The 144,179-nt window shown below is 39.0% G+C and overlaps 1 protein-coding gene and 1 pseudogene across 3 annotated transcripts; one reads left to right on the top strand and one right to left on the bottom strand.

Annotated features, from left to right (window-relative positions):
• Positions 1–32,302: 32,302 nt before the first annotated feature.
• On the top strand, positions 32,303–33,234 carry LOC118661518 (annotated as a pseudogene).
• Positions 33,235–40,209: 6,975 nt separating this feature from the next.
• Positions 40,210–137,986, bottom strand: NCKAP1 (NCK associated protein 1). Of its 3 annotated transcripts, XM_036320740.1 has the most exons (32): positions 137,633–137,985; positions 127,433–127,450; positions 126,277–126,387; positions 102,882–102,974; positions 102,626–102,682; positions 101,510–101,652; positions 101,336–101,426; positions 97,883–98,020; positions 97,036–97,084; positions 92,030–92,186; positions 88,708–88,764; positions 87,132–87,228; positions 86,772–86,878; positions 85,742–85,874; positions 82,257–82,338; positions 80,353–80,411; positions 72,626–72,771; positions 70,380–70,512; positions 66,069–66,188; positions 65,323–65,462; positions 64,379–64,510; positions 62,399–62,617; positions 62,073–62,203; positions 61,704–61,801; positions 56,290–56,383; positions 52,065–52,147; positions 51,548–51,628; positions 48,533–48,626; positions 46,495–46,611; positions 45,788–45,897; positions 44,351–44,440; positions 40,210–41,703 (listed from the first exon to the last, which is right to left on the bottom strand). In XM_036320740.1, the coding sequence occupies exons 1-32, from the start codon at positions 137,738–137,740 to the stop codon at positions 41,587–41,589; spliced, it is 3,405 nt and encodes a 1,134-aa protein (XP_036176633.1). In that variant the 5' UTR covers positions 137,741–137,985; the 3' UTR covers positions 40,210–41,586. The 3 variants fall into 3 exon arrangements, with proteins under 3 accessions (XP_036176633.1, XP_036176634.1, XP_036176635.1); XM_036320741.1 differs by lacking the exon at positions 127,433–127,450; XM_036320742.1 differs by lacking the exons at positions 70,380–70,512; positions 72,626–72,771 and having other exon boundaries at positions 137,633–137,986.
• Between the last annotated feature and the right edge of the window lie 6,193 nt (positions 137,987–144,179).

The raw sequence follows: 144,179 nt of genomic DNA, 5'->3' as shown, positions 1-144,179 counted from the left end.
GCCAAACCGGTTTGGCTCAGTGGATAGAGCCTCGGCCTGTGGACTGAAGGGTCCCGGGTTTGATTCCGGTCAAGGGCATGTACCTTGGTTGCTGGCACATCCTCAGTAGGAGGTCTGTAGGAGGCAGCTGATCGATGTTTCTCTCTCACTGATGTTTCTAACTCTCTATCCCTTTCCCTTCCTCTCTGTAAAAAAATCAATAAAATATATTTAATAAATAAAGAAATAAAAGAGATTTAGCCAGTCAGTGTCACTGTATTTGTCCTTAGAAGTTAGGGCCCCAACTATTCAGAAAGCAAAGAAACAAAAAGTCTTTTAGATGAACAATGTCAAAAGTTCTGCATTTCATTTACTTCCTTTTGGCTTTGTCAGGTTGCAAAAACATGGAATGAACACTGAAATTTATAAAAACGGTCACACTTTATCTTTTTTTTTATTAGAGCATAATTTTTTCTGTCAGTTTTCAGGAATAATCACTGTTGTAAGGATTAAATGAGGTAATACGTGTAAACACTCAGAATACTGCCTGGCATATAAGATGACCTCATAAAGGTTATTTGTTGTTGTTGGGGAGTTGGGGTGGGGGGAGGTGTCTGTATTTTTCCTTGAAAGCTTCTCTTCCCATCCTACAAACCCTCCATCCCTTTGTCAGGAGGGCACCTTACCTGTTCAAGCATCTCCAGGTTTCACTGTATCTGCTCTGCCCAGACAGAACCAGATATTCCCCTTTTGTGCCCCATTCAGAATCATTACCTGTATTTCCTCATCAAAGGAAATAGGTAATTGATGATTGCCCATCCTCCTCTGTGTAAGGGCTCCTTATCTCTACTAGAAACACAGAGAACTAACTTCAGATTTTCCCCCACGTAATAATCCTGTGCCTCTCACTGAGGAAGTTTCTGGCTTTGGATGAGGCAACTTGCCCCAAGGTACCCTTCGTGACGAAGGAGACCACCTTCGTGGTTTCTACAAAGTGAGTGGAGGAGTCTGCGCAGCTACATTGAAAATTCTCTAAGACTTTTCACTCTAGGCTTCCCCTGGACTGGAAAGGTAGGCAGGTCTGTGATCTGAGCTCCGTCCAGGTGGAGCTCAAGCTGGTCCCACCCACCCTCCCTGGTCTGAGATTCCCAAAAAGCTCCGTGACTCAGCCCTTGCTGAGGACCTTACAGTCCTGGGTAAGCATGCTGGATGCTGGGGGAAGAGAATTTTTTTTTTTTTAAATATATTTTATTGAACTTTTACAGAGAGGAAGGGAGAGAGATAGAGAGTTAGAAACATCGATGAGAGAGAAACATCGACCAGCTGCCTCCTGCACATCTCCTACTGGGGATGTGCCCGCAACTCAGGTACATGCCCTTGACCGGAATCGAACCTGTGACCCTTCAGTCCGCAGGCCGACGCTCTATCCACTGAGCCAAACCGGCTTCGGCGGGAAGAGAATTTTTTATCTCAACTATGGAAAACAGAGAAAGTGACCGCTTTATGAAGATAATAAATTTGTTCATTCAACCAATATGTATGAAACATCTACTCTGTTCTAGGCCCTGAGTTTACAGTGATGAACAGGTCAGACATGACACTGGCCCTGTGGCCCTGGGAACCCAGCGAATCAATGCCATCATTAGAGACACCTGACCCCCCTCCATCCCCTATTCCCTCTACAGGGAATATTGAACAAACCGTTAGTCAGCCCTAGGATCCCCCACACAACAGACCTCTTTCTCTCCCTTCGTCCATGTCCTCCTGCTTTTCTCCTTCCTTCCCGTCTTTCCTTCCTTCGCCTTTTCTCCCTGACTTACCTCCCCATCAGCTCCCTCCTGCACACACCCCACTGGGGATGTGCCCCCAACCAAGGTACATGCCCTTGACCAGAATCGAACCTGGGACCATTGAGTCCACAGGCCGATGCTCTATCCACTGAGCCAAACCGGTTAGGGCAGGGGTGAGCAAACTTTTTGACTCGAGGGCCACAATGGGTTCTTAAACTGGACCGGAGGGCCGGAACAAAAGCATGGATGGAGTGTTTGTGTGAACTAATATAAATTCAAAGTAAACATCATTACATAAAAGGGTACGGTCTTTTTTTTTAGTTTTATTCATTTCAAACGGGCCGGATCCGGCCCGCGGGCCATAGTTTGCCCATGGCTGGGTTAGGGCATACTCTACTTTTATCTAACTAACTGCCACACTAATAACTCAGCCCTCATTCTATCATTCTCCAGCCAGTTCTAAATGGAGCGGTCTTTCTTAGCTCTGGGATAAATAGCAGCTGTTGAGCTCTGCCAAGGTAGGATTCAGGTGGCAGGGGAGGGGCTGTCCTGGCTGCTTCCTAGAGATGTTGGTCTTTAATAAATACTAATAGGTTGCAGCTTCAGTTACTAAATATCATTTTCTTTATCTCAGTTATCAGGAAAAACAGACAAGGTGTGGATTCATGGTTTTGCAGGTGGTGAAGACTGATCTTCAAGTTCTAAGGATTACACAAACGTCCTCTTTTATATAAAACTAGAGGCCCGATGCATGAAGATTCGTGCAAGAATAGGCCTTCCTTCCCCTGGCTGCTGGCACTGGCTTCGCTCCGGCACCCGGGACCCGGGCCTTTGCTCTGGCCGCCGCCTTCCGCCTTTGCTCCTGCCCTGCCGCCCTCCTGTAGCTTCCTCCACCCCCTGTCGCCTCCCTCCCCCCACCATGGCAGGGCGGAATGCCTGCATCGTTGCCATGTGATGATGCAAGCATCCTGGCTGCCACCATCTTTGTTGCGTCAATTTGCATATCCCCTCCTTATTGGCTGTGGGCACCGCCATCTTTGTTACAGAGGGATGGTCAATTTGCATATTCAGTCTTTATTAGATAGGATATCCTAAATGGTATTTGCAGGAGGCTGGTAAGATGCCTACAAGACTATTTAAAATACCAAATGTGCCGAAACCGGTTTGGCTCAGTGAATAGAGCGTCAGCCTGCGGACTGAAAGGTCCCAGGTTCGATTCCGGTCAAGGGCTGTACCTGGGTTGCGGGCACATCCCCAGTAGGAGATGTGCAGGAGGCAGCTAATCGATGTTTCTCGCTCATCATTGATGTTTCTATTTCTCTATCTCTCTCCCTTCCTCTCTGTAAAAAATCAATAAAATATATTTTAAAAAAATAAAATAAAATACCAAATGTACCCAAAGCTGTCGAAAAAGGCTCAGCTAGCCCGGCTGGTGTAGCTCAGTGGTTGAGCGTGCACCTATGAACGAACCAGAAGGTCACAGTTTGATTCCAGGTCAGAGCACATGTCCAGGGTGCAGGCTCGATCCCCAGTGGGGGGTGGGGTGCAGGGCATGCAGGAGGTGGCCAATCGATGTTTCTCTCTCATCACTGATGTTTCTATCTCTCTCTCTCTCCCTCTCCCTTCCTCTCTGAAATCAATAAAAATATCTATTAAAAGAAAAAGGTTCAGCTAGACACAAGGATGAAAAGAGCCACCCTCCACCCCACCTCCTCAACACACAACCTCCCTGGACCGCTGCGAGGTGCACATCCCATATCGATACACACACGTGCACACACTCACACACTACAAACCTCCAGGCCACCTGCTTCCATGCAGTCCCTTCAGCACTGGGATTGCTGGGAGCATGCCCCTTGGCCAATGGGCTCAGCTAGGCGGGCAGGTGCTCTCATGGTAATTGTTATCACTTTCCCACCCCTCTGTGAGGGAGTGCATGAATCAATTAAAGATTGCTGGCTCTTTTTAAAAAATACTTGCTTGCCCTAGCTGGTTTGGTTCAGTGGATAAAGCGTTGGCCTTTGGACTAAAGGGTCCTGGGTTTGATTCCTGCCAAGGGCATATGCCCGGGTTCCAGGCTCAATCCCCAGTGGGAAGCATTCAGGAGACAGCCGACCAGTGATTCTCTCTCATCATTGATGTTTCTATCTCCCCCCCTCCCTTCCTCTCTGAAATCTATAAAAATACATTTTTTTAAAAAACTTTCTTCCTTGGAACTGGATATAGTCAACATTTCAATATTGTTCAATCTATTCCTTCACTCAGCTTTTTCATTTTGAACCAAAGATGTCATGTATTTATTACTGAACCTACCTAGTAGTGCACGAGCACACGGGCAAATTCTCCCAATACAACGTGCCCAACTGTCCCGCAGTGGCAGTTTTTCAGCTTGTGGCCTTGCTAGTGACCTCGATGCAGCATCATGTCAGCCATCGGATGTGCAATTCCTCAGGGACCAGCTTGGTTCTTCTCCAGTGTCTCCTCTTGGAGTTGCAATTATTTCATCCCGAGTTTTCTTTTGAATTCATAGGAGAATGAAATGACTGCTCTAACTTCTTGGCCAGAAGTCACTTGATCCTAAATGTCTTGTGAAAGAAGACAAGGAGCCCCAGCTGGTTTGGCTCAGTGAATAGAGCATCGGCCTGTGGACTGGAGGGTCCAGGGGTTCGATTCCAGCCAAGGGCACATGCTTGGGTTGTGGGCTTGATCCCCAGTGCAGGAGGCGGCTGATCGATGATTCTCGCTCATCATTGATGTTTCTATCTCCCTCTCCCTCTCCCTTCCTCTCTGAAATCAATAAAAATATATTAAAAAGAAAAAGAAGACAAGGAGCCCTGGCAGGTTGCACAGTGGTTAGAGCACTGCCTTGCACACCAAAGGGTGGCGGTTTCGATTCCTGGTCAAGGGCTGTATTTGGGTTGCAGGTTCAATCCCCAGCCCTGGTCAGGTGCAGGTGGGAGGCAACCAATTGATGTGTTCCTCTCACATCAATGTTTCTCTCTGTAAAAAATCAATGGGGGGAAATATCCTTGGGTAAGGATTAACAACAACAACAAAAAGAAAGGATAAAAGAGTCAACCCACACAACCACATGGTGGAGAAAGGGAGAGAGGCAATCGGTTATTATTTATTACATCCATCCAAACGCAGGTCTCTGTGTCAAACCAAAATGGGTTAGACGCAGTCTTGCCATCAAGGAGTATGTACTCTTGCAAATAAAGATAAGAAACGCACTATTTGATCAATAAGTAAACTGTATACTTAGAAGATATAAATTGTTTATCACACCAAGGGGGAAGAATCTGATCTGAATCCAGGATATATCTGGAATTTGCCTTCTTAAGTTAATTCATTTTATACGTTTGACAGATGTGAGTAGTAGGCCAAAAAAAGTTTTACATTAATAGCTGGCAGCAGAATTCTTAGAAAGGAAATATCCCTGCTTAGGAAATAGCCTCATAAACACCTTGGATGAATGACAGAGCTAAAGGTGAGCAGCTGTCAAGACAACCAACAGGAGTGTTGATGACAGAAGAAAGAAGAGAGAGAGAAGACAGGAGGGCCAGGCCACCTGGTGGCAGGCCAGAAAGCAACAGCAGTGGTAATAATAGTAAGAGCAAAGCAATGGCTAACCACTTACTGCCAGGCACTGTTCTAAGTGTTTTTCTGGTTTGTCTCACTTAACTCTCACAACACCCCTATTATTTTGGCATTATTAATCTTCATCTCACAGAAACCAGAGCCCACTTTTCAGAAATAGGCAAGGCAATTGGCTACTGGAAAATCATGAATACCCAACATTTAGATCTGTGATGTAAAGCCCTCTACCTGAAACTTCAGTCAAGTTTTCTACATAAAAATAACTTCTGTGCGTAATTTGTGTGTGTGTGTGTGTGTGTGTGTGAAGTAAAGAACATCTCTGGGTGACATGTCAGGTTCAAAGTGCCAAAAAACATAGACAAATTCATGGAATGGTAAGACAATTCCTTAACAAATAATTTAGCAGAAGCAGGAGACTGGAGCCATAGGTAGCCATGACCACAGCCCCTCAGCAATTCATGGAAATGTGTTAGGAAGGCATTGGATTTTCTGCAGTTAGTGGAATGGTGTTTGACTCTTAAGGAGGCAAAATGCCCCCCACTAACACCTAGTGGAGTCGACACAATGAAGTCCCAAACAATTGTCTATTCCACTTCCTAAAATATATTTTCTGTGTGCCAAGTTCCGTGCTAAATGCTGAAATACATTATTTTATTTAATTTTCACTAAAACACTGTGAGGGTTTGTTTTTTTATTTATTTCATTTTCCCCATAACCATTTATCCCTCTTCCACCTTTACCATCCCCCTCCACCCTCGCAATCACCACACTGTCATCCATGTCCATGAGTTCTCTCTCTCTCTTTATTTCTTTTTTTCTCTCTCAATTTTTCCAACTCCCCAACTCCCCCACCCCACCCAGAGCTGTCTGCCTGCTCTCTATCTAGGAATCTATCTCTATTTTGCTTGGTAGTTCAATTTGTTCATTAAATTCCACAGATGGGTGAAATCATATGGCGCTTGCCTTTCTCTAGCTAACTTCACTTAGCTTAATGTTCTCCAGGTCCGTGCATGCTGTTGCAAATGTCTTCCTTTTCATGGCAGAATAATATTCCATTTTGTAAATGTATCACAGCTTTTTAATTCACTCATCCATTGATGAACACTTGGGCTGCTTCCAAATCTTGGCTATTGCAAATAATGCTGCAATGAACATAGGGGTACATATATTCTTTCAAATAGTATTTCAGGTTTCTTTGGGTAAATTCCCAGAAGAGGTATCACTGGGTCATAAGGCAGTTCCATTTTTAATTTTTTGAGGTAACTCCATACTGCTTTCCACAGTGGCTGGAAGATTCCCACCAACAGTGCAGGAAGATTCTCTTTTTTCCACATCCTCGACAACATTTGTAAAACACTGTCCAATAGCAAAAAGATGGTAAGTAGAAGAACTGGATTTGAACCCAGGGCTTTCAGACCCCTGACCCACTTCATTCAATACCACCAACTCCAGGAGGAGTATTCTCCTTTTACCACCGATAGCTGAAGGATGATGCTACAGGCTCAATGGTACTACGGTTCCCTTCCATGATCTGTTGACCTGTTTAGAGAAACACAGCAATGTTCCACTGGAGATAAAGTGAACAATGCAAGGAATGACAATTAGAAGCTGACTGTTGAAAGGGTGATTTCCTCTTTCTCTTCCACTGGTCAGGCTATGGAAACCTCCGCGACCCTAAAATAAAGGGAGAGGAACAAAGAGCAAGAAAAGATGGAAGTATAGAGAAAAGAGGGAATTAAAGAAGGAACAGAGGTGAGCAGAAAGGAAGACAACAGGTGACAGAAGTGAGAGCATAGGTAAGAATGGCAGACACAACTCAGGGGTAACAGGCTCTTGGGATGCCAGCCTCTGCCCAGACCATTTAATTTTCTATCATTAAATCCTTTCTTCCCATATTCATTTTCATGTGTTTTTGTAGATATTCTACACCAATGCAATGCAGGTTATTCCATTTTACAGCAAATCTATCCTTAAATGTGCAGCATTGTTGTTACAATAACCCCTTAGAGCTAGTTCCTCTTAGATGCAGATGGTTTGTGAAGATGCTAGTAAATAATATAGGTTATTATTTGAAAATGTAACAAGAATTAAGGTTGGGTAAATTCTGACATATTGTGGACTTAGCAAAAATGTCAAGCTAGGGTCCCGGAAACTAAGATGGCGGCATAGGTAAACACCGGGAAATTGTCGCCTCACACAGCAATTGAAAATTACCGCAAAGGACTGAGCAAACATCATCCAGAACAACAGAAAGGCTGGCTGAGTGTAAATTCTACAACTAGAAGGAAAGAAAAGCACGCGGAGAGCCAGAGGCGCTGCGGAGGTGAAGTGCAGAGGTACGGCGGCTCGCGCGCGTGAGGAAAGGGGGTGGCACCTGAGGACGCGGCTGTCTTTTTGAATCACAAGCTCCCGACTGCTCTGAACTCCGGTTCCGGGAAGTCTCTGGGGACCCAGGACTCATACGGGGAGAAGCTGGTCTGTCCGGCAGCGGGCGAACTTGAAGGCGGCTTTCCCTCAGAGGTGCTTGCAGCAATTAGCGGGTCACTGAGACCCGCGACTCCGGGCGGAGAATCAGCCATAGCTCCTTGATCCGCCCTTTGATTCCCTGAGACCTCGCCCCACCCAGGCTGCAGCAGAGGCTTTTGCATGTGAATGTACCTAACTGCAGCCGAGCCAGGCAGACCCGGAACTTCCAAGAGAAGGCCCAAGGCCCCACAGCGGCTTGCATTGCTTCACAGCTGAGCCTCTTCGTGGCTCCTGCTGTGTGGCCTCAGGCAGAGGCTGAATTAGCACCTCCTTAGATCCAGGAACCACTGTACCCAGTGGTCAGAGGGTACCAGACTGCAACTCCTCAGATCCATAAGGGACACACTCAGGGAGCAGACTCAGTGAGCACCAAAGCCCCACTGAAGCAAGTCTTGCCCCAGAAGGGTGTCTTCAGCACAGAAGTTCTCCCACTTTAGACACAGCTGATTCTCACAGCCAATTGGCCTGGAGGTCAATTCCTCCCAGTGATTCTACAACAACCAAGGCACCAAGAGTGCACCAAGAGTGTCCACCCCAGGTAACTGGGGAGGCTGAGCCACTGGGCCCTACAGGACACCTGGCATGCAGGGCCACTCTATCAACACAGGGAAGCTGCCAAAATGCGGAGACAAAGAAACAGGTCACAAATGGCAGAAATGGAGGAAAGCAAACGATTGGATATAGAGTTCAAGGCCACGTTTATAAGGTTTTTCAAGAATTTTATGGAAACCGCCGATAAATTTAATGAATCCCTCAATAAGTATAGTGAGACCATGGAGGACATGAAAAAGGACCAACTAGAAATTAAGCATACACTGACTGAAATAAAGAATAATTTACAGAGATCCAGCAGCAGACAAGAGGATCCCAAGAATCAAGTCAAAGATTTGAAATACAAAGAAACAAAAAATACCCAACCGAAAAAGAAGAAGAGATTCCAAAAATATGAAGATAGTGTAAGGAACCTCTGGGACAACTTCAAGCGTACCAACATCAGAATTATAGGGGTACCAGAAGGAGAGAGAGGGCAAGATATTGAAAACCTTTTTGAAGAAATAATGACAGAAAACTTCCCCTACCTGGTGAAAGAAATGGACTTACAAGTCCAGGAAGCGCAGAGAACCCCAAACAAAAGGAATCCAAAGAGGACCACACCAAGACACATCATAATTAAAATGCCAAGAGCAAAAGATAAAGAGAGAATCTTAAAAGCAGCAAGAGAAAGACAGTCAGTTACCTACAAGGGAGTACCCATACGACTGTCAGCTGATTTCTCAACAGAAACCATGCAGGCCAGAAGAGAGTGGTGAGAAATATTCAAAGTGATGAATAGCAAGAACCTGTAACCAAGATTACTTTATCCAGCAAAGCTATCATTCAGAATAGAAGGTCAGATAAAGAGCTTCACGGATAAGAAAAAGCTAAAGGAGTTCATCACCCCCAAACCAGCATTATATGAAATGCTGAAAGGTGTTCTTTAAGAAGAGGAAGAAGAAAAAGGAACTCTTACCATTTGCCACAGCATGGATGGAACTGGAGAGCGGATAAATACCACATGATCTCACTCATTTGTGGAATATAATGAACAACATAAGCTGATGAACAAGGACTGATCCAGAGACGGAGAGGCATTGATTGGACTGTCGGGACTTGGAGGGAAGGTAGGGGAGGGTGGGGGTAAGGGGGAAAGATCAACCAAAGGACTTATATGCAAGCATATAGGCCTAATCAATGGACATGGACAACGGGGGGGTGAGGGCATGAGCGGGGGGGTGGGGGGGTGGGGGGGGGTAGAGGGTAACGTGGGGACAAGGACACATATGTAATATCTTAATCAATAAAAAATATATTTAAAAAAAAAAAAAGTCAAGCTACTTAAGTGAAATAAGCCAGTCAGAGAAAGATAAATACCACATGATCTCACTCATTTGTGGATTATAGAGAACAACATAGACTGATGAAAAGGGACAGACCCAAAGACTGAGAAACAGCGATCAGGCTATCAATCCCCAGAAGGAAAGTAGGGGAGGGCGGGGGTAAGGGGAAGAGATCAACCGAAGGACTTGTATACATGTATATAAGCCAAACCAATGGACATGGACAACAGGGGGATGGGAGCATGAGTGTGCGGGGCGGGGGGGGGGGAGAGGGGAGGTTGGGGGTTAATGGGGGGGATGAGGACACATTTGTAATACCTTAACTAATAATAAAAAAAAAAAATGTCAAGCTACTTTTGAAGTGTTTTGTGTTTAGCGAAATGCATTTTCCAACCAGTATAATTCTCTTAACTCAATGAGTATTGTTAGAATATTTAATCTATATATTTTTAATTAATTTATACTTTACTCATCAACTCTATTTAAAGGATATTTTAATATCTAGGAATACGTTAGTTTCTTTTTACAGTTTTCTCTCTCTTTAAAATCTATTATGTCCTGGTGATAGGACTTTACCTTGTATGAAACTCTCATTTATTAGAATCACTTTGAAACCCTGAAATACAGAAAATTTTGAACAATATTACAAAACGAACCATGGAATTTTAAACTAAAATAAAAGTTCTTTGAATATGTAGTTAAGTGAAATTTTGGCAAAATAGCTAAAAGAAAGAAACATAACTGGGAAGTCAACTGACTAGGAGTCTATTCTTGGTCTTTGCTTGACCTAATCTTAGCTTCCTACTTCAGCCAAATATTGAATATTCTTCACTAAACCAAACATAACAACCCTTTTCATTCCCCTGCCTAATAAGGAAGACACTGTTAAGAGGGTGTCTGTGTGGCACTTGGAGCTGTTCAGATAGAGAACAGCCTATGAGAGCTACACGAGTGCTTGGTAATGAGGCAGGGAAACAGGCCTCTCCAGCCTGCCGAGGGAAGTCCGAAAAGAAACAGGACATCTGGGAGACAGTGCCACTGAATAGCAGAAGCCTTTCGATTCTGACTCAAAAATCCACCTCTGTGAGTTTCCCCTAATAAACAACAGGGAGTTAGTAAAAATATGCTTTGTGAAATATTAAGCAAAAGTTTATTTAAAATAATTTAGTGGACTATTCATTAGTAGAAGAAAATGAGATGTAAAAGTGTTCATAATATGTTCAGTTTTAAAAAGTTATCAAATAGTGTATATGGCATGATTTCATAGAAGTGTATATAGTTATAGATACTGAGATAGATCAATAGATCAATCTATCAATAGATGGATATATAGGTAGATGTAGATATATTTGCAGATATAAATGTAGATATATATATATATACATATATATATAGTTCTAGAATGTTGTATATGTATATCTATATATGTTTATATCTAGATAAAATGTTAATAAAGATGGAATTTGGGGTGATTTAACATTTGTGCTTTCTGTTTGTATTTTTTCTGAATAAACGTGTTTTCTTCAATAAATATGTTTCCTTCAATAAACAAGTATTACTTTATAACATGGAAAAATTATTTAAGTAAATGACAGTAGGAGAGAATATCATATAAATCAATTAGTAGACTACCATAGTCACTCCAAAAGAAAAAAATTATTATGCATATTTTTATGCATTTATACTTTTCAAGCCCAAATTCCATCAATGTAGCCTCATGCCTGTTGGGCTCTGTCGCTAGCAGAGCTATCACCCCAGTGCCATGTGGCCTGACGATGTGGAAGCTGAGTCACAGCCGCCACCCCAGCTGTCCGGTAGGGACCAATTGAACGGGCAGGTTTTGATCTCCTGGGCCTCCCGAGGTCTATCTGATTCACACGAACTCCAGGGCACGGAGCCACCCATCACCTGAAACGTGACAAAAAGGCACTGCGTGGCTGCTTTAATGTACTCTAAATGCATCTGGAAAACAGCTTCAGACCCTGAAAGGGAAGGAATTCCACCCTGTACCTTTATATGCCAAGCAAAAGGGGAGCCAATCCGGCAGCCCAAGGACCGATGGCCGGAGAGCACAGGGAACAGGAACATTTGTTCTGGCACCCAATTCCCTCTTGTTTTATCCATCTAGGGCTGCCTCCCTAGTTTAATAACAAAAGAGGGAATGTGGTCACTTCCACTAGGGAATATCACCTCAGAGTTAGCTATTTCTAGTGTAATATTCTCTCTGTAAAATGCTAGCTCTTAAGAAGAATGCTTTAGAGAAATAAGTGTGGAAATGCTTTTTTCCAGTTACAGAAGATTGGGGTTCAATCTCATACATGACAGAAGGCCTAGATGTTGTGCATGAGAAATATAGGAAGGAACAATTACTGAATCCATGTTCCCATTTATTTAAGCTGCGGTACACTCTAGAAAATAGTACGTAGAGTAGAAATATATATCTACTAAAGGTTCAGCATGCAGGTCTCATGGAAGGAGACTCTCTTTTATTCTTTAATTTTCTTTAATTTGGTTTGTGAGGTTTTCTCCCACTTTTATGAAGCTCTGCCTAATTTGTTCATAATATATCTATGAGGCAGCATTTCCTTTAGTATCAGGAGAAATGTGCCTCAACTTAAGACTGAACCCTTCAGTTAACCATTCTGCAGCTTCTGATATTTCTAGTCTGTTCTCTGACTCACAAAATGCCTCCCTCTGAGTGTAGCCACATTCACAGCACTGAGAGCAAGGACCATGAATGACATAGAGGTGGACTGTTGAAAGGCTGATTCTGAGCTTCTTCTGCCTGTATTTAAGACTGAAATCCTGAATTTCTACTTGTATGTCTATCCCTTTTCAGACAAATGGGTCCTATGACAGAATTAGTCTTCCATTTGTCTGGAGAAATGTCCCCTTTCCTTCTAGAGTCACAGCTCTGGTGGCAGCAGAACCAATGATCACTACTCTCACATGCCAAACCCTGCACTGGAGATGCACAAGAATTCTCAAGAATTTAATACTATTCAACTGGAATCTTCTGTAGTGTCCAGATAAGGAAGACATCTTACAGGTCTCATCTCATTTCCATCCACTCTTGATCAGGTCATAGGCTGGAGATGGCCCTACAGGCAGGAAGGAGAAACACCACCAAAGCTGGATCTGAGGTGTATAGACTGACTTGAACAAAAAGAATTTGGTACAAATCCACATAATATGGTGACTCCAGTATATACTCTTTAAATAAATTGGATTCAGAAAAATAATATTGTTTCTTCTTATCTTTCATTTTTTAAAGGTCACTAATTAAAGAATAACTATGTTGAATTTGTCTTGAATGAGCTAAAAGAAAGACATGGTGTGGTCTTTATTCAGATCCTTGAATAAACCTCTCCCCAAACCCTAGACTCATTGAAAAAATATTGAGTCAATAAACCAATAGTTAATAAACTAAATTACAGGGTGGGGCAAAAGTAGGTTTACAGTATTGAATACACAAAAGTTTATTCTAGTATTATGATTTATTAATTATTGTATTATTTTTCCATATGAACAACTATAAACCTACACAGTTTATTCTAGTATTATGATTTATTAATTATTGTATTATGTTTCTATATGAACAACTATATACCTACTTTTACCCCATCCTGTATTTCCTAGTTAAGTCACCTAACTTTTTCCTATTCAGACTAATAAAATACAACTTCTTTGTTGTTGGTCTACTTTGCTCATGGGAAATCCCATCACTTATAACTTTTCACAAACTCAGTGTCAAGTGTGTCTTTTCTCTTCATGTCAATTCGCAGTTGATTGTGTACTCCCGGCATTCCAGACACAAGCTACTCTTAACAAAGTGGTAGCAAGTATACAAAAGAAATTATTACTCAGCAGCAACTATTTAGTAATGCATAATTTAAAATGTGACTTACTGTTTCCCCACAAGGTTCCATGACTACTGCAAGCACCATAAGATATGTGCACTGATAGTCATAAGGGGGAAGTTATTGCATATTTGTTTCAGCTGAGATCTTCTTATGTAGCTCCTCCAGTTAGACAAAGCAAAAAGAAGTTTAACTTCCTTAGTAACTGCTCAAACTTGCAGGTAGCTAATACAGAAGGAAACAGGAACAGGTTGTAAGTATACTGTACCCTCTGGGTATTGGGATATCTCTTGGTTTGTATTTCTTAGGTGATATTTAATCATTTCGCCTTTTTAAAAAGTTATTAGTTGTGAAATTTCTTTTCCTAAGGAAAAAATCAACTAACTTGTTAAATTTTTCATCATATATTGCACCAGGTCATCAAAGTGGATTTCCTAAGCCACCTTTAGCAATATACACTTGCTTCTTAAAAGAATAATAATAAAAATCATTTCTCAAGCACCTCAGTCTAAAGTTACAGCTGTATTTGGTTACTCTTTGGATGGGAAATAGGCTGGTTGCTTTTCTTCTTGGCTTCTAAGCCTTGCTCCTGAATCCTTTCCACACACACAACTCGTATTTCAAAGAGAAACCCCACTGGGAAGCTGGGAGATCTGACTGTGAGAGAAGGAAGTTATGCTAATTTCCCACCGCCAAAGACACCAGTGAGCAAACAAATACAGGCAGTTCAGGCTCTGCCATCTCATCCCTCTTTCCCGCTCCCCAATACCTTGTGTGTATGTAAGAAACATCCAAACCTAAGGAGAATTTCTATGAACTTATTTGAGCCAAACTGATAACAATTGCCAGGAATTGAGAAAATGCTCCAGAGAACGGCAGTTTTGCAGCTTATTTTATACATTAAAGTCAAAGCAGGAGATGTAGGAGGGATTACATGCAATTCTTTGGCATTAACTACATTCCTATTGCCGTGCAAAGATCAACAACATCCATTTCCAGAACTTTTTCATCTTCCCCAGCTGAAACTCTGTCCCCATTAAACATTACTCCCCATCCCCTTCACCCCCCACTCCCAGCCCCTAGCAACCACCGTTTTGAGTACTCTAAGGATCTCATTTATGAAGAATCATATAATATTTGTTCTCTTGAAACTGGCTTATTTCACTTAGCATAATGTCTTCAAGGTTCATCATGTGTCAAAATGTCCTTGGTTTTTAATGCAGAATAACACTCCATTACGTGTATCTACCATATTCTGTGTAAGCATTTATTATTGATGGACGCTTGGATTTACTGCCTGTTCTTGTGTGTTTGTTGTTGTTGTCGTTGTTGTTGTTTAAGTGAGAAATAACTTTTAAAGCCAAGTTTTTCCTGAGAATGTATTTAGGGCACAAACCATCAAAATAATACTAATCTGACCATAGAGTTTTCAGTTTGAATTTTTTTTAAAAATATATTTTATTGATTTTTTTACAGAGAGGAAGGGAGAGAGAGAGGTAGAAACATCGATGAGAGAGATACATCGATCAGCTGCCTCCTGCACACTCCCTACTGGGGATGTGCCTGCAACCAAGGTACATGCCCTTGACCGGAATCGAACCTGGGACCCTTGAGTCTGCAGACCGACGCTCTATCCACTGAGCCAAACCAGTTAGGGCTCAGCTTGAATTTGATTGGTGGTTCTCAGAGGGAGATAACCTGAGCTAAGGTTCAAACAAGCTTCTTGGGTCTAAGGAAAACCTGCCCCGGACCCATCCGGCCGCTGACTAATATAAGGGCCAAACCGCCTCCTGGGCAAAGACCACAAATTCTGCCACATTTGGTGTCCAGACACACGCCATGTCTGTTGGAACAAGGGCAGAGCTAAAGAAGGGATTCAGTGAAGACCAAAATATAAAAGAAAATTGTGGAGTCTCAAAGAGAAAGTTTATTCTAAGGAGTTCAGCTGCTGGACCCTAGAGTTAGTGAGGAATCGTGGTTTCTGCAAAGGTGGCCCATGGGCGCTCTGGAAGCCAAAAGAGCTCTGAATGCAAACTCAAAGAGCTGCTTTACTAAACTCCACATTTTTGGAGTCCAGGGAACCCTGCTACATCCCACCACCATCCTCTGATGAGCACCACCCAGGGGAAGGGTGAAGTTCCCCTCCTCATTACACAGGAGACTGGCCAGCTGTCCTGGCACTAGTCAGGGTGGTTGGTGCAGGTCTGCAGCTTTGCAGGAGGGGCAGGGAGCTCAGAGCAGCCCACTCTGGCTGCAGCTTCTGTGTGAGAGAGCCAGAATGCCTGGTGTCTGTACCCAGGGAAATGCACCAATATACTTTGGGAAGGAGGGAGGGAACATTTTTCAGAGGGTTGGAGTATTTGGGGGAAATGGTGACTGTAACTTGGGCATGGATGTTCATGTGTCCTCATATGTACCCACAGCATTCGAAGCCTTGGGAACATTTGGTTATGCTTCCTTGACAAAGAAGGTGCTTTTCTCCACTTGATCTGCAAAGGATACTCTTGGATCTAGGAGAATCGGTCCATTCAGGATTCAGAAACTAGCGAGGTGGTGCTGTGCAGGCTGGGGCTCTGTTCTGCAGCAACCAGGAATGTCAACATCTTTGTTTTTGTCCGTCATATCAAAACAACATAGAATTTGAGAAGTTGTAAACAGTGAGCAGAAAACATTTTGTGAGTAGTTTTAGTGGAAATAGATAAGTTAATATCTCAGAAAAAAAAAAGGCTCAGATTTTTAAAGTGAAGAAACCCAGTGAGAATAGTGTATTGGGTTCCTGCATGGCGGCCTGAGGACGGGCTGAGGGTCAGAAGGAGGGCGTTGAATCCATACTGCACCACATATTAGCCATGGGTCTAATTTGCACTAATTTTTAGGTGACAACCCTCTGCATTCTCACCACAGAGTCAAAATAATTCTCGTCCCACCCCCTTTTCTGGACTGCTGTGTACATCCAGTGAGATAGTGGGTGTGAAAGAGCAGCCCTGAGGTTCGCCCACATTCTGTGGGAAGGGATCCTTGGTATCTTCACAGGTAATACATCCTCAAACACCTTTTTCTCTAGAACATCCCTGGTAACCCCACCCCATTTGTCACCAAATTGAATCAGCTAAGCAATATATAGATACTGTTTTCACACAATAGTGTACCAGCACCATTCATTATATTTAGGTGATATTTAACCATATTCAGAACAATTCCATGCATAGTTTCTGCTGTGTATTGGAACGCCTGGATTTGGAGGTCAATTGCTTCTCTGCTTCCTGGCTGTGTAACCTCTTCCCTTTGATTGCACTGCAGCAAGTACACATCTATGTTACTTACAACATTGCAATGGCTTAATTTGTACAAATGGGTTCAATGTAGCGAACCACAGAGTCCCATGCATCATAAATGTGCAAAGAGAGCTTATTTTACCAATATGTGTATTTATCAGTCACAGTCCTCAAAGTTGGAAGAACAAAAAAAGGACAACTTTGATTTAAGTGAAAGGGGAATGTAGTGAAAGATACTGGCCAGGATGTCACTGGGCAGCTGGGAAGGCTGGAAACCCAGACCTGGTTACTGAGCAGAAAAAGCAGTCGCAGCCCAGCCAGGGAAATGGTCCGAGAGCATTCCACTGCCCCGCCCCCTTGAACATTAGACAGCACAGCCGCCAGAACTGGACTCTGAACACCACTGCTGACAGCGCGGCCTCTCCTGCCCTGGGGGACAGGACGAGGCTACCACTCTTCTGCGGCCAGCTAGGACTCTCTGTGTCTTTATTTTCTTGAATCACTAGCCCCAAGTCATATCCAGGGTCAGTGCATCTGATAGGCCGGGCCTGAGTCATTGGCCCCACAAAGGAAGCTATGGAAGTGGACCCCGAGAGTGGGAAGTCGCCTTTACACCCCACCAAACCTTACATAATGGGGAATTCAGGCAATCCCTGGAACAAAATCAAGAGCCCAGAAATAAGCCCTCACATATATGATCAACTAAAATTTGACAAGGCAACCAAGAACACTCAATGGAGAAAAGTCAATCTCTTCAAAAATAATGTTGAGAAAACTGGATATCCACATACAAATGAATGGAATTGAACCCCTATCTTATACACCCTTCACAAAAATTAACTCAAAATGGATTAAAGACGTGAACAGGAAACCTGCCACCATACAACTCCAAGAAGAAAACAAGGGAAAAAATCCTTGACATTGATCTTGGAAATGATTCTTTTGGATATAAAACCAAAAAGTACAAATCAACAAAAAACAAAAATTAATAAGTGGGACTACTTTTCAAATTAAAAAGCTTCTGCACAGCAAAAGAATCAACAACATTAAAATGCAACCAAAATAATGGGAGAAAATCTTTTCAAATCTTATCTCTGATAAGGGGTTAATATCCAAAATTAATTAAAAACTCATGCAACTCAATAGAGAAAACAAAACAAAAAAAATCCAATTTAAAAATGGGCAAGATAACCAAATAGGCACTTTTCCAAAAAATACATACAAATGGCCAATGGGTAAATGAAATGGTGCCTGACATCACTAATCATCAGGGAAAGGCAAATTAAAACCACAATAAAATATCACCTCACACCTATCAGAAAGGCTATGGTCAAAAAGACAAGAGATAGTGTTGGTGAGTCTTTAGAGGAAATGGAACCCTGTGCGGTTTTGGTGGGAATGAAAATAGGTTACAGAAATTAAGGAAACATATGGAGGGTCCTCAAAAAATTAAAAATACAACTACCATATGATGCAGCAACCCCACTTCTGGGTATATAACCAAAGGAAATGAAAACAGGATACGACAGAGATGTTCTAGATAGAGATGTCCACCAACAGATGAATGGGCAAGATATGGCACAGACGTACAATGGAATATCATTTAGCCATGAGAAAGAAGGAAATTCTGCTACTTGTGACAACGTGGATGAACTGTGAGGACATTATACTAAGTGAAATATTTCAGACAAAGATTGTATGATATCATTTATAAGTGGAATTTTAAAAAGCCAAAGTCATCCCTAACCGGTTTGGCTCAGTGGATAGAGCGTTGGCCTGCGGACTCAAGGGTCCCAGGTTTGATTCCAGTCAAGGGCATATCCCTTCCTCTCTGTAAAAAATCAATAAAATATATTTTAAAATATATATAAAATAAAAATAAATAAATAAATAAATAAAAAGCCAAAGTCATAGAAACAGAGGGAGAGAAGTGGTTACCAGGAGAATGGGGAGGGGGTGGGGATGGTGGAAATGGCGAGATGTTGGTCAAAGGATTCAAACTTCCAGTTCTAAGATTAATACATTCTGTAGATCTAATGTACAGCATGATGATTATAGTAAACAATGCTATATATATATATATATTTTTTAAATATATATTTTATTGATTTTTTACAGAGAGGAAGGGAGAGAGATAGAGAGTTAGAAACATCGATCAGCTGCCTCCTGCACATCTCCCACTGGAGATATGCCTGCAATCAAGGTACATGCCCTTGACCGGAATCGAACCTGGGACCCTTCAGTCCGCAGGCCGACACTCCATCCACTGAGCCAAACCGGTTTTGGCAACAATGCTATATTATATACTTGAAAGTTGCTAAGAGAGTAGATCTTAAGTGTTCTTACCACAAAAAAAGAAATGGTAATTATGTGACATGATGCACTCGCTAATGCCACAGTGGTCATCATTTCCCAATACATGACTGTATCAAATCAATGCACCGTGCACCTTAAACTTACATAATGTTAAACATCAATGATGTCTCAATAAAGTTGATGAGAAAAAGACTTTATTGAAAATATATATTTCATGGTAAACCTTTCCTCGTGTGCCCTTTTATAACTACCTCCATAAATTTGGGATAGTTATATTTTTTCAATTCAAGTTTTCCATGATTTTATTAGAAAGCAATAACTGCATCGGTACACGGTGATAGCTGTGATAGCCCCTTGCATTATTCACGCATTTTTTTCACAATAGACTCTTCACGTCTTTGAATTCTTTTAGTCCAAGTAGGAAATAGAAACAAATCAGCAAATGCACTCAGCTTTTGAAAGCCTGTGTCCAGCTGAGTGGTCATGATATCAATTACATTGTGAAAAATTCCTCTTACCTCAGAAACGGCTCAAGTTCCAAGGTTTGCAGTACTATTTCTCAGCATTGGGCATACTGGAAAAAGGAAATGTAGACCCCTTTTAAATACCTTTGGATGTTGGTGAAAGTGGGGGGAGTTTTTTTGACATGAGAAAAATATGCGTTTGCCTTTAAGGCAACATGTTGCCCATTATGTATTAATAAACTGATTTCAACAAAGACTTTCTTATCCATTGCTAAAAATTGACCAACTATGAATAGCCACCAGAGTTCTGTCTTTACCAATGCCAAAAAGATTTCCAAATCCTTTCAGCTAAAAAGGCAGCAAAGATCAAAGAGGCTTCACATGAGCTCTCTACATGCCAATGAGACACAAGTGCCATCTTTTAGCACATTATAATAATCCTGTTGTTCAGCACTCTTTTCCAATGAACCGTAAAAGTAATATATTTGAGGGAGGCATTTTTCACCAAAAGACAGAAGTATGAATTAGGAAAGGTATATGTAACACATTCCATGGTCTATTATTGTAAGTTACTACATCCTACAGAGTTCAGAATTGCAAATGCTTGGCAGATTACCTATAGGAGATAAAAATTGAATGTTACACTGCAACTTGACAAAATGATTTAGTATTCCTTAGTCACTGGAATAAATAATATATGTGTTCTAACATTTATAGATTTTCACTTATTTTGTTATGCATGCTCTGCACCAAATTAGAATACACGCACTAGCACAATATTGTAGCCAGATTTCAATAAGGAGGAAAGAAAGGAAGGGAAAGGAGGAAAGAAGAAGGGAAGGAAGGAAAGAGGGAAGGAAGGAAGGGAAGAAGGGATGGAGGGAAATCCAGCCAAAGTTGAATTCTCATTAAGCGTGACTTATTTTACTTGCTAATGATATCATGCTAATTTTCCTAATGTGTTCATATATCCATTGGTCATGATCAATAACATTGAAATTGTCATTCTGACACTACAACACTGACTAGTCATTTGTTTCACCATCTGCCTCTTGTATTGGATAATGGGTGGTGACACATGCTATGGTCAAGATCAAATGTGTAAAATCTGCCTCCTCCACTATTCTGTAAACTCTGTGATGTCAGGACCATATCTGCTTCATGTTCACACCAAGCAATTAGGACACAATGCCCTGTGCATAAATAGTCATTGAGGACGGTCTCTGCACAGGAAATATAAATTGGGCTGTAGAAACAGAAATCTAGTCAAATTAATTCACGTATAAGAAGAGTCTGGATGTTTTCTTATCCTCATCTTCTCATGCTTCTTTGCCTTTCCCTGTGCGTCCACTCTGTTCTCTTTACCTTAGCAGTTTTCTCTGACACTCCCCTCCCTCAGACTCTGGGAGCACAGGAAACCCAAAAATGGCTCTCCCAGTTCTGACTCCATGAGACTTTGGGTTTAAGTAGCCAGGACACTCTTCAGCCTTGATTCTAATTTAAGTGAGAAATGTCTGATAGAAACAGCTTGCAGAGAGGAAGAGGGTTAGGATGGCTGGATGAAAGAAGCAAATATATATACTTCTTTTTTTTAAAATATATTTTATTGATTTTTTACAGAGAGGAAGGGAGAGGGATAGAGAGTTAGAAACATCGATGAGAGAGAAACATCAATCAGCTGCCTCCTGCACACTCCCCACTGGGGATGTGCCCGCAACCAAGGTACATGCCCTTGGCCGGAATCGAACCTGGAACCCTTGAGTCCGCAGGCCGAGGTTCTATCCACTGAGCCAAACTGGTTAGGGCGATATATACTTCTTAGACACAGACAACAGTGTGGTGATAGCTAGAGGGAAAGGGGTTGGGGGTAGGTGGAGGTGGGGAAAAATGGGGACGGAAAGAGACTTTGGAGCAAGGGGCACACGATGCAGTGTGCAGATGATGTTTTATTGAGTTGTACACTTGAAACCTGTATGGTTTTATGAACCAGTGTCACCCCAATCAATTCAATTTTTTTTAAAAAAATGGCCCACTATTTTCAAGTCATTGAACTAACTGCCCTTGGATTAAGTTTCCTCCTTCATCTAATCAGCCGCAGCAAGGGAGAAGGAGCCACATACTGGAATCAGAGTGCAATCACCGAAGGGCGGAGCCCCATGAGGAATATCTCCCCACGATAACGTGGTGAATAGGACAGGTAAGCATAGACATCTAGTTAAACTGTTGTTAGTTGTCAGTTAGCTTTATCATTCTGCCCCAGTACCTGGCACATAGAGGGTATTTAACAATATTTGTTGAATCAATGTTAGAATATGACATAACATATTACTCTTTTATGTTTTATAATTGTGTGGAATGGGGAAGGAACGTGGAGGGAGATGAAGTAACACTGCTGAGGTTTGGGACTTTGGAAAGATACAGGCACACCCTCATTTTTGTGCGTTTTACAGATGTCACACCTTCTACAATGAAGGCGGGACCGTCCCACCAGCAAAAAGATTACTACTCCCTTCACTGCAGGGTCTGGGGCCAAACCCACAGTATCTCTGAGGTCTGCCTTATGTAATGCTACAGGATGGGTAGAATTAAAGCTAGAAATTTATCTTTCTTTAACTTTCCTACTCAAGCATTGCTTTTCAAATGAAAACTCTTATCAAATCAATCTTTGGGAAATCAATGAAAAGAGATTGATTTCCCAAAGACTGAAACAGAAAGCAGATTATATAGTAATAGAGGCATCCCTCTCACAATCCGGGACCACTGGCTCCTAACTGCTCACCTGCCTGCCTGACTGATTGCCCCTAACTGCCCCCCCCCCGTGCTGACCTGGTCACCCCCAACTGCCCCTCTCTGCCGGCCTAGTTGCCTCTCACTGCTCCCCCCCGCCAGTCTGGTCACCCCTAACTGCCCACCCTGCCGGCCTGGTCGCCCCACGCAGCCGGCTGCTCAGTCGTTTGGTCGGCCCTCACTAACGCCCCTGCCGGCCTGGTCGCCCCACGCAGCCGGCTGCTCAGTCGTTTGGTCGGCCCTCACTAACTGCCCACCCTGCCGGCCTGGTCGCCCCACGCAGCCGGCTGCTCAGTCGTTTGGTCAGCCCTCACTAACGCCCCTGCCGGCCTCGTCACCCCACACAGCCGGCTGCTCAGTCGTTTGGTCGGCCCTCACTAACGCCCCTGCCGGCCTCGTCACCCCACACAGCCGGCTGCTCAGTCGTTTGGTCGGCCCTCACTAACGCCCCTGCCGGCCTCGTCACCCCACGCAGCCGGCTGCTCAGTCGTTTGGTCGGCCCTCACTAACGCCCCTGCCGGCCTGGTCGCCCCACGCGGCCGGCTGCTCAGTCGTTTGGTCGGCCCTCACTAACGCCCCTGCCGGCCTGGTCGCCCCACACAGCCGGCTGCTCAGTCGTTTGGTCGGCCCTCACTAACGCCCCTGCCGGCCTGGTCGCCCCACGCAGCCGGCTGCTCAGTCATTTGGTCTTCCCTCACTAACGCCCCTGCCGGCCTGGTCGCCCCACGCGGCCGGCTGCTCAGTCGTTTGGTCATCCCTCACTAACCCCCCTGCCGGCCTGGTCGCCCCACGCGGCCGGCTGCTCAGTCGTTTGGTCGGCCCTCACTAACCCCCCTGCCGGCCTGGTCGCCCCACGCGGCCGGCTGCTCAGTCGTTTGGTCGGCCCTCACTAACCCCCCTGCCGGCCTGGTCGCCCCACGCGGCCGGCTGCTCAGTCGTTTGGTCGGCCCTCACTAACCCCCCTGCCGGCCTGGTCGCCCCACGCGGCCGGCTGCTCAGTCGTTTGGTCAGCCCTCACTAACGCCCCTGCCGGCCTCGTCACCCCACACAGCCGGCTGCTCAGTCGTTTGGTCGGCCCTCACTAACGCCCCTGCCGGCCTGGTCGCCCCACGCGGCCGGCTGCTCAGTCGTTTGGTCGGCCCTCACTAACGCCCCTGCCGGCCTGGTCGCCCCACGCGGCCGGCTGCTCAGTCGTTTGGTCGGCCCTCACTAACGCCCCTGCCGGCCTCGTCGCCCCCACACAGCCGGCTGCTCAGTCGTTTGGTCGGCCCTCACTAACCCCCTGCCGGCCTGGTCGCCCCACGCGGCCGGCTGCTCAGTCGTTTGGGTCGCCCTCACTAACCCCCCTGCCGGCCTCGTCACCCCACACAGCCGGCTGCTCAGTCGTTTGGTCGGCCCTCACTAACGCCCCTGCCGGCCTGGTCGCCCCACGCGGCCGGCTGCTCAGTCGTTTGGTCGGCCCTCACTAACGCCCCTGCCGGCCTGGTCGCCCCACGCGGCCGGCTGCTCAGTCGTTTGGTCGGCCCTCACTAACGCCCCTGCCGGCCTCGTCACCCCACACAGCCGGCTGCTCAGTCGTTTGGTCGGCCCTCACTAACGCCCCTGCCGGCCTGGTCGCCCCCGCGGCCGGCTGCTCAGTCGTTTGGTCGGCCCTCACTAACGCCCCTGCCGGCCTGGTCGCCCCACACAGCCGGCTGCTCAGTCGTTTGGTCGGCCCTCACTAACGCCCCTGCCGGCCTCGGTCACCCCACGCAGCCGGCTGCTCAGTCGTTTGGTCGGCCCTCACTAACGCCCCTGCCGGCCTGGTCGCCCCACGCGGCCGGCTGCTCAGTCGTTTGGTCGGCCCTCACTAACGCCCCTGCCGGCCTGGTCGCCCCACACAGCCGGCTGCTCAGTCGTTTGGTCGGCCCTCACTAACGCCCCTGCCGGCCTCGTCACCCCACACAGCCGGCTGCTAAGTCGTTTGGGTCGGCCCCTCACTAACGCCCCTGCCGGCCTGGTCGCCCCACACAGCCGGCTGCTCAGTCGTTTGGTCGGCCCTCACTAACGCCCCTGCCGGCCTGGTCGCCCCACGCAGCCTGTTTGGTTGTCTGTTTGGTTGTTTTGGTTGCGACGATCGCTTAGGCTTTTACATATAGAGATATCACTCCTCAGAAACCTTTGCCCACAACAACCAATGCTGGGGACACTGCACATTTTCCAAGGGCCACAATACTGTGTTCTCCCCCTTGCTAGTTCTCTGTGGACCTGAAGCTATTTGGAATGGCAGGAAGCGTTCTATTGTTAATTTTAAGATTGAAAAAGTAATGAAACAAACCCCCCTGCAATAAAGGTCCCCTCATAAAATATGCTGTGAGGTGGAAAAGGCTGATGGCTAGACAGTTGTTACAGAAATCGTTGGCAGCGATGCCCTCTGCTTCATGTTGAGGGCAAGTAATTATTTTTCTCTTTCTTCTTGTGCAGGGCGGGTCCCTCCAGCGCCCACAGGAGCATTTACTAGCTTTTCCCTACCCTTCCCTTCAAATAAATAAAATTCTGTAAAGGGCCATAAAACCAAGCCCAGATGTGATCACAGAAGCTGGGAGCCCCACCACGGCAGCTGTCGGAGCATGTTGTGTGCACCTCAACCTAGTGTTCCCCCAAGGAATGCAGGTGGCACACAGCACATGCTCTCAGGGTGGCCTCCCTCTCACCGAGCCACAGCTAAACTCATTCCGAGGGCTCACCCTCTGTACCTGCTTTTAGGAATTCTACCTCCAAAGGTCCGATAAGGTTACTCTACGAAGCAAAGCAGAATTCCTACAACAGGTTTTACATAGAGTGGCTTGGGGGATTCACCAGAGCTATCCCCCAACTGTAAATTTTGTGTAGATTGCAAATGTCCAGACTGCTTTTCTAGAAGGTTGCATGGCTCACAGCTGAAGAGAGTATACAGTTGAGCTGTGTAAGCCATCCTTCAGACTGGAGACATGGTTTTAGTTCACTTGCCAGCAAGCCTTGGACTTGGGCTTGGAAGTGACAGGAGCAGCAGAACTCACTGGAGAGATGATCAGCTGCTCCCTCTAATCCAGCGGTTCTCAACCTGTGGGTCGCCAACCTTTGGGGGTAGAACGACCCTTTCACAGGGGTTGCCTAAGACCATCGGAAAACACATATATAATTACATATTGTTTTTGTGGTTAATCACTATGCTGTAATTATGTTCAATTTGTAACAATGAAAATACATCCTGCATATCAGATATTTACATTACGATTCATAACAGTAGCAAAATTACAGTTATGAAGTAGCAACGAAAATAATTCTATGGTTGGGGGTCACCACAACATGAGGAACTGTATGAAAGGGTCGCGGCATCAGGAAGGTTGAGAACCACTGCAATCGCTCTCTGGGTGCTGTGACCTCCAGCAAGAGGCCTATTCCCCAAGGGTGTCCTGCTGTCTTGAAAGCCTCAGAGCCTTGCCGGTCCTCGCTGTGTGATCAGCTGCCAAGGGAAGCTGCCAGTGCAGTCCTGAGTAGAGATGAGAAGTCACACCGATAGGGCAGCATTTCAAGGCCTCTAATCCTGCCCCGTGGCATGAGGAGATCAGCAGACCAGCCTGAGGATGGGAGGTGCTTCTCGAGGGGATAAGATTACTGTTAGTGTCTCACAGCTCCTGCCTTTTGCAGGAAGCACTGACTGGAGTGAGAGGTGAGTCACCAGACTGCAAGGATCATTCCTCTATTTCAGGACATCGACCTGAGCAGCCCCTCACTGTAACTTCTCTGGCAGCCCCTCATCTCTGCTCCTGGTATTTCACTCCCATTTCCAGGAAAAAAAAAATCATTTTTCTGTAACATGGAACCCCTTTTTATCGTTTGCCAACCTCCTGCCTTCATGCCTGTTTATATAAGCTCTGATTCTGCAATGCTCTCTCCAAAATACTCCAGACCTGTGAATCGCATCACTGGGAGAAATCAGAAACCACTTCTTCGTGTCACCACTGAGCTACCTCCATTGCAGGTGCTGGAAATCCCATCTCCCTGTACTTCCCTCCCCGTCCCTCCACAAGAATAAACAGAAAAATAACCACTTGCTTCCAACATGAAGCGAAGGGCACCTTCACCAATGGGGTCTGTAGCCTCTGTCTAGCCATCAGCCTTCTCCACCTCACAGCATTTTTTCTGAGAGCTGTGGAGGGTTGGGAGTTTGGTTAAACAGAAAGGTGAAACACACATGGGCCCTGGCCTCCAGGCATTCCCAGAATCAAAGGAGACACGGACACGTAACAATTGCAATATGATTCCATAAGTACGATAATAAAAGCATCCATAAGGTTCAGAAGAAAGAGAGGAAATGTGATAAGAAAAAGGGAGGTGATGCTGGAGCTCACTGTTATGGTATGGTCAGGAGCTTGCCAGCCAGAACATGAGAACATTCCATTCCCGAGGTAAGCAAAAGCACGAGGACAAGCACAGAAGCTTCCAGTGAGCAACTGTCTAAATTCTGGGTATTGCAGTGACATTTGACATTTTCTACATCTGTTGTATATAGTACACAAAATACAGTATAAAGTTTATATAGTAGAGAGCAGGCTTAACATTAATTTTAGCATTGCTTTATGTTAAAATTACATAAGAAAATAAAAAAGCCTGTTTCCCACCTACTAGTAAGATAGCATTTCAGACCAGCGCTAGAATACAGGCTGAGTCCCATTCTTATGAATGTAAGTTGTGATGTTATTCTATTCATAAAACCACAAAGGACTCTTGAGGGCAATTTTATAAGATGCAAAACCAAATAGCCTAATAATATCAGAAAACCAACCACCATTTACTGACAGCCTATAACGTGGCAGAGCCCAAGCTCATCAAATCGTATACACAGTCTCATTTTCCTTAGTATTCACAACAGCTCTTTGACGTACAGATTATTCCAGTTCTACACTTAAGGAAACAAACTCAGAAAATATCAAAGATTTTGCCCACAGTGCTAGCGCTGGGATTCAAATCCCCGGTTGTTTTGATGCCATGGCATCCTTCCCCACATCCACCCCCAAATCCTACCAGGAATCAGTAAATGTTCATTAAGACTAAGACTTATGACAGTATAACTAGGACACAGTACTAGTAGAAGCAGCACTATACCGAGAATCAAGAAGATAATATTCTAGTCTCCACACATCTTTTTCTCTGTGACTTGGTTAAATTACTTAAGCCTGGAGGAGATTGAACTAGATCATTTCTAAGGCTCTCTCCTGCTAGAAAAGACTGAAATGCTCCATTATTACCAGCATTGCTGCACCATGGGTTTTTCATTCAAGTATTAGTTATCATCTTGAAAATAAGTTCATCTTCCATAAAGGCAAAATCATTAAATCAATCAATTATATTTACAGAGTTCTCTACCCTAATACGAGGCCAGGTGTTATGGACTCCAAAGTTGATCTCACTTCAACAGCTGGGTTCACTTCACAAATTAACCAAAACGTCCTTTTTCTTAACAGAGAAAGTAAATACAGCGTGAGTTTGAGCCTCACGAGTAAAATGAGAACAAGCATCGCTCATTTTATTGCACTTCGCTTTATTGTGCTTCACAGATGTTTTTGTTTGCTGGCTTTTTTTGGTTGGGTTTGTGTGTGTGTGTGTGTGTGTGTGTGTGTGTGTGTGTATGGGGGGGGGGGTGTTTTGTACAAATTAAAGGCAAGACTTTCCACCAGCAAGAAGATTATAAATCACTTTATTGCAGTGGTCTGCAACCAAACCCAAGGTATACCTGTATTTTCAAAATTGGTAAATATTTGACATACTATCTATTACATATTGCAGAGCAGGGGAGAGTAAAGATAGACAAGGAAAGAAATTTGATTCAGTAGATATTAAGCTGTGGAGGATCAGAGAGAAAAAGTGGAGAAATAAATTAGGATCAGGGAGAAGAGAAAGTAGACATGGTACCCCCAGACCCACTGTTATTTACTAAGGAACTATTTTTCAGTGTTTTGGGGGAAAGCATGGCACAGTGGAAGAAATATGGGCTAGAAATCCAAAGGACGTAGAGTTTAATTTCATCACTGTCACTCAATAATTTTGTGCCACTTTCCTCGTTCATTTATGAAAATCTAGAAAATCCCTACTGAGCAATTTGGTTGTGTTGATTAACTGAGGTAATGGGCAGGAAAACGCCTACTATCAGGTGGCAAAATGTAAGCCCTGTGTTTTCTGCTCCTTGACCTGCAGTTAAATTAGTGCAAAGCAGTGTTAATGCTTCTGGATAACAAAAAGAAATCACATTCCTATCTGAGAGATCTGAGAAACACTGTCATGATATGCACACAGCTCTGGGCCAGACTGAAGTCCTAGCTCCGCCGCGACCTTGCAGTGCGACATGGTACAGGTCACTCACCTTTGCTCAGCTTCAGTTTCCACATCAGTAAGTGAGGATAATCATCCTGTAGGGTAGTTATGAAGACTAAGTGAGCAATACTTGGAGGATTTCATTAGACAGAACTTAGCGGTGTGGCTAGGCTGTGGCGGCCGGAAGTCCCGCCTGTCCGTAGTCACCGCTGCCGCCCCGGTTGCGGTGGTTGTGGTTGGTGCTCTGAGCTCTGCGGCTCCGGAGCCGGCTGCGTCCCTGCCTCGCCGCTGCGGTGAAGCAGATGCTGACATTGACAAACGGAAGTGTCTGGTTCCGTCTGACCTCACTGGGGCTCGGTCCACGAGGATCATCAGGGAACGGGTCCAGCTCCTTCCGAAAAGGCAGTCCCCCTGTTGTGGATAAGACAGTCCCGCAGCCCAGCCTAACTATGGGCGACTCTGCGAGGAGGCACAGAGGAAGGTGGACTCTTGCATGTGGGCTGCGGTGGAGAGAACACTTGGCTTCTGAGGGCCAGCGCTGGGCCGGGTGCACCGTACCTGCGTGTGTACCTTGTAAATAGCCGGCCATTTTCAGTTGTTACTCCAGAACCTCTTCTCATAGACCTAGTAGTGCATTTGTAACTGGATTGATTTCTTAATACATGGGAAGGTTTCTGTTTCCTTAGACTAGTAAGTTATCATACAGAGTTTTCAGTTTTTCTTTCTGTGCACTGCCCTTGTGGCTATCCTCTCCAGAGAACTCGTTCCTCTGGGAATCATATTTAATGAAGATATTTCCATATTGAAGTGAGGTAGGTGGGGTATTAAAGTGACAGGGAGGGAGGTGATGCATCTTATTCTGGACTATGTTTGAAGTGTTAGATGGCTAAATATTAAAAGCATTCAAATTAAATCCTTAGCAATCAGAACACTTGCTCTAGTAGATTTTGCCAACTGCCAATCATGTTGGACTGAGCTAATGTGTACCTCTTTCTGAAACTATTAAGATAAATAATTAACAATAAAACTTTCTGTCATAAAGGCAAAAAAAAACAACACAACTCTTAGTGGTGCCTGGTACATAGTGACGTCTGGATAAAGGTTAGCTCTCATTATTACTCCAGTCAGCATTTTTGGACAAAACTCCTACTAATAGCCAACGCCAAATTTTCCCTTCCCTCCCATCTCAAGTTCTGCCAGCTGGGCTCTGCTTCCAGCTGCACACAATGACCCTTGGACATTTTGGCCAAAGGAAAGATTTAAGAATGAACTGAAGTTCAGTTTCAGCCTGGGAAGTTGTACTTTATCTGCTCCTCAGCTTCAGTTTTGGCCTTTATAAGATCTAACAGTTGAATGCCAACTTCAGCGTGCTTTCTGGCATCCACAACTTGCAATCAATGACCATGTAATTACATAGGTTATGGTCATACCTAGTTAGTATGGCATCCTGATTTATGATTAATGATTGAATATTCACCTTCAAATAAAGATAAACATTTTAGATATAACTTGGGAGTGAAAATTTTCCTATCTCAAACTGCTGTTACAATAAAAGCCTAATGAGGCAGGCAATCGAGGCTGCCCGGTTCCTTTAGCCAGGCAGTCCCTTAGCCCTCTCTTTCACAGCAAACATTGTGTCCGAGTAATCCATTCAACCGTCACCCAGGGTCTGTTGGTCAGCCCTGGCACGTGCTTTATATGTTGAATTCTATCGATCAGTTTAAGTGTGAATGTGCTTTTAGAATGCAAATATTTCTTACATGATATTTGCTATAAAGATCCTTCTTCTACTGCAGGGGAGATGCTAAAATTGGTGTACATGCAATTAAATAGGATGTGCAAATGGAAATTCAGAAGCTATATTTTCATCTTGAGAGCCAGTTACATATTCCATTTCTAGAACCAAGGTTTACAGACAGTAAGTGAATGCAAAAGACATTAGATAAAAAATAAATAAGGGTGTCCTGGCAGGGTGACTCAGTTGGTTGGAGCACCGACCCATGCACCAAAAGGTTGCGGGTTTGATTCCCAGTCAAGGTACATATCCAGGTTGCGGGTTTGATCCCTGATTGGGGTGTGTGTGGGAGGCAAACAATCAATGTTTCTTTCTCACATTGATGTTTCTTTCCCTCTGTCATCCTCTCTCAAGAAAGAGAGAGAGAGAGAGAGAGAGAGAGAGAGAAAAAGAGAGAGAGAGAGAAAAGAAAGAAGAGAGAAAGCGAAAGAGAGGGAGAGAGAGGAGAGAGAAAGAGAGAGAGAGGGAAAGAAAGAAAGAAAGAAAGAAAGAAAGAAAGAAAGAAAGAAAGAAAGAAAGAAAGAGAAAGAAGAGAGAAAGAGAGAGGAAGGAAGGAAGGAGGAAGGAAGGAAGGAAGGAAGGAAGGGAGGGAGGGAGGGAGGAAGGGAGAAAAAGTGAAAGAGAGAAAGAGAGGAAGGAAGGAGGAAGGTAGAAAGGAAGAAAGGAAGGAAAGAAAGGAAAGGAAAGAAAAAGAAAAGAAAGAAAGAAAGAAGGAAGGAAGGAAGGAAGGAAGGAAGGAAGGAAGGAAGGAAGGAAGGAAGGAAGGAAGGAAGGAAAGGAAGGAAGGAAGAAAGAAAGAAAGAATCTTCCTGGTCAGTGTGGCTTAGTGGTTGAGCATTGACCCAGCAACCAAGAGGTCACTGGTTTGATTCTCTGTCAGGGCACATGCCCAGGTTTCAGGTTCGATCCCCAGTAGGGGTTGTGCAGGAGGCAGCCGATCAATGTTTCTCTTATCAATATTTCTATCTAGCTCTCTCCCTTTCTCTCTAAAAATCAATTTTAAAAAATTAATAAAGACATATTTTAAAATAAAATAAACAAGGGCAACATATCTTAGTGCTGTTGTTTTTTATAAAACCTCATTCAATAGTGCATGAAGTTTCTGTTTGTCAGAATACTTTAATGAAATTTGATTATCGCCAGTGACCCCCAAAACTTCAAATCCAGGAGTTACTAAAGAGGAAATGCTTTTAATAGTTGCTCATAATCTTAGTAATTTGATAGTAACTGTATCATGAGCTGCTCTCTGCTCTACTTAAGATCTCTTCACTGCCTGGTAGAAATTAATGATTCTGAACTACATTAAAAATTTTAAATACAACTGATGTAATACAGTTATAATTTTTGAATAAAATTGATTCCTATACTTTAGAAGCTTATATCCTATGATGGTAATCTTCAGTGTAGGACTTAGTTAAATATTAATTTCAAGTCTCAAGCACTGATGATTTGGTCAGTATGCACACTATGAATGTGACTCAGCCATACACCACATTAAGACATGGCAATCGCCGGTGTGGGTGGCGGTGTGCCTAGAGAGGCCAGCCCAGGTGACCCTAGTGGGGTTCGCCTAGAGGGGCAGGGGAGTTACCTGCAGCAGCTATGCCTATTGCCCGCCTACCGGCCATGCCTGCACTCCGTGGGAGGCTGGGCTGGGGAGTGCCACTGCCGCTCACACCCAGCCAGGGTGTTAGCAAAACATGGTGGATCAGTTGGCAAACAGCGAAGCAAATACTAGATGTATAAATATAGGAGAAAACTGTTTTGTAGCAGCTGGTCAAACCTTAACTATACCTGGAGGGGTTCTTATTGGAGGAGTATTGACTAAGTTGTGCAGAAAAAGCCAAAGCAAAGCAGGTTTTTTTTTTGTTTGTTTGTTTTTTAACATTTTTATTGATCTCAGAGAGGGAGAGGGAGAGAGAATCATCGATCCGCTGCCTCCTGCACACCCACCCTGGGGATTGAGCCGGCAACCCGGGCATGTGCCCCTGACCAGAATCTAACCCGGGACCTCTAGGTCCGCAGGCCAACACTCTATCCACCAAGCCAAACCAGCTAGGGCAGCAGTTTTTCTTGTTTAATGACATTCTTGTATATGGCAATATTGTCATCCAGTAGAAAAAATATAACATATTATTCCCCTGGAAAATGTCACTATTGATTCCATCGAAGATGAGGAAGACTTGAAGAATGGATGGCGTCTCAAGACACCAACTAAATCATCTGCCGTTTATGCTGCCACTGCCACTGAGAAATCAGAATGGATGAATCACATAAGTAAATGTTACGATTTATTCTCCAAAAGTGGGACGACACCCAGTAATGAACATGCTGTCTGGGTTCCTGACTTTGAGGCAACTGTTACAGAAGCAAAGCTCACACCTTTAACTGTCGTCACCGTTGCTGCAAATGTGGTTTTGTTGTCTGTGGGTCCTGCTCTGAAAAGGGATTTTTTTCTTCCCAGCCAGCCCTCTAAGCCTGTGTGGAGTTGTAACTTCTGCTATGACCTACTTTCTACTGGGGACATGGCCACATGCCAGCCTACTAGGTCGGACTCCTACAGTCAGTATTGAAGTCACCTTTAAATGATGTATCTGATGATGATGATGATGATGATGATAGCAGTGCCTAAGGACATATTTTGAAATATTTAATTGGTTGTGACCATCTGAGAAATCAGCTTCGGGGAGGAATGTAAAATTCTCAGCTCTTGTTTAATTTTGCTCTAGCCATGAATTTACCTGAGAAACTTTTAACCTGCGTCTCAATATATTCGAGAGAAAGTAGGTCCTGCTGTCATTCCCCTCAGCCCCACTACTACCACCTCCCCCCAACCATTCTAATGGTTAAGACACAGTAACACAAATACATGATTTGGAAACACTTTGGCTTTGTCACATATCAAGTGGTGCCTTATCATAATAGCACTGTTACATAAAATAAACCCCTACTTTCTCACTTTTTAGTTTGTTTTAAAAATAAACTGGTCGCCCGGCTGGCGTGGCTCAGTGGTTGAGCATCGACCTATGAACCGGGATGTCATGGTTTGATTCCTGGACAGGGCACATGCTCAGGTTCAGGCTCAACCCCCAGTAGGGGGAGTGCAGGAGGCAGCAGATCAATGATTCCCTCTCATCATTGATGTTTCTCTCTCTCTCTTTCCTTTCTGAAATCAACCAATATATCTAAAAAAACCACACTGGCATTCTTTAAGGTGATGAGTGTTTATGAATGGCTATAATTAGAAAACTTGTCATCTGACAGCTATAAATAACTAAATTTCAAGGGTCTTCATTCTTTGTGAATATTTTCCCATAAAAGTTATAATTATACTTTTGTTTTATAGATTTCAAATTATAATTGTCAAATATAAATTTTAAATTGTCATTCTTAGGAATTTGGTTCAAAATTTATCCAATATAGAATTGTCATATTGCATTAGATTCTATTTTTAGCAAGACATTTGTAGGTATAAATTCATTTGCTTTAACGTTATTTCTAGACTGAAAAATCTTATAAAACCCTTGAAACAGATTTAAATGCTATGATAGAGCACAGATCTTCTTAGGCTAAGATTTGGAAGAAATAATATGTAAGAATGGTCGACAGAGCGGTTAAGTTTGACTAGACTTCTATGGAAGTATTATCTATTCTACTGTAAAACTATCTTGAATTTAGAAATATAGTGCTACATTTTACAGTTTTGTAAAGTCCCAAACAATATTTGTAGTTTTGTAAAACAATTGCATGTTTAATCTGTTTCTGGAATCATTTTGCAATGTATAGAACTAGAGTAGCAATTGATCTAAATTGTGAACTTCACAATCTAGATTGCTTTTGAGAAGTGGTATTTTTCACTCTGCTTAGAGGCAGCCATTAGGTTGACAGTACATTCATTTATCATATACAACTTGATGCATTTTGCACTGCTCTCTCCATTTGTATGCTGCAAATAACTAGTCTTTCAAATAGGAAAAATCAGTCTAAAGATTGTTTTAAATTCTAATTTTTTTAAACCTGTCAACCTGGATATATTGCATATGTTATGAGAGGTTTGATTCAACAACTTGTGATAGAGAATTCTTTGGTTTGGCGAAAGCACTAACTTTACTGTTAAATTGTGAAAGCATTTGAAGATATGTAGCTCTCCCTGTAGGAAATGTGAAAGGCACAATACGTTTGTTTTAACATCAAATGGACTTTCGTTTCCAAGCAATCTCATATAATCAACATACCTGCAAAAGACTAGGAAACCTGAGACGTGCTAATGGAGACTTACTGGTACATAGGAGCCCAGCAGATTCAGGAACCAAGGGGAAGTCTTCTTCAATAATTTGCATTGTCAACCTCCTGACACTCTTTTACAATAAAAAATACATTACAATTTAAAAAATAGACGTGCAGTCACCATGTCATATTCAATACAGCTCCATCTCTAGGTCACCCATTTTCCAGGTTTGTGGACCTCATATAAGAGGTTGGCCAGAATGCTCCTGCACCAAACACTTGTCCATCCATCCCACCCCCAAAATTGAGAAAGCTAGTAAGGTAAGGATCAAAGTGAGTGCACTGAATCAGAAATGAGAAATGGCCCTCTATGGCTAGATTCCTGACTTAGATTGCTAATTTATCCTATTTTGTTATTTTCTGGTCAGAATGACAGGCTGAAAACTTTTCTTGGAAATGAAACATTCCAGAGTTAGGCATGCTTGATCTCGAATGATAGCAATGTGTATGGAAAGTTTGGTTCATACAAGAATGAAATTTTAATATACTTAATGCAACTTTCCACTCTGAAAATAAAACCAAAGTAGAGTCAATATATATTACTTAATTTTCCTGTCCAATAGGACCAAATAACAAAAAAAAATATTTCTTTTTGCTGAAGATTAAAAAATTTAAAATTTCCAACAAATTCTTTCCCCAAGGACAAATGTCATGGCAATCTTTAGAATTTTGAGGACATATTGTCTATTTGGAAATTCAGGCCAAGGCCATCAAATGAAACTATGGTACATGCTCAAGAGGCTAAAAAGAGATGAAGGACAGATGTAAGAAGTTACACTATTTTAAGGATTATTCATTCACAAAAGTCTCTACGAATGACTCAGCTAAAATCTTCCAACTGGTAAGCCATTATAATAGAAGGGTGGGCATGTTTATATGCAAATTAACTAGATTACAGTTCACTACCTGATAGGACTTGGCCTTGGTTTAGGCCTGATGATGTAAATAGACTTTACCCATTCTCAGATTAATGCCACAGCATATCAGTAAATTCAGTTCGTTTCCTCCTTTATAACCAACCTCCCTACCTTAGACTGGATTTGTGAACTTTGAATTTATAAGCAAAGAATAAAGGAAGACAGGCAGACCAGAAAAAAAAAAGAGCTAGCTTTGCGACTGAAACACTAAGTAGTAAACTTCTACTTCTCATACATGCCAAGTTTGTTTTTGCCTTCTGGGCCTTTATGTTCAGTGTTCACTCTGCCCCATTTCCGGTTCCTTCCCATCCTCCTTGTCAGGGGCCTTCCCCGATGACTTTCTAATGTCCCAAACGACTCCCTCCCCCTCTCCCCAGCTCCCCACCCTATGTCTTCCCCTCTCATTATCAGAAGTTTACCCCCCTACTGTCTACCATCATTACAATGCAAACTCTACTATACTTCTCTACTTTCATCACCATTATATCCAGGCATCTTAAAATATTTGCTAATGACTGAATAGAAAATGGTAGAAAATGATTAGGAAAGTACAAATGACCAACTGGAGGATCCAGACTGGGAAGTCCTGGGAAGCACCTGTGCCAAGTTCTATGATTACCTCTGGAAAAGAGAAGGCAGAAAAAATCTATAATAATAAAAGTGTACTATTCTAATTAGACAGAACATCCGAACAACCTTCTGGACGAAGCTGGGGCTGTGAGGGCCGAGCCCCTTGCACAAATTTTGTGCATCAGGACTCTAGTTAGAGATAAATTGGACAGAAGAAAGGGAGGGAAAGAAAGAAAAGGAAGAAAAGAAAGGAGGGAGGGAGGGAGGGAGGGAGGGAGGAGGGAGGGAGGGAGGGAGGGAGGGAGGGAGGGAGGAGGGAGGGAGGAAGGAAGGAAGGAAGGAAGGAAGGAAGGAAGGAAGGAAGGAAGGAAGGAAGGAAGGAAGGAAGGGCCTAAAGGAAAAGAAAGCTCTCTCCTTTGAATTCCGAGGCACTGTTTTACTTGCTGGGGAAATACAAATACGAGGTAGGGGTACTGCTAGCTTAAACTAAATGTATCTCATCCAGCTGATACTGGCTCAATTGCATCAGATTCTCACAACTATCGCCACAGCACTATGCCAAGTATAACCCGTAAAGGCAGGCTCTGACTTTTTTCTGGACTCAACCTTCTCTTGCCTATAAGGTCCCAGCAGTCTTTTTTCCTGAATTGCAACATTATCACAACACAATAATCAGCTGATTAAAATATAATTTAAACAGTACAAAGTTCACTCTCAGTTCCTGGAGGCAGGGTAAGATTTTACACATCTTTTTGATTCTAACAGTACAGATATATGTTCCAAATTGATTGATTCAGTACTCTGTGACCAGAGATCCTGCAATAGCTCAGTCTATAAAGGTAAGGATTACAGTAAATAAAGATAAAATAAATTAATGACAGATAGGGCAGCAATTTCTTCTCAGGGAACTATCTTAATTACATTTAAAATAATATGATATAGATTTCTATTTCCTCTGTATGTTTAATAACAAAAACACCACTTTACCTAGATTCCATAGCATTTTGTAAAATGGGAAAACTTTCTATAAAATGAAGTCTACGGTGGAATGAATGATAATAACTTAATGTTAGATTGACATTAAAATATAAAGGGCTTGTCCTAACCGGTTTGGCTCAGTGGATAGGGCGTCGGCCTGCGGACTCAAGGGTCCCAGGTTCAATTCCAGTCAAGGGCACGTACCTTGGTTGCGGGCATACCCCCAGTAGGGGGTGTGCAGGAGGCAGCTGATCGATGTTTCTCTCTCATTGATGTTTCTAACTCTCTATCCCTCTCCCTTCCTCTCTGTAAAAAATCAAAAAATATATTTAAAAAAAATATATATATATGAAGGGCTTTTACAAATTTTAGAATTTAATTGAAAGACAAAGTTCAGTATTAATTATACCACGTTAGGAGGAAAAATTGCTGATTTTGGAGGGGGTCTTTTTCTTTTTTAAAAATTATGTATACCAGGTTATTAATATAAAAGGCAAGGAAAATCTTACAACTTTTTGCCTTAGTTGTTTTATTAGAGAACATAAAGTTTTCAAAATAACATCTCTGAGAAATGAGGCTAAAATTGATATAGCCTCCTACATATAGTATCTAACTACACAACAGTACCTTTCTGAATTAGCTTTATCATTTATAAGATACCTATTTAATAGTATAAATTTAGAATAAAGGAATTAGAATTTTGGTATAATCTCAATCTACTCTGAAGTACATATATTTAAATTGAACATCTTTCATTCTTTAACAGGTATATATCCTTTTCATATCAATGCTGTTCTTAACTTAGATTTGGAAATAAATGTTCTATATCTCTAAAAGTCCACTAAAATTCAATTATCAAAGTACTTGTAACAGTTATATTAGTATATTTTAAAAGTCATATCACTGTACTCAAGATTACATGGGGTTGCATTTCAGTCCTAACTACATGTACTAAATTATTTTAAACATGTAATAAGTGGTATTTTAAAAGAAAATCTTTAAAACACTTGAATTGAAAATAAAAAAATGAAATGATTAATTTCATTAAAGAAATAAAAACAAAAAAAACCTACAAAATATATATTTATGTAATCATTTATATATATAAATAAACCTACAAAATAAATCTATAAAAGAATATTCTACCTCACAATAAGCAAAGCTATACAAATTTTTAAAAGATTTATGCTTCACTTTTTGAAGAGGCAAAGATGCATTGGCAACAATGGAGGAATTAAAACACACAATTGTAGAAGTAATCTTACTGGAGGGAAATCTAATATGTATCAAAGTTTAAAATGTATACATCCTTCCACTAAGTAATCTAAATTTTTGAGAAATTATGTTAAGGAGATAATAGAACAAGTTCATCAAAATACAGATACAAGATATTTATAATAATGAAAAACAAGAAATGGCCTAAATGTCCATCCAAATGAAATTTTTAAAGTGGCTATGGTATGTATGGAGGCATTAAAAAAACATATCAAAGACTTTTTTCCACTATTGAGTGAAACAAGCCGATTACAGCCAAGCTACATGGTATGATCACATTATAGTAGAGAAAGCAACAAAAACAGTATTTCCTAGTGTAAATTTAGAAGAAAATAAGAAAAGTTAACATAAGATATTTGAAATAGTAGTTGTCAATTTAACTTCAATTTTCCAAGTTACTTTTGCCTCTTGTCTTTGTTATTAATCCTCGCCCAAGGATACTTTTCCATTGATTTAATCCTCGCCCAAGGATACTTTTCCATTGATTTTTAGAGAGAGTAGAAGGGATGGGGAGAGAAAGAGAGAGAGAAATATCAATGTGAGAGAGCCACACATTGATTGGTTGCCTCCTGCACTGGAGTCAGGGATCGAGCCTGCAACCAGTATGTTTGGTCCCTTGGCTGGAACCAAACCCAAGGCCCTTCAGTCCACAGGCCAACACCCTACCCACTGAGCCAAACTGGCTAGGGTTCTTTCGACCCCCCCCCCCCACCTTTTTTTTTAAGTAGAATGACTCTCTGTAAAGAATCAACAATACATCAGCCAGGCAGTCAGTTTAGTATTTGAGAAAAAAACTGGGACTAGACAAACTTCACATGACTAAGAGTGATCTTTTCTTGGCCTGAACAGGGATAAACAATGTCTCATGTACATCCATATGCCTTTCCACATATTACTCCAATCAAAGTGCACATATCAAATACCTACTTTACCATGCAGGATATCATTATTGACAAATTACCACTCTAGGATCCTGATATGTCAAAACAAACAACATTTAATCATAGTTTCAACTGTTCACTGTGTAATCAGGTTATTTCAAGTCTAAAACTACTCCATTTAAATATTCCTTTTTAAAAAATCCTCATAGAACTACTGAGAAATTTTAGTAGATAGTAACAACTATTCTCTGCTTTAAATATAGACTGGAGAAATCACATACAAAATCCTATATAATAAAAGCCTAATATGCTAAGTGTCTGGTCAGCCATTCAACCAACCAAAGTGTAATATGCTAATGATATGCTAAGGCCACTCAACTGCTCTCTATGACATGCACTGACCACCAGGGGGCAGATGCTCTGACTGGTAGGTTAGCTTGCTGCTGGGGTCCGGCGTATAAGGACTGAGCAAGACGGCCCAGACATGCCCTGGAGCCCTCCTGAGGTCCCTCCCCAGCCCGATCATGCACTGGTGGAATCCCTCGGACTGGCCTGTGCCCTCTCACAATCCAGGCTGAGGGACCTCCCCCCCACCAAAGGCACGAATTTCATGCACCGGGCCTCTAGTAGCATTATAATCTTGTGGCGTCTCAATTTCATTTCACTCTATGTATCTGAACAAAGAAAAGGATAACTGAGGACACAGCAACTTTCTTTTATCTTAACACAAGGTACCAGTGTATACATAACAAGCTGTGAACAACAGAAGCTCTGATACCAGAAACACAGTCTTTACAATGCCAAGCAAAGAGCAAAACATCTGGTTAGTTTTTAAATGAAATGGGCTGCTCTGCCCTCCATGTCATCCACCAAGCAACAGGCCTTTGATGTCTTTCCCATTCATTACTGATGTAGTTCTCAACATTTTCACTAGTTCCACCATCATTCCTTCTCCCCTCCCCATTCTTTCAAGTAACTCTGTCCATCTATCTGGTCACAGATACAATTAGCAAGCTGATGTCACACAAGTTTCCTTTTAGTTTTGAATTTTTAAAAATGTTTTGTAATTTTATTTTCTAATTTTAATATTTTTCCAGTGGAATGTTTTTCAAAACATTTAAACAAACCTTGTAATAGCTGACCTAGTGTCAAATGCTATATTTAGACATTTCTAAACCAAACTAAACTAAACTAAAGCTTATTTTAAACTAATACTTTCATGTTATTGAATAAATTTCTAAGGATCCCAAATTAAAGAAATCATTAAAAACGTGATACAGTCTAGTGTTTATTTTATGTTATGGCAGGTACACTTAATTTTCAAAAATTTAAAACATATAAAAAGTGGTTAGGGACTAACATTTTTATCAACAGTTGATAGTGTTTAAGATTATTTATTATACAGCAGGGTACAATGGTAGTGCTAATGCCAATAGGGCACCATGGAAGTTAGTCTAAAAATTATCACTAGGCTTTATACAAGCAACAACATATGTTGCTGTTTTAGGATTTCTGGACATAGTCTGCTTCTAATGCTAAGCAGTCCTTTAACATTTTTAATGTTATACAGTGTTATAGTATTTAGTTTGGCAAATGTTTCAAAATAAAGTAGAAATGTATTCATAACATCACAGAAATGCACATCCAGTTTTGTTTTCAATAAGAACCATAGGTACAGATCAGAACTCTTCCCTATATGAAATAATTTACACACAGATGAATGCTATATCACTACCTAAAATAATCACTAAATACAATTCTTTTTGAGAAATAAACAAGCAAAGGTTTTTTTCATTATCAAATATCAAAAACAGAGATAATGTATATTTTTCAAACAAATGATACTCTAAAATTATAGGGATAATTTCTGTGAATTCAGTGAATGTGCAACCTAAATCAACCAAGTATATTGTAGTACAACTATATTAAGAAACCAATGATCAGAAAATACAACCATATGAAAAAAATTTATAATCCACAAAACTGTTTTTCAGGCCTTAAGGTAAAATAGCTCCACAGTTTACAGGTAAAACCCAGGCAACAAAAATGCGTGCTTGTCTTCAATAAGTAGATATTTTATGCAGAAGATGTAACACTTTGCTTGTAGACAGCATGGTATGCATTTCTCAGCAAGACATAAGGAAAACAAGATTCCAAAAGATCCATTGTTAGGAATGGGGATTCCTGCACAATCTGGAAAATTCCAAAATGCATTAGAATTCCAATTATTTATTATGAGAACATTTACTGACAACTAATAACCATAATTTTACATTGTTACATTGTTCTTACTAGAAATAGACACAACTTATTTTCCCTTTACTTTAAAATCTGAAAGGTAAGTGTGCCACGGTGAATGCTCTTAGAAATCAGTTAACCAATGGGAACATACTACACACTTTCATAGCCTTCAACAATATCTATACTAATAAAAGGGTAATATGCTAATTAAAATGGGAGACCTTCTGGACAAAGCCATGGTGATGGGGCCAAAGCAGAGGTGGTTAGGGAACATCAGGCCAGGAGGGGAGGGCAGTTGGGGGTGAACAGTGGGAGCAAGCAGGATGGCAGGGGAGCGCAGTTGGGGGCGAGCAGGCCAGTGATGGGGGCAGTTGGGGGCAAGCAGGCCGGCGGGGGGGGGGGGGGGGGCGGGGGACAGTTGGGGGCCAGCAGGCTAGTGGGGGGGGCAGTTGGAGGCAAGAAGGCCAGCAGTGGGGGGGGGGGGGGGGGAGTTGAGGGCAAGCAGGCCGGCAAGGGGGGGCAGTTATGGATGATCAGGCCAGAAGGGGGGCACAGTTGGGGGCAATCAGGCTGGCAGGCAGTGTTTAGGGGCAATCAGGCAGGCAGGCAGGCAGGTGAGCGGTTAGGAGCCAGTGGTGCCAGACTGTGAGAGGGATGTCCGACTGCCGGCAGTCGGACATCCTCTGAGGGGTCCCAGATTGGAGAGGGTGCAGGCCAGGCTGAGGGACACACCCCACCGTGCACAATTTTCATGCACCGGACCACTAGTCCTATATAATAAAAGAGAAACATGCAAATTAACAGTCCACTACACTCAAGCCACGCCCACCAGCCACGCCCACAAGCCAATCAGGAGTGAGTATGCAAATTAACCCAACTAAGAAGGCAGCGGCCACTGAGCTGGAGCAGCAGGAGTCTTGGGTTGCTCCCAGCGAGAGAGGAAGCCAAGCTTCCCGCCAGCCCTGGCCGGCCCTGGGCTATGTTCAAGGCTACAAAGTTTCAATTATATAAGATAAATAAATCCCAGATAAAAAGGAGAGGCCGGGAGCTTGGGTTGCCGGGGGGCATGGCCAGCCTGAAAACAGCCATCAGCCCCTCACCCAGGCTGGCCAGGCACCCAAGCAGGACCCCCACCCTGATCCGGGACACCCTTCAGGGCAAACCAGCTGGCCCCCATCCGTGCACCAGGCCTCTATCCTAGATAGTAAAAGGGTAATATGCAAACTGACCCTAACAGCAGAAAGACTGGGAATGACTGGTCACTATGACACACACTGACCACCAGGGGGCAGACGCTCAATGCAGGAGCTGCCCTCTGGTGGTCGGTGAGCTCCCACATGGGGGAGCTCTGCTCAGCCACAAGCCAGGCTGACGGCTGCCAGTACAGCGGTGGTGGTGGGAGCCTCTCCTGCCTCCTCAGGAGTGCTAAGGATGTCCGACTGCAGCTTAGGCCTGCTCCCCGCTGGCAAGTGGACATCCCCCGAGGGCTGCCGGGCTGCCAGAGGGATGTCTGATTGCCAGCTTAGGCCCAATCCCCCGGGGAGCAAGCCTAAGCCAGCAAGTGGTCATCCTCCAAGGGGTCCCAGACTGTGAGAGGACGCAGGCTGTGCTGAGGGACACCCCCCCCCCCCGCCCCAAGCGCACAAATTTTTGTGCATGGGGCCTCTAGTATATATATAAAAGGCTAAAATGCTAAGTGTCCCCTCGGGAGTTCGACCGGGAGACCAGGAGTTCGATCGCTCACTAAGACATGCGCTGATCACCATGGGGCGGTGCAGAATGAAGGCAGGCCCCAGCCGGCAGCTGAAAGACCTTGATCGACCCTGATCACTGGCAAGGCCTAGGGACCCTACCTGTGCACGAATTTAATGCACTGGACCTCTAGTGTTAGACATAAAAGAGAATACAAACATTTAAAATGGCCATATCTTGAAGTCCAAATGGAGACCCAAGACTAGACTACAAAGCAAAATTAAACATCAAATCAACTATAATTAAGTGGTGTAAAGCTGTAAGTTCTAGAGAAGTTCAAAAGAGAAGAAAGATTAACGTAGACCGGAGTAATCAGGAAAGTCTATACATAAAACGATTTGAGCTATGGGGTATGCTGAATCATTTAGACATAGACCTCTGCAGGTAAAGGAAATTATTCTAAGTGAGGAAAGAGCTTCATGGTAGAAACAAGCACGGCTGGTTCATGGAAGTCAAGAGAAGGAATGCACTATAGAATATTATAGAAAATTGTATCAAATGGGCAGAATGGAGTCAGACTACAGAAAACTGGAAGAGCTAAAACTAATACACTAGGAAAATATAAGACTCAAGTGTTTCCCAACAAGTTAAAAAACTACAAAGTATACCTTATAGGTAATGCTAACCTTTATTTTGTTGTTTTCTGATATGATTACCATACTATAAAATACAGGTGATTGTCAATCTTTTTAGCAATTTTAGAAAGTGTACAGTTTGGGGGAATGAGCACCAGGAATAAAAAAAGCACCTCAGCTCTTATTGATATTTAATCACTAAAAGCCAAGAAAAGACAATCAGGAATGGCTGGAACTTCTTTGTTGTCGCTAAAAATTAAAATGAGACTTACCATATCTAGCAGTAAATAAACAGATTCTCTATTTCTTGTTGTTGTTTTGTCTGTCTCCTGGCCAATTTTCAGTAGACTGGAGGATGCAAGCTGAAAAGTATACACACATTTTAAGTGAGTTTTTTAAATAAAATGTTCACCAGTGACTTTTTATTTTCAGTATGCTTAAACTTACAGCAAATTTTAATCACTCAGCTGCTTATATAATGAGCAATTAAATGACAAATAAGGTTCTTTACATTCAAGCAATAATTTAGAGAGCTATCCTATATAATAAAAGGGTAATATGCACATTGACCCTAACGGGGGGAACGACCGGTCACTATGATGTGCACTGACCACCAGGGGGCAGATGCTCAACGCAGGAGCTGCCTACTGGTGGTCCATGTGCTCCCACAGGGGAAGTTCCACTCAGCCATAAGCCAGGGAGCAGGCCTAAGCTGGCAGGTGGACGTCCCCTGAGGAGTCCTGGACTGCAAGAGAGCGCAGGCGAGGCTGAGGGACCCCTCCCACCCCACCCCCGCAGTGCACAAGTCTTTGTTCACTGGGCCTCTAGTTAAGGCATAAACAGATACAAAAATAAATGTAATTAAATATTCTTATTGGTCTTTAAAACTGGTTATTTTTCAGGAAAAAAAAGATTTAATTTTTATCTTTCTTATATCTGTATTAACTATATTTCTTAGTTCCCAAATAAGAAAATTTCACACCAAGTTTGAATTAATGGGACATTAGGACAAGTCTTGAATAAAAGAAATACAGGAAATGAAAAAAGATTTTAAATCTCAATACTGTTTTCTTTGAAACAGACATTATTTTCTCAAGTTAGTACTATAATTGCTTTAAATGTTTTAAAAATAAACTTTTCTAAAAAGCTAACAGGATTTATAAGTTGAAAAGAAGCATTATTCTAGTGTTCATTATACCACGATGCATCTTTCCTTTAAGTAAAATATGGAAAAGCTACATTGATAAAGGAAAGAGAGTTACACTAATATTAGAAACTAGAGCTATACTTCATGAGGCCAGAGTTAGCACAACCACCCTCTTTTGGAAGTAGTTTGTCATCATTTTCAGTCTTTCTCCAAATAAATGAATATAAATAAAATATATCCTTTTAGACAGAACATCTTTTCTTTGCCTTAATTTTCCTTTGTTTTGTTTTTTCCTCTTTAAACCCTAGACAAAATTCTAAGGTACAACAAACATCAGCTTAGAAAAAAAAGTCATCCTGCAGAACTCAAAAACTGGGAGACTTCTATGTTAAGGGGGAAAAATGCAAAACCAACTACTCCTTGATTTTAATGCCCTGCCTTACTTGTTCCTCCCCCCTGCCCCCCAAATTAGTTAATTAAGAGAATTTATTCTCTTACATCTCATAGTTATTTTAAATTTTCTTTATAAAATGCCATGAGTTTTGCTACTGATAATACATACCGCCAGAAATTCTTTAAGACGATCTTCAATGCTTCCTTTGTGAATTGTAAACAAAGCTGCAGCAATCTGGTTGATGGCTTTGGCCAAGCAATGTATGTTATTGCAATGCCCTGAGAAAGTGCAAATAGGGTTTGAGGTTTGTGTGTGACCCCCAAATATTAAATAAGACATAGAGAATAGATCTTGAACGACTTCACAATCTACATATATAGTGATGTGATTAAAAACAAGGCTGGGGCATAATCTGCCTTGCTCTCCTTTCACTTACATGAGGACTAGTACTTTTAAAAATAGCACAGCAAGTGAGCAACAAATGATTATGTCTGTATTAAACAAGCAATTAAACCCCTAAAAGAAATCTTACATCAGTTTTATAATGTCTTAGACACGTAAAAAAAGAAATGCTTAGCTGCTTTACAAACATTTTCTTGTCCAATCCTTAAAATAATCCTAAGAGATAGATACTCCCTTCACCATCCACCCCCTGCCACACATACATTCAAGCACCCATAAGCTCACATAAACGTTTCCTATATCAGAAAACTGGGATTTAGAAAAAGAAATACTGACTATTCAGGTTACAAAGCTAGTAAATGGCAGAACTTAACCCACATTTTATTATAAAAAATATTAATTACTTGAAAAGTATCTGCCATATCAAAACTCTTAACTTTTCCATTGATAAAATAATTTTAGACCACAATTACCTTCTATAGCAGGGCTATACTGGGACATCACATTACTGGCCAGTGTTGGCAAAGAAACTGCCACAAAGACCATGAGGAGGCAGGCAATTTTATATTCTTCTTCTGGACTTATGTTTTCTAAGGGAGAAAAATTAAAAATAAAACCAAGGTATTTCTTCTAGATTAGTTAAAGAGTTGATCATCTAAACCAGAAAAGGCAAATTTAAATTTTTATATAAGGTATTTTACTTTGCCTCTACAAAACTGATCACAGTTTTTTTTACAAGAAATACAGAATGAATATAAATAATATATGTTACTATTTGCTATTATCAATTCCCAAGGCATATTTCAAAGGCTGCTAATATTTTTCTTTTTTTAAATTTTAAGATTACAGGGCAAAAATAAATTAGGATAATTGGAACCCAAAATTTCCTTATTGAAAACTGATGATAAAATTATTTACAAGAAAATTCTATTTACTACAGTTTAGAAAATTTATTATCTCATAAAATCCTTAATATTTTTTTTATCTAAAATAGGTATGAATATAATTTGAAATGTACTATTTAAAAGGTATAAATTTGTAAAGGGACTGGATTTCCAACCTCTCCATCTTAGAAGACAGAAGGAACCAGTCATACATGAAAATAACTAGCATTGCCCAAGGCTTTTAAGATATAACCCTTTCAAAAATATTTATTATATTGTGAACCAAAATTGTGGATTACCTTGTGCCTGGGAACTTCTAGTCACCCTACTATTCACTATCATATATAACTAAGAGTTGAACATAAGAAAAGAGCCAGAATATGCTTTTAAAATTTGGTTGGTTATGAAAAATACAGCTGTAGCAAATTAAGTAATAGTAGTAATTATCCATGTGACTATAATTAACATACTGCATGAATTACAAACATAAAGCAATATTAAATCAAAAAAGAACTGATGAACTCAGTCATACAGGCAAAGGACTAGGGGAGGGCATTTTAATGCCAGAAACAGATGAAATGTTATCTACTTTGTAGACAAATCTAGAAATATCAAGAGCATTCTGGGTACTACATTACACAGGGCTGGCCTCAAAATCTCTTAAATGTTTAATATTACATAATAATACAAAGAATCTTTATGGTTAGTAGCTCTAGTCCAGGGGTCCTCAAACTACAGCCCGTGGGCCACATGCAAATACAAATATTGTATTTGTTCCCGTTTTGTTTTTTTACTTCAAAATAAGATATGTGCAGTGTGCATAGGAATTTGTTCATAGTTTTTTTTAAACTATAGTCCGGCCCTCCAACGGTCTGAGGGACAGTGAACTGGCCCCCTGTTTAAAAAGTTTGAGGACCCCTGCTCTAGTCCTATTTAAAAAAGGACACCCTTTTCTAGGTATCATCTCCATTAGCATACAAACAAATATGGGCATACACCTTTATTTTCCCACCTCAAAAAAACTTTCTCTTGATTTTACTTCTGCCTCCAGCTACTATAATTTTATTTCTTTGCTCTTTTTTAAAGTAAAACTCTGAGAGTTTATCTCTAAATCCTTTTCTCCTATTCTCTTTTAAGCCCTTGCGAATCAGCGCTTTGCCCTGGAAACACCATTGACACTGCTTGTGTCAGCATCACCCATTAATTCTACACAGCTGATCATTCCCTTTCCACTTTCCTGGAAGCTACTGTTTCCTGGTTTTCCTTATCCTTTACTGGTTCTTCCTTCTCAGTTTTTTGTTTGTTTTTAGTAGTTCCTCCTCTTTTCTCTGAGCTCTTAAAGTTGAGAGCATCCCGGGGCTCAGACTGCATCTACTCCACTAAATGGATTTAGCAATCTAATCCAGTTTTATGACTTACATAATCTAATCTGTATGATGACTATGCTGTAACTTAACTTCCAGAATACAGAAATTTTTGTCTTTTCTGCACTGATATTTATCCCCAAAAAAGAAAAAAGCTTGACATAAAGTAGGCATTTGAATAAACAGATTAAGTATCACATCTATATCTGTGTTGCTCTGGTAATTTCAACTAAGACTACTACATATTTACTAATGCATTTTACCTGATTTTTGTGAAGAGAGAGCTACAACAAGGGCAGGATCAATCTCACAAGGCAATCCAGCAGCTGATGATAACTCATATACATTCATTGCAACCTGAAAAGATATAAGAATTACAGAGTAAGAGATATTCTAACAAAGTTATGAGAAATCTCACTTCAGTAAGAAAAGATATATTGTTTAAATTAGAGTCTGCCTACAATAACACTACAGAATTTTGAAAACTTGCTTGAAGCAGGAGGTACAGCAAAACTAAGCTACACTGGAGTAGATGATTTGGTACTTTGTGGTGTGTTGCTGCTGGTTATAACTTCCTACTGTTAGCCAAACAAAACTTGTATACTTTCTGTGGCAAATTCCAACAGAATCATTCTTAAGTTATTATTTTTCTTAGAAGCATGGATGTAAAATATCAAGCCAAAAGAGATGAATAAATGAACAAAAGTGAATCAAAGGTACTGGACTTATGTTTATATCCATATTTATTGAGTGAAAAATTATAGTGGCCTCATCATATCTATAATGTGATAAATTACTTACTATAACAGTTTTAGGGAATACCGATTTAAAACCTGATCAAGGGCCCTGACCGGTTTGGCTCAGTGGATAGAGCGTCAGCCTGCGGACTGAAGGGTCCCAGGTTCGATTCCAGTCAAGGGCATGTACCTTGGTTGCGGGCATAACCCCAGTAGGGGGTGTGCAAGAGGCAGCTGATCGATGTTTCTCTCTCATCCATGTTTCTAACTCTCTATCCCTCTCCCTTCCTTTTGTAAAAAAATCAATAAAATATATTTTTAAAAAAACCTGATCAAGGAATCTCTAATGACTAAGGTAATTTTTTTGGTATCATATATGTACTCCAAATACTTAAGATATTCTGGCTGTTCCATACCTGTTAAAAACTACCTACATAATTGGTTACCTTTGATATTACAACAAATAGCATAAGGTATGAAGTAAAACTGTGTATCTTAAAATAAATGGAAATTTCCATGGATTAAGTTCTAGATAAACACACAGGTTTTGATCCATTATTCACTCTACCCACAAAAATTAACTCAAAATTAACTATAAAATTCTCAGAAGAAAACTATAGGCATAAATCTTTATGACTTTGGGTTAGGCAATGGTTTTTTAGATAAAAGCAATAATAGAAAAAAATAGATAAACTGGATTTCATCAAAATTAAAAATTTGTTCTTCAGAGGACACTATGAAGAAAATGAAATAAACCCACAGAATAGGAAAGATTTGCAAATCATGTATCTATTAATGAACTTGTATCCAGAATGTATAAAGAACACTTACACCTCAAAATTAAAGACAAACAACCAATTTGAAAAATGAGCAAAAGGATCTGAATAGACATTTCTCCAAAGAAGATATACAAACAGTCAATAAGCACCTGAAAAGATGTTCAACATAATTGCCACCAGGAAAATGCAAATCAAAACAGTATTTCACACACACAGTGTGTGCCATTCCACACAGCTAGTGGGAATGCAAAATGATGCAGCCACTTTAAAACCATGTTGGCAGTTTTCCAAAAGGATAAAAAACACAAAGTTTCCATGTGATCCAGCAATTCCACTCCTGGAATATATGCAAGAGAAATGAAAGCGTATGTCCATACAAACACTTGCATACGAATATTGTTAGTAGCATTATTTATAATAGCCTAAAAGTGAAAACAACCCAAATGCTAATCAATTTAATGAATGGATAAATAAAATATGGTATACAGCCAGACAATGGAATATTATTTGGCAATGTAAAAATGAAGTACTGTCCAGACGCAGTGGCTCAGTTGTTGAGCGGCAACCTATGAACCAGGAGGTCACGGTTCGATTCCCGGTCAGGGCACATACTGAAAGTTTGTTGGAATTTAAATACAATTATATCAGGTGCTAAGAGAATTAGATGGTTATGCAGAATACTAATTAGTATTCTCATAACCTGCACACCAGTGTCTTCTCAAGGACTAATTCGTCTTTAATGTTTTCTTAACATTTTTCTACAGTGTTTCCACTTAAAAAATAATTTTGGCCCAGCCAGTGTTGCTCAGTGGTTGAGCATCGACCTATGAACCAACGAGGTCATGGTTTGATTCCTGGTCAGGGCACATGCCCAGGTTGCAGGCTTGATCCCCAGTGTGGGGCATGCAGGAGGCAGCTCTCATCACTGATACTTCTCTCTCTCTCTCTCTATCCCTTCCTCTCTGAAATCAATAGAAAATATATTTTAAAAAAACACAAGATAGGTAGATGTGAGAATGCATACAGATCTGGTTATCTCATAGGATGTGCATGTAGAAGAGAGGGGTAGAGTTAAGAATAGAGTGGGAGAAGGATGGAACAAGCGACAGATAAGCTTTAAATTTGAGAAAAGACTCGAGTGTCATACAAGAGTTTAGAGAACCTTTTTCAGTCAGTGTTTTTCAAAATATGTGAAACCAAAAACAACCATTCCAAGAAACATAAAAGCTTAAAAGGCATCGGTCTGAGCTGACATATCACTTACTAGATGTGTCATCCTAAAACAACAATTGTGAAATTCACTTAAGGCTACCAACCTCCTATCTTATATTTATTAAGAACAAGATATTTTAAAAATTAAAATTTATATAGCCTACAATTAATTTTCTAAAATTCTTTTAACATTAATTTAAAAAACTGACTGGATTTATCTCTATTTAAAACAAAACAGCGCTTATTTTATTATCTCATCTTCCTCATTCAGCTCATGACCATGTAGAAACAGCTATCAGTTTAAAGAAGAAAAGATCAATATTGACCCATTTTACATTGGTAGAGATGATCAAGGATGATTAACTTTAAAAATGCCTGCTTATTATTTTGGTGCTGAGCTTTCAAAGATGCATTTTCAAAGGCAAGCATGCTCACTAATCACTCTAAAACAGAAACTATTATAGTTTGGGATTTATTAAATTTTATTTCATATGCAACTGAAAAATATTTCATTTTAGAAACTGTAAAATCCAAATAAAAGTTTTATTACCTTCATATCAGTTTCCCTTGGAATGTGGTCCTTGAAATCTTCAATTGAACTTACAAGAAAAGGAATGTGGTAGGACAAGACCTACACAGGACAACAAAAAAGAACACAGCATTATTTTTAAATGGCGGCCTCTAAATTTATGAAATATTACCATTTGATTACTTCTAGTTTTCATAGAAATTACTTTATCTATTGTCATGTAATCTTCAGTACTAAGATACACAGAAATGAAATGTATGTATTCAATGCCAAACTGAATACAGGCAAATGGAAAATGCTTTAATGAAAAGTTGAAAAAGTAGCTCAATATCCAGGCAAGTTATACCCCCTGAATTTCAATACCAAAACAAAAAAAGTTTAAGTATCTTTAATTTCTACATACTTTATTTTAAATGACTATGACAACTGGAACTTTAATTATATCACTGCCTACTATAAATTTAGAGTAACTTTTAATTTCTGGGAAATTAAAAGGGATTATCTGAATATAGCATATGTACTTATAATGGTTTCTTACATCTCTAAGTGCTTCTTGTGCCAATGAGCGGAAGGATAAAATTACACCAATTATTGTCATCCTCTTCAAGACACTGTCAACAGCTAAATTTGAAGGAAGGGGAGAAGAGAGGAGCATGAATTAGATTCTTTCTTAACCTTGAAGAAAACTCTTAGTCATAAAATTCCCATGGTAAAAGGCACAACTAATAGCATTTTACTTTAACAAATGACTAAAGAGGCAAATGTATTGAAAGCTGATGTAAAAATTAATCATAGTTTACTGCAAATGGAATATACTTCATTCTTCAAAATGGTTTACCAGTGGTCGGCAAACTCATTAGTCAACAGAGCCAAATATCAACAGTACAATGATTGAAATTTCTTTTGAGAGCCAAATTTTTTAAACTTAAACTATATAGGTAGGTACATTGTTATTAACTTAATTAGTGTACTCCTAAGGTTTAGGAAGAGCCACACTCAAGGTGCCAAAGAGCCGTAGTTTGCTGACCACGGGTTTAGATGGTTCACCAGACTCTTGAAAAAATCATATGTTGAAATCCTAACTCCCAAAGCTGATGGTATTAGGAGGTGGGACCTTTGGAAGGTGCTCAAGTCAGGAGGGTGGAGTCCTAATGAATTCAATTAGTGTCTTATAAGAAGCTACAGCGTGATATCCTTAACCCCTTACATCATGTGAAAATTCAGTGAGAAATCTGCAACCCTGAAGACCCTCAAATGACCATGTTGGCACCATTATCTTGGACTTCCACAACTGTGACAAATAAATTTCTATTGTTTATAAACTACCCAGTCTGTAGTGTTTTGGTTTAGAAGTTCAAATGAGTAAGACACATCCCATGGAACTAATACTAGAGCAGTGATGGCGAACCTATGACACGCATGTCAGAGGTGACACACGAACTCATTTTTTTGGTTGATTTTTCTTTGTTAAATGGCATTTAAATATATAAAATAAATATCAAACATATAAGTCTTTGTTTTACTATGGTTGCAAATATCAAAAAATTTCTATATGTGACACGGCACCAGAGTTAAGTTAGGGTTTTTCATAATGCTGATACGCCGAGCTCAAAAGGTTCGCCATCACTGTACTAGAGCAATGGCTATGTGGGTCCTGGGCCAGGCAAGCAAAAGGTAGTGGGAGACAGGACAGAAAAGAATGGCTGGATGTGAAGTTTATCCAAATAATGGTTTCTGAACACTATGCTAAGTAGTTTATACTATCCTTCAAGCAATACGTAGATTATTCAGGGTTTTTAAAAATATAAAGAATGATATGAAAAGAAGTATGTTTAAAAAATATGACTCTGAATGTCAGACAGGTTAGAAAGTGAAGACTGAATGCATGTTAAGAAGCCATGACTGACCCTCGCCAGTGTGGCTCAGTTGGTTGGAGCATCATCCTGTTCACCAAAAGGTTACCAGCTCCATTTCCGGTCAGGGCATATGCCCAGGTTGCAAGCTCGATCCCTGGTTGGGGGGCAGTGGATCAATATTTTGCTCTCACATAGATGTTTCTCTCTCTCCCTCTGCCTTACCCTCTCTCTTTAAAAATCAATTAAAAAAAAAAAAAAAGCCATGACTGTAAGTTCATGATAAAGCCATAAACAAGAACCACAGGAGTAGATTTGGGAACATAAAATGATGAAGTAGACAAGGTGAAAGATAGAATACTGAGTGGGAAAGACTGGAAAAAAATTTCTAAAGGCAATAACTGCAGATTAGTTCCAGCCAATCACTGCCATAACGGGGAGAAATACTCCCCATTATTCAATTTGCTCAGGTCACATAGTTAGAAAGCCTAAAACTGAAAATTATTTCCAGATTGCCTTTCAATTCAGAGCTACTTTTTAATAAATAATATTGCTTTTTCTTTTTAAGGATGTTTGTTAACTATGAAAATCAAACTATTCTAAAAGTACATCAACTTCTGGACATGGGGTAAAAGAAGCACAAAGGTAGAGGTCGGAGACAAAAGAGAGCAATCTGAAAAATAGTTCTACTGAAAACGTAGCTTTCTCTATTTCCCTGAATAAGGTACCCTTAAGCAGATTTTTTCTCAAATTCCAAAAAATGATTTAATAAATTATATCTAAAGATAAATTTGATATATATGGGTATTAAAACAACAATTTATGTTTTTATTTTGGCCAATTACAAAGGTCATGAATCACCACTATTATAGATAAAATTCAAGTAAACAGACTCTAGATAAAGGATGATGAATTTTATTTTGAAACCTATAAATTCTGGTTGGAATTTTAACAAATTCTATGTTGTTTCAATTCCACAAATAGGAGAGTTAAACTAACAGTAAACAGGCATTGAACAGTGCAGTAGCTTAGTTGTTTCGAACCAGATGCTCTTTATAAGCAGAACATCAGGGTGAAGACTAGTTGGGTGTTCAAATGAGTATTATAAAATGGGACAAACACGAAACATACAAAAAAGTTAAGAATAAATAAAAAAAAGACTAGAAAATACAAGTACATAATAAAATAAGAGATCAAGTAGTTATTTAATAATTTCTTGCTAAAAAATGTATTCACTCTCCTCTTCCTATTATGCTACCAAGTCAATTTTTTCTTTGATTTCATTTTTTAAGTATCATACAGTAAACCTGACCTTTTTCCCCCCTTTTGGTATACAGCTCTAGGAAAAATAATTAACATGTGTAGATTTGTGTTATCACCATCATCACCACTATGATGAACAATTTCTTCAACCTAAAATACCCCCTCATTGTTTTCTGTGTATAGTTCTGGCAACCACTGATCTACTCTACAAGGCAAACTGTAGTGTAATTTTATGCTAATTTATATGCTAAGTTTATATTTTTTAAAGCAAGATAAGATAGCTTAATAAAATTTGATACAGTTGTAAAACATTTAAAAGAAAAATATCAAAGGCAAAGTATGTAAAACACATGAATTGATCACTTTTTATTTTCTTAAGGATTACTTTTTATTTGGGAAAATAAACTTTCTGGTTTTCTCAAATGCAAAGACTATTTTTTTTGAATTTCACTAATTTTCTAATGTTGGGAAGCCTTTAAATGAATCAAAAGAAGCATGACTTTAAAATAGTTTATAATTATAACCTGCCGAAACCGGTTTGGCTCAGTGGATAGAGCGTCGGTCTGTGGACTGAAAGGTCCCAGGTTCGATTCCGGTCAAGGGCATGTACCTGGGTTGCGGGCACATCCCCAGTAGGAGATGTGCAGGAGGCAGCTGATCGATGTTTCTCTCTCATCGATGTTTCTAACTTTCTATCTCTCTCCCTTCCTCTCTGTAAAAAATCAATAAAATATATTTTTAAAAAAAATAAATAAATAAAATAGTTTATAATTATAACTTTAAGTTCATGTACAAAAAGCAGGTGAAAATAAAATTAATTCAAGTGCATCTAAAGAAGTTATCGGGCTAAACATACATTATTAAATATTTAAGATTCACTCTTATTTCACAATATACCTTCCACAAAAAACTCAATGTCAACTGTCAAAAAGACATTGAAAAGGATTTTTTTTTAAGGTGTAGGCCCAGGTTTTCATGCAACGAATACTAGTTAGCAATAAAAAGGAACAAATTACTGATTCACTTAACACAGGTGTGTAAATCTCAAAAATATGCTAAAGTCAGACACAAAAAGAGTTATGACTTAGTTTATATAAAATTCTAGAACAGCATATTTAATCTATAGTGTGGTAGAAATCAGGTAAGTCCTCTGTATTGGGGGCTGGGATGGACATTGACTATACAGGGACATGAGGAGACTCTGAGGTGGCGGGACTGCTCTACGTCTTGATTACAATAGTGACTACATGGATGTATGCATTTATCACAATCCATCACACAGTTCACTTAAGTGTGTGCATCTATTTTATGTAAAGTGTACCTCAATCAGATTGATTTTTAGAAAGTGACAGACTCAAAAGTTAATTCTTCTTTAATCCAAATTAATATAGATTTGCTGTATTCAATTTAATGGGTTCATGAACTAACTGTTAATATTCAAAATATTTGACACATGGTACTAAGAATACAGTAAAAAAATTGTGAAACAGATACTTAAATGGATCCTTTGAAAAATTTTCCAGTTCTCTTCATAAGCTAAAGAGTACTTATTCATAATTTATTACTATTTTATGTTTACAAATTTTAAGCAAAAGCTAAATACTTTGGTCTTCTTAATGCTTCTAAAAAGTATCAGAAGTTACCCACATGATAATCTTTTAAAGAGTGCAGCCATCTGGTCTGGTTTGTCAAAGCTGGTCCTCATTTGTGTTAGCACATCAACATTCTCCACCACAAGTTTCTAAAAAAGAGAAAGATCCCAGGTCAGGCATAGATCTCCTTGTGTTAATGAGATAAGAGCATGCTTGGATATTACAATCTGGCATGTGGGAAATACAATTCATGAAATCCAGATGCACTATACTATATATTTTTGTTGTTGTTTTAATAAAGGAATCTTAAAATTATTTACACAGGCTTAATGTTTTCTTCAGTTTGCAAATTCAGGAAGAGGAGTTCAGGAAAAAAGCCATAAAGATAAGTAGGAGGATAAAGGGTTATCTTATCCTTAGACACAGAACAGCATCAATAATAAAAAGCAGACACGGAAGTGGATATAATGAGCAATAAACTCCACCAAAACAACAACTGACCGAAGACAGCCTAGAGTTCATTGATGGATATATACAATCAGAAGGACAATAACTTGTTAGGGTATGGTCCCACTTCAAGGAGATTATAATAAAGCAATAGTTTCCAACACAAATTATCAAATGGAAGTGTCAACTATGTACCTTCTCTTTCATAGACCATCGAGAGAGAAAAGGAAGGAGAATAGAAAGAAAGAAGGGATATTAATAAGGGAAGGGAGTGAAGGATAACTATTCAAGAAAATCTCATTAAAGGATGTTTTGCTTAAACGAAACACTGGAAAGTAATTTAATTTAAAAATTACAACTAAGACAAATGTAATTAATTTGAAAAATAACAGATATATGTATTTGTAAAGCTTAGATGTATGTATTTGAAATATGCAGGGATGAAGTCTGGATTTTGAAATATGTAATTGTAAATACATATATCCAGGCTCTATCCCTGCATATTTCAATTCAGCAGGTCTAGCTGCAAAGATATAGCAAGCATACTGTTAAAGTGCCATAGTGGTTTTGTTACAAGCCAAGGGCTAATGACATCTGATTTAAGGGGAGCAAGAAAAACTATACAGAAAATCTATAAAACTCATTTTTCCTATACTCATATGCATTTGGTTTAGGTTTCTTGATATTACTTCAGATTATTTCTCTTTATGCTCCCAACGAAATGTTCTGCTTCAGTCACATTTATGTGCTAAATTCAAGTTCTATAGTCTCTGATCAGAATGCCTGCTCTTTCTGGGGCCAATACCATACTTGTCTCATTCTAAAACTCGATTCAATCAATATATGTTCAAACTACATACCCAATCCTGACACTACTTATGCACCTTGAACATAATATCACATCAGTGAATCAAAGACACCACTGAATTTTAATTCACCATTACCTTATGTGCCACTAAGAAAAACAACACTACCAATTAAACTTCAATGTTTTCTAATTAGCTGACTATAAGATGCATACAATTTCAGAAATATAGGATAATTGTTTTAGAATTAATAAATTACAGTATATATTTAATAGTAAGAATACTGTAATCATTTTTAAGCTCCTGTACGAGGCAATTTACAAATAACCTCATTTACTTGGATCCAAATGAGGGAGAGGATATTCCAATTTTACAACAGAGGAAACTAAGGCTCAGAGAAGTTACATAACTTGCCCAAAGTGGCAAAGATTTTAAGTGGCAAAATTTGGAATCTGAATATAGGCATGTTTGATTTAAAAATCCAGCCCCTTAAACACTAAAGAAATGGTTTCCGATCTTCAGTGTACATCAGAATGATCTGGAGAACTTTATTAACTAAAACTGATATTGCTGGGTCCCAGCACCACACGTTCTGAATCAGCAGGTCTGAAATAGAACCAAAAAAGGTGCATGTTTAACAAGTGCCAAGTAATGCTGCTGATGACGATCTGGGGAAAATTATTTAAAGGCATTGATTAATATCACTGGTGAATGAACTGAACACTGGAAGTAATACTAGGAATTACCAACTAAATCAGTGATGGCGAACCTTTTGAGCTCGGCATGTCAGCATTTTGAAAAACCCTAACTTAACTCTGGTGCCGTGTCACATATAGAAATTTTTTGATATTTGCAACCATAGTAAAACAAAGACTTATATTTTTGATATTTATTTTATATATTTAAATGCCATTTAACAAAGAAAAATCAACCAAAAAAATGAGTTCGTGTGTCACCTCTTGACACGTGTGTCATAGGTTCACCATCACTGAACTAAATGGTTTAAAATGAACTGAAACAAATCACGTGAAACCAATCAAGAATACTAAAAAGAAAAAAAGGTTTCCTGTAAAAAAAAAAAAAAGAAAGTTAAAGTCTTGCTTGACACAATTCTTATTTCAATTTCCTACTTCATTTGAAAAAAAAATCTACTAGGGCTCTGTGAAGAACTAAAAGAACTCATCTGTAAAATGCCAAAACAATTCTTTTGGCAAGGCTGGAAGAATAAATTGACTCAACGGGCACAACTCCAAATGAAACACCCCAAGAATTTTAGTAGAAAGAAGACTGGTTGTTTTCTTCTCCAGAAAGTAATAAACATGTTTTACCACAAGTACACATGCATAGTGTTGACTATGTCTGACACATGATTTATTCACAACCATTAAATATAAAGCTCTCCTTTCTTATTGGCACACAACTTTACTGTTTGAAACAAAAAGGTCCTCAGCTACAACAATTAAAACCATCCAGAAGATGAAGAAGATGTAGGCACATAATATTTAGTTTATGTCAATTTAGAAAATAAAAGCTAAGAAATTATAGAATGATTTTTAAAAATTTTAATTCCCCCTAAAACATTTTATGCACTAATTTCAAACAGACTAAAATGCTGTTAGAGGTGTCATCATGCTCTAATGTAAGTATGGGTACAATATCTTCAGAGAGATATTTGATAATATTAAGAAAACTTTTAAATGTTCATATCCTTTGATCCATTTTCAAAAATTTGCTGGTTAAATATAGAGAATTCTCTCTCTCAATCTCTCCAGCAATTCTGCCAGGAGACAACCCAGAACTGAAAGGTCCATAGCATGTCAGCCTGGGCGATGGCACTGCTGGTATATGCTGATGCTGCGGGAGTGGCACAAGTAGGGGAGAGTGGGTGGGCAGGTGTGCATTCACAACAAAAGTTTTTAAACATGTAAATTGTGATTTTGTCAAAGGTAGTCTCTGCCTCTGGATGTAAGAATAAGGACCAATCAAAAATTACTATTTAGCCCTTGCCAGGTAACTCATTTGGTTAGATAGAGCACATTAACCACACACCAAAGTTGTGGGTTCAATCCTGGTCAGGGCACATACAAGAATCAACCAATGAAAGCACAAATAAGTGGAACAACAAATCAATGTTTCTCTCTCTCTCAAATTAATAAATAAAAAAGAATTTTAATTACTATTTAGATACCGTGATTGACCAGGCTGCTTCATTTTCAAAAAGACCAGATCATTCAGCTAGGAAAATGTAATATATGTTCCTGCATCAGATAAGCGTGGGTTAGATGACTGCTTAGAACCCTTTCGTTTCTAAGACAGTACAGCAGCCCTGCCAGTGTAAAGCTCTAGGGCTAGATAAGACTATATAGGTTCAAACTTTAGTTTCACCACTTTAAGCATGTGAGCCTGGACAAGTTAATCATTCTTGGTCTCACTTTTCTAATTTGTAAAACAGGGACAATTCCAGTTTCAATGATTTAAAGGAGTTAATAATATGTATGTTTAAAGTTTAAAAAAGTCCTAGAACAAAGTAAAGAGTCAGAAAGATAGCTATTTTTACTTATGCATCCAACAAATATTTACCAATGTGTTGGTAAATTTACAATGTGTTGAAAACTAATTTAGCACCGAGGTTTTAGGAGAATTAAATAAAGTTTTTACTCTAGTGAGACGGGCATTAGCAAATACATAAGGGAGGTTACAAGTAAGATACACGTAAAATTGGATAAAGAGAATAAAAAGTGATTGCTATTTTTAAAAGTGTAGTCCAGGAAGGATATTCTGATATGATGACATTTGAAAAATACAGGAATGTTATGAGAAGGCAATCTAAGGCATTATCTCTGTGAAGAGTATCTGAGGTGACACAACAAGCAGGCCAAGTGGGCTGGAGGAGTAAAGAAGGTCCGGAAAAGTGAAAGGCCGGATCCTACAGAGGCCTCTAGGACTGCTAAGGACATTGATGCCTTTGAACTCTCACAGATAGGAATACAGAGAGATCTAAATAGGCTAATTTTTATTACTTCATCACAATACTCAAGCCACTATCATTAATGGCAAAGAAGCACTAAAAATGCTAACAATTCTGGAAGTACCTATTTATTCAGTTGAACTAGAAAATAATTGGCAAAAGTAAAATTACTGGACCACAATTCTTCTATTATCTCATACTAAAAGGAACAAAGAAAGTAAACTGAAAATTAGAAATTTGTTACCTGAGAACAACAACATAGAAAAGAGATAATGTATTTACAAGGGAATGAGTCTAATAAATGAGAAACATTGCTTGTAAAAAAATGAAACTAGCATCGCAATGTTTGTATATTTAAAACCATATTAAGTATAAAGTCTGTGTATTTAAAACCCACAATATAAAGTATCTAAAAGCTGACTTCTATATAAGAATTGTAAAACATTCCTTTAAAAAATAACAATAGAGAATAATGACATGATGAATACCAAAATAATATTTATTCAGTACTTATTGTGAGTCAGGCAGCATGCTAAGTATTCAAGCAATTGACATGTATTAATTAGCTCATATAATTCTTGCAAAGTAAAAGTTTTGTAAGTTTAAACTTTGCCCAAAGTCAAAGCACACGACTGACAGGATTGAATTTCAGGATAGCCAGACTTGAAAGCTTGAGTCCTTAACTACTGGATAATACTGCCTCTCTTTTTAGTCACACTGACTCTTGCCGTCTATTTTATTCGCTCAGCAAAATAGTTATCAAACTTGCAGGAATTGACTTATCCTATGTTTGCTCAATTTTCAATAAATCAGGTTACTATTTGTAAAACAGAACAAAACAAAGATGATATTAAAAGACCATGCTAGGCCCAGCCAGCGTGGCTCAATGGTTGAGCATTAACCTATGAACCAAGAGGTCATGGTTCAATTCCCAGTCAGGGCATATGCCCAGGTTGCAGGCTCGATCCCCAGCACGGGGCGTGTAGAACACAGCCAATCAATGATTCTTTCTCATCACTGATGTTTCTATCTCTCTCCCTTCCTCTTTGAAATCAATAAACATATATTTTTAAAAAGTACTTCAAGACCTTAAAAATAAAAAGACCATGCTAGTGCTATAATTTCACTTACATATGAGAACTTTCATGTCAGGTTAAAGAAATTAACATTCTAGGCTTGCTGCTCATTTCTTGAAATGTTTTTTAGGAATTCATTTTTATAAGCTAAAATTAATAAAGACTATATTACCTTAAGTTCAGCAACTTGTGATGAAATATGCCACATAAGGCTTTCACTTAGGAACTTCATACCATATGGGCCTAGCAGTTCTGATAATGACCTCATTTCTGAAAGGAAATGCAATTACTTTTATACTTTGACACAGCAAATACTTTTAAAAAATAAACATTAACATATTGAGACATTACATTATAGAAGCAAATTACTCCTGAGAAGTCTTTAGAGTAAAAACAAACAAACAAACAAAAAACACAAATGCAAAGGTAAGTCTGAGATATAATGTAGAACTGTGCATATAACTGAATGAAAAGTCATAACAGAATCAAAAGCCAAAGAATCATTTCTTCATTCTCTAAAACATGTCATAGTATTATTCACCTGATATGTCAGAATATTCCTCTGCATTGAATGTTAATTCATTTTCTGTAGGTAAGTTCACAAATGCTTTCATTGCAGGGAAATAAGCTATATGACCATTGCTGACTTGTCTTAATAAAGTTTCCAAATACCTAAGGAGAAAAGTAAATTTATAACCAGGAAAAACTATTTAATTCAAAATGTATTATGGTATATATTCCTGAATATAATTTTAAGTTGGCTGATAACATGAATGAGCACTTATCCATAAAAAAAAAAAAACTTTCCAAAGTAGTTCATTACAAAGAAACATTGTCTCAATCCAAATTTCCAAATGTGTTCCTTACCAATTTGTGTATAGACTTGTAATGGTTGGCTCTCCATGACTGTCTAAATGTTGTGTTTGCTGAAGAAGAACATTATTAAATACTCTTGTGATATCAATTTGCACATAGTTTTCTATCGACTGCAGTACAGTCATATATGCTCTTACACTTGTTAGAAGCTCTGATGGTTTTGCAATTTCTTGTGTGGCTTGATTATACATAGTCATTCCAACAATTGACCTGAAGTTAAAAAAAAAAAAAAGAAGAAAAGAGTTCTGACTTCTGCATTTATAAATATAGGTCATTCAACCTACTAATCTTTAGTATCAAATAAGCAATAAAATTTTAAATACAAATTGTCACAAAGCCATGAAATTACTATCATTATCTTCCAAAGAAACAATCTAAAAAAACAATGACTACCTAAAAATTACAATGAAATGGCAATGCAAGTGATTTTAAAAATTCTAAAGACATCAGTAATAAAATGATTTAAGGATAAATCCCTTTGACATCATACATTATAACAAGACAAACCTCATTGCTAGAAACCATCCAAGGAAATCAACTCAAGACAAAAATGCTATCCATGCATATGGCCCCTAAGTCCTAAGATTGTGCTCAAATGTTAACTAAAATCATCAACTAATACAAGCTATACATGGTGGCATAAAAACCTTTCCTAGGTAAACAAGTTTACAGCCTTGTTTTGATCTTGACCACTAAGGAGATAGATGTTTGGTAAAAAGAGTATCTGCTCCTCTGTGGATTAATGGGCCAGACTACATATTTACAGAAGGAAAACATGGGAGCTGTAAACTGAATCCTACCTTTCACCACTCTACCCACCTTGGTAGTTAAGAATAATAAATACCAACGGGCATAATTTCCCTTTGTCTTAAATACTAGAGCCTTCTGAGTTTTACGGTCAGGATGCCTGCCTTACTAAAGGACAGCAAAAGACAGTCTTAGTTCCAGACCAGACTCTTCTCTAGTCAATTGATGACTTAACATTCAATTTAGTGCCCATGTATACATTCTCCTATTTTATTCTATAATCGTAGAATTCTCAACTATAGCTCTAAGCTTCATGTTTCATTACTACTCATAGTACTTAACACAATGTTAAACATAAGGTACAAAGACTACTTGTTAATGACTACAGATTTTTTAAAAATCTTTGGCAAAATGTTTTATAAATAGCTTTAAGGCCTTCAAGACAAACTTGTCCAATCAATCAATATTTTCTTTAATAAAGTTGTAATTTTACAAAAAGGATTAAGAAACATTTATAAAGTTGAAAGGTTTCTGACTTATCACATGCAATATCATTTCAAGAAACATTATATATAACCTATAAAAATATAATTAGAACTAAGTGCCTCAAGAGTCTAGATCTATTGGCCTAACAGCACACATCTGAATCCAGAATAGACTTGAGTTCATCTAGTCCTGAAGTTTTTGAACATTTAAATTTGACCCCTTGTAAGGTATGTATCCAGCATCACAACTCAGTACACTCATGTGTACATACATAACTGAAAAGTGTCATGACACAATACTTATACTTACTACATTCAATGCACTAATTTTTTTCTACTTCTTTCTTTCCTTCCTTCCTCTTCTTTCTTTCTTTAAATATTTATTATAACCTCGTAATCTGATTTCATGACCCCACAGGATTGCCACCTGACAGTTGAAATACACTGATTAGCTCCAGTTTTCTCATCTTGCTTATAAGGAAACTAAGGCTCACTGAGATTAAGTGGCTTGTCCAATGTTACAACTGGTTAATAACAGCAAGTATGGGACAAGAATTGGAGTAATTTAAGTAATTCCCAGTTCAGTATTTTCATACTTCCCAGATCATTATTCTTCATATTACACCAATTCTACTAATGCTTTTCGTCATAAAAGGAAATACTGTGTGGGTATGAAGAATAAATATAACAAACTCATTAAATGAACAAACAAGCAAAAATAGTTAATGTTTTTTCTTACTTAGTAAAGCGGATTTCCAGGTGAGAAGTCAAATATTCTCGCGGGGTAAAGGTATGTTCCCAAACCACCATGTTTGGTACATAATTTATAGAGAAACACAACTCAGAAAGTGCAGTGTGCAATTTATCAAGGCTGAAAAAATATTAATAAACAACAAACAAAATGTTCAACATTTTATCATAACAATACAAAATTAATTTTATAAACATGTGAGATCTTATTTGGGGATAATAATTATAGAGTTCAATTTCTCTCCTAAACAAAGTTCAAAATCTCAACACATGAGAGCAATTTTCTAAAGATAAGCAACATTCATTTCTATCTTCAGATGATAATGACTTAATACACAAAAAAGAGCTTATTCCACACTCATAAAGATAATAATTTCCAACTTCTATTGTACTTTCTGTTGTGGAGGAAGAAAGTTGTCTACAAAATGACAAATAGCTTGCTCAATGTAGGAAGCAAGTAGTAAGAAATTTACTTTAAGCAAAAAAATATTCACCCATTATTGCCCACCTATGCCTCTTTCTCCAGGTAAGCAAACAGCCCTAAATCTACCTATACTGATATATCCATTTTAAACTAATGTTATCAGTCAAACACACCATATGCCAAAATAAAGTCTCAGATATCTTATTTTAAATACAATGAAAATAAAAGTGCACCCCTAAATTTTTAGATTCCTGGCCTTTAGTATTCTGTACACAAAGACAAGACAATTATCATCTATTACATCTATTTTCTTCAAAACTCCAAAATCTGTATTTTTAGATGAAATAAGCACTAAATGGTTAATCAAGTCCACAAAGGTGAAAAAAATTAATGACTGGGAAATGGAGAATTTACAATTACTAGCATTTCGTCAATACTAATGCCATACAAAAATAAACTGAAAAAATAAACCTTAGCAAAAGTATATATAATAAAAGTGGATGGCTTACTTGGTCACTACCAGCCTGTTTTTCCTCATGCTCTCAACTCCAGGTTTTTCCCTTTCAGGTTCCCCTTTTTTACCAGTTTGTTTTTTTGACTTCTTATTCACTGCCTGACTAATGGTTTTGGCACAATGCTTGGGCAGCAACTAAATTTAAAAAGAATAAAATGTTACATTACACCAATTACTTTGAAAACACATTACTTATTCAGATGAACCTTAACTGAATCCAGTCTATGTAAGAAATATCATGCTAGCACTAAGAAAAGAGATATAAATAAAAAGTAGAATTTACCTAGCTTCGGGAGTCTAAGCTTAGTGGAAAACAGAAATAGGTAAATATTGTGTGAAGAAAGACTTCATAGAGGAAGTTATATAAAGACTGCAGTTTACAGGATAAATGAAAAATTTTACTGGAAGGAAAATGGCCTACGAAGAACAAAATTATGTTAGGACATAAAATGTGTTCAGAATCTAGTGAGAATTCCTAGGTGATGAAGTACAGACAGGACAGAGTAGTTTGAACTATCAGGAAGGGAATTAAATGCCAACCTAGAGGTTGGATTTTATAGTGTAAGTAATCTTAAAGATAATGGTAATATTTAAAAAACTATCTAATAATGGAGCTTCACAAGAGGTAATGAGATTTAGTAAGAGTCTGAGAATAAGAAAAAAAAAATAACTGGCTAACAGATCATTTTCTTGCTTTCATATACAAATTTCCTATCTGTAAGGAAACATTTAAATTATTACCTGGTCACTCAGAGTACACTGTTCTGTGCAAATATCAGTGATAAGATTTCGAGCTTGTTTAGCCATTTCATCCAGAAACATGTTACATAAGGAAAGACTTCGATCTCCAATATGATGTCGCTGTTAAAAAGCAGAATAATAATAATAGTTACCAAAAAGTAGTTTGAAATAAAACACTTTTTAAATAAACACAGAAAATAAGATTAAAGTCTATTCTACAATAAGGAGTGGGGGTTCAAGATTATTACATACATTACTTCTGTGCTGCTAGAATAAATGTAAGATAGTATAAAAGAATGTAAAATATTTCAACATGCAAAATAACTGTTCCTAAATCTATCAGGATACCTTAAAATGTATTTTAAGATGCCCTTTAAAACTTTAAAGGGGATGTAGAAGCCAGATACAATTAAATATTGATTCACTTACATAAGGAGAGATTTCCAATTATAGTTACAGCCCTGTTTAAGCAAATTCTGACTCCTGAAAGATAAACTGTATCTCTCACTATTACTTCTTCCTGAAAAAAAGAACACTGAACTAGCATTGCTTTACTAGACTAACTTATTTAAGACACAGGTCTGATCTCACTACTCCCCTTCAATGGCTAAGAAATACTGAGACTGAAAAACAAAACCAATATATTTCTTAACATGTCACAAGTTTCTCTATGATCTGCCCTCTGCCTCTAGCTGCAGTGCTGAGAAGAGACTTTAGGACAATGGCAGAAACACAGGGACCTTAGCAGACTACAACAATAATCCAGACAAAAGATGATGTGGCTTGAGCATGGGGAGAAGAGGTAGGAGTTTGGATATATATATAAAGATAAAGCCAAAGACAGAAAACGCTCCAAGGTTGAGGGTGAGGCAACATGTCCAAGAGCAACAGTTATCTTCTGTACATGTTACATTTTACATAGCTAAAAATGCCTAAATTGCAACAGAATATTTTTAAAAATTTACAACTAAAGGTACAGGACTGGGCTGAAAATACAAATTTGGGAGACATCAGCATATGAAGGATTTTTAAACAATGAGACGGAAAAGATGAGTGAACTAATATACTGGATAGTACAGATAGAGCAACACAATTACTAGTTTTCCTTTAGTACTGGATGCTATTATCCCGGGCTCCTGCTGACCCAGCAGGGTGTAAATTTCAAATCTAGTTCAAAAGATAGTATCTTTCTGCAAATTTATTTTAAGTATTCCAACTCAAAATGAGGTTTCAGCATTAAGAAACTGTTCTGGAGGCTTTTTCTATAATGCCTCTGATGTAAATAAATTCAAAGGCTAAAACTAAAATTATAAAGCCAGACTGCACTGAGAACTATGCACATCAACTTACTCTGTCCTCACCCTGAGGTGAATTTCCCCAATGCTCCCACAGTGCCTCATGTATATTTCTACCACAGCACAGATCATCAGACCATGGATTGGTCTAGGGCAGCCGTGGGCAAACTACGGCCCGGCCGGATTCGGCCCGTTTGAAATGAATAAAACTATTGAAAAAAAAAGACCATACCCTTTTATGTAATGATGTTTACTTTGAATTTATATTAGTTCACACAAACACTCCATCCATGCTTTTGTTCCGGCCCTCCGGTCTAGTTTAAGAACCCATTGTGGCCCTCGAGTCAAAAAGTGTGCCCACCCCTGGTCTAGGGCCATGGTCGGCGAAGGCGAACTGCGGCTCTTTGGCCCCTTGAGTGTGGCTCTTCCTAAACCTTAGGAGTACACTAATTAATAACAATGTACCTACCTATATAGTTTAAGTTTAAAAAAATTGGCTCTCAAAAGAAATTTCAATCGTTGTACTGTTGATATTTGGCTCTGTTGACTAATGAGTTTGCCGACCACTGGTCTAGGGTAGAGACTGTGTCTTTGCATCTTTCATTCACAGCATTTAACAAGGCAGATGGGAAATAACAGTCTTTAACAAATTAGCTAAATGGAAAATAGAACAGTGACACTGACTAGCTACATGACTATAGGGAGACTTTCTTCATCTGTAAACTAAGAATGATTACCAGCAGTATTGTTGCCACTATGTCATAGCAATCAAATGCAAAAAAGGATGGGAGAATGTTGTACAAATTGCATGCTTCTATATAAATATAAACACATTATTAATTACTTGTTATAATTATTTAATAAGAATTGAGTATTATCCTATTTAGGAACTATAACTTTACCAACTAAATGAAGCAGAAACATTATGATATAAAGTAGATAATGATAGATATTACGATATAAAATGCTATGAAAATATGGAAAAGGAGGGACAAATTCTAACTAGAAAAATGCTACAAATATTTTGGAAGAGGTGGGGTTTAAGCTGACCACTGAGAAAAAGGTAAGAGTACAAGGGGTAAGGGTGCAATGAAATGAATTTTATGTGTTAGGAAAAACCTTTAAAAGGCTAAAAAGTAGACAATTAGTGTGCTTTGCATAAGGTGGACTAGTTATAGTTCATAGGAAGTGGAAAGTGTATGATAAAACGAGGGTAGAGTCCATCCAGATGAGTGGATAAACAAAATGTGGTAAACACATAGAATAGATTATTATTCAGCCATAAAAAAGCAAGTTCTGATATGTGCTATAACATGGATGAGTCTTGAAACATTATGCTCAGTAAGAAACAAAAGGACAAACATTCTGATACCACTTATATGAATGATCTAAAATAGGCAGATTCAAAGAGATAGACAGTAGACTAGGATATACCAATGGTAGGAGGGATGAGGAATTACTGCTTAATGGTTCCAGAGTTTTTGCTCGGGGTGATGAGTTTTGAAAATGGGTAGTGGTGATGGCTGCACAATACTGTGAAGGTAATTAATGCCACTGAACTGTACATTTAAAAATAATTAAAATAGCAAAGTTTGATGTTAGATATACATGCATTTTTTAAACACAAAAATTTTTAATGACAATAAAAAGAAGGGGGTAAAGATCAAATTGTTGAGGATTTTAAATGCCTGAGAATTTTTACTTTCTTCATATGCAATTAAGAACCACTGATGATTCTTTAAGAAGGAATCATCTGGTGGCACTGTACTAGGCAGACTTAAAGGCAGGAAAACTATTCAACAGTACATATAAAGAACTACAATAGTGACAAAAGCAACGGAAAGTAGAGGATGTATTCAAGAAATGATACTACACAAATAAAATTGGCGGACTTCATGGGTAATTTAATGAAAAAGATTATGGTGAAGAAAAATTTAATAGTATACCTTAGGTAAATAAAGCTTGGGGGAAAGCTATTAAATCTAAAAACTATAAATCTATTAAAATTGGGTATTAATATCCTCAGAGTTACTAATCCTAAAAGCACTCCCTAATAAACTTCTGTAGGCTAATCTCTCTCTCATTCCAATGGATTCTGCAACAGATGTTACCTAATGCTTAAAAATATTAATAATGCTACTGCTATCTGTAAGTTTCTCTTCTACAAGTTCTATAGTTTTAAGTAAAGAGACTCAATACTAATTAAATTATACAGAAATATACTATTTAATATTAATATATATTCTTACTACATTTAAACAGTGATACTTGTTCCTTAAACATTAGAAGGAACATCAGTATCTATCAAAAATACTGAGTACATTTTTGATAAATATTTGGCATCAATAAAACTGATTAGTTCAATTATTCAATAATTTTCTGTGCCTGCATGCTAGCATGTGTATGTCTTACAAATACCAGCAAATTTAGATTTTACTATATTCATTGTATTGGTAAGTCAGTAAAATTCATATTTGACATGTTTATGTTTAGTCACTAATCTGTGCATTCAATTTGCAAGTTTTGCCTAGCTAGCATGACTCAGTGGGTACATGCCCAGGTTGCAGGCTCGATCCCCAATGTGGGGCATACAGGAAGCAGCCGATCAATGATTCTCTCTCATTGATGTTTCTATTTCCCTCTCCCTCTCTGAAATCAATAAAAATAAAAATATTTTTTTAATTTGCAAGTCTTTCCAAAGTAACCTAAGAAAGTAAGCATACAAAATCAGTTACTGTATATATTTTTAGCATACGTATTAATACCTGACCCACCATTTACTTTAATAAAGGTAATTTCAAGTGACCTTATGATATATTCTTATAAATACTTATCCATCTATTAAAATATCTATTATATCTATATCAAGTACCTATTCAAGTATTCTCTGATTCTTAGATGCATTAGATGGGAAGCTAAATTAGGTATCCATGACTTTGTGAGCATTTGGTCAGCTACATGTTAGGTTTAGTTTATTCTGCATACCATATAAATCAGAGTAGGACCCTGAAATTACCTCTTCTGGACACAGTTCATGTGTGCAACTCATAAAATGAGTGCAAAGCAGTGGAAATGCAATTGAGTATCTTGACTGAGAGGGTAACTCCAAACACTGTTGAAACATCTTCTCAAAAGCACGACTATAAAAACTATATAAGAAAACAAATTAAAAATTAGAATCAACTGTTATAGTTAAAATTTTCATGATATAGTACCTTATAGTTAATTTGATTCAAGTGAATGAAAGTCACCAATTGGTAGCATTATTCCCTTAAAGAATAGTTATTTTTCCAAAGAGTAACTATTACACACTGATAATCACTCCAGAGTAATAAAAATATTATTTGTGTGATATATTACAAATTTTAAAAAACCTAAACAGAAAATAAACCATACATATATTATATGAATATATGACTTTCTAATTGTTGTATCTTTCTTATACACTAGAAACCTTTCTGTAGCTCAAAATATATATCTATATATATAAAAGCCTAAGCGACCAGCCGACCACCCAGTAGCTATGATGCACACTGACCACCAGGGGGCAGGCGCTCAATGTAGGAGTGGAAACCACAGGCATGGAAACATGGAACAGACTGATGAATCTCAGAGGGAAGGGGGGAGGGGGGAAGGCAGGAAGAGACTAACCAAAGATCTTATATGCATACTAGAGTCCTGGTGCATGGATTTGTGCACCGGTGGGGTTCCTCGATCTGGTCTGCATGTATTGAGCCGAAACCAAGCCAAAACCAGCTCTCCAACATCCCCCAAGGGGTCCCAGATTACGAGAGGGCGCAGGTTAGGCCGAGGGACCCCACAAATCTGTGCACTAGGCCTCTAGTGTAAATATAAAGTGTTCTATTTTCTTCCCAAGGAAGCCTTTGGGACTGACAATAATATACATTTCCAAATAACCTTAAAAATTTTTGTAAATTTGACACGTGATATACTGTGGTTTGAGGGTTTTTTGGTTCTTTAAGAGACTCCTGATGCCTTCCCTGGATTTCTTCTGCAATACTGCTAATTAAGCCACCCTAACAAACTGCCAAAATCAGTATGAACTGAGTTATTTTCCAAAATAAAAGCAATGAAAAGCTTTTCATAATGACAGCTAGTCAATACATAGTAACTACTATCATTATCCACTGGGATTATCTCAGCATTTTAGAAATAAAGGGACATACTAGGTTATTCCAATAAACTTCCCTAAAGGAATAAAGGCCAAGAAGCAGAAATAGAGTTGATATTGTATAGCTATGGAGCCAGAATACTTGCGTTTGAATCCTGGCCTCATCATCAAATTCATATATTCATTCAAACATTTATTAAATACCTACTATGTTAGACACTATGGAAATAAAACATGATCCTCCTTCAAGGACCATACAATGAGGGGAAAAAGAAAAGGATAAAACTTATAAACTACTAAGTATAACTAAAGAGGCTCTGATAAAAGCAAAGGAGAATGGAACACAATTCAGGGAATAATCACTATATCATCATAATATTAATGTCTAATTTAATACTAGAGAGTGAAATTAGTTGGTATTTTATTTCCAACATTTGCTCTATTTAACGCTAATCTACAACTTTTTTTTTTTTTGTGCTTAATCTAATGATGAAAGAGGGAGGGCCTTAAATCAGATTTGAAGTGACTGTTTTCACCTCCTCAAAAAAGTGTAAAAAATTCACAACAGAAGAGCTATTCTAAATAGAGAATTAAAAATAAACATAAAATCCAAAATTGGTAAACTTGTTTTTAAAAATTTTTTTTATTGATTTCAGAGAGGGAGAGAGAGATAGAAACATCAATGATGAGAGAGGATCATTGATCAGCTGCCTCCTGCATGCCCCCTACTAGGGATCCAGTCATGTGCCCCTGATCAGAATCCAACCTGGGACCCTTCAGTCCGCAGACCGATGCTCTATTCACTGAGCAAAACCAGCTAGGGAAGTAAACTTTTTTGTTAGCAAGTTGTCCACTATTCCCTTTATTCTTATGCCCTAGTCCTGGTCAGAACACGTGCAAGAGGCAACCAATCAATGTGTCTCGCTCACATCAATGTTTCTCTCTGTCCCTCCCCCTCCCTTCCACTCTCTAAAAATCAATGGAAAAATATCCTCCAGTGAGTATTTTTTTTAAAAAGTTTATTATTGCTGAACTGTCTTAAGAATTATATTAATATTAAAAAAATCAAGAGAGATACCTTTAGATACTAAAACATCTTAAATTCTGATTTAAAGATAATCATAACATACCAAAATATGGAGAGATCTGATGTTTCCACCAACATTTCCACCAAGGAATCCACCATTTTTGTATGAAAAATTATCGTATTCATCATCTTTCCAAGTTCTCTATGATCTGCAAGGCTAAGCGAAGCCTTAGAGACACTAGTATATGCCTATAAAAGTACAGCAAAAAACAAAAGTAATTTAAAGTACAAACCAATGAATTTAGCCTTGTAATTCTACATGTAGAAAAAACACACCCACTATTGAAAAATACTTATTTTATTAATTAAAATAAGTATCAGTACCATCACTTTGTAAAGATCTGCTCCTTTTGTACTAATATTTTACAACTAAAAAAGTCTTTAAACTTGCCTTTTCCTCACTGTTTGCCCTTTTCCTATGTAAGCCAGTTTTCTTCAAATTCTAATCATCTTTCACTGTCTGGATAAAATGTTACTTTCTCTATTAGCCATTACTAGCAATATCAACTTGAAGAAAGCTTTTCTCTATACTAGCAATTTTCAACCAGTGTGCCACACGAATTTTTAAAACATGCAATAACTGACTCTTTAGGCCAGGGGCACTGAACTTTCCCTTAGGATGTCAAAAAAAATTTTTTTAATGACAAAAGCCAACACAATAGCCATCTGGTGTGACTAGATCAAAATCATACCTATATTTTTTGTCAGATCAGCAAGAAATGTTTTTTTGGTGTGCCACAGAACTTTAGTAATTAGTTTGTGTGTGCCATGAGATGAAAAAGGTTGAAAATTGCTGATCTATACAAACCTCCTAAATTCTGGACACTATCTCCCATCTTGCACTTTTGCCCTCTTTCCCTATACAAGACTTCTCTGGCTTAGTTGTATGTCCCATTCTTTCCCTCCTTAGTATGCTTTGTCCTGTTGTCACTAAAAAGTGAGTCTATTATGCAGTAGAAAGGGGCTGAGTGACTGTGTCCCAATTATGGTTAAGAGCAATGTTATAGATTGAAATGTGTCCCCCCAAAAGGTATGCTGAACTCATATTCCCCAGTACCTCAAAGTGTGGCCTTATTTGGAAACTGAGTCCTTACAGAGGTAATGAAGTTAAAATAAGGTCATTAGAGAAGGACCTAATCCACTATGACTATTGTCCTTATCAAAATAAGAAATTTGGACCAGATACATATGCATATAAGGAAGACTATGTAAGGAGAAACAGAAAAAATGCCATTAGAGTAATGCATATACAAGCCAAGGAACACCAAAGATAGCTAGCAAATCACCAGAATCTAGGAAAAAGGCATAAAACAGATTCTCCCTCACAGTCCTTAGAAGAAATTAACCCTGCTGACACCATGAGTTCAGATTTCTGGCCTCCAGAACTATAAGACAATAAATTTTTGTTGTTTAAGTCACTCAGTTTGCGGTTCTTTGTTATGGCAGCCCTAGGAAAAGAATATAAGCAACTATGGAATACAAGAAAGAATCAGATAGCAGGTAATGTACTTATAGATATCTTGAAAACCTATCTACAATAATGAAAGCATAATATGCAAATCAACCGAACAGCAGAACGACCGTCCAGAAGACCATGCTATGATATGCACTGTCGCCAGGCCAGCCAAGGCGGTGCGATGATATTGGTCAAGGGGCCCCGCCATCACCCCACGATCACCCCGCAGAGGGAGGCCCAGGCCACTGGCCGGTGGGGTGATCGATGGAGGGGACGGGGGTGGCGACGATCAATCGCAGAACCCTGGCTGAGTGGCAGGGCCTCCCTCTGCTGGGCGATCGATCTGGAGGCCCCGTGATCAATCGCCCCACAGAGGGAGCCCCAGGCCAGCCAGGCGATTGCACCCCACACCTGTCGCCCACAGAGGGAGGCGACCGGTGGTGGTGGAAGAGGGGAACAGCACCGCACAGATGGCAAGCAGTGGCAGTGGCGGGGGCAGGCCCAGCTTCTGGCAGCCAGGGGAAGGAAAGCCCCAATAGGCCCTGATTGCCAGCCAGGCCTTGGGACCCTTCCTGAGGGGTCCCAGATTGCAAGAGAGCGCAGGCCAGGCTGAGGGACATCCCTCCCTTGCATGAATTTCATGCACCGGACCTCTAGTCTCTATATATAAAAGCCTAAGCAACCGTTAGGACTAGTGGACCAGTAGCTACGATGCACACTGACCACCAGGGGGCAGACATTCAAAGCAGGAGCTGCCCCCTGGTGGTCAGTGCGCTTCCACAGCCAACATCCTGTGGCTGGCCAACATCCTGCTGTCCCTCACCGCCCCCCAGCCAACTTCCCCCAGTCTCCCCCCACAAACCCCCTCCCATCAGCTGACCCTGTGGGGTGATCACGGGGCGATGGCGGGGCCCCTCGACCAATCTCATCGCACCCGCATTGGCTGGCCTGGCGACAGTGCGTATCATAGTGGGGGCAGCCAGGCAGGCAGAGGGACCCCACCTGTGCATGAATTCATGCACCAGGCCTCTAGTATAAAAATAAAATCGTACACAGGGACATATAGTTCTACATTCTTAATGCTCACTCAAATGCTCTATATTTTAACATACTGAATAAAGCTAAAACTCTCAAGTGACTCATTCAAAATGGATAAGTTTAATAATCTTGGATGTATTTAATAAGGAAAATTTAAAATGCATCTAGCCCTGGCTGGTGTGGCTCAATTGGCTAGACATCCTCCCATGCACCAAAGGTCGCAGGTTCAATTCCTGGTCAGGGCACATATCCAGGTTTCAGGCTCAGTCCCTGGTTGGAAGGGCATCAAGAGGCTGCCAATTGATGGTCTGCTCTCACATTAATCTTTCTCTTTCTCTCTCCCTCTCCCTTCCTCTCTCGATAAAAATCAATAAAAATAGAGAGGGAGAGAGATAGAAACAATGATGAGAGAGAATCACTGATCAGCCGCTTCCTGCATGCCCCACGCTGGGGAGCGAGCCCTCAATCCTAGGCATGTGCCCGACCAGGAATCGAACTGTGACCTCCTGGTTCATAGGTTGACGCTCAATCACAAAGCCACTCCAGCCGGGCAATAAAAATAAATAAAATGCATCTAAATCTCCAAATTTTTCTGAATCCAAATGTTTCTAGGTACTCTCATAAACTGAGAGCAGGAAACTGAAACAGTTCAAGCTATGACAATGACTTTAAAAATGTTTAATGTGTATATATCCTTTGGCTGAGCAATTCTACTATTTTCACTTTATAAGCTCTACTGCTGTACTGTTTCAGAGCTTTTGAAAAACAAAGAAATGTTCCTTTTTTAAATGTATTTTTCATTATTGACAGTATTAAGATATCTCCCATTCTCCCCTCTTTGACCCCCTTAAGAAATGTTCATTAGCTGCCCTAGCCGTTTTGGCTCAGTGGATAGAGCATCGGCCTATGGACCAAAGGGTCCCAGGTTCCATTCTGGTCAAGGACACAGACCTTGGTTGCAGGCTCCTCCCTGGCCTGGGGCCTGGTCGGGGCTCATGCAGGAAGCAACCAATCAATGTGTTTCTCTCTGTCTTTCCCTCTCTCCTCCACTCTTTCTTAAAAAAAATCAATGGAAAAATATCCTCAGGTGAAGATTAAAAAAAAAGAAATGTTCATTTCTAAACTTTATTTTTAATAGGAAAAAAATAGTGATGGAAGGAGACTTGACCTGGGTTGGTGAACACACAATACAATGATTGATGATTAAAATGTATTCTAGAATTGTACACCTGAAAGCTGTATAATGTCTACCCAATAAATTCAATAAAGATTTTTAAAAACTAAAAATATCTTTAATAGGAAAGAAAATAACCTATAACAGATTCACATGTAATATTTTGGGAGAGCGGTATTTCAAGTGTTCTTCCTGATCGCCCACCAACCAGTTCTGTAACCTCAGGCAAATTACTTAATACTTGTGGCCTGATTTATAAACCATTTCTAAGAATATGCTGCCATAGAACACAGAACAAGAGAGAGAAAACTGCCTGTGTATTTTGAGGTTGAAAAGAACCTAAGAAAAGCAAAAGCACCTAAGGGAACTAAGACTGCCAGAAAAGTATGCTCTTCCTAGAACCCAGCCCTTCCTGAGACTATGGTCATTTAAAATGTCTTCCACAAACACATACTGCTTATATTTTCATGTTTTAATTAAACAAATAAAAATTTTATTCTTTAAGTCGCAGAACAAAATATACAGTATAATCCCATTTATATGTTTGGACACCTAAAAGGATATGACATTATTAAAAGTGAGTACTGCTGGGGAATGGGAAAAGTGCAAACTTTCATTTTCTACTTTACCTCTGGATACTTTGACTTTTTATAATAACAGACTAATATACATGTTTTTTAAATATGAGGTTATTAGAAACACTGGGCCACCATTTTTCCATAATTACTAGAAATATTTAGGGGCAATTAAATTCTACCATTAAATTCACATACATACAAAGATTTCAGGCTTGAATTTTAAAAGCCTCAAAAACTATTTATGTGAGAGTTATAAATTAAATGAAAATATTTAAAGTCCAATACTTTATTAGTATTTAATTCCGCATTTCAGAAAAATGAAGTTTTAGACAACTGATCAGGAAATAATAAACTATGGCCTGTGATCCAGTTGATTGTTTATTTTATAAGGTTTTATTGGAATGCACTGGGCCCCTAGTATAGATATACAGATATAGATATAGATATAGATATAGATATAGATATAGATATAGATATAGATATAGATATAGATATAGATATAACAGATACATTAAAAGATGTTCACCATTACTAATCACATGAGTTCAACATTACTAATCACATGGAAATGCAAATCAAAACCACAATGAGTTATCACCTCACACTGTTAGAATGGCTATTATCAAAAACACAAGAGATAAGTGTTGGTGAGGATGTGGAGAAAAGGAAACTGTGCATTACTGGTGAGACTGTAAATGGGTACAGCCACCATGGAAAACAGTAATGAAGATTTCTCAAAAAATTAAAGACACAACTAACTTATATGATCCAGCAAGTCCTCTTCTAGGTATTTAGCCAAAGGAAATGAAAACACTAACTCAAAAAGATATCAGTATCCTCATGTTCACACTGCAGCATTATTTACAATAGGCAGTATGCGCGCGAATGTGTGTTTATGCACACACTGAAATATCAGTCAGCCATAAAAAAGAAATTCTGCCTTTTGCAACAACATGGATGAACCCTGAATGCATTATGCTAAGTGAAATAAGTGAAACAAAGAAAAACAAAGACTGTATGACCTCACTTATATGGAGAATCTAAAAAAAATAAATTCATAAAGACAACTGGAGGTTGCCATAGGCAGGGAGCTGGGATTGGGTGAAATGGGTGAAGGTGGTCAAAAGGTAAACTTCCAGTTAACACATTGTATGCGGGAAACGTGTTTACACGTTTTACGTATTTATACGTTCTACCAGTGTAGTAGAGCGCGGGACACGTATTAATATGTTTTTTATAGACTAGCGGTAGAATGCGGGTAACGTATAAATACGTAAACTAAAGTTATCGTAATTTTACTTAATGTTGCCATTTGTGCAAACAATTAGCAAAAATGGCCCACGCCACCTGTTAGCGCACGATAAAAACTACCCACAAACAATGTGTTAAATAAGTCCTCAGGAAGTAATGTACAGTATGGTGACCAGAGTTAATAATCCTATATAATAAAGAGGTAATATGCAAATTAACCCTCATGCCCTCACAAGATGGCTGCCTACGACCAGGCAGGCAGGGGGGTTAGTGAGGGACGACCAAACGACTGAACAAGCAGACTGCATGGGACGACCAGGCCGGCGGGAGGGCAGTTGGGGGTGACCAGACCAGCAGGGGGTTGCAGTTGGGACGACCTGGCCGGCGCTGGGGGGATGGGGGGTGCAGTTGGGGGCAACCCGGCCGGCAGGGAGGGCAGGCAGTTGGGGGCAATTAGGCTGGGGGCAGTGAGGGGCGAGTAGGCCGGTGGGGGGAGTTGGGGGCGACCAGGCTGGCAAGATGGGGTTGGTTATGGGCAACCAGGCCAGCAGGGGGGGCAGTTAGGGGTGATTAGGCCGACACACAGAGGCAGTGAGGGGCGATCAGGCTGGCGGCGGGGGGTGGGGGGGGCAGTTAGGGGCGACCAGGCAGGGAGACAAGCAATTAGGAGCCATTAGTGGTCTAGGATTGTGAGAGAAATGTCTGGCAGTCGGACATCCCCCAAGGGGTCCCAGATTGGAGAGGGTGCAGGCTCAGCTGAGGGGAACCCCCCTCCCCGCCATGCATGAATTTCATGAACCTGGCCTCTAGTCTACACTAATAAAAGACAAAGATGCTAATTGACTGTACCTTCGCTACACCCACCAGCCAATCAGAAGAGTATGCAAATTAACCCAACAAAGATGGCAGTTAATTTGCATACACAAGCGCCCAGTGAAGACTGAAGACAGTGTAGAAGGAAGCCAAGCACTGCAAAAGGGAGCCCAGTGGCAGAGAAGAGAATGGATCGGAGGTAGCAGAGACGGGAGCGGAGCTGAGGCAGCAGACACAGAGAGAGCGAAGTGGCAGAGAAGGGAGGGAGCGAGGTGGCAGACACGGGAGGGAGGCGAAACAGAGGATATGGGAGGGAGCCGAGGCGGAGGCGGGAGGGAGCCAAGGCAGCGGGGAAGGGAGGGAGCCGAAGTGGCGAAGATGGGAAGGAGCGAAGCCCTCCTCTGGCTTCGCTCCCTTCTCTGCTTCTCTCTGGCCTCAGGAAGCCCTGTTCTTGCAGGAATCTTCCTGCAACAGGCCTCCAGTAGTATAAAAGAAGCAGTCCCCCCCTTATTCACGATTTCACTTTATGCAGTTTCAGTTACCCATGGTCAACTGCTCTGAAAATATTAAATAGAAAATTCCAGAATTAAGCAATTTATAAGTTTTAAACTGCAAACCGTTCTGAGTAGCATGATGAATTCTCACATCATCCCATTGGGATGTGAATCATCACTTTGTCTAGTGTACCCACACTGCAAAAAATGGTACCTTCCCATTAGTCTCAGTAGCCTTCTCAGCTATCAGATCAACTGTCGCAGTATTGTAGTGCTTGTGTTCAAGTAACTCGCCTAACACTACATCACAGTGACTTCTTCATTCACTTCATCTTGTCACATAGATACTACATCATTTCTCATCACACAAGAAGGGTGAGTACAGTACAATACAGTATTTTGAGAGACGACATTCACATAACTATTACAATATAATTATAACTGCTATATTTTTATAATTTATTATTGTTAATCTTTTATGGTGCCTAATTTATAAGTTATTAAACTTTATTATAGGTTTTTATGTATAGGAAAAAACAGTACATATAGGGTACTATCCACAGTTTCAAAGCATCCACTGGGAGTCTTGGAACACATCCCCTTCAGGTAAGGGGACTACTAGATTATATATGGGAAAGTTGCTAAGAGAGTAGGTCTCAAAAAGTCTCATCACAAGAAAAATAAACTGGTAACTATGTGTAGTGATAGATGTTAACTAAACTGTGTGATCATTTCCCAATATATACATATATTGAATCATATGTAAACCTGAAACTAATATAATGTTATGTCAATTATATCTTAATAAAAAATTTCTTCAGTGAGTTAAATACTATGGTTAGTTATACAAAAGAAGTCTTTTCAGTAGGTATATAACAATGAATAATTTTTTTCATGTTAAGTAATGTTTTCATGTCAACTAAGATATTTGATTAACAGAATGGTAATGAAAATTGTTATTCTTACCTGTAATCTAAACCAATCTAATCTCATTCCTCTGAAATCAAATACTTCCCCATCTTCAACTATAATAAAAGAAAAAAAGTTTATAAAGCAAATTACTATTTTCACAAATCTATAATCCCACTTCAAATTATAAGAGCTAAGACAATTCCACTTCTGGGTGTATATACAAAATAATTAAAAGCAGGGTGTTGAAGAGATACATTTGTACATCTATGTTCATAGCAGTATTATTCACAATAGCCAAAAAAGTGAAGCAATCTTATATCCATCAACAGATAAATGGATAAAAAAATACTGTATTATTCTACTTATATGAGGTATCTAGAGTAGTCAAACTCATAGAAGCAGAAAGCATGGTGGATGCCAGGGGCTGGGAGGAGAGGAAATGGGGAGTTGCTATGTAATAGCTATAGAGTTTCAGTTTTGCAAGATGAAAAAGTTCTGGAAATTGGTTGCACAACCATGTGAATATACTTAACACTATCAAACTGTGCACAAGACAGTAAATTTCATGTTATGTATATTTTACCACAATTAAAAAGTAAAAGTAATTTAATAGCTAAGTCAGTGAAGTAATTTTCAAATCCTATAAGATGATGTTAAAGGAGACAGTTATGCTAAGAAAAGTGTAAAACAGACTCTTCTAAACTCTCTCAGTGTGCTTACATGCCAATTTGTAGGAGCTAGAATAGAGCTCACGGAATCCAGTAAATAGAGACTTTGTATGGCAATTTGGATATGCCAAAGAGAAGCCATAAGTGCATCCTTTCAGTGAAAAGTTGAGTACAGCAATACAAGATATTCTGAGAGGCAAACCACACTCACATAACTTTTATTACAGTATGTTATAATTGTTCTATTTTATTATTAGTTGTTGTTAATCTCTTACTGTGCATATATTTAAATTAAACATCACAGATATGTATGTATAAAAAGAACAGTACAGTTGATCTTTAAACAACATTGGTTTGAACTGCACTGGTCCACTTACATGAATGTATTTTCTCTTCCTTACAATTTTTTTTAATCCTCACCCAAAGATATGTTTTTTTATTGATTTTAGAGAGAGAGGGAAAGAGAGGAAGAGAGAAAGAAAGATCAATGTGAGAAACATTAATCACTTGCATCCCATATGCACCCCCTTACACACCCCAACTGGGGATGGAACCCACACCTGGGCATGTGCCCTGACTGGTAATCAAACCTGCGACCCTTCAGTGTACAGTGGCTCCAACCAACTGAGCCACATGGGCCAGGGCACAATTTTCTTAATAACATTTTCTTTTCTCCAGCTTTCTTTATTTTAAGAATACAGTATAGCCCGGCCAGCGTGGCTCAGTGGTTGAGCATCGACCTATGAAGCAGAAGGTCACGGTCAGATTCCCAATCAAGGCACATGCCCAGGTTGTGGGCTCGATCCCCAATGTGTGGCATGCAGGAGGCAGCCAATGATTCTCTCTCATCACTGATGTTACTTTCTCTCCCTCTCCCTTCCTCTCTGAAATCAATAAAAATATATTTTAAAAAAAGAATATAGTATATTATACATACAATATACAATATATGTTAATCAACTATTTATGTTATTGGTAAGGTTCTGGTCAACAGTAGGCTATCAGTAGTTAAGTTTCTGTGGAGTCAAAAGTTTCAACTGTGCAGGGGGCCAGCTCACCTAACCTCTGCATTGTTCAAGAGTAAACTATATATATAAGGTTTAGTACGATCCATGGTTTCAGGCATCCACTGGGAGTCATGGCACATAACCCCTGCAGATAAGAGGGGATGGACTACTATAAGTCCAAAAAAGTAAGTGATTAAATGTTAACGGTCAAATCTTTTCCTTAATAATAAAATTTGAAAACCTACTGAGAAGAAAATGTGTTTTTATTTAAAAGATTTATTACCTTGCTTTACACTTAGGGAAGTCATAGTGTTAACAAAAGAAGACATGATGATTGATTCATCTTCAGGGCAAACAGAAAGATTCTGAAAAGAAACAAAAAAAATAATGTTAAAATCATCTAGTTAGAAAAAAATCCATAGGTTCATCAACAGGTAGACAGATAAACAAACGGTATATCCACACTATGGAATATTTTTCAGCAATAAACATGGACAAAATGTTGATACATATAATAAAAGGGATTAATCTCAAAAACATTGTGCTAATTGAAAGAAATCAAAAACAGCCCTAGTCAGTTTGGCTCAGTAGATAGAATGGCAGTCTGTGGGTTTGATTCTGGACAAGGGCACATGCCTCAGTTGCAGATTCGATCCCCAGCCCAGGTCGGCATGCGAGGAGGCAACCAATGTATGTGTCTCTCACATAGAAGTTTCTCTCTCTCTGTCTCTCCCCCGCCCCCCCCCCCCCGCCGCCCTCTATAACAATCAATGGAAAAATAGCCTCGGGTGATGTTTAATTTAAATATTATGCACAGTAAGAGATTAACAACAACTAACAAAATAAATATTTTTAAAAATGAAATTAAAGAAAAAGAAAGAAATCATAAATTAGCCCTGCCCAAGGTGATATACTTATTTCCTGATGATTAAAAGTCCCCCATTTCTGCCTGGCCAGTGTGGCTCAGTGTTGAGCATCAACCCATGAACCAGGAGGTCAACGTTTGATTCCCGTCAGGGCACAAGCCCGAATTGCAGGCTCAATCCCCAGTAGGGGCAGTGCAAAAGGTGGCCGATCAGTGATTCTCTGATGTTCCTATCCCTCTCTACCACTCCCTTCCTCTCTCTGAAATCAACAAAAATATATTTTTTTAAAAAAGTGAGCCCTGTTGAAGTAGCTCAGTTGGTTGGAGCATCGTCCCATACACCAAAAAGTCAGGGGACATATGGAAGGCAACCAATGGATGTTTCTGTTTCTCTCTCTCTCTCTCTCTCTCTCTCTCTCCCCCCCCCCTCCCTCCCTCCCCCCTCCTCCTCCCCCTGCCTTTCTCTCTAACAACAATAAAAAAGTTATATGGGCCGAAACCGGCTTGGCTCAGTGGATAGAGCATCGGCCTGCGGACTGAAGGGTCCCAGGTTCGATTCCGGTCGAGGGCATGTACCTGGGTTGCGGGCACATCCCCAGTGGGAGATGTGCAGGAGGCAGCTGATCAATGTTTCTCTCTCATCGATGTTTCTAACTCTCTATCTCTCTCCCTTCCTCTCTGTAAAAAATCAATAAAATATATTAAAAAAAAAAAAAAGTTATATGGTATATGATTCCATTTATATGATTTTTTTTAAAGGCAAAAAATGACCAAAGCAGATGAGTGTTTGTCGAGCCGAAGCGGAAATCAACTACCTAAGTGCACAATAAACTTTTCAGTGTTGGAAATGTTCCACATCTTGACTGCTGTGGTGGTTACGTGAATGCATACATAGTTGCCAAAATTCAAACCATACACTAAAAATTTGTGATTTTTTATTAAATGTAAATTATACCTCAACAAAATTAGGACAAAAAAATCCCTCTCAAACTGGCTAAAAAAAAAAAGAAAGAAAATTTGATAGACTGCATCTGAAATAGATAATAAATTTTTTAAAAAGTGGGTGCTTAGCTCACAAACAGCATAAATAATTGTCAAGACATTGAGACCTACACCACAATGTGAATGTATATAATGTCACTATACTGTATACTTAAAAATGGTTAAGATGATAAATTTTGTTATGTATGTTTTACAATAAAAGTAATTTAACACCTATTACAATGAGCTATATTAACAGGTTGCTCTTAGTTCTAAATTTAAATTCCAGCAAACAGTTAAAAACACCATGCTTGTACTTTACAAAAGAAGAGGTGGTAAAAAGCTTAGGTGTTAAGCTAAGACACTACTTCAAATACTGGCTCTGTTACTTATGATTGTGCAATATTGAGCAAGTTGCATAAGGTCTTTTTTCTTCAAATAATGATAACTATATCTACCCTCACAAAGTTGTACTACAAGTGTAATAAAATAAACTATCAATAATCTGACAATTATTAATATAATTTTACTACTGCTACTACTGCTATGACAATATTTTCAGAAAAAATAAGCCATTTTCTCAGATTGTATTAACATACAGTTTACATAAAAAGACACCAAAAAAAAGGAATGACTTTAAAATGCTAACACTATAACATAAATGTATTCATAAGCATTCAACTAACCACAGCAAATTTCAAAATGACATGAAACCAGGAGTCTGATTTACTTTTTAGATTGTGATAGCATGACAGCCTCTGCTTTATACAATAAGTAATAATTATTTGAATAAAACTGCAGCAAACAGTTGCCACACAAGGTATAGATAAAATCAGCTTTTCTAGTCTTTTTTAATGGACATTCTAGAAAAAAAAGCATCTGAGCTCCATCTAGTGGATAAAAAAGAAGTAACTAGTTTATGAAAACAGAAGCTGTATATAATTAAACGCAAACAATTACATGACATTTTTCTTATTTGGATTTTTAGGTAGGTTTCAAAAATATTAGGATTTCAAAGTATGAATATTTCTCTGTAAAACCAGTAACTGTAGAATCTTAATACAGTCTTAATATTAGTCTTAATATATATTCTTCCTTTATACTATATGTTAGCTTACAGTAGTTTTTAGATACTGGTGATTTTATAAAATGAAGCAAAATAAGATACTATTTTCCCTACAGTCAGTTAGTTTATTAAAAATAAAATAAACTTATAATAAGATGAAAAAGACCAAATAAAGAAATCATGGAAAGCCAAACAAACAAAAAACCTAGAACAAAATCAATAGAGAAAAATCCAAATTGAAAAAATTAGGACATTTAAATTAGGACATCTAGATAAAAAAAATTTTATTGGCCATCCTCTAACACACTATACAGAAAGATTTATCTTCTACTTTTCTTCTAATACTTAGTTATCAATTATATGTCTACATTATCTTTTATCTCACAGCCAATGTCCAAGTTCAAGTTCTCATCAGCTCTCATCCAGCCTACTGCAATTCTTCTTCTACTCTCTCTCTGCCTCTTCCCTTGGCCCCCAGTAAGTCATCAACCACACTGATCCAGGGTAATCTTTGTAAGTAGTAAATCTGATGTATAACTAACTTCCTCTTTTGCAAGGCCCAATATAATTTAGTTACTGTACACCTCTACTGCAAGATAAAGAAACATTCCCTGCATTGCGTTCATTCCGAGCTTTGTACACAGTTAAACAAAATGCCTACCACACTAAACTACAACAAAATACGTTCTTCCCTCCAAATGATGATCCTTTTGACAAGATATAACTACAACTTGTTTATATTTGTATCACCACCATAGGGCACAAGATTATATTTTAAATGCTTACTGAACAAACAAATCAGTTACTAAAAAGAAGGGAAGAAACAAAAGGAAAAATAACATGAGATAGTTTTTACCTGCACAAGTTCATTGAGGACAACAGCATCAAAGCCAGAAAGGTACTGCACATAATACCTCTGCATTACAGGTCCGTATTTCCTTACATGTGCTCTAAGCTCTTCCATGTAAAATATCAATTCAGCAATGTGCCTTTTTTTTAAATTGAAAAAAAAAACATTTCAAAAAATAAATTTATTGTTATCAAGGAAAATGTGAAATGCCTTTGATATTATAAGAAATTACTTTTAGAAAAATTACTGTTAAACATTTAATGTCAATTATGATTTTAAATTATTTAACATAAATAAAGAAAGCAAAAGAAAAGCTAAGACTAAAAAACTGGTAAGAGGAAAATCCAAAATGAACATAAAATTAGAACATCTCATAAATAATCATTTTTAAATCACAAATAAAAGGAACTGGGAAGAAATAAGACTTTTCTATATGCTCTTATTTCTCTGCTTCATTTATCTAACTCCTCATTGAGGGACTTGACAAAAATGACAGAATAACATTTCAAATTATAGACTTGGTTGCAACTCCGTAAGGATTCTTAAATATGAATTCCATAGGAAAGTCACTGGGTATAGCCAAAAAACAACTTTATGACCACCTAGAGCAGCGGTTCTCAACCTGTGGGTCGCGACCCCTTTGGTGGTCGAACGACCCTTTCACAGGGGTTGCCTAAGACCATCCTGCATATTAGATATTTACATTACGATTCATAACAGTAGCAACATTACAGTTATGAAGTAGCAATGAAAATAATTTTATGTTTGGGTCACAACATGAGGAACTGTATTTAAAGGGCCGGAAGGTTGAGAACCACTGACCTAGAGTATTAGGAAAGGAAACATTAAAAGCCATAATTTTAAACTCAAGTTGACTTGCATTCTAATTCATATCAGCTAATGCTATGTTACAAATATGCATAATAAATATGAAAAGCCCTAAAAAAGTTTTTCAAAATAATTTTACTTCAAAGGCCCCAAATCCCAGTTATAAATCAAAATATACCAAAAAAAGTTTTAATTGCTGCTAACTTACTTATCTATAAAGTCATCTGCACTCTTCTTTGGCATGTTATCTGCATGACGAAGTAGCCAGATAATTTCATCACGGGCAAAGGATAACGCCATAAAAACAAAAAGTGCCTAGTTAAAAAAAATACAAAAACATTGTTTACTCTTATGCAAAGATTAAAAACAAAACCTATTCATAGTCTTTCTCTAAGTGAAAAGTCATTGCCAAGAATTGATAAAATCAAGTTCAAAAAGACGGCACACCAACAGAAAGGAGATGACCAAAGAGAAGTTGAAAGTATGTATCAAGGAAAGCATATATATATAAGCAAGTAGTGAGAACAATGTAGAATGGTGCAGTTGACATATGAATTAAATCAATTACCTTGGGACCTAGCAAGCCAGGTTGATCAGAGAGGACTGTAGCCAATTCTTTCAGTGCAGACCTTAAAAATTTGCGTCTTTCTCTGTGCATTGAACCACTACAGGAAAAGACACTTACATTTTATCTGTTTCTACTAAAATTACTATTGGCAATTAAATAACTTATCATTGTAGGGTCAACATCCAAAGTTGTTTTTTATGAAGCAGAAACCCCTTACAAATATCATCTTCTATGTGCTTGCCATTAAGCGACTTACCAATTTTACATTTATCCTTGCCTTTCTTGTGCTGCTTTTTGTAACCATGTTTGGTCTATTATTCTTCACCTATCAAAATACTACATCCAAACTTCAAGACCAATCCTGCAAGAAGCATTTCCTAATATCCAGATGTCTATTTCTGAATAATTTCTGAAATTTTAGTACCATATATCCTAAGCATTTTATAAACAGGACTATGAAATCTTCAACAGCAATTACTGTCCTCCTATATACATTTTTGTCACCCCTACATAGAAATCAACAAATATAACAATAAATATCTAATTTCCCATGTTCTCATTTACTAAGTGTATTCCTATTAAATACAAAAAACTGACTAAACAAAAGTTATATTCAATAAAAATATTGGGATGAGATCTATTTGGTCTCTTGTTCAAAAAACAGAAAGACGAGGGAAGAAAAGGATAATCATAAATATTCATATACTAGGTATTTCAATAAAATGCAAAGTAGAAAAAAGTTATTCTCACATATTAACATGTGGAAAAAATCATAAAATGTTCTTAGTATTCTAACTCGTCATATTATGCACCATATTCAGCGCTTCAAGAAAGTTTTAAAATGTATATAGGTGCAAAAAATAAGTGGACACACACATACACACAAAAAATATACATAAAAAAATAAGTATCAGGAATGTGCAATACCAGAAATTTAGCTGTGAGACAGACCAGTTTGAAAAGACAGATTAAAATCCCACTCTCTACCTATGTGACCTTATGTTCTACCTCTCAGTTTCAGCCATCTATAAAACAGATGACACCTGCCTCAGAAGATACATCTTTCAAAATGCTCAGATATAGTACTTTGTTATAGGATAGTGGCAGTAAGAGACTTGAAAGATACCTAAAGTAAAAGTCATTTGTATGGTACTTCCTTAGAGCATTTTCATCACACTTCAAAAATAATTAAAATCTGCACTAATTCCAAAGTTACTAGAGACTGAGGTTATATACTTATTTCCTATTGATTATAAGTCCCCCATTTCTGCCCAGCCAGTGTAGCTCAGTGTCTGAGCCATGGTTTGATTTCCATCAGGGCACATGCCCAGGTTGCAGGCTTGATCCCCAATACAGGACAGTCAACAATGATTCTTTCTCATCAATGATGTTTCTATCTGTCTCTCCCTTTCCCTTCCTCTCTCTGAAATCAATAAAAACCTATCTTTAATTTTTTAAAGTCCCCACTTTTATTACATTTTCATGCCATCAATATGAACTCATTTCAACAAAATAATGCTTTAAGAAAGAAATTATTCTTTATTAAAAGTACCACAGATAAGATAGAAGTACTTACGCATGTGACACAGCCGCCTCTTTGCATTCTCTTATATCATTAATACGTTTGTTATAGCTATGTGCAAAAAAAAAAAAAGTTGGAAACATGTTGATCTTAATTTGAGCAATAAGTCAAAATAATTTAATCAAATACTAAAAGTCAAATAGAACTGACATATTATCAACAAGAAAAATGCCCTCAAACTAGAAATACATGGAAGGGGTCTACCCACATCTTTCCTAGCCAGCACCTTATGTAACCAGAAAAGGCTTCCTAGATAAATTTCATAATATATTAGATCCAACAATAAAATAAAGTTCAAAATGTAGATTTTTACTTTATTAAATACATTCCCTTAAGCTCCAATAGAGACATTAAAATTATACTTCTGATGTAACAGTAGTTTCTAAAAATTTAAAGTGCTGACAAAGCTATTCTGACTTTTTATCACTTCTGACTTAAAAAGCATTAAAAAAATTCTGAAAGAACATATACTCATAATCAACACTAAAGATTATTTAGGGATAGGGGCTCTGTGATGGAGAAAACTGGGGCAGGAAAGCATTTGATTACTTTAAATTAAATGAAACAACACCAACATCAAATAGTTTAAAGGTGCCATCTGAAAAATAAATGCTAATAAATGTATGTCAACTTCATGAATACTAAATACAAAAACTCAAAATTCCTCAAATGTTAAAGAAAACCTCTTCCTGAAAACCTGGCTAAAACCACTTCACCCTAAGAACTTCAACTTCTAAATTAAGAATTCTAAGATTTATGTGTTCTTTGCGCATGTGTCCAAAACATACTAATTATATAATCACTGTCCTTTATAATTAATAAACTTTTATAATTATAGTCTGACTTGTAATTACTATGATAATTCACATTTTAAATTAGATTGACCACTCACTACTTAAAAATTAAAACTTTTCGACTTTAAATAGAGATATTTAAATGGCAAATTTATCATTTAAAAAAGCATAACCAAAAGACAACTCATTATATGGTGTCACTAAACTTACTTGTATCATACATATCATAAGCTCACTCAATATACACAGACTACCTGGTTCTAAATGTTTATATATATTTAAATATGATTCTACATCATATTGTCAATATAAGACATTATACAAGTTTCATGATTTGCAATCTGAATGAATTAGAAAATGACAAAGCCCATATGACAGGGTATTTCTGGGAACTCCATTGTCTAAAATAAAAGCTGAATTAAGACCTGAAAAGTACATAGGGTACTGTTACACATAGCATGACTGAGAAACTATTTGCATGAGAATGTCAGAATCACCTACAGTGACAGAAATCCAAACAGTGGCCACTTGAAAAAGAGGGCGAGTGGAGGGGGACCAAGGTTGACAATACTAACCAGAAAAAAGCACGAGAGAATTTTCTGGATATAACGAAAATGTTCTATATCTTGACCTAGGGCAGTGATGCCGAACCTTTTGAGCTCGGTGTGTCAGCATTTTGAAAAATCCTAACTTAACTCTGGTGCCATGTCACATATAGAAATTTTTTTATATTTGCAATCATAGTAAAACAAAGACTTATATTTTTGATATTTATTTTATATATTTAAATGCCATTTAACAAAGAAAAATCAACCAAAAAAATTAGTTCGTGTGTCACCTCTGACACGCGTGTCATAGGTTCGCCATCACTGACCTAGGGTAATTCATATGCAAATTAACTGAGCTTTGCATCTAAAATTTGTACCTTTCTGTGAGTAAATTTTACCTCAATAAATTACTGAGGGGTGGGGACAGATTCCTTCAACCTCTCTGAGATACAAATATAGGAGACAGAGGAAGTTAGGAATGATGCCCAGGATCCTGGATTTTAGTTCACATCCCAGGGTAATTCTTATGCACATTAAAATTGAGATATACTGGTTAAATTGTGAGTATTAAACATAGCTTTATTTTTTAGTAACTAATAGATGCTCTATTTTTATCTCAATTTAATTAGGAATAGGTAAATAGGATAAGAAATAAATGTAGTAAATTTAATTTCTACCTGAAACTAACAAGCCCAGCATAACATTTCCAGGGATACCAGGATATTTTAGATGCTCCTAATTTTAAAATATTTCATAATTGCTACCAAGTCTGAGTTCAACTTGGCTTTTATATATTGGCTACAGAACCTCACGTGGAAAGAAATGCAAGATTTCAAAATTTCAAGGAACAAATTCCTGAAAATTATTTACTTTACAGAAAATGAATGTAAATAAGTCATTTGGAATACCTGCGTATTGGGAAACACGATTTCCTATATGCAGCAGTCTGACTTCTGTAATTGTTATAATTAAATTTCTGATTGATTCATAACCTATAACAAGGGTCCTCAAACTTTCTAAACAGGGGGCCAGTTCACTGTCCCTCAGACCGTTGGAAGGCCAGACTATAGTTTAAAAAAAAAACTATGAACAAATTCCTATGCACACTGCATATATCTTATTTTGAAGTAAAAAAACAAAACGGGAACAAATACAATATTTGTATTTGCATGTGGCCCGCGGGCCATAGTTTGAGGACCCCTGTCCTATATAATGAGAGGAATATGCTAATTGGCCGTTTCACCCTGAGGTGTAACGACCAAGCATGTCACAGACCAGATCACGGATCAGCAGGAGGGTGGGCCAGTGAGGTACAAGGGGGCTGCAGAGAGCTACAGGAGGGGGCAGGGCAGCAAGCAAGCGGGAGGCGGAGAGCTACAGGAGAGGGCAGGGCAACAAACTATGAGGGGGGAACCGGGGGGGGGGGGGGGGGGCAGCTACAGGAGGGCGGCAGCAACCTACTAGCACACGGATTCGTGCACAGGGCTACTAGTACTTTTATAAGTACACTAAATCTAAACTAGCACTTTTAAAAAGTTCAAAACCCAGTGTGGTGACTGTGGGGGAGGTGGGAGGAGGTGGAAGTGAAAAGAGGGCATATAGGGGATAAATGGTGATGGAAACCATTTTTTTACAAGTTCATAACTTTAAAATGTATACGGTGTTTTTTTAGTACTATTTTTGTCTAAAACCATATTATGATTTGCAAAAGAGGACATACCTTCTTTCTCCTAGAACACAAGTTTTAAAAGGGCAGGAACATTAGATATTTTAATCTGTGAAGTTACTTATAAAAAATATGAATAGTACCTTATCAGGGTGATTGTTAAAAACAACTTGCTTGTGACTGATAAGATGGTACAGGCAATAACATTTTCTTGCATGATATGACCCTTCTCTATCCCCAAAACTTCAATGAAGATAATCCACTCACTATCCTTATCCAAAAAGACAAAAACACTGAAGATGCCATACCCTCGTATGTTTACAAATAAGTCTTCTGCAGCTTTGTGAATGTGGAAAACTTCATCCCGAAAGAGAGAGAGGCAAGAGCTACTTTGAAGAGCTAGCTTCCAAAGATTCAGTGCTGTTGCATCAGTATTGAGGATCCCATGGCACAAAATAAAGCCAACTTTAAATAAAAAAGAAAAGTCAATACAAATGTTAAAATTTTCCAAAGGTAAAGTTCTTTCAGTTACAAAATAGCTTTTCAAAAATTCAGAAAAGTAAACACAATCACTAAATTAAGGCTTTTAAATGACCGGTAATAATTCATATACATACAAGATGGCAATATTGTTGCTCTTTCAATAATTTTCTGTATTCTGCAAAATTAATTTTTGAACCCAGACTGACAAAAAGGGGGGGAGGGGACATCACTTCTGGGGTGTGAAGAAAGAGTCCTTTTAATGAATGACTAAAAGACATTTTCAGAAATACTTATAAAATATTTTAAGCCAGCCCTAGCTGGTTTGGCTCAGTAGATAGAACATCAATCTGCATACTAAAGGGTCCTGGATCTGATTCTGGTCAAGGGCACATGTCCGGGTTGCAGGCTCAATCCCCAGTAGGGGCCATGCAGGAGGCAGCCGATCAATGATTCTCTCTCATCATTTGTGTTTCTATCTCTCTCTCTCCCTCCATCTCTGAAATAAATAAAAAATATTTTTAAAAAGTAATAAATAAAAAATATTTAAGCCTGAGATCAGTTACTAATTAAAAAGCATAATCATCACAGTTGTTGCAATTAATGAAAAATTAATATACTTTTCTAAATCACCAGAAAATGAAATAGCATCTTTCATTTTCATAGCAATTTATGGTTTATTAAATACTTTTTTCCACATTATCTCATGTGATCCTGTGGAGTAGATAGAGCAGGTGTCCTTTTATTATAGTTGAAGAAATGAATGATCAATGACTTGACTGAAGTTATACTATTAAATTAGAGCTAGACTTAGCCTCAAGTATTTACCCTTAAAATTCTTTCACTATATTATACTGCTCTCTATTATATGAATTCAAATATCTTTCACCTTTTATTATCTACCTTGGAAATCTTATACAAAGGTATAATAATCTATATATGTTTGTTGATGTCCTTTCTAGCCCTCTATAATAGACCATAAACCCTCTACTTTCATTCATTAAACACTTACTCAATGCCTACTGGCCAGTTACAAATCAACCCTGTTTTCTATGAGATTTCCCTACAATTCTTAACAGTCACTCCCTTCTTTAAACTCTTGAATTATTAACACATACCTTGCCATTTATCTTTTTATTCTTAGTTCAACCATCCTTTATTTTGTGTGTGTGTGTGTGTTTTACACATATTTTTATATTTTTATTTTCTTTATTTATTTACGTATGTATGTATTTATTTTATTGGTTTTTTACAGAGAGGAAGGGAAAGGGATAGAGAGTAAGAAACATCAATGAGAGAGAAACATCAATCAGCTGCCTCCTACACATACTGGGGATGTGCCTGCAACCAAGGTACATGCCCTTGACCGGAATCGAACCTGGGACCTTTCAGTCCGCAGGCCGATGCTCTATCCACTGAGCCAAAACGGTTAGGGCCAACCATCCTGTAAAAGTGCCACTACACAAACAAGCTAGCTCTTTAAATAGCCATTTATTGTAGAGTCTGTACATATAGAAGTATATTTAACTTCCTTGAATTTCCTGTAACATATAAAAATATTTTTCATACAATAGGGCCTCTACATGTAAGCCAATTATTTGATCTGGTATGCAACCAAAGAAACAGAATACATGTAAAGAAACTGAAAGAATCCTCCAGAGAAATTTTGTTTATAAAATATTTTTTATTCAATATATTGACTTTTAACTCTTAATTCCTGAGTAATATAAGATTCACTTATATTTCACATCTTATTGTATAGCTTTCACAAAATTGCTGCTGATAAAAGGTTTCTCTGAAAATATTATCAGTTATATTATGGATAAGCATATATTTTATTTTCTTAAGACATAGGTTACATTATGAATTAAAGCATATTAATTTATGATAGAATAAAAAATAATTTAAAATAGACTGCCCAAGATTAAGAGAATAGTTTATTAATTAAACCACATTAAACCCCTTTTCCTACCAAGGTCCGAATGAAAGGACAAAAAAAATGTTTTTTAATTTTCAAGCCATAAAAATGTTGGAGAACAAAACTAGACAAGAAAATTAAAGAAAATCTTTGAAGATAGAAAGTAGATAAAACTGAACTATCAAGTTAAAAAGAGATAGGACTCTCTCTCTCTCTCTCTCTCTCTCTCTCTCTCTCTCTCTCTCTCCCTCCCGCCCTCCCTCCCTCCTCCTTCCTTCATCTCCTTCCCACTCTCTCTCTGAAAAGCAATGGAAAGAATATCCTCAGGTGGAAATTAACAATGACAAAAAAAAAAAAAAGAGGCAGGAATTAGTAACCCAAAACTCCAGAAATAAAGAGAGATCTTTTCCTACAAGTCCTCTGAGTCCAACCAAAAGAGCAAGAATAAACCCTGAAAAGAACATCAGGATAAGTTATTTTTTAAAAAATATATATTTTATTGATTTTTTTACAGAGAGGAAGGGAGAGGAAGAGGGATAGAGTTAGAAACATCAATGAGAGAGAAACATCGATTCAGCTGCCTCTTGCACGCCTCCCACAACCCAGGTACATGCCCTTGACCAGAATCGAACCTGGGACCCTTCAGTCCGCAGGCTGACGCTCTATCCACTGAGCAAAACCGGTTAGGGCAGGATAAGTTATTTTATAATTGCACTTCAAATACCTGAGTCCTCAATATTCTAAGCCTTCAATAACTCTTGGCCCCAGGTAATAAACTAGACCAGTGATCTCAAACTTTAGCTTGCATCAAAATCACCAGAAAGGCTTGTTAAGTCATATTGCTGGGATCCATACAGAGTTTCTGACGGAAACTAGGTCTAGAGTGGAGATCAAGATTCTGCATATCTAAGAAGGTTCTACTCGATGCTGCTGGTCTAGGGACTATACTTTGAATTAATCAAGAACAAAGCTCTAAAGAAAGTAGACCATCTTCAGTAGAAAAGTCCTTATGTGGGAACTGTGATCAAAAAGAGAAAAGCAGAGTTTGAAGTAACTCTTCACCTTTATATCAACTCTACTCAAGATTCAAATACATGAAAGCAGCAAAACTCAGAGTAAACCTTTACCTTGGCAACTGTGGTTATCCCAAATGTCTGCCTCCTCCTCCATGCCCACATGTCCTCCATTAGAGTAGCCTGCCTTCTGACCCACCTCCCTGCTCACCATACAAAGCCCATTTAAGGTAAAGACTGGGGGGAATAGTACTGTATAACTCTAGAGGTCACCCATGCCACCTAACTCTACTAATCATCCCAATTCTTCAGCCATACATCCATAAACATAAAGCAATCAAGGAGCCCTGGCCGGCTTGGCTCAGTGGATAGAGCGTCGGCCTGCGGACTGAAGGGTCCAGGGTTCGATTCCAGCCAAGGGCACATGCCTGGGTTGCGGGCTCCATCCCCAGTGTGGGGTGTGCAGGAGGCACCTGATCAATGATTCTCTCTCATCATTGATGTTTCTATCTCTCTCTTTCTCCCTTCCTCTCTGAAGTCAATAAAGAAATATCTTAAAAAAAAAAAAAAAGCAACCAAGGATCACTGCACATTTGAGCAACATAAATACTTCAAAAGCTGTGTCTAAATCAACTAAAAGACTAAGCATGAAAATCTTAACTATTATTATAGAAAAAAACATAACTATCACAAACCCAATCAATATAAAAATTATAATAAAAATGGCTAAAAGGCCATAGCTGGTTTGGCTCAGTGGATAGAGCACAGGCTTACAGGCTGAATGGTCCCAGGTTCGATTCCAGTCAAGGGCACATGCCTGGGTTGCAGGCTCGATCCCCAGTAGGGGGCGTGCAGGAGGCAGCCGATCATGATGATGATTCTCTCTCATCATTGATGTTGCTATCTCCCTTCTTCTCTGAAATCAGTAAAAATATATTTTTTTAAATGGCTAAGAGTAGGGAGTCTATACTAAATTCCACCTCTTTCATTTTAATGAGTTCCAGTGCATAATGAGACTAAGCAGAGAAATTGAGAGTGTTTACAAACGTTCATAAAAGTTTGAGTGATTTATGAATAGGAACTTAATAATAACCTAATTGTTAGATTAAATCTAATAATTAAAAATATGGGCTTTTATTTTGTGTCTTTGCTTATTGCTTTATTTCTGATCATTCTAGTAATTCATTTCTATTGTATTTTATAAAAGTATCAATCCAAAAATCATTAAAAAAGAAAAACTGGTCTTTCACTATAGACAAACACTGTAATTAAAGTATTTCTAAAGTTTAATAAATCAAGAAACAAGAATTGTAAGACCTAAAAAACACAAACTGCTCAAAATTATTCCCCTCCACTAGTGGACATGGGAGTGATAGAAGGAATTACAATATAGCATTTCTCATTTTGTATTAAATCTGTGTGTTTCTATCTACTTCTCCCATAGTTTGTGAACTTCATAGGGGCAGAAATTCTTCCTAGGGAAAAAAATCCTAGGAATTTTATTCCCCCTGCATCTAACAAAATGCCAAACATATGAATCGTTTATTGTATGTTCTGAAGTAAATACCAAAAACTTTAACTGATAGATGCAATATTTAAAAAAAATCATTAAAAAAAATAAAAGCTATGTTGAGAGGCAATATAATGTAGACTATGAGCCTTGGAGTTAGCCTGGGTTCTTACTTTGTCCGTGTCCCTTACTAGCTGTATAGATTAAGTTTTAGGTTCCTCATCTATAAATCATACCATCTACCCTAACAGGATCAGTATGAGAACTGAATGAGGTAATGCACATAGAAGACTTAAGAAAGTGCTTGCCACAGAAGTAATATATATTACCTGTTATTTTTCTCTAAAACTTAAAACCTGAGGGGTAATCACTAAACTATTCAATTTTACTTACAGATAATCCATTTTTCCATTGCATCCAACGAGAGATATTCACAAGGCATCTTAAAAAGAGAAAATATAAATTTGTGTTTAAAAGATATTCTTAAAAACAAAACAACCCATATCGAATCACTCTCCTCTGACTCCTCAGAATCCTCACGACTCAATTCTTGGCTCAAATACCCCCCCAAATTTTAAAAGTTGGGTAAAAGTTTTATAACCTATATTTAAAATTGCAGTCCATAAAGGACAATAAGAGCTGTGCTCCTTTCACATTTACATACCTTAATACCTCCTCCTTAAAGAGTAATGTTGCTAAATCATATTCAATCTAGTAAATGACAACTTCCAGATTTCGCAAGTCTATTTCAGAGTTTGTGGTATTCCAAAGGATAAAATTTTAGTCAAGTTAAAAAAAAATTATATATATGGGTGCTCACTGTTTCATTCAAATCAGTAATTATGTGTGTGCATTTTTCATATACATAACATCTATATTCATACACACAAAGATTAAAAAGGAATATAACAATATACAACAATTCTCTCTAGTTGGTAAGATTTGGGAAATTTTTTGTTTTTGTCTTTATAAATTTCTGCACCTTCTAAATTTTCCACCATAATAAGATTAAAACAAACTTTTAAACTTTAAAAGAAAATACTCATACTACTAATTGTATTAACTTGGCATCAGACTCTAGAAATAAAAGTACTAAATAGTATAACTTAATTACTGAGCATTTACAATAAACTTGACTATAAGCTAGTACTAATTAGAATATTGCAATAGCACTGCTTAACTCAGTTTTTAAAAATCAATTTCACTATTTTCATTCAAAAAGGGAAAAACAGAATCATACGGTATCAGACTGTGCAGGATTAAGCATTGTACTGGGTGCACTGATGAGACTCAATAATTGGGCATTTCTCCACTGGTCGGCTGAAAGATTCCTTCTAGGATACACCATTTGAAGAGAAATTAGTGCATCTGAAAGAGACTAATTAGAGAAAAAAAAATTGAGGAATAAAATTTCTTTTTCCTTCTCCATTTAAATTCCAGTTACAGCTGCTGTGCATTTCTAATTGTACCATCCCAAAACAACAGAGCCTATGCTTTTTTTAATCTGAGGTCGGTCGCAGCAACACTCCTCCAGTTTGTTTTTGGGTTTTTTTTTATCCTCACCTGAGGATATGGTTATTTATTTCAGAGAGAAGGGGAGAGGAGGTGAGAGAAAGAGAGAGAGAAACACTGATATGAGATTGAACCCAAAACCTGTTGATATATAGGAGGACACTCCAACCAACTGAGCCACACCGGCCAGGGCCAGATTTTGTTTTATTTCATGAAGGCTACATAAATTCTGCCTTCTGGGTTAAGAGCTTAGCTCATGAAATCATGTTACCTTTTTAAAGTTCAGAATGTTTGGAAATGTTAGAATCTTTATTTTAAAGGGGTAAAGAACCTCCTGTCATCGTTTTGTGCATGATTTTACACTGATCATTCTCACTGAGAGGAAAAGACATTGGAGTTATGTGATTGTTGCTAGAGCTCAACATATTTCATATTTTTCCAAGAATGCCTTATATGTACTCTAGCCTAATAAATTTGTCATGTGGTCTATTAACTATAGCTTTATCATTAAATATGTATCATTAAAAATATTTAATGTTTCACCTCATCTGCGTTATGCTTGTTTGTAGTTGTCCTTTGCTATTTATCTCTGCTTCCTAAAAATTCTGTATTAACTTTTTAATCTGACTGCACATATATTGCTAGAGGAGTTTGTTCAGAATACAGAATACAGAGTTCCATCTAAAATTTAGTGAATCAATATCTCTGGGAATAGAACCCAGGAATCTGTATTACAATTACACTACATCATTAAATTAATTAAATTAAAATTAATTTATTTTTAATGAATCCTAGCAAATATCTGATACTCTGGGATATCATGAAGCATCAGAAAAATCAAGATTAGAAAATAACTGGTTTAATCCAAATGGTAAATTCTCCTTAAGTAATTATGAATAGTCCAGTAAAGGCTAATGACTGTGGAGAAGTTAAAAAAAGATCCAAGAGCCTTTGAGAAAATTTCATCACCTAAGTGGGAAAAGAAGCAAATCTGGTGTTAACTATATGTCAAAATACAAAATACCATATAAAAATTCTTTCAGCATCCAAACAGAACAATGAACCAAGATACTAATACCCTGGGATTTAGTTCTGATTTTGCCACTATTTCTGCCAAATAGCTTATCATGTCATTTCACCAGCCTTCAATTTCCTTATCTACACTAATAAAAGACAAAGATGCTAATTGACCATGCCTTCGCTGTGCCCCAAGCCACGCCCACCAGCCAATCAGAGCGACTATACGCAAATTAACCCAACCAAGATGGCGGCCAGCAGCCACAGAGCTGGAGCAAGCAGGAGGCTTGGTTGCCCGGGCAATGGAGGAAGCCAAGCTTCCTGCCAGCCCTGAGCCGGCTGAGGCCTCCGCTCATGGCAACAAAGTTTCAATTATAAAAGACAAATAAATCCCAGATACCTGCTTCCAGCCAGCCTCCACTGGGAGCTTGGGTGGCTGGGGGCCGTGGCCAGCCTGCAAACAGCCATCAGCCCCTCACCCAGGCTGGCCACACCCTCATGGGGTGAGGGTCCCTGCTGGGGGGCTTAACCAGCCTGAAAACAGCCCTCAGCCCCTCACCCAGACTGGCCAGACACCCCAGTGGGGCCCCCCACATTGAAGGGGGTGTGGCCAGCCTGCAAACAGCTATCAGTCCCTCACCTAGGCTAGCCAGGCACCCCAGCAGGGATCCCCACCCTGAAGGGGCTGTGGCCAGCCTGCAAACAGCCATCAGCCACTCACTCAGGCTGGCCACACCCTCATGGGGTAAGGGTACCTGCTGGGGGGGTTAGCCAGCCTGCAAACTGCCATCAGCCACTCACCCAGGCTGGCCAGGCACCCCAGCAGGATGCCCCCACCCTGAAGGGGGTGTGGCCAGTCTGAAAACGGCCCTCAGCCCCTCACCCAGGCTGGTCAGGCACCCCAGTGGGGACCCCCACACTGAAGGGGCTGTGGCCAGCCTGCAAACAGCCATCATCCCCTCACCCAGGCTGGCCAGGCACTCTTATATAAAGAAGAGTAATATGCAAATTGACCCTAACAACAGAACGACTGGGAATGACTGGTCACTATGACACACACTGACCACCAGGGCACAGATGCTCAATGCAGGAGCTGCCCCCTGGTGGTCAGTGCGCTCCCACAGGGGGAGCTCTGCTCAGCCACAAGCCTAGCTGACGGCTGCCAGTACAGTACAGGTGGTGGGAGCCTCTCCTGCCTCCTCAGCAGCGCTAAGGATGTCCAACTGCAGCTTAGGCCCGCTCCCTGCTGGCAAGTGGGCATCCCCCGAGGGCTCCCAGGCTGCCAGAGGGATGTCTGACTGCCAGCTTAGGCCCGGTCCCCCCCCCAGGGAGCGGGCCAATCTGTGGGACGACCAGTGGGGGCAATCAGGGGCCCCTGCTGGCACCCGCCTTGGCCGGCCTGACGCTGCCTGCTCACCGGCCAGCCCCAACCCCTGCTGCCACCTACTCCCGGCTGGCCCCCGCCTCCTGCCACCACCGCTGGTCACCTCCCTCTGGCCTGGGCCTGCAGGCAGCTCCTACATTGAGCGTCTGGCCCCTGGTGGTCAGTGCACGTCATAGCGACCAGTCGTTCCACCAGTGGTACCACTGTTCGGTCGATTTGCATATGAGGCCTTTATTATATAGGATAGCTAAAATTTATCAAGTACTATATATATAAATGCTTTTAATGAAGCAACTAATTTACTCCTCATAATAATCATATGAAGTAGGTACTATTATTACTCCATTTTACAGATAAGAAAACTGATGTATAATGAAGTTGGTTAAGTAACTTGCCCAATATTGCGGTTAGTAATTGGCAGAGTTGGGATTAGCTCCCAGGCAGTCTGGTATGATAGGAGACATTCTCAAATACTACACTTCACTACCTCTACCGCCTATATTAAGTCTAAAAATATAATGGATCAATATATTCCTGAGTTTCTATATACTATTCAAAATCTAACTAGTTCTCCGGTTCACAATTAGATAAAATCATGCATAGCCATTATTCATATCTTACTATAATTTTTCTTGAAATCTTATCAATTAAATAAAACATGCATGGCTATTATTCATATCTCATTATAGGTTTTTCCTAAAAGTTCATCACTTTATCTAACTATCCACATTTAACCTATATCACATGCTAATTAAAGGCCATCTAAAAACCAGCACTTACCTTACTATGGGGTACAAATTCTTCCATCATCTTCTTTAAAGGGTTTTCATAATCCACAATCATCTGACCAAGGCGTGGATATTCTCTGTCACTTAAAATAGACACATCAAATTTCACTGAGCTATAAATCATGAAACTGAGAATTTCACAAAGATTTTTATGATGCAGGTCTACCTTGCTCCATGGGTCATTTCATGAGCGTAGTTGTACAATCCAATGATTGCCTTCCTTTCTTCAATTCGAGAGAGCAGTATCATTAGTGTTGTATAGGTTATGATCAAATCTAAGTAGTTCTTTGTTAAATCAAAGTTTACAGTCTGGAAAAAAAAAACATCAAGTTTAACTCCTTCCTATTTTACAAACTTTTTTTAAAAAAATATATATTTTATTGATTTTTTTAGAGAGGAAGAGAGAGAGATAGAGAGTCAGAAACATCGATGAGAGAAAAACATCGATCAGCTGCCTCCTGCACATCTCCTACTGGGGATGTGCCCGCAACCCAGGTACATGCCCTTGACCAGAATCAAACCTGGGACCTTTCAGTCCACAGGCCGACGCTCTATCCACTGAGCCAAACTGGTTTCGGCCTATTTTACAAACTTTTAAACACACGTACACACACACAGCAATCTTCATGGCAGCTACTAAAAGCTAATAGTTTTCTATAGTTATGTATTTTATTCCCATTTCTGAAATTCTAATTCATTTCACCAAAGACATGTAAAATTTGGGAGTTACAAATAGAGTTTTGTGTTTGTGACACAATTTTATGGATGAAAAAGAGTTCATTATCACCCTATTCAAACTAGTAACAGTTTAAAAGGATAACCAATACCAAAATAATATGAAACACTGGAACCAGTCTCACTAAGCAAAAAAAAAAAGGAGTATTAAGTAAATGAAAAAATTCGCCACTAAATCAATGGAGACATTTTTCACTTTGACTTCCTATATTTATAAACCATCTCACTGAGAAAGATTCTATCAAGTATGCCTTTTACAGAGAAAAATATTATCCACTTAACTTTGCTTAATTGGACCTACTAAAATAAAATACTAAAATTAACTACTATCCAATATGCAGAAGACTTATATTCAGTGACAATCAAATAAACAAGGTAAAAAGAGAATGCATCTTAACTCTTTACCTTGAAAAACAATGCAAAACAATCCAAATTAACAATGCTAAAACTTAATATACACGTCATAAATGTTCTCTAAAGAAAAGCATTCGGTCCCCTTCTACTAGAAATAGAGAGAATTGGGAATTTTTCTGAAAATAATACTTACAATATCGAAGAAGACCTGGCAAACATCAATAGTATTGAGCAATTCACAAACATGGTCCTGAAAATAAAAGTTTATTTTAATCTTTACCTATATTTTTAATATTAAATTCAGAAAACACACACAAATAAAATGTATTTTAGAATTTAGTTCAACAAGAATTCTAATTTTATTATCTACAAATGACAAAGCAATTCGCAAAGTAACAAATATCAAATCAACCTCAGAAATGTTAAATTTTATGTACTAAAATACATACCTTAAATTCCATAACATCTACAAATGTGAAGTAATATAATGCCAGATTTTTCAGAATCTCTGATTTTTCTTTCTGTAGCTGTGCAAGCTGTTGCTGTAAACACAAAATCAAAATGTACTGTTCACTGAGAACAAAAATATTTAACTTTACTACAAACTATTGTGTACAAAATCTTCTTTTATGATTGCTATATGAAAACACAAGCTTTTAGAACAGTATTTCTAGATGATTAACGTTTTTTTAAAAAGCCAAAATACTTGAGACAGCAACTGCTTATAGTGATCAGCAACTGACAGTGTGAGGCTATAAAACAAACCAAAGCAGATTAGTACCAAACTGAACTACTAAATTGGAAAATATTAGGAAAAAATAATTTTCAAATAAACTTTTTAAAAAATTAAAAACAACTCATGAGCATGATCACATTACTAGAAGAAGAAGAAAAGAAGGTGAAAAACATTATAACTTACACTACAAAAAACAACGTTATAAATTTGTGACTTACCAAAAAGAACATCCAGGCAAAGCCACGTTACGCATGCAAAATAAAATGTAGATACAAACATAAAATACAGTAAAGGTTCCCTGACCAGATCCACAAAACACAATAATACATTAAACAAAAGCAAAACACCACAACAAAAAAGAAATGAGAAAGAAGCAAAACTAGAGTTAAGACACTGGTAAACATATGAGAGAGGTAAATGTGAATACAAAAGACAATTATTATTTCAATCAATTGTATTATTAAATTTACAAGTCCTAAGTTTTCTTTTTAAAACAACTATTGATATAATTTCTGGAAAAATATCCAACCATATTTAATGCCCTATATCAGTGATGGCGAACCTATGACATGCGTGTCAGAGGTGACATGCAAACTCATTTTTTCGGTTGATTTTTCTTTGTTAAATGGCATTTAAATATATAAAATAAATGTCAAAAATATAAGTCTTTGTTTTAGTATGGTTGCAAAATCAAAAAATTTCTATATGTGACACGGCACCAGGGTTAAGTTAGGGTTTTTCAAAATGCTGACACGACGAGCTCAAAAGGTTCGCCATCACTGCCCTACATCATAAGACTGCCAGAATTCCAATAAAACACTTAGAACATTGATACTGAGTGTATTCTACAGAACAGCAGCATCCACACATCAATCAGGCACTTGTTAGAAAAGCATAATTTCTGGCCAACCTCAGACCTACTAAATCAGATTCTGCCTTTTAACAAGAAGTCCAAGCGATATGAATGCACATTGCACATTAAATGTCTGAGAATCACTAATTAAACGAGAAAACATGGGAAAATGGTTCAATATCAAATTTGCTACAAAAGCCCTCACAATGTTGAGGTCCTCTTAAGTACAGTTCTTTGTTATACTTACACAAGGGAGTTGGGAAAAGAGGTCTCTCTATATATAATTGCATTAAGCCATTATATAAGCAAGAATATTCAAAACAGTGAGCATAACATCAAGAAAAGATTTTAAAAACTATAAGACTATTTAAAACAAGCACAGCAGTCTGGTCTGGTAGACCCAACTGTAATAGTTAACTACCCTAAATACTGCAGTCCCTAAAGCTATTTAAAGAAATAATTTTGTCTGGAAAACATGCCTTTCATTTCATCCCCCAATTGTCAAAGGAAGGTATTCTATATAATAAAAGCCTAATATGCTAAGTGTCGGACCGTTCAACCAGTCACTATGACGTGCACTGACCACCAGGGGGAAGACACTCTGACTGGTAGGTTAGCTTGCCTCTGGGATCCGGCTGATCGGGACTGGGCGAGATGGCCGGACATGCCCTGGACCCTCCCACGGTCCCACCCTGGCCTCTAAAATATTTCTTCTAATTAATTTCCTTTCAATGTGCACAAAACAATGTACAGGGCCTCTAGAATGTTTATAGTGATAAGTACTATTTTTAGCTTTACCTATGAAAACAGTTTATTTTGAACAATATATCTTTTTCAAAATAATTCTATGTTTACACGTACATTTTTAATCATTACCATTCACAACATCAAAAATACTTAAATGTGACTCTATTTCATTAGATTATACTACCTTTACCTTATTCAACAACATTAAACATTTATGATTGATGTCGTAGTCCTTTTTCCTCCTTTTCAGAATTTTAAATTTGAGTTTTGAAAATATAACAGATGAAAGTAGAGTCATAATAACAGGATAAGAAGCAAAAGTATAATTTAGTTGCTACTGAGCTTAATTATTAATAGTGCCTCCTTTCCATTTCAATTCTAGTTTGGACAAAAAAATGACACAGTTCCCATATACTTATTATGCGCCTTAATGATCTTTTATACCAGTGGTTCTCAACCTTCTGGCCCTTTAAAACAGTTCCTCATGTTGTGACCCCAACCATAAAATTATTTTCGTTGCTACTTCATAACTGTAATTTTGTTACTGTTATGAATCGTAATGTAAATATCTAATATGCAGGAGGGTCTTAGGCGATCCCTGTGAAAGGGTCGTTCGACCGCCAAAGGGGTCGCGACCCACAGGTTGAAAACCGCTGTTTTATACAAACCTTCATTTTACATACTCAGACCTTACTGCCCCCAGAAGTTAAAAGAACCTTCCCAGGGTTTTATAACTACTTAATTACAGGGCCAGGATTGGAAATTTCATCTCCTTATGCCTAAAAAAAAAAGTATTCTTTCCACATTCTACATGCCCAGCACCTCCCTTGTTAATCAAACATTATTATGGTCTAAATTTCTCATTCAACTTTATTTCCCCAAAAACCATATGTAACTGGCCTCTATAGTGGCTAAATAATTTAGTAAACTAATACATGTAAACTAATACATGTAAACTAATACATGTCTGAATTCAAAAAAGTCAAGTTTTCAAGGCCCTACACATTTTGGTCCTAATTTACCTTTCCGATTTAAATTTCTCCTATACCCACTCACATGCTATACACTGTATCCAAAACTATTGACTATTTTCTGTACGTATCTCATGTTTTCTTTACTGTATCCTCTACTAAGGTATCTAATTCCACCAGATATATATATATATATATATATCTCCATATATATCCAAATCCCACTACTCCTAAACCACTTAAAATGTTAACCACATTTTCAAGAAAACAACCCTGATTGAACTCCTTCCCTGAATGTAAATAACATCCCCCTCCTCTTAATGTGTATAATTTCCAATAGTATCACTTTCTGCCTTATATTCCAGCGATCTTCACCATGTAAGACAGTGTACCAACTTCAATTTTTAATCTCCATCACCCCTATCTTACAGCTCTGCAAATAAAAAAATGTCCAATATTAGTATCAATCAGTTGAGTGATCATAACTTTTATTTAGAAGACTTTCACATGTCACTGTCAGATGACATGTTTTGGTAGGTGATGCTAGAAAGCCTACCTCCTATTATGCCACTGTAGCTAAATGACTTAACCATTCAGAGCCTAATACTCTCATCATCAAAATGGAAAATGATGTGTACAGTTAGCCAAGATAATGTACATGAGGACATCTAACAATGCCTGGCACCCAGAAACTGCTCATTAAATATTAGGTAAATATCAAATAGGGCTCACAAATCACTTAAAAATAAGCAAAAATAAAGTTACTTTATTTTTTAATATTTTTATTGATTTCAGAGAGGAAGGGAGGCAGAAATAGAACACCAATGATGAAAATCATTGATTGGCTGCCTTTTGCAGGCCCGCCAATGGGGATTGAGCCCACAAACCAGGCCTGTGCCCTGACCGAAAACTGAACTGTAACCTCCTGGTTCATAGGTCAAGATGCTCAACCACTGAGCCACACCAGTAGGGCAAAAATAAAGTTATTTTAAATAATCCCAATACTACTCATAATATTCTAATAAGAGTTGATATTAGTTAAGTATGCACTCTTTGCCAGGCATTGTTCCAAATATTCTGGAAGTATTTCACATAATCTTCTCAACATCTCTATGTTACAAGTATCTTCCCTATATAATGAAAATAAATTTCATAAAGCTTTGCATGAAAGAACTCAACTGTAACAACAAAGAAAAAAAGATATCTTCAACTGCTTCAATTGCAAAAAATAAAAAGCTACATTTTAGTTTTCAAAGTGAAGGAGAAAAACTACAAAAAAGTATTTAACTTTAACATCCAGAACAAGGTTTACTTAATTCATCATCTCATTGTTTTATAGTAAATAAAAAGCAGGAGCCCTGGCCAGTTTGGCTGAGTGATTAGAGCATCGGCCCTCAGACCAAAGGTTCAATTCTTGGTCAAGGGCACATACCTCAGTTGCATGCTCCATCCCCGGCCCCGGTCAGGGTGCGAACAGGAGGCAACCAATCGATGTGTCTCTCACATCAATGTTTCTCTCCTCCACTCTCTCTCAAAAAAAAAAAAAAAAAATCAATGGAAAAAATATCCTCCAGTGAGGATAAAGAAAAAAAAAGCAGGAAATGGTTTAAGAATGGAGATCAGTAATAAAGTGTTTGATGTTGCCAAAACCGGTTTGGCTCAGTGGATAGAGCGTCGGCCTGCGGACTGAAGGGTCCCGGGTTCGATTCCGGTCAAGGGCATGTACCTGGGTTGCGGGCACATCCCCAGTGGGAGGTGTGCAGGAGGCAGCTGATCGATGTTTCTCTCTCATCGATGTTTCTGGCTCTCTATCTCTCTCCTTTCCTCTCTGTGAAAAATCAATAAAATATATTTAAAAAATAAATAAATAAAGTGTTTGATGTTACAGAACAGAATATTAGAAAAGCAAAATTTTTAGAGGGATTTATTCCATTCACTCTAAAAGCATATCATGAATACACAGATTAAGTATATTAGCAATGTATATGTGTACAATGCTTTTCTTAAAATTTCTAAGTATGGATCAATATTATTAACATTCAAGTAAAATGTGTAAAAACTTAAACAGGATAAACATTAGCCATGAAGACTGCAAATTAAGATCATATAGTAATATGAAAAAATCTTCGTAATTAATCTTTGTACAATTAAAAAACATTTTCCACACCAAAATAAGTATCTAAAAGACTGATTCAAATTTAGTGTTTACTGGTTTTCATTGTTTCAAAGATAAAGTACTGGCAAATTACAATGAAGAATGACTGCCTACCAGAGCTAACTCACTGATTTTCAACACAAAAAAGTTTAGCTGTAGCTCTTTATTCATCCATTTTAATTACTTTCTTTCATTATTAAAACTGGTTATGCATAATAAATTACTTTCCTGATCTAAATTATTCTAGTTGTTTGCTCCTTTTTAAAAAACAACCAAGTACAGAGGTTGGTTTCAGGGAAATGTTTGTTCAATTTTCTTAGTATGATATTCTAAACCAGACTTTTTAAAATAAGAGACCTCTTTTAAGGAACTGCCCACCCTAGCCAACAACTCTCATTGGGACTACTACAGCAGCCTCCTAACTGGTCTCTGTACTTCTGTTCTTGCCTCTTCAGTCTTCTCTACATGGCAGCAAGACAGTGGGCATTTTAAAGCAATATACTACCCTCAAAAAAATAATTCCAGGGACAGTTATGTAAGATGTTAACACTGGGTAAAGATAATATGGCAACTCTTTACTATTTTTGCAAATTTTCTTGGTCAAATATTTCAAAATAAAAGTATTGTGGGTTTTTTTTAACTCCAATGGTTTTCCATCATACTCACAATAAAACACACAGTCCTTACTAGAAAAAAATCTAAAGAGGACCCTGGCCTATCTCTAAGACCTAATCTTCTTTCATGATCCTACAGCCTCACTCCACACTGGTCTTCCTTCAGTTTTCATCAAATTCACCAAGCGTGGACCCACCCCAGAGCCTTTGCACTTGCTCTTTCTCATGTCTGAGATGCTTTTCTCTACTTCTTCACATAGCAGTGCTTCTTCACTTCACTTCTCTTCAGAGAAGCCATTGTTAAGCACTCTTATCTAGGAGTACTCTTATCTAAAATAATTTCCACAGTCATTACTCTCTAACTCCTTATCCTGCTTTCTATTTCTCCTTCCACTTCTCTCCAAATAAAAATATTTATTCATTTTAGCTTTTTGTTGGCCAACATTTCAACTTGAATTTAAATTCCATGGGGGCAAGGAGGTTTCTATTACTTCTTGCTGTAGTTCCAGCAACTAGAATACTGGCACACAGTGATGCATTGTAAATGAATAAATACATAAATGATCAAGTTTCTCAACGTAAAACTCAGGAGTCAGTTTCTTATTTGAACTGCTAATTATAAATGAATGCAATAAAGGTATCAAATCATGTCTCAAATGAATTTATGTATACTAACACAAAGTAGTGATTTAATCCCTTAAATAAATCCCCAAAGTTGGGCAAAATATTTATTTTGTTCTTCCAGGATAGAAAAGCATGAAAGAAAGAAATGAGAAACATCTACGAAGAATGACATATTCATCTATCCTATATAATAAAAGGCTAATATGCAAATCAGCCGAATGGCAGAATGACTGCTCATTATGAGGCGCACTGACCACCAGGGGGCAGACGCTCAACGCAGGAGGAGTGCCACTCAGCCAAAAGTTGGGCTCATGGCTGGTGAGTGCAGCGGCGCTGGCAAGAGTCTCTCCCACTTCTGTGGCAGCGCTAAAGATGTCTGACTGATGGCTATGGCCCGCTCCCCAGTGCATGAGTGCACGAATCTCGCGCACTGGGCCTCTAGTCTACACTAATAAAAGAGAAACATGCAAATTGGTGTCACTCCGCTACCCTTCCCATTGGCTAATCAGGGCGATATGCAAATTAACTGCCAGCCAAGATGGCGGCTGGCAGCCAGGCAGCTTGAAGCGAACATGAGGCTTGCTTGCTTCAGTGATGGAGGACTCCAACGTTCCCCGCCTGCCACTGCCGGCCTCTGACCTTGCAGTTTGAACCATTGTTACAAATATAGAAGCTAAACAAAACCCCAGAAACCTGCTTTCAGCCAGCTGGGATCTCAGAGCTGGAGTTGAAACAGTGTTTCAATTATAGAACCCAAACAAACCAGATACCTGCTTTCAGCAGCCGAGGCCTAAGAGCTGGAGCCAAGCCTCAGAGCTAAAGCTGACCCAGAATAAAAAAAAAGAAAAAAAGGAGCGGTTGGGAGCTTCAGTCACCCACCAGCCTGAAAACAGCCCTCAGCCCCTCACCCAGACTGGCCAGGCACCCCAGTAGGGACCCCCACCCTGAAAGGGGTGTGACCAGCTGCAAACAGCCACCATCCTCTCACCCAGGCTGGCCAGGCACCCCAGTGGGGACCCCCACCCTGATCCAGGACACCCTTCAGGGCAAACCAGCCGGCCCCCACCCATGCACCATGCCTCTATCCTATATAGTAAAAGGGTAATATGCCTCTCAGCATCGGGATCAGTGGAGCCGCGAGGCCTCCCGGCACCGGGATCAGCGTGACAGGGGGCAGCGCCCAAACCCCCTGATCGCCCTGCGGCTTTGTGTGTGACAGGGGGCGGGACCACAACCTCCCAATCGGCCCTGCCCTGAGTTTGAGAGTGGCAGCACCCCAACCCCCTGATTGGCCCTGCTCTGTGGGTGATAGAGGGTGGCGCCCCAACTCCCCATTCGGCCCTGCTCTGAGCCTGACCAGGGGCTGCACCTAGGGATTGGGCCTGCCCTCTGCCAACCGGGAGCAGGCCTAAGCCAGCAGGTCGTTATCTCCCGAGGGGTCCCAGACTGCAAGAGGGCATAGGCCGGGCTGAGGGACCCCCCCTCCCCACCGAGTACACAAATATTTTTGTGCACCGGACCTCTAGTATATATATAAAAGCCTAAGTGACTGTTACGACGGAACGACTGGTCGACCAGTCGCTATGATGCACACTGACCACCAGGGGGCAGACGCTCAATGCAGGAGCTGCCTCCTGGTGGTCAGTGCGCTCCCACAGGGGGAGCACCACTCAGCCAGAAGCCAGGCTCATAGCTGTCGAGCACAGCTGCGGCAGCAGGAGCCTCTCCTGACTCCACGGCACCACTAATGAGCAGCAGCGACAGGTGCAGCAGGCTGGGATGAGCATGAGCAGCGCAATGCCCAGCCCCAGCTCAGGCTCCTCCCTGGCCGCCTGCCACTTGGTGCACTACTACATTCCCCGAGGGGTCCCGGATTACAAGAGGGCACAGGACAGGCTGAGGAACGCCCCCCCCCCCCCCGGCCCCCGTGCATGAATTTGTGCACCAGGCCTCCCTCAAGTATCAAATATAAGCAAATCTCCAAGGATTACCTGAAAATCCAAATTAACACAAAGATTAATCCTTTTAAAAAAGGTCCATAGGACTCTCCTTTTATCACATACAAATGATTCTACTGGCAGTCAATATTTCAGAAATGTATTTTTCTGAGCAAAGGATAATACATTTTAGGAAAAGTTGTCTTAGCACTAGTCTGCAAATAAGCATTTCTGATTGTTTAAGATTTGTTACTAAATTTAATCCTCATAACTAATTTTCAAGGTACATTTTTTATTGTGGCAAAATATACATTAACATAACGTCTACCATTTTAACAATTTTTAAGTGTGTAGTTATTTTTAAGTGTGTAGTTCACACTTAAAAATGCATTTGACTTGTTGTGCAATCATCACCCCCATAGTAAACTCAATAAGCTTGAGCATAGTGAGAACCAAAAACCTTATTTCTAAATAAACTTTGTTTTTTTCTAAAATACCATTTCGGATTGTAAAAATAACTTGTTTTTTCAGCTTTACAGATGTACAGTTTGCATACCATAAAATTTATCATAAATGAACAATTAAATAATCTTTGTAAATTTATACAACCACCAACCCTATCCAGTTTTAGGACATTTCCATTATCTCAAAAAGTTCCTATGTTCCTATTTATAATTAATCCTGCCCTTACCCCCAGCCCTAAGCAACTACTGATCTGCTTTCTGTCTCAGTAAGTTTGCTTTTTCTAAACATGTCCTATATAATAAAAGGCTAATATGCAAATCGACCCAACGGTGGGACGACCGGTCGCTATGATGCACACTGACCACACTCAATGCAGGAGCTGCCCCCTGGTGGTCAGTGCGCTCCCGCAAGGGGAGCACCGCTCAGCCAGAAGTCCTGAGCTGGGCTCACGGCTGGCGAGCGCAGTGGCAGTGGTGGTGGCGGGAGTCTCTCCCACCTCCGCAGCAGTGCTAATGATGTCCGACTGATGGCTTAGGCCCGCTCCCCGTCAGTCGGACATTCCCCGAGGGTTCCCAGACTGTGAGAGGGCTGGGCTGAGGGACCCCCCTCGAGTGCACGAATTTCATGCACCGGGCCTCTAGTATCCTATATAATGAAATAATATGCCCTGGCCAGTGTGGCTCAGTTGGTTGGGTGTAGTCCCATGTACTGAAAGGTTGCTGGTTTGATTCCTGGTCAGGGCACATGCCGAGCTGCAGACTCCATCTCTGTTAGGGAGCATACAGAAGGCAGCCAATTGATGTTTCTCTCTCTCTCCCTTCCTTTCTCTCTAAAAAATCTATTAAAAAATATTTTTAAATAAATAAAATAATATGGAATCATACAATGTATAGTTTTTTGAACCTGGCTTCCTTCAATTAGCCTAATGTTTTTGGAGTTCATCAATGTTGTAACATGTATCAGTAGTTCGTTCCTGTGAACTGTTAAGTAGTATTTTGTTACATGCATATATCATATTTTGTTTATTTATTCATCAGTTGATGGGCATTTGAATTGCTTCCAGTTTTAAACTATCATACATAATGAATGCTGCTATAAACTTGCCTTCTTGTGGACATGTACTTTCATTTTTCTTGGAAAAATTTCTAGTTCTTAGGTGTGATTCAAAGATGCAAGTGATATAAAAGGCAACCTCTAGATAAGTGAAACGTTACTTTAATATATCATTCATTTAGCCAACAAATATCCCAACCTATTATATTGTTAGACACTGTGGAAGAAGCTGGGGGTAAAACTATGAATAAAACTCTGCCTCTGCCCCTACATAAGCATATAGTCTAGTGATGACTGTATATGTAGATATACAGGTAACTTTTTTTTTTTTTTTAATAAATAACCAGTTTTAGAAGCTGATAACACAACTAACTTCTAGGTGCAAGGTTCAAAGATGGTGAAAAACTACGATGATTAATTTCCACATGCCTGTCAAGACAAAGGCCCTCATCAACTGGAAATAACAAAAAAAACAGGTTAAAAACAAAACAAAACAAAATACACAATAGTATGAGAAAGACTACAAAAACAAAGATCAGAGCTTCTAAGAGTGGTAAGGATGGTGAATAAGACAGGAAGTTTAAGAAGGGCCTAGAACCGTTGAGTTTCTCCATTGGCAGGCCTGTAAACAGGAATAAAGTTTATACTTAAACTACCTTGGCTTCTTACTGGCCTTTTTGAACATCTGTTTTTCTTGGGAAATCTGAAGACAAGGTGAAGTGGCATCAATGGAAAATAATTTCCACTCAATACCTCTAATACCCTTTTAATACCCTACTCTCATCAATTCTTTGAGCTCAGAAGGACCTCGTATCCATTCACCCTATCATCTTTTTACTGTCACTCACCCTCTCATGTCTTATTTCCTTTTTTATCCATTTTAAGATTAAATGCCCATCATTCTATGACTCCCTTTGTCCCTCTCTACCTCTACAATTGTCTGATAAAACCCACCACAGGAGAAAGCATACACCTATGCTGATTCAAACTCAACCTGAATTCATGCTCATTAACCATAAGTGAGTAGCAACATCACTCCATTTTCACTGTCAATATACTTTCCCACTCTCCTCAATGACTATTTTACTCCTCCTCTCTCTTAAAATACTCAATAAATCTTCTTCAACTTGATTCTGTTTCATGCTAGCCTGAACTCTAGACATCTACAGATGCTCCCTGACTTACAATAGGGTTACTTCCGGACAAACCCATCCGAAGTTGAAAATATCGCAAGTCAAAAATGCCTTTAATATACCTAAGCTACTGCACATCATAATTTAGCCCAGCCTACCTTACCCATACTCAAAACACTTAACATTAGCTTACAGTTGGGCAATATCTATTTGTGTCTCTTATTTCCTCCTCTTCTTCTCACCAGAAACAAGAGACACAGATATTTTGCAGACATGACCGGGTGAGAAAACACAATACACACTATCAAAAAATGCTGGCAACACAGTACACTATAGAGTATCGGTTGTTTACCCTGTGACTGCCTTGCTAACAGGGAGCTACAGCTCGCTGCCAGTGTCCAGCATCAGAAGAGTGTCTAATCACGTTACTAGCCCAGGAAAAGAGCAATATTCAAAATTACAAGTACAGTTGCTACTGAATGCATACTGCTTTCACACCACTGTAAAGCAGAAAAATCATAAGCCAAACCACAAGTGGGGGACAATCTGTATACAACTGGCTACTCAACATCTCCACTCACATTTCTAGTAGGCCTCTCAAACTTAACATATCTAATATTAAGCTATTGTACCCTCAATCCCAAACCTGTTCTTCTTGCTTCCTTAACCCAGTAAATCTTTACATTTGTTCAAACCAAATTCCTTGGGGTCTTATTTCTCCCCCAATTCACCTCACTTACCTTTATCTTCAAATATCTGCCCTAATGCCTCCTCCTTAGTAAAGCCCTCCCTGGGCATCACTCCTTTTTGTTGCTGTTGTTGTTATTGTTAATCCTTACCCAAGGATATTTTTCCATTGATTTTTAGAGAGTGGAAGAGAGAGGGAAAGACAGAGGGAAACATCAATGTGAGAGAAACACATGGATTGGTTGCCTCCTGCACGAACCCTTACCAGGGCTCACGCCAGGGAGGAGCCTGCAACCAAGGTATGTGCCCTTGACCTGAATTGAACCCGGGACCCTTCGGTCCACAGGCCAACACCTTATCCACTGAGCCAAACTGGCTAGGGCTTCCCTAGGCATCACAATAAATTAGCACCTCCCCACTATCACATTTGTTCATTTACTAAGCTTTATTCTTCTTCTTAGGCCCTGGCCATTGTGGCTCAGTTGGCTGAGGGTCTTCCCATACATCAAAGGGTTGCTGGTTTAATTTCCAGTCAGGTCACATGCATGGGTTTCCGGCTTGATCCCTGGTAGGGGGCATGCAGGAGGCAGCCAATCATTTCGCTCTCACATGGATGTTTCTTTCTCCCTCTCCTTTCCTCTCTCTCTCTCTCTCTCTCTCTCTCTCTCTCTCTCTCTCTCTCAAAAAAAAAAAAAAAAACAAACAACAAAAACCTCATTCCTAACTGATATGTTCTATTCTTTTTTTATGGTCTATCTGTCCAGCAGAATGTAAGCTCTATAAGAGTAATGACTTGTTTATTCACTGCTGGATTCCCACTCTCAGAACAGGACTTGGATCATAGAAGGCTCTCAATAAATGTTTTAAATAAAAAGTTAAATGATAAGTGAAGGGGACTATGGAAACACCCATGCAGCACTTAACCTAATTTGAAAGGATTAGAGAAGGCTTCTCTGAAATAGTGATACCTAAGGATAGACCTGAAAGACAAGAAGTTAGCTTAGTGAAAGAAAGAATGTTCCAGATAGTAAAAACAGCATAAATAAAGGCAAGAGAAAACAGGCATGGTCATTTATGCCAAGAAATTATATGATGCCCTCCCAAAAAAAAATAATATTTTAAAAAAAGAAACAATTAAATATATTTTTTCCCTATGTCCTATATATGTTCTACCCTACACTAGGCAATGAGGACTGAGTATATTATCCTATACTAGAGGCCCGGTGCACAAAAATTGTGCACTCAGGGGGGAGGGGGGGTCTCTCAGCCCGGCCTATGCCCTCTCGCAGTCTGGGACCCCTCGGGAGATAATGACCTGCTGGCTTAGGCCTGCTCCCGGGTGGCAGAGGGCAGGCTCAATCCCTAGGTGCAGCCCCTGGTCGGGCTCAGAGCAGGGCCGATTGGGGAGTTGGGGCACCTTCCCCTGTAATGCACAGAGCAGGGCAGATTGGGAGGGCAATGCCACCCTCAGTAACGCTCAGGGTAGGGCCGATTGGGGGGTTGGGGCACCGCCCCGTCACACTCAAGGCAGGGTCGATGGGGGGGTTGCGGCGCCACCCCGTCACGCACAGAGCAGGGCCCATCAGGGGGGTTGGGGCTCCATACCCTGTCATGCAGAGAGCAGGGTCAATCAAGGGGTTGGGGAGCTCCCCCCTGTCATGCACAGAGCAGGGCCGATAGGGGAGTTGGGGCACCGCCCCCTGCCACACTCAGGGCATGGCGGATCAGGGGGTTGAGGCGCCGCACCGTCACACACAGAACCACAGGGCGATCAGGGGGTTGGGGAGCTCCCCCCTATCAGGCACAGAGCAGGGCTGATCAGGGGGTTGGGGCGCCTTCCCCTGTCACGAACAGAGCAGGGCGGATAGGGAGGTTGTGGCCCCGCACCCTGTCACACACAGAGCCGCAGGGCGATCAGGGGGTTTGGGCGCTGCCCCCTGTCATGCTGATCCCGGTGCTGGGAGACATATTACCCTTTTACTATATAGGATAGAGGCCTGGTGCATGAGTGGGGCTGGCTGGTTTGCCCTGAAGGGTGTCCTGGATCAGGGTGGGGGTCCCCACTGGGGTGCCTGGCCAGCTTGGGTGAGAGGATGATGGCTGTTTGCAGCTGGTCACACACCCTTCAGGGTGGGGGTCCCCACTGGAGTGCCTGGCCAGTCTGGGTGAGGGGATGATGGCTGTTTGCAGCTGGTCACACACCCTTCAGGGTGGGGGTCCCCACTGGGGTGCCTGGCCAGCCTGGATGAGGGGATGATGGCTGTTTGCAGCTGGTCACACACCCTTCAGGGTGGGGGTCCCCACTGGGGTGCCTGGCCAGTCTGGGTGAGGGGCTGAGGGCTGTTTTCAGGCTGACTGAAGCTCCCAACTGCTCCTCTTTTTCTGTTTTCTTTTTTTTTATTGTGGGCCAGCTTTAGCTCTGGCTCCAGCTCTGAGGCTTCTGCTGCTGAAAGAAGGTATCTGGTTTGTTTCGGTTCTACAATCGAAACACTGTATAACTCCAGCTCTAAGATCCCAGCCTCGCTGAAAGCAGGTTTCTGGGTTTTTGTTTAGCTTCTATATTCGTTACAATGTTTCTTAAACTGCTGGCTCAGAGGCCGGCAAAGCAGACAGGAACGTTGGAGTCCTCCGTCACTGAAGCAAGCAAGCCTCATGTTAGTTTCAAGCTGCCTGGCTGCCAGCCGCCATCTTGGCTGGCAGTTAATTTGCATATCTCGCTGATTAGCCAATGGGAAGGGTAGCGGTCGTTCGCCAATTACCATGTTTCTCTTTTATTAGATAGGACTAGAGGCCCGGTGCACAAATTTTTGTGCACCGGGTGGGAGGAGGGGTCCCTCAGCCCGGCCTGTGCCCTCTCGCAGTCTGGGACCCCTCGGGAGATAACGACCTGCTGGCTTAGGCCTGCTCCTGGGTGGCAGAGGGCAGGACCAATCCCTAGGTGCAGCCCCTGGTCAGGCTCAGAGCAGGGCCGAATGGGGAGTTGGGGCGCCGCCCCCTGTCATGCACAGAGCAGGGCAGATTGGGAGGTTGTGATGCCACCCTCAGTCACGCTCAGGGTAGGGCCGATTGGGGGGTTGGGGCACCGTCCCGTCACACTCAAGGCAGGGTCGATGGGGAGGTTGCGGCGCCACCCCGTCACGCACAGAGCAGGGCCAATAAGGCGGTTGGGGCGCTGCCGTCACACACAGAACAGGGCCGATCAGGGGGTTGGGGCGCCGCCCTCTATCACCCACAGAGCAGGGCCGATCAGGGGGTTGGGGCGCTGCCACTCTCACACTCAGTGCAGGGCCGATGGGGAGGTTATGGCTCTACCCCGCACACACAGAACAGGGCCCGTGGGGGCGGGGGGTTTGGGGAGCTCCCCCCTATCAGGCACAAAGCAGGGCTGCTCAGGGGGTTAGAGCCCTGGCCCCTGTCAGAGAGCCGCAGGGCGATCAGGGGGTTTGGGCGCTGCCCCCTGTCACGCTGATCCCGGTGCTGGGAGGCATATTACCCTTTTACTATATAGAATAGAGGCCGGTTGGGTGCCGGCTGGTTTGCCCTGAAGGGTGTCCTGGATCAGGGTGGGGGTCCCCACTGGGGTGCCTGGCCAGTCTGGGTGAGGGGCTGAGGGCTGTTTTCAGGCTAGGGGTGACTGAAGCTCCCAACCGCTCCTTTTTTTCTTTTTTTTTTTTTTATTCTGGGCCAGCTTTACCTTGAGGCTTGGCTCCAGCTCTTAGGCCTCCCCGCGGCTGAAAGTAGGTTTCTGGCCTTTGCTTACAATGTTGCAAATCTGCTGGCTGAAGTCAGGTGGTATTTGTTACAATGTTTCTTAAACTGCCCGCTCAGAGGCCAGCAAGGCAGGCGTGGAACGTTGGAGTCCTCTAACAAATGATCCTCCGTCACTGAGGCAACCAAGCCTCATGTTAGTTTCAAGCTGCCTGGCTGCCGGCCGCCATCTTGGCTGACAGTTAATTTGCATATCTCGCTGATTAGCCAATGAAAAGGGTAGCGGTCGTACGCCAATTACCATGTTTCTCTTTTACTAGTGTAGATGTACTGTCCAAAGAATACTGATGTACATACTTAAAACATTTTTAGCCAAAATGAGTGCTAGGAAGAATAAAGGAAAATAAGTGTTTTGAAACTTCATTCTTTACTTTGTTGTAGTTTATTTTCCTGTCTTTTATTTTGGTTCTTGTCAAGTAACTTCTGGTCTAACAACAGGTAAAATCGGACCTCCCATGAAAAAATAAGCTACCATGCGAAAAGTACTCAAAGGGTACCCAAAGTGATTAAAAGCCCCTTCAAAGAAATAACCAATAAAAAAAAAAGGCAAAATTAAGGATTAACAAGTGATTAGGTACTGGTAACATCCTTTGCTACTGTAAAAGGCATCACAATCATCATTGCAACCAAAGGATTGGTTAACAACTGTTTGAAATGTATCTAAAAAACTATCACTAGAGGCAAGCTGTAACTTCAGCAAATTTGAAGAAAATGCAAAGATGAAAATGCAAATGCCAGGAATGCATCTCCTTGGGGTCTATGCTGTGAAACCCTAGTATAATGCTCACTTGCAGACTCATTTACAAAAAAAAACAGAAAGCTGCCTTAAGCTAAAATGGATATGATAGTAGTTTAATATAATTAGAATATATAGTACACAAGACTCACAAAACTATTTGATTTTAAAACAGACATGTTTTGGGATCCTAAGAACCAAAGAATGAGAATGATGAAAGCTGAAAAATACATTTATACATAAATTCTATACATAATTTCAGTGGATTTCCAAACTCCATGAAAACTCAGTGTGAAAGTTCAAGTGAAAAGCATTACATTCAGGACAATAAAGAGAACTATGTCCCAGGATGAAACTATGCAGCAGGCTTACGCAAACTGTCCAGAGGAGAGTTAGAAGACAGAGGATTATAGGAGAGAGGACTCCAGAAAAAATGGAAATCTTATACAGAAATCTTATCGACCTATGAACCAAGAGGTCACCATTCAGTTCCCTGGCAGGGCATATGCATGGGTTGCAGGCTTAATCCCCAGTAGGGGGCATGCAGGAGGCAGCCGATCAATGATTCTCTCTCATCATTGATGTTTCTATGTCTCTCCTTCTCCTTTCCTCTCTGAAATCAATAAAAATTTAAAAAATAAAGTCAGCATATAATTCAATCTCAGAACACTTATGATTACAAAACCAAAAGAAATCATTAACAATCTTGACAACATAAAAGTATAAATTGTTTCTTGAGACTGGTATTATCACCATTTTAGAGATAAGAGCAGAGTACTTGAGATGTTAAATGACTTGCCCAAAACCATTCAGCTAAGTGGAAAGACCAGAACTCAAATTCTGATTTATTGATTCCAAAGTCCATCCTCTTAACAATATACAGCCATCATAACAGAAGCCATGACAAGACAAGAATGCCCTCTTAGAGATTAACCCAGAACAGATTAGTTTCCTTACCCTTTCCCTCCACTCCTAACTAAACCACAGTGCATGTGTAAAGGGCCTCCCTACAACCATCCCCAATATCACCACCCCACCCCCAAAACACATTTATATGTTTAAGAAGCTGGGACTTTTATTCTTTTTCCAGGTTACTTTTAGTAAAGCATTAATGAGATGTATTTGTTTAGTTCTACTACAAAGTAGTTCTTTTTTTAACTAATAACAAAAAGTTTTTAAAAAGTGTTAATCAGTTTGGGTCCTGACATAGATCTAAGACAATGTCTGAATGAATGAAAAGTTAGCTAAGTTAAAGTCTATCAAGATGGTTCATTCACTCATCAAACATGTATTTAGTACCTCTTACATGCCAAGCACTAGAGAGAAAATAATGGTGTTTAAAAACAGACTCTAACACTGTCTCTCTGAACCAACTTTAGAATGCCAATCATGATAGTTTTAGTCACTTTATTTTGTATATCCCTGAATGACCCTGTAAGCTACTTAAATAAAAATATAACTTGCCTGGCCGGTGTGGCTCAGTGGTTGAGCTTCAACCTGTGAACCAGAAGATCATGCTTGGATTCCTGATCAGGGCACATGCCTGCGTTGCAGGCTTGATTCCCAGTAGGGGGTGTGCAGGAGGCAACCAATCAATAATTCTCTTATCACTGATGTTTCTCTCTCTCTCTCTCCCCCTCTCCCTTCCTCTCATAAGTCATAAGTCAATAAAAGTGTATTTAAGCCCAGCCAGGATGGCTCAATGGTTAAGCATCGACCTATGAAGCAGGACTACTGGTCAGGTCACATGCTCAGGTTGCAGAGCATGCAGGAGGCAGCCAATCAATGACTCTCTCTCACCATTGACCTTTCTATATTTCTCTCCTCTCCCTTCCTCTCTGAAATCAATAAAAATATTTTAAAGTATATTTATATATATATATAACTTATTATAGTATCTTATAATACTGTGTTCCTTGAGAGAAGAGATAAATAATATCTATAACATCAAATATTCCTATAAGTTTGAAAACTTATTTTTCAACTTATTTTAATAATGGCCTATACCTCAGTCCAGAACACTTAAATTACTCTTGTGGTACTCTTCTCACTAAAATCTTCATTCTTAGGGAGTTCAGGCCTGATTCAATATACATAGATAATAATTTATATCATTTTCCCATTATTTGGGGAATAATATGAAAAATATTATACTAAAATATACAATAAATAGGCAAGTTCCATAATAACGCTTTTGTGCCAGATATTTTTACTGTTTCAAAACCACAAACTAGCTTTCAGATATAAATACAACATAGGGACAAAGAGGGGGAAATTAAGTTTTAAAATTTTAGAACAAAAATTTCATTAAAAAGTTGTAACATACATCTGAACATTTGCTTAAAATTCCTTTTAAAATTTCTTGGGCAAAACAATCTTTACCTGTTAATAAAATAAGGAGTTTCTAATATTTTCTCTATCCAGGGACATAACAAATTCTCCTCTATATGCTCACAAGAAAACTATGGGAGCTCTGGCCAATGTGGCTCAGTTGGTTGGAGTGTTGTCCAATACACTGAAAGGTCACAGGTTTGATTCCCCATCAGGGCACATACCTAGGTTTTGGGTTTGATCCCCTGCTGGGGTACGTGCAAGAGGCAATCGATGGGTGTTTCTCTCTCACATTGATCTCTCATCCCTCTCTCCCTCTCCCTTCCTCTCTCTCTCTCGAATCAATAAAAACATATCCTCTGGTGAGGATTTTTAAAAAAGAAAGCTATGGGAAACAAATTATAAAACCATTTGATGGTTACACTTTCAAAATAATGGAAAATATCATGTTATAGACAAATTAGACAATCTCTCAGCTGAGAAATGATTTCCTTAATCTGAAATTAAATGAGAAAATCTATTAACTCTATTAAAATACATAGCCTGTCAAATACTATCCACTCAACAAGTGGCTGCTATACTTATAAAACTGGTATGTCTTTTATTTATTTGACTTTTACTTATTTCATCTGCTTTGAAGCTTAAGAAGCATTTAGTAATCAGAAAGGATATATGCACCCCTATGTTCATAGCAGCACAATTCACCATAGCTAAGATCTGGAAACAGCCTAAGTGCCCATCAGTAGATGAATGGATTAGAAAACTGTGGTACATCTATATGATGGAATACTATGCTGCTCTAAAAAGGAAGGAACTCTTACCATTTGCAACGTCATGGATGGAACTGGAGAGCATTATGCTAAGTGAAATAAGCCAGTCAATGAAGGAAAAATACCACATGATCTCACTCATTCATGGATAATAGAGACCATTATAAACTTTTGAACAATAACAGATACAGAGGCAGAGCTGCCTCAAACAGATTGTCAAACTGCAGCAGGAAGGCTGGGAGGGTTGGGGGCAGGAGGTAGGGGGGTAAGAGATCAATTAAAGGACTTACTTGTATGCATGCATATAAGCATAACCAGTGGACATAAGACATTGGGGGATAGGGGAGGCTAGGGGACTGTCTAGGGTGGAGGGATAAAATGGACACATATGTAATACCCTTTGTAATACTTTAAGCAATAAATAATAATAAAAAAAAAGAAACCTGAAGTTAGGCGGTGACTCATGAGCCTGCACAAAAACTTCCAGGGTAATAAAAAAAAAAAAAAAAAAAAAAAGAAGCATTTAGTTCAACACAATGTCCCAGGAAACAAAACCATTCCTCGGCCCAGACATTCCCTAAATCCAGAATTGGGTACAAAAATTTATAACTGGTCACAAAGGGGCCTGAGCAAGACAGTAAAGTGACTCAACAGAGTCCAACATCATCACTGTTGAAGCCATGTTAAGGACCAATCCTGCTATCTGTCCAAAATGCCCTCCTTTGTTGTATACCAGATATCTATGTGCTCACAGCTTCTAATGGGATTGAAAAGTATGGGGGTGGGAACAGTTACCAAAGAAATAATCAAGAATTAACAATTCCTGGCTGCAAAATAAGGATCTATTTTATCAACTTCAGAAAAAAATTTTTGCTGGATTTTTCACTGACACAATCTCTCTCTTTTCATGAAGAATGCCTTTTCTGAAATTGGGGACAAGTAGTGCTGGTATGGCATGAATCCAAACAGAAACAGTGCTAACCAGTCATTCTCCCTGACCCCTGAAATAAAGCAAGCATACTCGGTGATGACTCAAAACCAGGAAGAAGAAGAAAAAAAGCCTACTGTGGTATCAATACCATTTCTTCAGCACACTTAGTAGCCAGAAATCTTCAAATTCCTAACAATCTCTGATGCTACTATTATTCCCAGTCCTTAAACTTCCATGAACTATGTCTATGAATTTAAAAAAAAAAAAAAGGACGCCCTAACTGGTTTGGCTCAGTGGATAGAGTGGCGGCCTGCGGACTGAAGGGTCCCAGGTTCGAGTCAAGTCAAGGGCATGTACTTTGGTTGCGGGCACATCCCCAGTAGGGGGTGTGCAGGAGGCAGCTGACCAATGTTTCTCTCTCATCGGTATTTCTAACTCTCTATCCCTCTCCCTTCCTCTCTGTAAAAAACCAATAAAATATATTTAAAAAAATAAATAAAAGACTGAATTCCTCGTTTCTTATTTCCTAACCTAGGAACTTCTCACAAGAATTTTGTCAGGCCCAGGTCAACACTGAGATCACAAAACTTCACAAATACCAATTATATAGGACTTAAACAGATTAAAAAAAAACAAAAAAAACCACACAACTAAAACAGACTAGTATTTATTACACAGAATAGCTGTAAAGGCCATATGACAAAACAGAGTTTCCAAAGAAAACAATGAGTAAATTCTATAAATGGTCATAACATTCAACAACTTTGAACAACTGATTTTATAGGTTAGAAGAGATATAGAATCACCGTATGACCCAGCAATTCCACCCTAGGTAAATAGATGGTTGGGCAAAAGTAGATTTACAGTTGTTTGTATGGAAAATAATACAATAACTAATAAATAATAATCCTATATAACAGAAGCCTAATATGCAAATCGACTGAATGGTGGAACGACCGGTGGCTACGATGCACACTGACCACCAGGGGGCAGACACTCAATGCAGGAGCTGCCCCCAGCCCCCAGGCCCCAGGCCAGCCAAGGCAGGTGCCAGCAGGGGCCCCCTGATCACCCCACTGGTCACCCCACAGATCGGCCCTGATCACTGGCCATGCCTAGGGACCCTACCTGTGCAAAAATTTCATGCAACGGGCCTCTATAACAAGAATAAATTGTTTCATGTACTCACAATTGTAAACCTACTTTTGCCCACCTGTATGTCCAAAGGAAATGAAAACATATGTTCACACAACTTTTACACAAATGTTCATAGCAGCTTTATTCATAATAGTCAAAAAAGCAGAAAAACTTAAACATCAACTGATGAATGGATATATAAAATGTGGTACATCTATACAATGGAATATTTTTTGGCAATAAAAAGAAACAAAGTACTACTGATACATGCTACAACTTGGATAAACCTTGAAAACCTTATGCTAAGTGAAAGAAGCCAGTCAAAAAAGACCACATATTATATGATTCTATTTATTTGAAAGTTCCAAAATAGACATTCAGACATAAAATAGATTAGTGTTTGCCTAAGGCCTGGGGCTGGGGGTTGGCAGGAGTGACTGCTAATGGGTCCAAGGTTTCTTTTTTGGGGTGATAAAAATGTTCTAAAATTGATTGTGGTGGTAGATGCACAATTCTGTGGATACACTAAAAACCACTGAATTGTATACTTTAAATGGGTGAACTGTATGATACACGAATATCTCACTAAGGCTGTTATTTAAAAAACCAATTTGTGCTCCAAGTTGAGAAGTAAAAACTATTGGGAAAAAAAAAAAAAAAAACAGCATTATTATTAACAGTTTGTCCAGCAAATCAAGAACAGCAAAAATTCCTTATTTACTTTTTAACAAAAGTTTTACCACCACTAAAGTGATTATATATTTAATCAGGTCTTGCTAAGACCTCATACTTCTGAACTATGCTTATTCTGATGGAAATTTACACATACATACTATATAAAAATTCATTTTAAGGATTCTCTAAAGAGCTCAGAGATTTTGAGCCATGAGAAAGAGGTGTACTATATGAAATTAAATGTAAGACAGATGTTCATTATAAAATCTTTCTTATTCAGACTAAGTATATAATCTCTCAGATAAATTAGCTAATAATGTCAATAACTAAGAGCTCTCCAAACAAATAATAGTGTTCTTATTAAGTGTGTGCTTTGAATCACCCATTTGTAATGAGGAACTGAGATACCGTGACATACCAATGATAAAACATAATCTTCTATGAAACAAAGAGAGGCCTTTATTAACCTGCACTTAAAAAAAAACAAAACTTTAAAAAAAAAATTCTTTAAAAATCACTTTATCAGATTTATTTATCAATTCTGATGGTATTTTTCCCTCTCCATTAAAATGTTTTAAAGTAAAAGTGGTGTCAACAGGCTAACTACAAATCTTCAATGAGCATAATTTGAGGAAACCAAAAGACAACGAAATATTTTTCAACAGTGCTTCTTAAAAAGTAGGAAGATAATATGTAAGAGGAAGTTTCTAGACTAAGTTTGTACATAAAGAAAAAAGATAGTAAAGATTATAACATGAGGCTATCAAAGACAAAACTAAGTAAAGGAGAAGTCATGCAGAAAGATTCTAAGCCAATAAAATTTACATGAAAAGACCAATGTAAGGTGAAAAACAACTCTAATTTTCTAAAATTAGATATTCATTAATGTTATTATAAATAACTACCAAAAGATATATAAATTTGTCAGGAAGATTTTTAATATGACTATATTTCACTATACTAAGAAAAACTTCCTCATCTGAGAAAAGTAATATGGAATAATAAAGATCTTAACAATATCATCTTATTATATTATTAAATTTGAAAAATGAGTTTCTCAATTATAAAGATACTAAAGAAACAAATATATTTTAAAACTAAACCTAATTACTAAAAACAATACAAGCTGTACTTTCTACAATAAAGATAAATTTTAAAAAGACACTAACATCAAAACAAAGTTAAATTTATAACTATATGAAAAAACTCCCCAACTAGTCATGCAAATATTTGAAATATATACATATCTTATTACCTTACTCTCTGTTGCAACTTGAAAAGGAAGTATATAAGAAATTAAAATATTATGTTGTGTGTAATAAAATGGCAATGTAGTTCAGAGTCATTTTTTTTCCAGTTTCAGAGATAAGAACATTGTCTCTAAAAACCCTTAATCAATTTATGTAATTTATATATCAGAATATAAAGAAGTAGACAAATCAGAGCTACTTCAAGCAGTCTACTGATCATTACTTTCCCTTAATGGCTAAATAAAGTAATACAAAAATTTAGATGACTTACATTGTTGTTTCGGGTTTCTACAGCAGGGAACTTTCTGACTATGAATTTCACAGCAGATTCCAGATTTTTGTCAATAAGGTAGGATGGCTTTGCCTTGGGGTCTCCGCATGCCTATAAAACAACAGTAATTTAAAAAGTGAAGTGCATCCTTCTAAAACCAAGGAGCAACAGTAAATCTGTAATCAGAATTTAGAGATATTTATTGTTTTTTGGTGAGCAGGTGATAAAATGAATAGGCAAAGTGCAGGGATTGTCACAGCTGAAATATGCAATGGGAGACAGTACAGAGATGTTCTTCTACTGAAAAAAATGCATGGAAAGTTTTAAAGCAGTTAACGCAGAACAGCAGTGAAGGAAAAAGCTCAAACCTAAAAAAAAAGAAAAAGAAAAGAAAAAGAAAAAAGTTCTTGGTTTGAGGTAGGATTGTATTCATCTGAAGCTAATAAAATATTACAAAATTAAATATTAAAAAAAATACTGAAAATGTTTCTAAGTGTTATAAAGTAAAAGCTTGTTTACATGTCTTTCCAAAATGTTTTCCTCATTCACTTAAACAAGAGCCCTAGTTCAAAAGAACCGGAAGCTGCTAACACTGTCTTTATAGCACTAAAGTGTGTTGCCTGTTCCTCTGAACATCTGAGTTACAAGCAGTGTTTTCCATCATACCAGCAGCACTTCGAACAATGAATCTACATCTGTCCTATATATACCTCATAAGCACAGAACAAATGGAAATGTTTACACTTTTATTACCTCAATAGTACAGCATTCTCTATAGTAAACTGTAAAGCATTACATAAATGTAAGGTATCATTAGAACTTTTTATCTGAACTATTAGTAATACAGAATATAACTTTCAATACTGCTTACTGTTTCATTATGTGACTACTGCTTGCTAGTGAGATGTTATTTCTTAGGGAATTACTAAAACTTTAACGTTCCTATTTCACTTATTTTTATTGTATTTTTTAAAGGATGTGTTCTTTGAAAATTTGTATCACTCTACTATGTATGAGGAAATACAGTATTACAATTTAATGTTTTTTCATTGTTTACTATAGCTATGTTATAGATTGCAGAAAGAGAAATTATGAAACATGAAACTGATCTGAAAGCGGGCAAGCGGGCAGAGGGAAGGTGAAAAGCTTTGCAAACCTTCCAAACTTGTCCTTGCTGGGGAAGCATTGTAATAAAAAGAGAGAAAATTACGTGTAAACAATGATTGTCAAACTATGACATACGTTTCAGTAGAGAACTTATGCACTGCAGACTATGAATACCAAAACAAGATTAGAACTATATGGTGCTACAATTTTAAAGGTATTCTAAATAGCGAGCTGTAGTATACAATAGATTCATAGATGTTATACTATCCATATATATTGAAATACTGTGTAAGGACAACCACATCAGTTTCTTGGTGCTCTTTCTAAATAAACTTAAAATAATTCTAGATGGAAAAATAAAGACTACATGCAACTATAAAAATAGGAGCAAACCATTGGTGAAATTTTACATACCTTAAAAAGAAACGGTAGCCAAAAATAAGAATAAATTGTTATTGGATAACTTGTACTTCAGCTCAAATTGAAACTATTTTTCAAGTATCACCTAACTTCCTTCCAATCCAAAGTACAAAAATCAATGCAAACATTCCTATATTTTCCAAAAGGAAATCGGAATGCACTAAGAGTTCTGTTAATTCTCACACATAGATACAACAAAATTACTTTAAGATATTTTAAACTTCCTAATCTTTAGCCAGACTGAAAAGGCAACTATGTAAATTCCATTTCAATATCCTATTAAAATATATCTGACTTTTCCTCAGACTAGACTATCAGTTTAACATGTTATTTCTTATAAGTTAACCTTCCAATTAATCCGCTTCCCCAAAATCCTATATACTATGCAAGTAGGCGGCAGAACTGAACAACCAATCAAAGTGTAATATGCTAATGATACGATAAGGCTGCTCAACCACTCAGTAAGACGTGCACTGACCACAAGGGGGCAGACAGTCAACTGGTTGACCAGTCGCTATGATGTGCACTGACCACCAGGGGGCAGATGCTCTGACCAGTAGGTTAGCTTGCTGCTGAGGTCCAGCCAATTGATTGGGACTGAGCAAGATTGGCTTGTCAGCCCTGGAGCCCTCCCACGGTCCCTCCCCAGCCCGATCCTGCACAGGTGAGGTCCCTCAGCCTAGCCTGTGCCCTCTCGCAATCCAGGACCCCCTCAGGGGATGTTGGAGAGCCAGTTTCAGCCCAAACCCTCAGGCCACTCCCCTTGGGAGGGCGCCAGATGCAGGGCTCATGGCTGGCAAACTTTAGCAGCGCAAGCCCCTCCCGCTTGGGACTGATTGGGCACAAGCCCACAGCAGGCACAGTGGGGCTGGGATGAGCACGAGTGGCAGGTAGGAGCTGCAGGCGGAGTTGGACTGCGGGTTTTGGCCCGATCCCTACCAGCCACCCAGAGGGACCCCACCTGTGCACGAATTCATGCACCGGGCCTCTAGTTAGACTATAAGAGTAACTAAGAACTACATAACTAAGAATTTGTCCCAATAATAAAAATAGCTACAGATTAGCATTTCCTTACATCAGTGATATAATGCAAATCAAGTTTCATAAACATGCCTGAGGTAGTGCCGAATTCTAAAGTGATTCCAAATTATGTTTTGTTTTTAATATGTTTTTATTGATTTTAGAGAGAGGAAGGGAAAAGGACAGAGAGATAGAAATATCATTGATTGGCTGCCTCCTGCACGCCCCCTACTGGGGATTGAGCTTGCAACCTAGGCATGTGCCCTGACTGGGAATCAAACAATCGACTTGGTTCATGGGTCAACGCTCAACCACTGAACCACACTGGCTGGGCTGTATTCAGTTTTTTAATGACATGTATTATCTTTCACATTCTAATTATGAATAAAATCAGTTATCCAGCCCTGGCCCGTGTGGCTTAGTTGGTTGGAGCATCGTCCCCATACATGGAAAAGTGGACAGTTCGATTCCTGGTCAGAAGTTGGGGGTCAATCCCTGGTTGGGCACATACAGAAGGCTGCTTCTCTCTCTAATCAATTTTATTTTAATAAGGTATCCATTCTAACAATATTAGTGATTATCAAATAATAAAAATGATAGCCTACCATACCCACTTCCAAAAATCACAAACTTTACTGTATAAGAATTTAATCAACTAAATATATATATATATATATATATATATATATATATATATATATATAAGATATATATGAGCAGCTCTTCTGAAGTAAAATCTGAGGTATTAATAACTTAGGGTTTACTTATTTTAATGGTTTATAACATCAGCACCACTTCAGGAGCTTTTTCTTAATCAGTAAGTTTGGGTCAAGATCTAGATATGTGCCCAGGCAGCATGGGTCAGTGGTTGAGCATTGTCCTATGAATCAGGAGGTCAAGGTTCAATTCCCAGTCAGGGCACATACCAGGGTTGCGAGCCAATCCCTGGTGTGGGGAGTGCAGGAGACAACCGATCAATAATTCTCTCATCACTGATGTTTCTCTCTCCCTCTCCCTTCCTTTCTGAAATCAATAAAAATATACTTTAAATAAATAAATAAATAAAAAGATCTAAATATGTGTATGTTTTAAAACCTTCCAAAATTATTATATTGTATATCCCTGACAATCACTGGTCTCAATTTAAAATAAAAAAATTATAATCCAAAAAGTTAAATAACTTGTCCAAAACTTTAAAAATTTATATAGAATCTAGCTCTCTCAACCCACAGAATGTACTGCAAGTATGGAAAATGATACGAAGTTTCGAGATCTTATGCCTACAAGGACATTAGACATTAATAAGATATTTAATAACCTTGGGTATTTTGTATCTATATATTCTACTGAGTAAAAGCTCTGGAATCTTAAATAATAATTGGCTACAAGGAATTACCTAGCTGAAGCTTGCATTCATACATCAAAAGTAACACAAATATAACTATCTTTTCCTTCCATCTCCCCCAGATTGGAATTTTTAACTCCCTTCTCAAGACTCCCACAACCACACTTACACACTTCACTAAGATAGGGACTTCTTGGCATTGAAAGCTATATTTTAAAGTATGTTTCCCTGTATTCAGAAAGACATTCAATAAATGAAGAATAAATGGATGAACTAAAAGAAAACCCTCAACCTTTGGAATTAACTGAAATAGCTCATCTGACTTATAAAATAGTTTTAAAGATGTAGTTTTATTACTGTTCAGTATCTACAATAAGCAACTATGCAATCAGAATTAAGTATTTTCCAATATAGGTTCTTTTATTTAAAACAAGAGCTTCCTTTGAAATTGGCACATATACACTCTACTTACAAACTAACAATTCAAGAGCTTATGAAATTTGTTAACTTATTTAACTAAAACACTTTGGTACAATATTGTGTGAAGAAATGATTAGATTTTCTCATCACTGTCAAATTAAGTAAACAACTTACCAAAGTCTAAATATAAGTATTGCAAATTCCTAATAGGATCAAAATGAAGATTTTACTACATTTACCAATAAAGGCAATATTAAAACCAGTCAACAACAAAAAAACACATCCAGGGATTAGAAAGGAGTATTACTAATTCTGTAAAGTCCAAAACAGAAAGAAAAAGAACTACATGTCTTTTATTTCACGTTGCAGGGTTTTTCAATATGAAATTATTACCATTTGACTGGAATTCAAAATGTACAATGAAAAAAGTATGTCTGAAATTTGCAGGTAAGAAGAAACATCTCCAAGTGAGGAAATGACTGCATGTATCCTTATAATTAGGAAGATTAATGCTACTTTTAGTTTACACCTTCCTTTCTGCTTTATATGTACTCTTTATATGCATGTACTGCTTTATACGTATTTTCTTTAGTATTATTTGTATGGTTAATCCCTTCAGTTTGCATATTTTAAAATGTCAGGGATAAACTTCAGGAATAATCATTACAAAGAAAAATGTATAAATGTGAAAAGTAAATATAAAATAAATGTCCTCAAAATTTTTGAATAAATTGAATTTTAAAATTCCTAATGCTAAACTATTTTTCATTGTATACATTACAAGCCTAAACAGAAGTCTACATTCATAATCACTCTGGCCCTAGCCAGGTAGTTCAGTTGGTTAGAGCATCCATCCAACACATAAAGGTTGCAGGTTTTGGATCTCCAGTCAGGAGAATCAACCAATGAATGCATACATAAATAAAACAACAAATGGATGTTTCTCTTTCTCTTTCGGATGCAGGTGCTCGCTCGCGCACGCGCGCGCTCTCTCTCTCTCTCTCTCTCTCTCTCTCTTTCCTCACTCCTCCACCCCCTTTCCTTCCTCTCTCTAAAAATCAGTAAAATAATCACTCTACTGACAGTATAAACTTAATGGTTTTTTGCATACAAATCCATATGAAGTTCATACAAATGTAGTCTACAGTAAAGAAAACAGTTATTTCTGTTATATAATTACTTATTTTCTTTTTTTCTTTTTTTTTTTTTTTTTTAATATATTTTATTGATTTTCTACAGAGAGGAAGGGAGAGAGATAGAGAGCCAGAAACATCGATGAGAGAGAAACATCGATCAGCTGCCTCCTGCACATCCCCCACTGGGGATATGCCCACAACCCAGGCACATGCCCCTGACCGGAATCGAACCTGGGACCCTTCAGTCCGCAGGCCGACGCTCCATCCACTGAGCCAAACCGGCCTCGGCTACTTATTTTCTTTAAGGCTATTGAGTCTTCAAAATTTTTATCTCCCACAAAAATTACACTAGTGACTATAAATCAAATGGTAAAAATAATTTAGAGCTCAGATTCAGGGGCCAAGAAATAAAGGTGCCAATCCAAATTCTTATTTTCTAGAGTAAGCTGCTGCAAATTAAATGGCTTTATATATACTTACATCACAGATATAAGGATAAGTTTTTAAAAATCAAAATACTTAGCATATAGTAAGGCCTCAATAAATGGCATCTGGCATTACTTTAATTACACATTATTTTTACTGGACATAAAGAGAGGAAACTTGCCAAGCCAGCGTGGCTCAGTGGTTGAGCATCCACCCAGGAACCAAGATGTCACCAGTTCAATTCCTGGTCAGGGCAAATACCCAGGTTAGAGGCTCTATCCCCTGCAGGGAGCGTGCATCTCATCCATGTTCTATGTCTCTATCCCCTTCCTCTCTCTAAAAAATAAAGTTTTGTGTGTGTGGTTTTTTTAAGAGAGAGAACTACTTAATTCCGGTAACATACAAAATGTACATCTGCTAAACCTGACCCCAAATTATTACTGGAATTTTACTTAATACTAACATTGCTAGTAAATCATCAAACAAGAATATGAATTAGATTTTCAGTCATCCTAACCAGTAAGGACAAGAACTTTCAACACTGACAAACTTTGTCATCTGGGCCTCATTTTTAACATACTGGATGTAGCTAGCTAAATATGTCCATTCCTTTAATATTCTTAAAATGTAAATATACAAGCAAAAGATTAGGACCCCAATTTCATTTCTATGTAAACTGCACCATGCTTCATTTTAAATTTTATTTTTGTAAAGAACTTAATTTAATCATAATGTAACAAAGTACTCATGCACATGTTAGCAATTATACAAAAAAGGGTACAAGTATATATGGCTTATTTTTAAAAGGGATAGGCAGACAGAGAATTTTTGAAGTCACATGTTTCTGTTCTGTTTGAGTTTTTTTTAATAAACATGTGCTACTTTTGCAATTATTTTAAAATTTTTAATATTTAAGTTATTTAACAATTCCACAAAGAAAACACAAGATAGATAATCTATCATTGCCACTTCAAAAACTAAAAATAATTTTTTTCTTAAGTATTTTTCAGTGATCTTTATCTCCTTAGCCTACCATCCAGAATAACAATGATCAAATCTTCATTTTTACAAGCACTTCCTTAAAAATAAAGTTACAAACAGACACAATAGGATTTGTTTAAATAAATAATATATAATTTAAATTCAGATTTATGGAGAGATAATGTTTTATTCTGAACATGTTTAAGGCTCTTGATAATGAAATACTACTGGAAGAAAAAAATCTCATGAAGAGAAAATATAACAGTGAAAGGGAGGGCTGAAGCTGGCCACCCTCCTTTCACCTTACACTGCATCCTTCACATGCATCTTTTTTTCCTCCATTAGATAAGAAGAAACCAGCCAAGAACTTTCACTTTTACACTGCTATTCTATTGATTTCCCCCCCATAAAATAAATGTATCCATAATCATGGGAAAAGGGCTGTGGGGAAAAAAATGTTGCTCTAAGCAAGAAAAAAAAAGTAAATGTGTTGAAATCTGCAAAAATATTTCATTTTTTAAAAAGTTGGGATGGGTCTTTTCTGTCCTTTATAGAGTGAAGTAATAATTTAACAAGAGCAAAAATATGCAAGTATTAACTGAGACCTTTTTGGTACAGAGTTATCAAGTTCATGTTGGTGATGTAGAAAAAGAGACAGAAAAAACAAGAAAGAGTCAACAACAACAAAACAATATTTTTTAAACTCAGCAAAAAAACGAAGTTTTCTTTTGGGATTTGGGAATGTGTTTGCTAAATAATGGTAAAATTTCAGAAAAACATGTTGCTCAAAAGATTGCTTAGACTTCTAAATAAGTGCTACCTTACACTCCTAGACATTTTACTAAACAATTTTCACATTGTTAGTCTTTTATCTTCACAAACAATCCAGTGAAGTAGGCAGAGCATTGCCATCCCTTATTACAGAAAACTAAACTTAGAGCTCAAGTTACTATCTAAAATGAGCCATAACTTCTACCCTGCTACTTGACAAAGAACTTGTATAGATAACATAATCAGAGCTGGAATCGACTTTAGCATTCCTTTTACAGTTATTTTTCTCCCATTTCATAGATGAGGAGAAATGAAGCTCAGGGAAGTCATGACACCTACTCAATGTTACAGAACACAGTGACAGACCGAATATTGGAATGCAGATCTCCTAAGTTCTGGTCCAGTACTCTACCACCCATCAACAAACTGCCTGCCATGCCACATTCAGATATAAAAGTAGCCTGAAAAATATGAAAAATCACTACATAAGTGAGTGGTATTATTAGGTGTGGAAAAGGGAAGACATATTTTTAATAAGAAATAAAACTGTAGCCCCAGCTGGTTTGGCTCAGTGGATAGAGCGCCAGCCTGCGGACTAAAGGGACCCAGGTTCAATTCTGGCCAGGGGCACATGCCTGGGTTGCAGGCTCCATCCCCAGTGTAGGGCGTGCAGGAGGCAGCCGATCAATGGTTTCCTCTCATCATTGATGTTTCTACCTCTCTATCCCTATCCCTTCCTCTCAGAAATCAATAAAAACAAACAAACAATAATAATAATAAAAATAAAAAACAAAACTTTAAGGAATTCAGAAAAAATAAATTGAAATGTGAAAGTACCTACCACTTTCAAGTCTTTTCCATAAAATCCTCCTTTGTATGTTCCTACATCCCTGATTAGACAAGTTCTCTAAAATTTCCATAACCAGTACATATTAAGATCTCAAAACTTTCACAACTGATTAATTTATTTTAATATGGGAAACATTTTTCAGTAACCATATTACATTCCCCCTAATGAGCATTAAAGCACATTCTTGATTATAGGTCACTGAAGTATTTTTCATATGCTCACTAAAATATTTCCATTGCACACTTGCAAACAGAGCAAAGTAATCAGATCTGACAGACAATCTAATGCACATACACATTAATAAAAATCTAACTGATTGGCAGACATGTATTATATGGTAGAAGGTTTTTTTTGAGGACTGTAAGAGACTGAGATTGAAACGATAATGTGGTTTACACATTGTCATAAAAATGCAGAAAGCATGAGCCTTATAAACACATGGTGAACAGATCTTACTTTTTTTGGGGGGGGGCAAGATTTTTGAACAAATGTTTCAATCCTTAGCCAGTCTTATAGACACATCTACAGCTGAAAGATTCAAAATCTATCTGATGTATCTGTATATGCAAAATTACATGAGTGCAAACCCAAATTTATTAAAACTAGAGAAAGATTATATATACATATATACACACACACATATATACACATATATCAGATACTGTAGTCGTTCATTTCAACAAGGCCTTAAAGGTCTCATGGACCTGATAAATCCCATAGTACTAGTAATTAAAAAATGAGTAACACTGTCCCTGCCCAGAGGGAACTCACAATCAGACAAGGCAGGCAAAATATTTTTCAACAAACTATAAATGTTAAGTACTGAAATATATAACATTTCAGTAACTCAAAATATCTGACACTTGGATATAATGATTATATTCAACTCATCTTAAATTTTACTAGTTCAATAATACAAGAGCCTGAAGTTTCTCAAAACAGGAAGTGAAAGAAAATACGCTTTTGAGAAAAAGCAGTTAACTGAAATTATAAAAATTCAAATGCCTAGAATTTAGTTTAATCTTATTTAACTCATGAAAGTGGGATATGTAAAGTTAGGGTGTATTTATACTATAAAAATGTGTAATGAATGCTTTAAAAAAAAAAAAGGTATTTTGCCCAAATACCCAAATCACTTTTGATGTTACTCTCACTTCCTCTTCTGAAAACCATCATAACCATTTCCTTTAACCACAATACCACAGGTCTAGTAACTTTTAGTAATGTTTGACTTGCTTGGTGTTTTGGGATAAAGTTCATATAGAAACCAATTTCCAAGTTTGTTAAAGAATGCAATCTCACAGAAAAGTTCAGGTAAATGCAACCTGTAAGTAAATATCTCTAAAATTAAATATTTCCACCCTACATTAATCTATAACCAAGGCTCTTTGGTCAATGCAGAGGGCTTCTTTGTAATAACACCGAGCCCCTGCCACATAAAATGTAACAAACTGGTGGGCATGTTACCCTCCCGACTGCACTGGATTTAGAGGCAGCCAATCCTCTTTCATCCAGGTGAGCATTGCAACAGAGCGATCCTTAGACAAAATTTATCACCAATAAGCCAGGGCCGTATGCCCCTTTAGAATTACAGTGTCTGCATCTAATTGTTGAAATAAACCAGTTTTATACTTGAACCCCATGATACGAATTTCAAAAAATACATGCTTACTTCAGCAGCCCTAAGCATTGTAATCTGTTGCTATGATTAAACTAAAAGGAAATATTCGTGATATATTAAAAAGCCAACAATTACTATGAAGATATGACATTAAATACACATTGGAAACTCTAAGGATCTATAGCGTACCCCCAAAAAACTTAATTTTCTTTACCAAATTCTTTAAACTTACCGACCTTGTCTTACAAGGAAAAAGATTTTGGTTGTTTTCTCCTGAGTTATATATATACGCATACATACATATATATGTATATATACACATACATACATATATACACATGTGTATATATGTATGTATGTATGTGCGTGTGTGTGCGTGTGTGTGTGTGTGTGATTTCGTTACATCTATTTTTCTTAACTCCAACTCAGGCTACTAGTCCTTAATGTGAGAAGCTCTGTGAAGACTTTCAATGGGCCTATCAGCCACAGCGACTGAAATTATCAGAATGTGCTCTGGGTCAGTGGTAGCAGCCACATATTCACCGCTTCTATTTGCACAGAAGCCGAACTTGAAGAAATGGTGCCCGGCCTGTTAGACAGGGCGGAACACTAGGATGCGGAGCGGAGGGAGGGAGGGAGGGAGGCGGTTATTCCGGTTCCAGTGACTCAGCCGGAGTATTTCAGGAGAACCCTGGTCCCGCCCGCGCCTCCGCCCCACCTGCAGGAGGAGGTACCTGCTCCGCGTCCGCACGCCCCACGCGCTCTGCCCGGCGACCCCCGGAACGCGGGGAGCGCGGGGGGTGCGGAGCGCACCATCCCGGGGCCATTCCCTCCGCATTCCTGCACTCACACACCACACACGGAGGGGAAGCGCTGCGATGGCAGGTCCCTCAAAACCTCGGCTACCGAACCCCCAAGTTTTCCTGCCGCGCCCCAAGCCCGTCCACCCACCCTCCGACCCCCGCCGACCCCTTCCGGGGCGCGGGCGCCGGCCCGGCCGGATCCGCCGCTGGGAGCGGGGAAATGGCTTCTCTCGGCCTCCGCAGGCCCGCCAGCCGCCGGGGGAGGCGCCCGGGACTCGGCATTAGGCCGCGGCGCATCCCCGCGACCCCGGGCCGGGCCTGGCGCGGCGACGCCGGGATGTCTGCCCTGGACGCCGGCCGCGGCCCCTCCCCAGGCCGCCCCCGCCCCGGCCTCCCCACCCCCCGCCCCGGCCTCCCCCCCCCCGCCCCCCCGCGATCTCGCGGGCCCCGGCGCACCTTCTTGATGTTGTAGAGCCGGGTGAGCATGCCGACGCCCCGGTCGTTGAGGATGGTGAGCTTCTCCGCCAGCTTCTGCTGGCTGGGCTGCAGCACGGAGCGCGACATGGTGGTGCCGGTGGGGGCGCCGCCGCCGGCCTCCTCGCGCCCGGTCCCCAGCCCGAGGCCGCCGCAGGCTCTCTCGGGCCTCCCCTCCCGCCCGCGACCTCCGCCTCAGGGCAGCGCGCCCATGGCCCTGGCGCCCCAAGCCCGCGCGGGTGACAGAGCGAGCCGCGGCGGACGCCTCGGGGTCGCTTCCCCGCAGCGGCCCGCGCCCCGGCCGCCTCCTGCCTTCCGCCCGCCGCCCTTCCGCCCCCACCCGCGGCGCTCTCCGCCCCCGCCCCCACCGAGCCGCCCTCCCGGGCTCCTCCGCTAGGTGTGGCGGCGGCGGCGGCGTCTCCGCCGGCTGAGAACGAGGCCGCTTCCCGCAGCCCCGGACGAGCGCTCGGTCACCTGATCGGTCGCGCCGGCGCCCCCGCGAGGCAGGACGGGGAATTGCACCTGCGGGCCTCTCGCCCCGCCCCGCCCCGCCCCGCCCCGCCGCTCAGCACCCGGTGCCGGCCCAGACGCGGCCCGGCCCGCCCGGCCGTCTGCTTTGGACCAGGAGTCCTGAACCGGGATCGAGTAGCACGTCTACGCTCCTCCCGCTTCGCCCCGCACTCTTCTCCTAGTTCCCAAAAGTTGCCTGTGCGCACCCCTCCCTAAGGGAGCCCGCGGGAGCCGGGGCGGGGGGAGGGCCCGGGATAGGTTCGCCCGGGAGTGGGCTGGCGGCTCCGCGCCCGTTTCCGCCCACAGAGTGACAGACGCTCGGCAGAACGCGGCAGATGCTGTGCTCGGCGCGGCGGGCAGCGCCGGCCCGATCCCGCCCTGACTCCCCCGCTGCGGGCGGCTGTGAGGCCGGAGGTCGGAAGCCGGGCGGCTCCCGTCCCGAGATAACCGAGCCCGGCGTTTGTCCGCGGGGAGCGCGCTTCCGGAGAGGTCGCCACCGAGAGGCCCAGGCGTGCGGGAGGCAAAGATAAATACTCAATGAACGGAGGAGCGCTCCCCCCCGCTTTTTTCCCCCTTTTTCTGGCCTCCACCCTAAACCCCACCCCTTGGAAACATTGTACTACTTTTTCGTCTCACGGTTCTTTCCCCCGATTCTTCCCAGCCACGCACGCTCCACAGGCTATTCCCTCTGCCCAAATGGACCAGACGGGCTTCCAAAGGGGTTTGACAAACCACGGATTTGGGTAAATCGACTGGAGTTAAGAATTCCAGCCAAGAGGATTCAAGCATTGATGTTTGGGGCGTTCATTTCCTTCGATGTGCCAACCTTTTCTATTATTTTCATGGCTTTTAAGTGCGTGACAAAATGTTTTTCCACCTTCAATAAAAGACATTCTTGCATTGATCAAAACACTCTATGAAAAGGAAATTGTGACGAAGAAAGAGTTTTTAAAACATCTTGAAAGCGAGTATATGTACTTTTCCTGGGGAAATCTTCATTTTACCAGCCCAAAGAGAGAAAGATAATGGACTGAATAAATTTGATTGAAAGAGTCCTACATTCACCAGAAAGTCAGTCATGCCTGGCCTTGTGCTCGTGTTTGAGGTTCTAGAACTTCATCACCCTATATGAAGACTTTATGCCTGAAGATTTCTTTAAAAAAAAAATACACACTAGAGAGATCACCTATTGAGCTATTATAAGTCAATGACACATTGGGGGTTTAATTTATCTGGTTACTTTCCAACCTGCTAGTTAAGATTTAATTTAGAGGAAGCAAGTACCTGGAGCTCAGTGAGAACAGATCTGGAAAAGCCAGGCTTCATGAGGACTTCAGGGCAGCCAGGCAAGAAAACTGAAATGTGTTGAATGTGCTCTTTTCCGGGATCAAAATAAATTTAACTAGCCCTGGCCTGTGTGGCTCAGTTGATTGAGCGTCCTCCCATGCACGGAGAGGAGAGGTCACCTTTTCCATCTCTAGTAGCAGATCAATGTTTCTCTCTCTCTCCCTTCTTCTCTCTCTAAAATCAATAAAGACATTTTTGAAGATATATTACTAAAGGAAGAATTACAGAGCCCCACCAAAGAAAGGTTATATCATTTTTTAGTTTTTCAAAAGTGCTGTATAGAGAAAACAAGAAAATAGTACCATATTATAATTTGAATACAACTGTGACCACCATCATGTTTTCATGTGAAATTGAATGCTTCTAGCTGCTTAAAACTCAGTCCCCCATAGAGGGAGAACACTGTAGATAGTCGTCTCATTAGTCAATTTTTATTATAACTAATTTTTAGACATACTGTCCCTACACTGATTGGAATATGTCTATTTGAGTTTAAAAGAAATTAGGTCTTGCCCAGCTGGCGCAGCTCAGTGGTTGAACGTGGACCTATGAACCAGGAGGTCACACTTCGTTTCCTGGTCTGGGCATATGCCGGGGTTGTCCGCGGAGAACATGCATCCGGAGAGGTTGCCAACCGATCCCCATTGTGGGCCTTGCAGAAGGCAGCCGATCAATGGTTCTCTCTCATCAATGATGTTTCTGTCTCTGTTCCTCTCCCTTCCTTTCTGAAATCAATAAGAATATATTTTTTAAAAATAAAAATATATTTTTAAAAGAAATTAGGTCTAGAAATTAGGCAAAAATTCACAATTTTTGCATTTCTTTACATTTTGCATCAAAAAGCATTTTGTTATTAAGATCCAACCTTTTTGAAGTTTGCCTGTGTGTGTAGTATAAAGTGTATTGTGAGTGCCTTATAATATGTGAGCAATAATCATATATTTTGCTATGCATGTATGATTTTATGGCAATTATAATTAATGTTATTTTATTTCAGTTTTTCAGTCTTTGAAAATACACCATGTGTGAATCATCCTATAAAGTTCGTATGAAAAATTGCTCCTGTTGTGGATTTTTTTTCCTGGCATAGTTTTCCAGAAAAGCATGTTTGAAATGATTAGGAAACTAAGTTTTAAAAAGCATAATTGAAGATTTTATTTCCTTCATTATATAAGGATAATCTTCACAGTTCCTTTGGTACAAAGATTTTCAAATAGTTTCATTTCAGTTAAGAAGTTTGTCCCTAGAATATATTCAGAGATTATTAAAATTATAAGCCTTCAGAGAAATAAAGAAAGTAGATGATAGCTTCATATTTATAGTAATCTTAGAAAATTAACTAGTAAATTTATCTAGTATAGACCAGAATGCCTTGATATATAACTTTATAAAAGTCAAATTTATTGAGATATAATTTATATACAGTAAAAGTTATATATCTATGTTTGAATAATTATTTTTTGTTGAGACAAGTATAATGGTATCCACTGTAAGGAAAGTAAGCATTTGAACAATCCAATCTGGAAAATATTTAAGTAGGAAGAAGAGTGAGGTCAGCTTTATAGAAAAATTTATAATATAATTATGTTTTGTGCCCCCAAATATATTTTATAATAATTCAATTATAAAATTCTACTCACAGATTTTCAGAAACAAATCTATGGCATATAGCTTTCTATCTAGATATTATAAAACTTTCAAACATTTATAATAACAATCCTGGACTTAAAGAATATTTTTCAGTTAAACAGATACTTCAAATGTGCAAAGTACCATTTTCTAGAAGAAGATATGAAGCTGTATAAGATACAGATTTTATCTCCTTGAACTCACATCCTGGTGAGAATAGGAATATACATAAGGAAGTCTAATATAAGTCATCCTGAGATACAAGTCTAAAAGAGAAGTTCTAGAGAGAGCAGTTTCTGAGGGCCCTTTTTGAATAATTTACATTTGGGCTTTGAATAAGAAGTCTTGGACTTACAAACTTGTAGAAAATGACATTTTAGACAGAAGGTAAACTTTAGTAATTGCAAAATAGTAGAAAAGTGAAAGAAAATAATATGAATGTTTATTACATACAAGAAAGAAACAACTGGAAATAAAGCCAAAAAGAGAAGTGGAACAAAAAATATGTAGGCTAAGGCAGGGAGAAAATTCAGTGGAGAAGAAGAAATACAGAAAAAAAATGGGAGAATAAAAGGTGACTTTGGAGGACTTGAGGATAATAAAGATAACTTGAAATAGTTCCTGACTGTGACAAGGATTACAATATGGATTATCCTTAGGTATCTATTGTCTCTTTCTCCCCTAGAAATAAAGACTACATTTCCTAGCTTCCCTTGTATGGCCATATGACTAATGTTCTGGCCAATAGAATATAAGCTTTCAAGAACCTTCCTTAAAGACTGCTGCTGCTCTCATTTTGCCAATTCTTCTCCATTTAGTTAATTCTGCCACATGTAACAAGGATGCAATGACCACTACCTTGGACCATGAGGACAAGGATCAATTACTAAGAATGATAAAACATAGACATAGGAAACAAAAAAAAACAAAAAATAAAAACATAGACATAGGAGGTGTGTGGGCTTTTTAGAGCAGAACTACCATACCAAACCTGACCTCTCTAGATCTGGATTTTGTATGAAAGAAAAACTTCTACTTAAGCTTTTTTAATTTTTTTATTACAGCAAAACCTGATTATAAATATAATACCTTTTTTGATCAACATTACCTCTACTAAAAATAAATTCAGGAATAATAATTAAATTTAACATTCAAGTGTTTGAGCACTGTCAGGTGCTACTATTTAAGTTATATTTTTCCATCTACCTGTCTCAATAACCCTTTGAAATATTATCATCTTCATTTTACAGGTGAGGAAACTGAAATTCAGGTAAGTTTTTTTAATTGCCAAGGATCACACCCGTAGAAAGTGAGAAAGCTAGAGCCCTGACCGGTTTGACTCAGTGGATAGAGTGTCAGCCTGCGGACTGAAGGGTCCCAGGTTCAATTCTGGTCAAGGGCATGTACCTTGGTTGCAGGCACATTCCCAGTGGGAGGTGTGCAGGAGGCAGCTGATCTATGTTTCTCTCTCATCAATGTTTCTAACTCTCTATCCCTCTCCCTTCCTCTCTGTAAAAAAATAAAATAAAATAAAATAAATAAAAAGAAGTAAAGCTCGTATTGGATCCTTTATCAATCTGACTCCAAAGTTGATGCATACTCTTAATGGCTGTGATGTCACTGAAGACCAGTTGGATGGCATACATTTGTCATGCATTCAGTGAACATGATCTGTAGTTTCTCCTAGAGTCCCTTAACCCTGCCCAAACCTTCATAAATAGTCCTTTCATTAAACTTTCTTCAGTTAACAGCTAGACATTGCCATAATTTCCCCTGACTTATATACCAGCTCTTTTAGGGGGCTCTCTTTAGCTTTGCTTTCTCCAGAAACTAGAATATTATTTCTGTAATGCTTTTTGCTAATCATGAAAATTTTTTTCAGTTTGTTTTTTTAGTCACTGAGCTGACCCAGCCTGCTGTTGCTTACCTACTTAAGGCAAGAAGAGAGAAAAACTGGTGAAAGCATCTCTTGGATTCTTAGGATAAAGCCCTTTGATTAGGATGTCTCCTGTCAAAGGTAACATTCCTCTTATTCCTAAAGACAATTGCAACATTTTTTCTCCCATCAGACTTCAAACCAGGTACTACTAGGTATGTATGACCAAATTTCTCTTAGAAACAGTCTGGGAATAGTGTAGTAGACAAGTATTGTTTTTGTCTGTCCTCCATCTCTCCTTTGGGAAACTGCTACATTCTGACAAATTGAATGCAGAAAGAGAAAAAGTGGGTTAGGCTTGGGAAGGGTCAGACATATGTAAATAAGAAATTAATGGAGTTTTGCAAGGAATTGTCATTTTTAAATTTTTTAAAAGACTGTATATAGTTAGACTACAATGTAAACAAAGGGACCAATTTGGGTAAAGAACTATGGAAAAGGACAATAGGAGATTTCACTGTTGTTTAACAGTGGTCATAGAAAGGATAGGCAATAACATATATGCTAAATCAGTACTTCAAGTTCTGTTGTCCTACATCCAAAGACCACCAGATATGAAAGTTTACTCCACTAAAAAATGATTAGGAAAGGCAATAGGGAAAAGATGGAGCAACATTATCCCAGTATCTGTAGTAAAAGAAGTAAGGAGTTAAGACTCAGCCAGAGATTGCAACTTGGTATTGCAAAGGAGTAAGAAGGACAGGCCTAAATGAAACATAAGATGTCTCCAGTAGTCAGCAGAAGAGATGCCAGAAACAGAACTGATCCGAAAAGTTCAAAAAGGAAACAATGAAAAATTAATTACAGTCTTGATCTTGCTGTTCACATCCAGTTAGATTCATCTTTTAGCCTGCCAGATCTGTGATAATGCACTTCACACATGTTCAACTGCATCTGCTCTGCAAAACTAAAGATAGGTTTATCTTTCCTTTTAAAGTCACTTAAAGAACTTCTGCTTCTATGCAGAAAAATACTAATGTAATGAACAATTTCAGTTTATGATTGATTTTAATTCTTCTTAATTTTCTTACACAGTCTGAAGGACTTGTGAGTTTTTTGGTTTTGTTTTAGAAATTTGTTGTCCTTTGACTTATACTTAAATAGTAG

The sequence above is a fragment of the Myotis myotis genome, unplaced genomic scaffold, assembly GCF_014108235.1.
Source record: "Myotis myotis isolate mMyoMyo1 unplaced genomic scaffold, mMyoMyo1.p scaffold_m19_p_8, whole genome shotgun sequence".
Lineage (NCBI taxonomy): Eukaryota > Metazoa > Chordata > Mammalia > Chiroptera > Vespertilionidae > Myotis > Myotis myotis.
The sequence above is the reverse complement of the archived record's forward strand: the minus strand, read 5'-3'. Positions and strand labels throughout refer to the sequence as shown.

Bases quoted from the DNA above. Each gene is read 5' to 3' on its own strand.
- NCKAP1 (XM_036320740.1), bottom strand. From the start codon at position 137,740: ATGTCGCGCTCCGTGCTGCAGCCCAGCCAGCAGAAGCTGGCGGAGAAG. The intron at 64,511-65,322 runs GTAAGCCATCCA...ATATTTTTTCAG, and splicing joins AACAGGCTGGTAGTGACCAA to CCTTGATAAATTGCACACTG. The intron at 62,204-62,398 runs GTAAGGAACACA...TTTTCTCCTTAG, and splicing joins ACAAGTCTATACACAAATTG to GTATTTGGAAACTTTATTAA.